This window comes from Ornithorhynchus anatinus, chromosome 3, assembly GCF_004115215.2.
Source record: "Ornithorhynchus anatinus isolate Pmale09 chromosome 3, mOrnAna1.pri.v4, whole genome shotgun sequence".
NCBI classification, from domain to species: Eukaryota; Metazoa; Chordata; class Mammalia; order Monotremata; family Ornithorhynchidae; genus Ornithorhynchus; species Ornithorhynchus anatinus.
Window position 1 is genome coordinate 77519729 of NC_041730.1, and position 144179 is coordinate 77663907.

Sequence of the window (144179 nt, forward strand, 5' to 3'; positions counted from 1 at the left end):
TGTTCAGCACGGTGCTCTAAACATAGTAAGCACTCAAATACGATCGACTGGTTCTCTGCACCTCAGTTCCCACATCTGTAAAATGGGGATTGAATCCTCCCTTCTTTGGCACAGTGGATAGAGTCAGGTCATGGGTTCTAATCCCAGCTCTGCCACCTTCTGCTGCGTGCCCTCGGGCAACTCACTTAACTTCTCTGGGCCTCAGTTACCTCAACTCTAAAATGGGGATCGAGACTGTGAACCCCATGTGGGATAGGGACTGTGTCCAACCTGATTATCTTGTATCTACCGCAGCGTCTGGTGAAGTGCTTGGCACAGAGTAAGAGCTTAACAAGTATCATAATAACAACAACAGCAATAATAATAAACAGAGAAGAACAAGTTATGCAGTTGGAATTAGTAGTATAGAAATGTATTTTATTTCGTGCAAATCTACAATTGTCTGTATTTCAACAGCTAATCAAATATACATTTCCTGAAAAACCATTACATCACCAATAATTTAAGACACTAAAGAGAAACATCTGCAATTCCATGTGACAAAACCAAAGCAGGAGGACATTTTGCACGCAGAACTTAAAGGAAAATGGCAAGAGATGTTCTGATCGGCAATGATCCCCTGACCTTTTCTAGCTGTAAAGTTTTACAGCAAAGAAGCCACTCAAACAGAAATCATTACGCCCAACCAATCCAAGTGTCATTTCTTTTCTAGAGAAGAATAAAAAGGAGTTGGTCACAGATAGAGGAAAAAATGAACATTTATCAGGCATTGAAATTCAAAGATTTTGACATGCTACAGGAAGGTCTGATTAAAGACCAAACTGACACCGCATACATAAAATGGACATGGCTAACCATCTTATCCTATGCTCAGACTTATATTGTTGGTTAGGAGTATAAACTGATCGACACAATTCATTTTTAACAAAACAATGACATATGGAAAAAGTAGCATGAATATAATGCACTAGAGCAAACCCGCAGATTAGATTCCAGGCATCCTCTATCCTCTATTTTGGTCCATATATTGGGGAAATAATATTATATTTTTCTATTTCCAATTAGAACATGGGGTTAGATGCACAGATACCGTGTTGGTAGGTAGGCTTAAGCTCCCCGTTAGACTTTAAACTCCTTGAGAGCAGGGGTTATGTCCACCAACTACACTGCCCTCTCCCAACTGCTTAGTACAGTCTACAAAGTAAACACTCAGATACCACTGATTGACTGGCCTCTGACGTGTACTTGAGAACTGAGGCAAATATCCATTTAAAAGTTACATTGCGATCAGTTTACAAAGACATTCTGAAAGAATTACATGCTTGGAAAGCTTATCTCTTTCAATTTATAGGTAGAATTTGGACCTTAGCAAATACAACACACTTAGTGTTTCAGAACCGTTGCACTTCTAAAAATCGATATGCTTTCCGGCAGGTTTTGACGTTACTGAACACAAATGGATTCCTCATCTTCTCTTGGCTTCATTTTGATGAAACAACAACCCCTTGGACACCTCTGTACAATCCATTTAGTAAAGGATGTCTTCGCAGTTTAGGCCAGATCCTCCTGCAGTATTACTCTATACTCGATGGCATTTCATGCTTCCCTTGCAGCAAGAGTAACAGCATTTATTCAGAACCCACTTGATGCTGTGCACTGCACTCAGTTCATTCAATCAATGATATTTACTGAGCACTTAATGTGTGCAGAGCACTGTACTAAGCGCTTGGGAGCATACAACGCAACAGTGTTGGAAGACCAACCCCTGTCCCCAGGGAGCTTCTTGAACTGAACTTTGTGACTTGTGATTTTTTAACGGTGTTCGTTAAGCACCAACTCTATGACAGGCATTGTACTAAGCGCTGGGGTAGATGCAAGTTAATTACCCCACATAGGGCTCACAGTCTTAGTCTCCATTTTACAGATGAGGTAGCTAAGGTATAGAAAAGTGAAATGACTTGCCCAAGGGCACAGACCACACAAGTGGCAGAGCTGGGATTAGAACTCAGGTCCTCTGACTCCTAGGTCCGTACTCTAGCCATTAGGCCACACTGCTTCTCTGACTTGAACTTCAGCACACCACTCGTAATGCTGAGTTAACATTCATAATGGTCACTCCACACTGGTAAGGAGCTTGGCCTAGTGGAAAGAGCTCAGGACTCAGCCCGGAGTCTGGAAACCCCAGGTTTGAGTCACAGATCTGACAGGGGTCTGCTGTGTGACCTTGGGCAAGTCACTTACCTCTCTTGGCCTCAGTTTCCTCACCTGTATAATGGGAATAAGATAGATTGGGAGCCTTGGGTAGGCAGGGACTATGTCTGATCTCATAAGCTTGTAAGGACTCCCGCACTTAGCACGATAGGCACATAGTAAACACTTAATAAATGCCCAAATTATTATGACTACACCCCGTAAATGTTACACTTAACTGCCATCCTCTAAGAAACATGGACATACAAGAAGTGTTCACAAGCATTTGTAAAAAATGGAAAGGTGGAGGGAGAGGGCCTCGGGAAAAAGCTCATTTCCTCACATTTGGAATTCTATAAAAATAGAAAAAAACCACTTTGAGTACATTGATTTTTGAATATGAAAATAAGATCTTAGACTTCAATTTGCAAGTTTCTTGGGAACCTGTTTTGCTAACAAGAAAATGCAATAAGGATAGCAGCTTTGGCCTTTATACTATTATCAAAACTACTCTGTGAGTTTTTGCCACACAAATCCTGTTCAGAAGTCTGGCTTTTCCTAGTATTGTGGATTAGAGCAGTTCCAAGCTTTTTTCATGAGGTTATTTTCCTCAATACATTAACTCATGTATCATTAAAAACAATTTCTTTACTTATCCAAACCCCTGTTAGTTCACTAATGTCCTTGAACTATATTTCTTCCTTTTAAAATGCTGTAGTTTTTAAAAGGTACATTTTTTCAATCCCATTCGCTTTAAACACACTCTGCACTCTACACAACATAATTTATCATCTACGCAATCCACAACAAGTATATATGGAGTCAAAATACAATTAGTCCTGTTTAGCCCTAGTATTCTACTTTTTCTCATTGTCAGCTAAACTGGATCCTTTGTGAAAAGTAAAACCTCCACGTGCCTTCTTCTTGCACAACTCTAATCACCTTCATTCATTTTACGAATCAAAGGTATTTACTGAGCGCTTACTATGTGCCGAGCACTGGGCTAAGTGCAATTAGAAAGAGAATCCTAAGGTCCTTGGCTGGTGGACCACTTACCACTTTTACTGTATTAAAGTGCGAGTTCCTACCAAGGTATGGATAGAGACTGCATTTATTCAAAGGGCGCTCTTTAGATTCTATTTATGAAAACGTTGGCAAATTAAATACTGTAACCGTGCTTTATTAGTAGAAAAGACTGGTTTTATTTTCTAAATCAAAAGGACCTTTACATTTTGGGCTTTCTTAGCACTTAGTATCAACTGGGCCATTTGAATTTTGTCTCTATCCTCACGTGCCAGAGGAAAGAACACTTGCTAAGTTTTTGCTACAGAGATACACAGAAGAATTATGTTCTGAAGAAGACCAGCTGACTGAGAGCTGATCCCTTCTGAAGGCGATTTAAATTTTTCCAGTCAACACGGTTCTGTTTAGCGAGGTGGGTGCTTTGCCAATCGCAATCGCTCATCCCCAAATTAATAGTAAGCAGTAAACCTGAGTGTCATTTACCTATCATAGATACCTAGGCTAGATTTATGGAAAATATGTTAAACAAGCTATGCCTATAATTTTGCTTACATATACTTCCAAAAATAGCCTTCTAACTTGCCCAAAGCCCTGAAAATAACCTGAAAGTACAGGATAGTATATAGTATATCAATTATAATAAAATAATAATGTAAGCACTTACAATGTGCCAAGCACTTTACTAAGCACCGGTGTAGATCCCAGATAATGAGGATGGACAGAGTCCCTGTCCCACATGGGGTTCACAGAATAAGTAATTCTGGCTCAACTAATCCAGAATTTGCGATTATCTAGGCCTGTAATTACCCCCTGCTCCTTTCTTTTCCCTCCTTTCTATTGGCAACCACAGCAGCCTTCGACCTACTTAGATTGCAAGTACCATGTGGTACAGGGACTGTGTCCAACCTATCTGGTATCTACCCCGGTGCTCAGCACATATAGAATGTTTAACAATTATCTACACTGTGCTTAAATTAATTAAAATGCAGGTACCGGAAAGATTAGGCAGAAAGGGAGGTAGAGCAGGGAATGGTTTGCACTAGAATCTCTAGGAGTTCTAGGCAGACCTAAGGAAACAGACCAGGGCTGACACTAGGAATCCTAACGTAATCTTAGCATTTACACGAATAGAGGCTCAGACACTCATACCCACAAATAAATTTGCATGAAAAAATGTTCCAATTCAGAAATCATTAATTTGGATCATATATGTCCTTCTTTAGCCCAAATTAATGTGGTTTTATGTACATTGTCATCCCCCTCTCAAAAAAAAAATCATCTGAGCCCCAAATTGTTGGAACCATTTGTGGCCTGAAATAAACTTCTTAATAACTCTCCAACCTGCAAATACATTTTGCGGTGTACAGAACACGATCTTGAACCTCCTTCCTGCTAAGGGGTAAGAGGTGGGGTTCGCTTTTACCATTCTCTCTCTTCCGGCATTTTTTAGGGCAGTGGCCTCTGGTGTTGTGACGTGGTCACAGGTATGGGAGGCAGGAGACCCGGAGTTCTAGTCCTCAGCTCTGCATTGTGGCCTTGGGCAAGTCACTCAACCTCTTTATTCTCCCAGATTAGTCACCTACAAAATGGAGAGAAGATGGATTGCTAGCCTACTACGGGGCAGAGGCTGAGTCTGAATCGATAATCTCGTTCCTATCCCAGCGCTGTGCCAGCAGTAGGAGTTTAATGAATGCTGTAATTACTATAAATGTCTCAGGAAGAATAAATTTACTATTAATAACCACACTCTCTTCATAGATCTTGGGAAATCTTCCGTGGATCCTTCCTGTAGGCACTTGTTAGTTCTCCCACATTTGTAAACAAGCAAGGCTCTTTCTATGAAATTTCAGTAATAATGATAAAGATGAGAGCATGAAAAATTCTAGCTCATTTCTGGAAAACTTTGAAAAAATGCAGGATACCCAACATCTTGGAGAGATTTCTTTTTTGGTATCTGTCAAGTGCTTATTATGTGTCAGGCACTGTTCTAAGTGCTGGGGTAGATACAAGCTAATCGGGTTGGACACAGTCCATGTCCCACATGGGGTTTGCAGTCTTTAAATCCCATTTTCACAGATGAGGTAACAGGCACAGAGAAATAAGTGACTTGCCCAATGTCACACAACAAAGAGTTGGAGGAGCTGGGATCAGAACTCAGGACCTTCTGACTCCCAGGCCTGTGCTCTTTCTACTAGGTCACACCGCTTCCCTGGTGATAGTAAGTTTTCCTTTTGCAACTGAGGCACATGGTGGCCACTTACAGCACTACAGAATTCCAGAAACGCTTAAGACGACCACATCTTAGTGCAAACATATGTTACTTGTGTCACATAAGAACTCACCATAGGGGGTCAGAAGGACACCCACGAAAAGGCTCTTGGCAGAAATCTGCAGGACCTTCATCCAGCTGCTTGACCGTGTCCCCAGTGGGACCCCTGCCCCCCCAACTGCTCTACAGCCTTTGTATTCCCCTACGAGATTCCCACTCGAGTCGGAAGCAGGAGGGGAGGTGAAGGGAGGCTGGGTACTTAAAAGAAAAACTACCGGACATAAATGCATATGGTGTTGTAGTCTACCAAATAAGGGATGGCCCAGCTGAGAAACAGATCGAGTAAAACCGAATGGAAGATCACCCCACCGAGGTACCACGAAGTTAAATGACTTGCTCAAGGTCTCACAGAGCAACAGTGATGGAGTCTTATATGTCTGCTTCCTGCCTCCTGCACCTATTAGGACCAACGCTTCACCACGAGGACCTGAGTTGATAATTTAAGAGAAAGTAATACTTTAGCCTAACACCCCTATTCACTGATACTAGTCACGATAATTATTTTAAATGTGTGAACTCCAAATTCAATGACATGGCAAATCAACAGAAATAACTAAGTAGTATATTTCATGTAATAGGACTTTGACTTGAATACCACATATTAAGAAAATGACACAACAATACTAACTTACAATTACTTTTCCAAAGATTTTTTTTTACGCATCTTCATCCGAGCAATGCTTTAATTATTGACTTAATCGCAACTCCTTTCAGAACATAAGACTGCCCACGATCACACACATTTACCTGCACGTTTTCACTTCAATACAAGCGGCTGGCGATTTTTAAAGCACGGCCTCAAAATTACAACGAAGCATGTGATTTAAACACATGAGCATGCTCTCCAACAATAGGTCACAATTTGTTATGCTGTTTTACATTTTCATTTCGTGAATGCCTTCGAATTGACCGCAGTGCACTGTAAGGAATGCTGGGGGTCCTAAGTGTTGTGGGGTTTTTTTGTTTTGTTTTGTTTTTACAGTGTTACAGACTATCATTAGTTCCTTGACTGAATAAGCATGTATCCATTTCTACAAAAAATTTACAAGAATATTGGGCATCTTTAAAAAGCACAGATACCTTCCATAATGCACTTAGGATATCAAAAGGACCTTCAAGTACCGCTTATCCTTGAACAAAAAAGTAAGAAGTTAAATTAATGTGCAAAAGACAGGTATTACATCCTGATATTTAAAATGCTATCTTTCAAATTAATTACAATAACAAAAACATCAAAATATTTCCAGCTCTCATCAAAGGCTTCTTAAAAAAAGGTAAAGATCACCTGATTATTGCACACATGCTTAAAAATACTAACTGTTCAGTAGGTTGAAGTCTAATCGTAATGATACTGATACATGCAAAAAACTCACTTATTTGCACATAATGCTGAAGCAAGTGATTTTCTCACTCTATGAATGATGGCTCAGCTTTGAATTTCACGATAGGACCGCTTTGAATGTGTTAAACCCTTTAGATTTCTATTCGATTTCATTTTCTTCGAAAAACACAAGTAAAAGCTTCTTCAAATAGCAAATATATATGTGCATGTATCTGTGTGTAGGCGTGCGCGCGCAAAAACTAACATGCACACACACCTTGCAGAAGGTGAAGCTGTACCACAAATAGACAGACCTGTATTTACTTCAGCTGAGTTTAGGTTCCTTAATTCTCTTCCTGAAGTAAACAGAAACCTCAGCCAACCTGAACCACAAATCGAATGTTTAAATCAGGACTGATTTTTATCTGAATTCGACCCTCTCGATTTCATTTTCCTCCTTGTAAAATGGACACAGCTATTGATATGCAATAATATCTACTAAGAGAAGACGATATGCTATTCAATCAGAAATGGATTCGCCAAAAATGGATGAACTGCGACACAAGCTGCAATTCTAAATGCCAGTGTTTCTGCTTTTCCACCATGACACTCCTTTCCAGAAGGGAAAGGAAATTCAGAGATAAATGGATATTGCAAATACTGTATTTCGTGAAGATGAATCAGAGGCTTAGGCATCAACATTTTCAGAAACACTTTGAAGCTTTAGACATCATCGAATATTTTGCTTCGAGACATCGACAAATACCTTCCACCAGGCTGATACCTAGAGGAAAACACAAAGTAAGTGCTCAAATATTGATAATGATAATTTGGTGGGGTTGAAAAGGTCACAAAAATGTGAAACTCATAATGGGAAATCTTCAAATTTACGGTAATTCATTAGTCAGGAACCAGAATAACACAAACCTCTAGTTCTGGCCTCCTAATCACAACTAATAATATCATAAAATGCTCCTCCAGGATCACAATAAGGGGGTCAAGATCTGGAAGGCAAATGACTACTGGAATCAAAGGCTTTTCAGTGATTTACAGGCTTAGATGTAAATACATCTGAATTTAAATAGACCTTTCCAAGCCACGGTGGTGATTCCTTTAATAAAATTTAGGTGGCCAAATAATGAAAAACAAGTAACCCTTTCATAACTTCAAATTCAACTTTCATTTGGCTGTGCTTCAGCATTCCCTCATTGATTACCAAATAAATTAAGTCCCGGAGTATGTAATCTATAGATGGGTTCACAAACAATTAAAAATTGTTTGTTTTTAAAAATCAGGCCAAATTTCTAAGATGCTTCTAAATAAAGCTAAGCCTATATTTCTGTTGAAACACACCTCAACTTCACCTGGCTACAGTGTTTAAGGCTGTTTTATAGGGCAAGTTACTTAGACTGTGATCCCCATGTAGGAAAGGGACTGTGTCCAACTTGATTATCTTGTATCTAACCCAAGGGCTTAGTATAGGGCTTGGCACAGAGTAACTGCATAACAAATGCCATATATTAGGAGGGAAAGGAGTCAGGCTGGAGTCAAATGACAGGATCAAAGAAATCTCACCTTGCTGATTCTGAATCGAGGGGCTCGTCTGTGAACGTTTCTGCATTAAAATCCAAAGGTTCGGCATCTTGAAGAAGCTCTATTCTGTCCCTTTCGGTTCTGTTATTTGACCTGGTGTACTTAGAGACTTCTGCAAAACAGGGAGAAGGGAGGGCAGAGTGGCATGAGAGGAAGAGAAGAAGAGAGAGGGAGAGAGGAGGAAAATGTTTGTGTCTATTTCTCCTATGATAGTAGTTTTTGGAAATGTCGTTATGAAGGAATTAAGGAACATTGTTCAGACAATTCATGTAGGGTGAGAAGAAACAGCAGTGAATAACACCGGTCATGACATAAATGCTACAACCTAATTTTTCCTTAAGGCAAGCTTCACCAAAAACTTAACCTCCACATTATAGGAGAATGGAGAGAAAATCTATAAGAAAAGAACATGAAGTAGTGAAGGCCCCATATGGGAAGAGGTGTCCACCTTCATGCTGAGGCAGTTGTTGATTCTGGAGCAGACATGCCCATTCATAGATTCCTCTCATGACCCAGTGTCATTCTCCGCCGCTGGGGCGTGGGTCTTGAATGACCGTGCCATCCCTATCACCGTGGATGGCACGACCATCCTTACCGTCTCTCAGGCCCGCAATCTCGGTGTCATCCTTGACTCGTCTCTCTAGTTCACCCCACACAGCCGATCCGTTACCAAGACCTGCCGGTCTCATCTTTACAATATCGCCAAGATCCGCCCTTTCCTCTCCACCCAGACGGCTACCTTACTGCTACGGGCTCTCGTTATATCCCGGCTAGACTACTGTGTCAGCCTTCTCTCTGATCTCCCTTCCTCCTCTCTCTCCCCGCTCCGGTCTATTCTTCACTCTGCTGCCCGGCTCATCTTCCTGCAGAAACGCTTTGGGCATGTCACTCCCCTTGTTAAACACCTCCAGTGGTTGCCTATCGACCTCCGCTCCAAACAAAAACTCCTCACTCTAAGCTTCGAGGCTCTCCATCACCTTGCCCCTTCCTACCTCTCCTCCCTTCTCTCTTCCTACCGCCCACCTCGCACGCTCCGCTCCTCCGCCGCCCACCTCCTCACCGTCCCTCGGTCTCGCCTATCCCGCCGTCGACCCCTGGGTCACGTCCTCCCGCGGTCCTGGAACGCCCTCCCTCCTCACCTCCGCCAAACTGATTCTCTTTCCCTCTTCAAAACCCTACTTAAAAATCACCTCCTCCAAGAGGCGTTCCCAGACTGAGCTCCTCTTCCCCCTCTACTCCCTCCGCCATCCCCCTTTACCTCTCCGCAGCTTAACCCTCTTTTCCCCCCATCTCCCTCTGCTCCTCCCCCTCTCCCTTCCCATCCCCTCAGCACTGTACTCGTCTGCTCAACCGTATATATTTTCATCACCCTATTTATTTTGTTAATGAAATGTACATTGCCTTGATTCTATTTAGTTGCCATTGTCTTCACGAGGTGTCCTTCCCCTTGACAATATTGCCATTGTTCTCGTCTGTCCGTCTCCCCCGATTAGACTGTAAGCCCGTCAAAGGGCAGGGACTGTCTCTATCTGTTGCCGACTTGTTCATTCCAAGCGCTTAGTACAGTGCTCTGCACATAGTAAGCGCTCATTAAATACTATTGAATGAATGAATGACACATGCAACTGGCCAGCCCCCCTTTTCAGGATGAGGAGACATGGCCGGCATCAGTTATCTTTGTGACAGAACCAGGATGCGAGCTACTTACGCCTGCTTGCATTTGTTTCTGAGAAGTTTGAGTCTTTTGGGTCTGGGTGAACATTTCTGTTCCTCGTGGAGTCTTCTCGACTGTTTCCATAACGCTCTTTCCACTCCTTGTAAAGAAAAGTAAAAATATTACAAAGCAACTCATCGACACAAATCACCTCTCAGATATGCGGATTACCTATAGGGTACCTCGAACAGCTCTCTCCCCGCTACCTATCCTTGTTCCTTCCCCACTACATCCCAGCCCGGACACTTTGTTCCGGTCATACCAACCCGCTCATTGTGCTTCGCTCTAGATTCTCCTGCCATCGACCTCTCGCTCACATCCTCCCCTCCTTCCTGGCACTCCCTCTCCCTCCATAACCAACAGACCACTCCTCCATCTTCAAACCCCTACTAAAATCACATCTCCTCCAGGAAGTCTTCCCTCACTAATCCTACATCTTCCCACCCTATTTTCCCTCCTTTCTGCATCACCTTTGCGCATAAACCTGCACTCCCTAAGCATTTAAGTACGGACCTCAATCCCAAAGCACATATGTAGTTATTTATTATATCAATGTCCACCTCCCCCTCTAGACTCGCATCGGCAGGGAACGCATCTGCTAATTCTGTAGTGTTGTAATCTCCCAAGCACTTAATACAGTGCTCTGCACACAGTAAGCCCTCAAAAAATACCACTGATTGACTGATGTACATATTCTTATATTTACTTGTTTGATTTATGCATAATTTATTTATACTACATCTCCCCCCCCCCAGTAAGCTCCTCGAGAGCAGAGATTGTAGCTATTTACTCTACTTTAGTCTCCCAAGCAGTTAGTACAGTGCTCTGCATAGAGTAAGTGCTCAATAAATATTACTTATAGATCAGGAAAGGAATCAGATTAGATTTTTGTTTGCCCAGAACTCAATCATAAGAATGCAGAAGTAAAAGAAAGAATTGAGATGACAGCTATAATTATGTACTCACTGCCTTATAAATAATTTAGGACCCATTTACATAAGTTATCAATCAATAGTGTTTGAATGCCTCCTGCGTGCAGACAACTAAGGGTACAATAGTTAATACGATCCCTTCATTCAAGAAGTTTATAATCTTACGGGAGAGACAGATACCAAAACAATGTATGGACTGGAAAAAGAAGGAAAGCAGATATTTGGGTTTGTGCTTAAGTGATAGGGAATGTAAAAGTACACGTATAGGTGTGGGTAGTATCTAGGTGTGCGGTTGGTAGCTAGGGGAATAAATCTGGGGAATGGAGACATTGATGAGGGGAAGGTCTTCTAGGGTAGATGTGATTTTAGAAAGGCTTAGAAGATGGGGAGAGTTGTGGTTTGGTGGTTAGGAAGGGAGAGGAACTTCCAAGCAGGAGCAAAAGCTTGTAGGGAGGAGAGATGAGAAGCAGTGTGGTCTAGTGGATAGAGCACAGGCTTGGGAGTCAGAAGGACCTGGGTTCTTATCCCGGCTCTGCCAGTTGTCTGCTGAATGATCTGGCGCATGTCACAACTTCACTGTGCCTTAGTTACTTCATATGCAGTCTCAGGTTGACTCTGAGACCCATGTCGGGCATGGACTGTGCCTAACATGATTAGCTGGTATCTATTCCAGCATTTAGTACAGTGTCTGGCACATAGTAAGCACTTAAGATGATAGCAAGGCACAGGGAGTAGGCTACCTTGAGAGCAATGAAAAGTGTGAACTAAGATGCAGTCAGAAAAGCAAGTAGATAAGTAGCGGAGGAAGAGAATCGACTGTCTTAGAACCAATGGTCAAGAGTTTCTGGTTGATGTAGACAGGAATGGATAATTATTGAAAGCATTTGCAGAGTGGGGAGGGGTACGCTCAGAATAATGTTTTAGGAGAATAATGCAAGCACCAAAGTGAATAGTGAGCTAGACAGGGAAGGAAGCAATAAACAAGCCAGGAGAAGACAGGAACCTGGATCAGCACGACGGCCATCTGGACAGAGGGGGGCGGGGAGGATCCTGGAAACATCAGATGGAAAAAAACCAATCGGATTTACTGACATCGTATGTGGGAGTGAAGAGATGGTGGGGTCAAGGACGACACCAGGGTTGCATGCGTCAGAGACAGGAAGGAGCGTAGTGAAGTCAACAGGGATGATAAAGTGCAGTGGAAGAGAGGATTCGGGAGGCAAGTTGACAAGTTCAGCTTCAATCATATTGAGCTCGAGATGCGGGTGGGACATTCTTGTGAAGAAGTTCTGGAGGCAAGAGGAGCCCTTCTAGACTGTAAGCTCATTGTGGGCAGGGATTGTCTCTCTTTATGCTGAATTGTACTTTCCAAGCATTCTGCACGTAATTAAGCACGCAATAAATATGATTGAATGATCGACTGAATGAAGGAAATGTGAGACTGTAGTGGAAGTGAGTGGTCAATCAATCAATGGTATTTACTGAGTGCTTACTGTGCGCAGAGCACTATTCTAAGACCTTGGGAGAGGACGATACAACACAGCAGTACAGTACAGAAGCAGTGAAGCAGAGAAGCAGTACGGTCTGGTGGAGAGAGTACATCGGAAGGACCTAGGTTTGAAGCCCGGCTCTGCCATTTGTCTGCTGTTTGACCTTGGGCAAGTCACTTAACTTCCCTGTGCCTCGGTTACCTCATGTGTAAAATGGAGATTAAAATGTGAACCCCATGTGGGATGGGGACTGTGTTCAACCCAATTTGGTTGTATCAACTCCAGCGCTGAGCACAGCCCTGTCTTAACTTATGCCGAGTCCTTTCCGACTCACGTCGACACCACGGATGCATCTCTCCCAGTACGCCCTGTTCTCCAGATGTGATCGTTCTCGTAGTGTATCCATACAATTTTCTTGACAAAAATACGGAGTGGTTTACCACTGCCTCCTTCCGTGCGGTAAACCTGAGTCTCCGCCCTCGATTCTTTCCCGGGCCGCTGCTGCCCAGCGCAGGTGAGTTTTGACTTGTGGCAGATTGCCTTCAACTCACTAGCCACTGCCAAAGCTACGAATGGAATGGGTAGGCCTCTGCTTGACTCTCCTTCCCGTAGCCGAGACTGGCAGAGTCCTGGAAACTCTCCAGGTGCGACCCTGAGAGGGGCTTAGTACAATGTGCAATAAGCACTTAACCAATACTACTATTATTATTAGAGTGGCTAGACACGTTTCCTGCCCACAGTAAGCAGTCTAGATGGGGAAACAGATATTAATATAAATGAATTATGGATATGGATATACGTGCGGTGGGGCAAAGGGTGGAGTGAATACTAATAGCTCAAAGAATATAGATGCAAGTGCCTAGATGATGCAGAAAGGAGAGGGAGTCAGGGAAGGAGATGGGGGGAAGGGGGGCGTTAATCAGGGAAAGCCTCTTGGAGGAAATGTGACTTTAGAGAAAGTTGTTGGGTATATAGAAGCAGCGTGGCTCAGTGGAAACAGCCCGGGCTTGGGAGTCAGAGGTCATGGGTTCGAATCCCGGCTCTGCCACCTGTCAGCTGTGTGACTGTGGGCAAGTCACTTAACTTCTCTGTGCCTCAGTTCCCTCATCTGTAAAATGGGGATTAAGACTGTGAGCCTCACGTGAGGCAATCTGATTACCCTATATCTACCCCAGCGCTTAGAAGAGTGCTCTGCACATAGTACAAATACCAACATTATTATTATTATAGAGAGAGGAGGAGGAGTTCCAGGCCAAAGGGAGGATATTGGAAAGGGTCAGTGGCGAGACAGATAAGATAAATGCAAAGTGAGCAAGCTGGCGCTGGAGGAGGGAAGTGTATAGGCTGAGGTGCAGTAGGAAATTGGAGAGGTAAGTAGAAGGCGACAAATTGAATGCCTGCTTTAAAGCCCATAGTAAGGAGTTTCTGTTTGATGCAGTGATGGATACTTTGCCTACCTAGCTGCTGACCTCTTTCCCACAGCCTCATTTTGGCCTGAAACTCCTTCCCCTTCCATATATGCCAGACCACCACTCTCCCCACCTTCAATGTCTTATTAAGGTCACATCTTCTCCAAGAGGTGTCCCCAGTTAAGCCCTCTTTTACCCAGTTCCCTCTCCCTTCTGCGGCCATGCACTCCATCTATGACCTCTAGGCTTTTGGCGTTCACCCTCTCCTCAACACTTCAGCGCTTCTGTACATATTTATTCATTATATTTTATAAATTATTCATTTATATTAATGTGTGTCTCCCCCTTAAGCTGTAAACTCACTGTGGACAGGGACTGTACCAAACACTTGTGTTTTGGTCAGTTGAAAAATGAAATAAAATCCCATGGGGATTAATTGGTAAAACACGGAAATTCCACCAAAGAAAGGTGCCTCCACTCCAATCCATTGGTATATATTCTCGGGCTACAACGCCTGTCTGTCAAGCCAAAAACGCAGGCCAGATACCCAGGGAAGATGTTCCAGAAACAAAGATGCGCCTTCCCTTGAAGGATGAAGGAGACCGTTTGGTGCCTAGAGGATATGCTACAGGTAGGGTGGGAGTGCGACTGAGCAATTGTACTTAATGCCCTCCTGGTGTAAGCGAGCCTGAAGCGCTAGTGTTCCCATTCATATACACACAACGGTGTTTATCCTCGGTTGGATTCTGGAGCTAGTGGGAGACCGCGGGATCAATCATTCAGTGGTATTTATTGAGCGCTTACCATGTGCAGAGAACCGTATTAGAGTTTAAGAGAGTACAATATAACAGAGTGAGCAGACACGTTCCCCGACCACGAGGATCTTACAGTTTAGAGCTTACAGTAGGATGCAGAGGTGTTGGTGACCTCAAACTCAAATCTGCCGGGATTAAACCCCAGAGGCCGAGGGGCTGCTAAGCGGGACTTGGCCTGACCTCTGCAACTCCCGTATCCCTTTCCCTACAATGCTGAGTCCGGCTCCCGCCTCCCCAGCCTCCCGGCTGAAGAGAGCACTGAGCCTGGCTGTGCAGATGGTCTTGGAAAGAGGAGAAAGGGGAGTGGTACGGTGTGGCAGTTTCTAGGGGGGCAGAAACAAACCTGGGCCCAACCAGAAACGGCCAAAATCTTTGCCCTCGACACGCACTCAAATATCACGGATGATAATGAAGTCAAGGACTCATAGAGGGTGTGTCCATGTATATGTCCCAGCATGGCCTACTGGTAAATGCACGGGCCAGGGAGTCAGTGGACATGGGTTCTAATCCTGGTTCTGCCAAATGTCTGCTGGGTGATCTCTGGCAGGTCACTTCACTTCTCTAGGCCTCAGTTCCCTCATCTGGGCAACAGGGATTACGACTGTGAGCCCCATGTGGGACAGGGACTGTGTCCGACATGATTACCTTGTATCTACCTCAGTGTTTAAAACAGTGCTTGGCACTTAGAGTTTAACAAACACCACATTATTTTTTATTATTATTAGGAGCTACTAAGACATCATCCAGGAGGCAAGGGTAAGTAATCCTTATGTGGGAAAGGATCCTCCCGAGATTAAGCCTTGGACAACTTCCACATCCTCCCTGGTGTTCGGCTACGATGAAGGTCAGATTCCGAGATGCCTGAGGCCCCAAATCTTGCTGCCTGGGGGAGGCTCTGCCACAGAGAGCCCAGGAGAGAGAACAGCGGCAAAACAGCAACTGGTGGTCCACGATAAGAGTGGAGAAGGAGGCCAGGCAAGTGGGTGGGCGGGGGAAGGTTCTTACAGGCTAAAACAATGCACTCTTCAAAATGTTTCCAGGTTCTGGGCCTATCATCACAGTAAAAGTTAATTTCCCCAACAAAATTTAATGAGGAAAAGACTTGCAAATATGGCACATATTGTCACCCCAGTAAAATAAGAACTACTTTAAGGTATCTTTTGGACTATTTCTATCTTCTAATCATTTTGAAAACTCACTCCAGCAGTCAGTCATTATACTTACTCGTCTTCGATTTTCACCTTCCTCTTGCCGCTGCCTTTTTCTTTTCTCTGGAGAGAGAAAGATATTTTCCTTTAACCTTGCTAGGACTAAGACTGCAAAGAAGAATTTAAATATCGGAAGAAGTTGAAGATACGAAATATTCACTGGTGATTTTCTGGACCTCTGTTTTCACAAAAATCATTTCATTCATAAAATGTTCGACTAAAATCCAGCTCCCTGTATACAGTCTAAATGAATGTTCTCTTGTTTCAGTACAACACGAAGAATGCTCACTTTGCTCATTAGCAGCTATCCCAGTCTATGCATTATTAATAAATCTTTGTTGATGATAATGGATTAGAAACCAGAAGAAAACATCCTTAATGCTCAGGCAAAAGGAAAAAAGGACAAGTTACTTGGCTTTCTTGGATTGGCAACTCTGTAACAGATTGAGAATATCTGATACCTAGCCTATACTCATGGTGGTGTGGAATGTGGAATTTCTTATACACAAACCAACCCACTGTGCAGTATTTTGTTAGCACGTGGGTTTTTTAAAAAGCATTATTTGTTGAATACGAAATTTGCAACCCACCAATCTTTTTCATTTTTTTTTTTTTTTTACAGATCTTAATCAAAGCAACCCACAAACTGTAATGTCATATTTTGGTTAAAATGGTCACATTCAGAATCTTGTAGAAGCCAGGTGAGGTTTTTTTGTGTCACTTTTAGCCCCAAACAACAAGGAACATAAAACTCACCACTACAGAGAGCCAATCCTGCCCATACCCACTTCCACGATCCCCATCCCAACCTGAATGGAAAAAAGTAGTGAATTATGACCCAGCAGAAATTAATGTCTCCCTTTCCCACTTCCATCAGATTCACCAAGGTGTTCAGAGCTTTGAGTAAGGGGAGTAATGCAGAGGTTAGAAGAGAGGAGTAAACAAGCATGGGGAGGATTTTTGTGAGGGTGATTGATTCCTGAATCAGTAGCAATAGCATTTAATGAGCATTTACTGTGTGCAGAAAGCACTGTTCTAAATGCTTATGGAGTATACAAAAAATAATTTCATGGAGAGAGAGTACACATAAATGAATGAAAACATAAATTCTAGCATTTCCAGTGGGTTGAAAACCAGTTTGGGGAAGGAGGAAGCAGGGAGAAATGTACGATTTTGGCTAACTGAACGGAATTCAGTGGCTGGGCACAGGTTATGGCTCTACATTTCCCACCAAGCTATGTTAGTACTTTCCTGATGATGGCTGCTTGATGCCTCTCCAGAATGGGACCTCCATTTTCGGTTTATTTCCCTTTGCAGGTTTTTCACCCCCATTAATAATAATAACAACAATAATAATGATTATGGTATTTAAGTGCTTATTACATGCCAATTACTGGTAATAATAATCATAGTACCGTTAAACACTTACTAAATGCCAGGCACTGTACTAAGCGCTGGGGTAGATGCAAGCAAATTGGGTTGGACAGACACCCTGTCCCACGCAGGGCTCACAGTCTCAATCTCCATTTTACAGAAGAGGTAACTGAGGCCCAGAGAAGTAAAATGACTTGCCCAACTTTACACAGCAGAGTAGTGGCGGAGCTAGGATTAGACCCATGACTTTTTGACTCCCAGGCCCATGTTCCATCCATTACACCAGGCTGCTTCTACACCTTTATTTTTTTTTCCTTTTCTCTCTTTCTGTTTTGTGGCACAAAAAGGAGGCTGTTTACAGACCTCTACTCTCATTTTAACTCCATATATCAGAAAGATACGATGACCTTAGGGAAACAGTGTGGCCTAGGGGAAGAGCATGGGCTTGGGAGTCAACAGACCTGGGTTTTAATTCAGGCTCTGCCTCTTGCCTGCTGTGTGACCTTGGGCAAATCACTTAATTTCTCTGTCCTTCGGTTTCCTCATCTGTTTCTCCTCTGTAGACCACGAGCCTGGGAGTCAGAAGGACCTGGCTTCCGATCCCGATCCCACCATACGTCTGCTGTGTGACCCTGGGCAAGTCACTTCACTTCTCTGCACCTCAGTTACCTTATATGTAAAATGGGTATTAAGACTGTGAGCCCCATGAGGGACAGGGATTGTGTGCAACCAGATTAACTTGTATCTACCCCAGCTCTTAGAACAGTGATTGGTACACAGTAAGTACCATGTATCAGTAAGTATGTGGGACAGATACTGTATCCAACCCGATTATCTTGTCTCTACTCCAGTGCTTAGTACAATACCTGGCACACAGTAATTGCTTAACAATATTACTAGTATTATTAATTATTATTTAACTTCTCCAGACTCATCCTTAGGAAGGTCAAATTGAAATACTAGTTTCTGGGGAGAATACTAGAAGTCACTGCAGAAGAATGAACTGAAACCAAGTAAGTGAAAAGAAAGGAACAGTGACGACACTAAAGAGGAAAACGAGAAAGCCTCTGAACATAATATTAGATACGTACCTCAAAAAAACGAGCAAGTCATCAATAGGAATGGTTTACAAAAAAAGGAGAAAAGTAACACACAGAAATATGAGTAAAGATGAATGAAGATGAATGAAGGAATGACTTATTTTGCCATTTTAAAGCATATTCTAGGGAAAGACCGTCTCGTGTCTTAGCGACACAGTGAAAATGAAATTGGATCTTTTGCTGGATCCACTGAATGTACCTCTCTTTGTTTTCAAGGACACAGCTTACCTCTTCTAATTAACTCTTTTCCTTCATCAATTAAATCAGATGTCATGTCATTGTCACCCATGAATTGTTGGAAACCAAGCAAATTCAAGCAACGGGTTCCCAAACTGGTAATAAACAAAGAAAAGTGTATATTTAGTTCACACTATGGATATCAAGTAAATTCATTTTTTTGTACCTTAGATTGTAAACCCCCCAGGGACAGGGAATATGTTTAATTCCCACTCAGGCACTGCATCCCATTGCTTAGTTCAAGGGCTCTACACGCAGTAAGTGCTAAATAAATTCGATTACTATCTAATGCTGCAGTAAATTAAAATGTTTCTCTTCCTTAGCAGTCATTCATCTCTTCCAATAAGATTTCTCCTCAACTCCCAACTGGCCAGTGTAGGAAGAACACTGCTCACTTTTGATGCTGAATTGAATCTGGCCACAAGGGCTCCTTTTAATAATGTTGGTATTTGTTAAGCGCTTACTATGTGCAGAGCACTGTTCTAAGCACTGGGGTAGATACAGGGTCACCAGGTTGTCCCAAGTGAGGCTCACAGTTAATCCCCATTTTACAGATGAGGTCACTGAGGCCCAGAGAAGTTAAGTGACTCGCCCACAGTCACACAGCTGACAAGTGGCAGAGCCGGGATTCGAACTCATGACCTCGGACTCCCAAGCCCGGGCTCTTTCCACTGAGCCACCTTGCTTCTTTTAGCAGATTACCCCTCCGGGGCACTAAGTATAACTCCCAAAGAGGAACAATTTTTTCGGTGACTGTGTGAAGAGACGCATTCAATACCAATAGCGCACTGAGTCCCCCCTTGCCAGTTGGTCCCCTTCGCTCCTCATCCTACAGGATACAAAGGAAAGAATAACTTCTCTCCCTTCCCGCCCAGACCTAGCCCCTCTTTCCTCCTATTTAGGCTGGGAGCACCATGTGATACAGGCACTGTGTCTGATCGGATTAACTTCATTCATTCAATTGCATTTATTGAATGTTCACTGTGTGCAGAGCACTGTACTAAGCGCTTAGAACTTTCATCTACCCCAGTGCTTAGTAGGGACAGGCACCAAGTAAGTGTTTAACAAACAGCACTATTATTATTATTATTATTATTATTATTATATTAGGGTCCAGCCATTCACATCAAACCTCCAAGCATCCATCCTTTATGGCTCACCATAACCTCCAAAATAAATATATTTCAAACCAAGTACATGACTCTACTGTTAATCTAACTAACAGTACTAACCTAGGGTTTGAATTGTTGGTAAGAAGCAGGGTGCTTATATCAGCATGCCTCATAGGAAAGGCATCTGGTACATTAACTTGCTGAATAGATATAAGGTCCAACTTCTTCAAAACAAGGAAGTGTAACCACAGGAACGATAACTTTTTGCTGCAACAAGGCCCTCTTGTAGGGGGTCAGAGCCTATAAATCCTCACAACATCTGTAGAAGCCAGGGATAAGGGGAGGCTTGATGAACAGTGATGAAGAGAAAAAGTTAGTCGCTCATGTCAACAGCTGAGGATGGCTTTCCAGAACACCTCTTGCTTCTATAGTCTTGACGTGTCTTTATAACAACAACAATAATTTTGGTATTTGTTAAGCACTTACTATGTGCCAGGCGCTGTACTAAGCACTGGGGTGGATACAAGCCAATTGGGTTGGACAAAATCTCTGTCCCACATGGGGCTCACGGTCTTCATCCCCATTTTACAGATGGGCTCAGAGAAGTGAAGTTACTTGCCCCAAGTCACACAACGGACATGGAGCGGGGCTGAGATTAGAACCTAGGTCGTTCTGACTCCTGGGCCCGTGCTCTACCCACTAGGACATGCTGCCTCCTATGACCAGGAGACAAAAAGCAATTTATCCTGTACATTAGGGGCAATGGGGCGGAGCGTGGAAGGGGGTGGGAAAGGAACAGTCAGAGTAACTCTTCAAGTCTCTTACCTAAAGTAAGTAGCAATGCAGAGAATGACAACCAGCATAGGGTAATATATATAAAACCCATCTGCAATGAAGGACAACACTTTCATGGACCCCATAATCTGGAGGGAAAAAAAAAGGTGGAATGGAAAAGTGAGTATTCTGAATTCCACTGTTTACCTTCAGGAAGGTTACAGTAAATGGGAGTTCTCTCAAGGCAAAAGTTTTTCGCTAATCAAGTTGAAGTTTTCAAATATCCTTGATGAATTTTTAAGATAACACAGGGTACCACAAGCTAAATTCAGTGGTTCAACAATAATCAGAAGTAATTCTTGGGCAATGAAGCCTTAAATCGGGTCACAGTACCTGAGACTTGCTCCAGGGAGAGACAGTGATTCCTCCCCCGCAACTTTCAAAGCCTTATTGAAGGCACATCTCCTGCAAGAAGTTTTCTCTAAGACCTCATTTCCTCTTTTCCCACTCCCTTCTATGTCACCCTGACTCGCTTACTTTATTCAACTCCAACCCCAGCCCCACAGCATTTATGCACATATCAGTAATTTATTTACACATATTAATGCTATTGAATAATGCCTATCTCCCCATCTAGACTGTAAGCTCGTTATGAGCAGGGAATGTGTCTATGTTGTATTTTCCCAAGCACTTAGTACAGTGCTCTGCACTCAGTAAGCCCTCAATACATAAGATCAATTGATGGATTAAGAGTTGTGACTATGCTGATCCAAGATTTTGAAATGCCAAACAGTAAGCTCATTTTGAAATGAAGAAAAGATGCAACATTTAGGCTAAGCAGAGTTTTCACCTATTTCCAGAGGCACCACTAGCCACTCTTGTGCCCAGAGCCAGTTCAATCGATCGTATTTATTGAGCACTTACTGTGTGCAGGGCACTAAGCGCTTGGGAGAGCACAATACACAATAAACAGACACATTCCCTGCCCACAACGAACACTGCAGTCCCCAGTGCTCACATTTCCCCACTCTAACACTTCTGGGTCTGAAATGGGGGAGCCCTGGCTTTGCTCCTCAGGGTAACTCCCCACATCTTCCCCTTGCCAACTGCGTACTGTTTGCTAGCTTTGAAGGCTGAGGGTTTTTATCAGAATTGCAATTTATGAGCCCTCAGCACAGTGCTAAACAGCTGGTAGGTGCTCAAATATTGTCCTTACTGACAAGAGGTGTTAAAGAATAGTATTTGTTGCACTAGTGGTTCAGAAAGACTGAATGAAAATGAAAAAGCTATAAAAGAATGCTGTTTCCTGAATATTGGTACCCTTCTGATTGCTAAACCTCAATTATTGCCAGCAACGGAAGGGAGAGATATCTTGGCGAAAACGGAACGGAAGAGAACGCTAAATTGGGAACAGGAAGGCTTTGGCCACTCCGGGACAGCGGAGACAGGTGGTTCTGGCATCTGATCAAATGGTTGGGGGGAGCTGATCTTGGGGCACTGGAGCTGAAAGTCACTGAAGGGGACAACAGGCACTCCTCCACGGGAAAATGGGAAAGGAAAGGCAGGCAGAGCTGGTGAAAGCGCAAAGATCCACCGAGGGCAATCTGTGGGCATATAACAACGGCTTCTGATTTGGAGTGACTGTTCTGTTTCTACTTACTGACGTATACGCGGTTGGTTGAGTGTCCTGGTGGGAGATCGACGAGTCCATGTGAGTCAAGCCCAGGAAATTGAGACACAACGGGGGTGTCAAGCGGCAGAATAACCTGCATCAATTAACAGCACAGCAAAAACATACAGCAAATGTGAAGGAGTGAACTAGGATTAACCAAAGGTAACTGTCTGGATAGCACTGGAAAAATATGTTTCCAAGGAAATTTCAGAGGACTCTAAGTGGAGATATTCTATCAATATGAGCTACTTCTAAATTCGCACAAGAAATCTGGAAACTGTTCTCTTCCGGAAGCATGATTACATGGTAAGAAAATCCACACAAAACTTACATGCCACTGAAAAGAAGACTGTAAGCATCAGTCTGATGGTGTGAAGCTAAATAATAATAATTAAATACACGGATCCTGAAGACAGTAGAGTAAACGCAGATGCTTAGAAAGAAGATGGTCAGGAAGCAAGCCATCTGTAAATAAAACAAACAAAAAAGAAAAACGGTCCTTCCATTTGGAACGTTTTTAGAGAACAGTAAAAGCCCCTCGGCATCCACAGATCACTACTCCACCCACCTTCAAAGCCTTATGAAAGCCCCACCTCCTCCAGGAAGGCTTCCCTGACTAATCTCCCATATCCCCACTCTATTTTTCTTCCTAACTGCATCACTCATTTCCTTGAATTCATACCCGCTAAGCGTTTAGGCACTCACCCCACCCTTTCCCTCATATTTGGTTGCTCCTCTAGACTGTTAGCTCAATGTGGGCAGGGAACATGTCTACCAACTCTCTTATACTCTTCCAAATGTTATATACAGTGCTCTTCACCCCATAAATATCGAGTAAATATAACTGATTGATTCTCCTGCCTGTAATATATTTTAATGCCTGCCTCCCCCACTAATCTGTAATCTTCTTGAGGGCAGGGATAGTGTCTACTTACTAATAATAATAATGGTATCTGTTAAGTGGTTACTATGTGCCAGGCACTGTACTAAGCGCTGATGAGGATATAACCAAATCGGGCACAGTCCCTGTCCCATATGGTCCTCACAGTCTCAATCCCCACTTTACAGGTGAGGTAACTAGGTCACAGAGAATAATAATAGTAATAATACTGGTATTTCTTAAGCACTTACTGAAGCAGCAGGCCTAGTGGCAAAAGCGTGGGCTTGGGAGTCAGAGACCGTGGGTTCTAATGCTGGCTCTGCCACCTGTCTGCTGAGAGACTTTGGACCAGTCACTTAACTTCTTTGTGCCTCAGTTACCTCATTTGTAAAATGGGGATTGACAGTGTGAGCCCCATGTGGGACAAGGACTGTGTCCAACCTGATTACCTTGTATCTACCCCAGCGCCTAGAACATTGCTTGGCACATAACTTAACATAACTTAAGCACTTAACAAATACCATCATTATTATTCTTATTATTCAGCACTGTTCTAAGCAGTGCTAGACTGTGAGCTCGTTGTGGGCAGGTAATATCACTCTTCATTGTTGTACTGTACCTTCCCAAGCACTTAGTACAGTGCGCTGCACTCGGTAAGCGCTTACTAAATACGACCGAATGAATGAATGAATGGACAAACTTGGTCAACTGATCCTTTGTGGAGAAGGAATTGACAATGTTTAAGTCCTCTCCCCTTTGGACATGCCGGCCTCCTAGGGCTTCTGCGAGCCTGAATAGCAAACAGTGTTGCTTTAATATCAAGATGTAAGCTACTCAGGGTTCACCCACAGAACTTCTTGGGGCTTCCAAAGAGGTTTTACACAGGCTTTACCCCAAACTCTCTATTAGGCAGTCCTGAATCTTAACTTAGGACCATTTTTTGACTTATTGGCACCACCTATTCCCCAAATGTCCTAGATAACAAAGCTTTTACTTTTTTACTGAACAAGAATAAATATGCTTTCCCACATAAATGTACTACATCATTTATAAATTCCAAAATTCCCATTTAAAAGAGTTAAACGGATATTATTTTAATTGTAAAAGGTTTACAGTCATGAAAAATCTTCAATTCAGGAAGTGGCCTCAATATCCTTCAGCTACGATGCTTCATTTTTTGAGATGATGTGTATTTTCCTAATGTTACACTTACTATAGGGCCTAGCACTCAATATCTGCTCAAAAAGTATTTGACCAAATTCAAATACTATGACCGTATAGCTTCCAAATGGTATAAAAGCTGCTAAAACTGCTTTACTTCAACAGGGCTCTGACTGGTACTCACTCACCTCGATATAAATATAATTGTATGTTTTTTCCGCCAGCTGTATGAAGACGGCAAATAGAGAAAGGACAGGTCTAGTACTGAAGAACGTGCATTCTGACCAGACGACGATCACCGAAAAGGTGGCCAAAACAATAGCAAGAATCCTGTAAAACCAGGGTCGCAGGAGACATTCCCAGTACCATTCTGGAAGACAGGAAGGCAATAAAAGCTTATGAGTAATACTTGCGGAAAATGCACTGAAATTAACGGACGGTCTTATCCTGTCTTTTTAAGCGGCCTAGTTCCATTATCGATAACTTCCAGCTCCATCCAGTATGGGTACCCAACTGAGTTGAGTTCTCTTATGTCTCAGACTGTAAGCCCTATGAGGGACAGCACTTCGTCTGACCTGATTATCTTGTAACTACCCCAGGGCTCAGCACAGGGTTTGGCACATATTATGCATTCAATACATAATTGCCAGTATTATTATTGTTATTTTTCAAGACTCCGAAGAGCCTCAGAACAAAAACAAGCCTGCGTTTGCACTGCAGAGACATGAGAATGCTCAGAAGCGTGACTGTGGAGTACTGCCAAACACAGTGGTAAAGATATACCAGCTGGGAAACATTGCCGAAAGCTTCTACCTCTCCGCCTGCTAAGACATTAAGGCATACACTCTCACTCTCTTGCGGGATGCAGAACAAGTAGAACCAAACATAAACTGTGGGCTGGGAAATCAGGTTACTCAACCCTCCAATTTCGAACCCTTTTACAAAAAGGAAATGTTATCAAGCGTTCCCTTACAGTGATGTCGATGATCATTTTTGAACCAGGGGTGGTCGGTCAGATTATATCATCAAAGATACTTCCAGACAGCAGAGCACTGTACTGCTTGGGAAAGTACAGAATAATGGAGTTGGTAGGTGCGATCCCTACAGTCTACATCATCTAAAGAATACTATGTTTCACCTCATTACTTTCCAATTAAAATAAACAGGAAGCATCCATTCACACATCAGCATCAGCTGAACCATGATTTGAGAGAAGTCAAGGGTATATAATGAAACGCCATTGAAGGTGAAGATCTGCAGTCAGTCAAGCATTTACTGCGTGCAGAGCACTGTACTAAGCACTTGGAAGAGTGCCATATAGCAATAAAATAGTTACATTCCCTGCCCACAAAGAGCTTACAGTCTAGAGATGGGGAGACACACATTAATCAAAATAAATGACAGATATATACATAAATGCTGTGGGCCATGGGGTGGGGAACGAATAAAGGGAGCAAGTCAGGGTGATGCAGAAGACAGTGGGAGAAGAGGAAAGGAGGGCTTAGTCAAGGAAGGCGTCTTGGAGAAGATGTGCCTTCAATAAGGCTTGGAAGGGAGAGGGAGTAAATGTCCGCCAGATATGAGGAGGGAGGGCGTTCCAGGCCAGAGGCAGGACGGGGGCGAGAGGTCCGCAGCGAGAAAGATGAGATCGAGGTACAGTGAGAAGGTTAGCATTAGAGGAGGGAAGTGTGCGGACTGGGCTGTAGAAGCATACCACATACCAATTGTTGGCGAGTAGAAATATTGGATAAATCTGTTTTCCGGCTCTCGTGATTGAAAAGTATGTACGAACTGATGGGTGGCACTAGTTTCATTTTTTGCCACATCCTCTAGATAGAACGCTTGTTCCAAAAGAATGCACCACTGGACTTGGGTACGACGGTGTCTCTGAACTGAATAAATCACCTAAAGAACAGAAGCCAAAGTATCCATGAAACCAAACGTACTCTAAGTATGTGAAACGTCCATTACAGAACCAACATTCGTGAATGATTGCAGAGGCCATAGGTAATCAGTTTGAATAGTTGCTAAATACAGGGGGCCAAAATGAGGGAAAATAAATTAGTACAGTGCTCTGCACACTGTAACCGCTCAATAATATGACTGACTGATGAACTGCTAAATTCTGGAGCGTTAACTAAAGTCAACGAATAGTTTTCAAAAATGAACTGGAAGAAATGTTTTAAGTTACCTGCTTATGCAGCTTGACTAGGTTTTTTTCACTTGGGTAGTTGTTATGCTTTTCATCGAAATCTTCATAATCATCCATGTTCCTACCCATTTTTTCCTGATACTCTGTAGGACACTGACGGAAAAGAGTGAAAAATAATGTAGTCAAAGCAATATTATGCACATTACCATATTTTCAGAAGCTAAGCTTTTGCAAAATCATTTCCATAACTTGCCCCATTTTTAGTCTCCTTCTTGCCCTGATATTTTCTGATCGTTTGTCTCAACCCCGAAAATTATATTTGGAAAATATGAAGAAAATCTTCATTTTTTTGCAAAATCATTTTCATAACTTGTCCCATTTTTAGTCTTCTTTCCCTGATATTTTCTGATCATTTGTCTCAACCCAAAAAACTGCATTTGGAAAGTATGAAGAAAATCTTCATTCAATTATTTTTGAATAGTAAAACCCTTGCCCCACTTCTAAAATTCAAACCATTAACATATGGTAGCCAAAAAAACAAAACAAACCAAAAAACAAAAAAAGAATTCTACTCCTGAATGGCAGAAAATGCTCTCAACTCCAAAGCAATTTAGCTTAACACTTGAAACTTGCATGAATAACAAAGCTGCTGTTTGAGTTTGAAAATACAACACTTCAAATGAACCTCGTTTGCTGAGTACATGATAATGAAACTGTTTTGAATTTGGGGATGAATAGCTATTTGTCGTGGATGTAATTTTCCACTTGCATTTATGATTCAAATTTACTCCAACTCTTTTTAATTAGATTCTCCATCACAGCCATATTGGTCTCCTTACGCCCATCACGTCCACTATATTACAAGGTCTTCAAGAGCAGGAAATGGCTGGGTAGACTTCCCTATGTCCTTCAATTGCCCCAGTTGCTCTGTACACATTAGAGACTTTATAGGGTTGATAGTGAACCATTCGAGTATAAATTCCTCGAGGGCAGGGTCCTGGACTTCTTGAGCACCTACTACAGCGTTCCACACAAACAGAGGACTGTCAGAAAATACTTATGATCAGTTTTTCGCACATCCTTTGCCACTTCTAGGCATCTAAAGTAGAGAAAAATACTGTACTTTAGACTCAGTAGTATTTTTCTCTGCTTTAGATGCCTAGAAGTGGCAAAGGATGTGCGAAAAACTGATCATAAGTTTTGATCCTAAGATCATAAGTACATACAAACACAGCTGAAGTCCTGACCCTTTCATTATGTGCACCTAAAAGTACCACCGGCCTAAATTGACGATCCAAGAATAAGGGAGAGAAGCGTGCTTTAGAGATCATTTAGTCCATCGCTCTGTGTCCAAGATGGATGACACTGGAAACGATCTTTGGAATTCTGGTAGCCCAAAGCAGCTGATGGTGAGAGGCCAAGAGAAGTGACCAATAGCACAGCCCTAGCCTACTGGGGGCCAGCCCCGACATCAGGGTGACTACAGGAGAATCCTCAATGGCGGGGGATTACCGAACACTGAAGCAACCTTCGGAACATTCAGTTTTTGGAAGGCCCCGGACTCATTAATGCAGAGCACTTTCCCTGGGTACCTACTGCTGTTTGGAATCATTTTAATACTTCATTATATTGCTACTTCCCTGATGAATGTCACAATAATTAAGAAAAGCAGTGCTTTGAAGCTGCAACTTTATCAAAGCAAACATCCATAAGAGAATATGAGCCTTGATGAGATCCCTGGATAACTTGAGGCCAGGCTAAGTGGATAACCGTTTATTCTGAATAACACACCATTTGAACTCAATTCTACCCCAGCTGACTAATGACCCTACTGTTCTTTAATAAATACAGAGTACTGGTCAACCTGATCCTGACTGAGTCCAAGGCTAACAAAGCCCAGGCCCACCTTTTTTTTTTTTTAACGGCATTTGTTTGGCACTTTTCATATGCCGGGTACCGGACTAAGTGTGGGGATAGATACAAGCTAATTACGCTGAACACTGTCCATTTACCACATGGAGCTCAAGTCTTCATCCCCGTTTTGCAGATGAGGGAACTGAGGCACAGAGAAGTGAAGCGCCTTGCCCAAGGTCACACAGCAGACAAGTGGAGGAACCAGAATTAGAACCAAGTCACCCAAGAATCCCAGGCCCGTGTTCTATCCACTAGACCACGCTGCATTTTTCTTCCATCACTATCTCCATTTGGGAAATTCAAGTGCATACTGGTGAATGGGGTACTGACCCTAGGCCTTAGGTCACAAAGTGCTCTTTGATGGCCAAGATTGGTGAGGCAGCCATAATGCTGACCCGAACTGCCCCTGGCCCTGCCTCCTGGGCAGGAGTGATTTCTGGAGATGGGCTGCTCTGGGAGCAGGGAAGTGGGCAGCACTTGTAAAAACTCCATTCGGGCTGCAGCGGTCGGAGGGGGAGGCAGTGGGGCGGACCTTCTAGTCAGCGTTGCTCAGGGGCCTAAGGAGCTCCATTCTGCTCTGCAGACTAGTCCAGCCCGAGGTTGGCATATCCCCCAGTCGCAACCCAAGGTGCCGGAGCAGGACTGCCCGAGCAGGAGCACTAAGGCTGGTTGGGAGTCATCTCTGCGGGCAGCAGCAATGCTCTCCGAGGCCTTCCACCTTACTGATGTAGCCAGCGTCGTTTCCTCTCTCTCCCACTCACTCCCCTCACCTGCTGGCCCAGACAAGAATACTAAGAACAATGAACACCTGGACAATCATAATAAATGAGTCTTATAATTTCCATTCACTCAGGTTCTTTCCTACTGAACTCCAAGGTGGAATCTAATTGGCATTAGCATGAATAGAGATAATATTTTACAACAAAGGAACACATTTCAAATAAGTGATCATAAAGATTATCACCTTCAACTGTTCCACATAAGCCTGAGAGAGTTCAGCACTACTTAGAAGAAAAGCACCTTTATATGCTACGTCCCCTTGCTCCTTAGTGCCAAACGGGCAAAGATGGCTATATAAATATATGTATGAATATTACATATATATAAAGAGAGAAAGAGAGAGAACCAACTATATTTTTTGTGGAGCCTAGCATTTACGGAAACCACATAATGAAGCATGAAACTGAATTATTCTCTATGGCAATATAACCACTTACCTTTTTTAAGATTGTATCGACACATTTTCTTAAAGGGTGGTTGTACTTGATGCTGTCATTCACTTTACGAACCTCCTGAAAAATAAATTTTAAAACAATCTACATACGTTTAAATGTATTTAAATCAATAAACTATATTGCAGATAAGAGTGTACTAGAAGGTACATATTCAACTTTCTTTCCAAGCCAAACTCCTTTAGAAGTTAACAATACAGTGGTCTCTCCTGAATGCCACTGCTGTCTTAAAACAAGTCAGAGTTGCACCTAAGACCAATACGACTTTTTACTCTCAAATTCCGACACGGGGAAACTTTTAGCTTTTTATCCAACAATCCTGTAGGTACAATCCAAATCGTGACCTGAATTTTTCAGCTGGGCAAATGAATCACTCCCTCAGATTAAAGCTCAGTGGTTTACACTCCAATTTTAAAAGTCATTCGAAGTTTCTCCTTACTTGCTGGAGTAAGAATAGGTGACAGCTTTGAGGAGAAATCCTCTCTGGAGAGAGCTCCAGCTCCAAGTCATTTTCCACTATGGAGTGAGGTTCCCAAGTATGGAAAATGATTTGGCTCCTGAGATTTTAGGGCCGGGAGAAACATAAGCCTGAGTGTGAACTATTGTGCCATCTGGCTGGTGAAGCCTTCTAAATCGTCCTAAACACCCCGGGAGCGACTCTGATGATTCTGCAAAGCAAAAATCCCCACAGCATGCCAATCTCACCCACATAACCATTAAAGTTTTCAAAGATGTTTTGGTATAATATGTGCTCTCTTCACAGGTGGGACAGGGAGTATGTTTCACCTGATTACCTTCTATCTACCCGAGGGCTTAGTATAGGGCCTGGCACATAAATAAACGTTATCATTTATTATTACTATCCTTCCGGGGTAGAAACAATTTTTATAATTCAGGAAAGTCTGCTCACCTCCATAATATCCTCTAAATTCTCTTCTGCATCAGCTTTCTCGGTCATCAGTTTAGCAGCCTTGAAATAGGTCTTCATGAGTAGGTAACCCCGCTTGGCTCCATTCCAGTGAGAGCGAGGAATTTCCACCAAGCCATACCCCAAAAGTAACACGAGGAGGAAGAGACCCCACGTATTGGCGGCAGCTATCCCAATTGTTTGAAGTTGGTTCCTAAAGGTGGGGAGGAAGAGCCAAGACAAAACAGAAAAACCAAAAATACAAGAATGTGATCGGGGTCACAGCTGTGTAATTTTAACAGATATTCACCCTGAAGCTGTGCCAACCAAAATACGAGCCAACCGTGATAAACGGATGGCGTAGGATAAACAAACCGTAACTGTGCTGGCAGACTGTGTCACTGATACACCCTCAGCATCCAGCCTAGGGGAGACCACGTCTCCCAGCAGCCCCTACTTGCACTTCTACTCAGCCACACTGGAAAAGTCCCATTTTCCAGAACCCCTGCACTGCACAGTTGGGGCATACCACTGCTCTTCAAGGTCCTTCCTCTTCCTCGCTCCACACCTTTCCTTGCACCACTCACTGGCAATGAAAAAGCTGGTGGATTCCGGGAGCCGTGTTCTCTGTGAAGTGGCACATTTTCAAATCTGCTACTGCCACCTATTAATAGTTTGCTGACAGAACTGCCTTTTGTAATCTGTTAGGGTTCTGCTTCATTTAACTGATATTAAAGCGTTTAGATTTTCAGTTCTTACTAAAATAGCTTGCACGTAATATCACAAATGGAGCCACCCGCGCCCCCAGCACCGTCCTTAGTTTGTCGTCGCAGGCCGCTAACTTGGATCATTCTGAAAAATGTCAGTTGCCACCTCCGAGTCCGGAGCAAGTGGGAGGTCATGCAAAGCAGGAGGATGGACCTGATCACTTTACTCTTGCGGCATTCGCAATCACCACCACGCTCTGCCCTGAGGATGGGCTAATACGTAAACCCCATGCGGGACAAGGATCTACCCCAGCATTAAGAACAGTGCTTGGCTGTTCTATTACTGTACTGTACTCTCCCAAGTGCTCTGCATACGGTAAGCACTCGATAAATATGACTGACTGACCATAAAATATCATAATGGATTTGCCACTAACTCATAGGGCAGTAGTGATGGCCCTTAGTATAATCACTGGCACCTTTCACAGAATGCTCCAACTGGGAGAGCAATTATGGATAGTAATACTGCCCCCATGCAAGGGCAGTATTCCTTAATCTATGCAAAATTTTCAGGACAAGATGAATTTGCTTCTAAGCGATAAATTAAGTGCCTTGCAAGACATCCCCCGGATAACTTCCTTAGTTACATAGGAGCCTCGGTTGAATTCCTACATGAAACTTTTAGTGCAGGCAAAGTAGACTGGGAATACCACACTGATCAGCTACACCTGGAAGTCTGTGTTATAATATTTGCTCTTGGCCACACCAATTAGGATTCAGTATCTTGGTCTGTAAAATGTCTTTGTAATATAGGATAAGGGACTTCCCAGCAGGCCTGCCATTTTGCCTGTCTCCGGCAGCACCGATGGCTCTACATCCGGATTCCACTTCTAAGACCGGAGGGATCTCTCTAGAAACCCTGGCATAGTCTGTCTTCCTTACCTCCCAAGGTGCCTGCCATCATGTTATGAAGCCTCATGCACAGGCTAGAGGGGGGAGCAGGCAGAAGTCAGAGTGTGGCCCCCAGTCCCTTGATACCCTAGGACTGGAAGCCTTGGATTGCCCCTGTTCAACTCATGCTCAACGGGACTTTGAAGCCCCAAACACCCACTAGAGGAGGGAAAAGCTGGCTTATGGAATTTTGAGAAAAAGTATAATAAAACATTATGCTGAAACTTTAAAAAAAAAAGTTCTATGATCATGAGAATGGGGCGAGGAGGGAAGTAGTTCAGGGCCACCATAAATGGCCCTGGTATCACTCTCTCTCTCTTTCTCCTCATTCATTCGTATTGATTGAATGCTTACTGTGTGCAGAGAGCACTGTACTGTCGGCTGTGTGACTGTGGGCAAGTCACTTAACTTCTCTGTGCCTCAGATCCCTCATCTGTAAAATGGGGATTAAGACTGTGAGCCCCACGTGGGACAACCTGATTCCCCTATGTCTACCCCAGCGCTTAGAACAGTGCTCGGCACATAGTAAGCGCTTAACAAATACCAACATTATTATTATTATTATTATTATTATTACATGTTCAGAAGAACATGTATAACAGTGTACAGTATAACAATAAACAGACATTTCCAGCCCACAACAAGCTCAACTTTTTGAGTTCAAGGACAATTTTAAAATCCAACTGTAATTTCCCAAGCTGCTTGTTAAAGTTCTCTGCAAGGTGGAGGTACCCCAAAACCCAAAAAACTAATGACAGTGATGATCACTTTATGGAATACATTTTTACTCGTGAAGTAACTATATCAGAGAGTATTGCATAGATAAAATAGAGCTAGGAATGTGCCCGGCAATTATGTTGTACTGTACCTTCCCAAGCAAGCCCTCAATAAACACACAGTAAGCAGCCAATAAATAGCATTAATTGTCTGACAAATATTAGCAATGATCATTCTCTTACCATTCAAGGTGCAAATTTGGGTTTACAGCCACATATATTAAAAATGCTACAAAAATCAGCAAATAGGTGCCGTAATAGATTGCATTCTCAATCAGTGCCGTTTTGATCTTTCCAGTTATGGAAAACCCTCCAGATCTTGCGTAGGACTGCATGAAAGGTAGCAGAATCCTAGGACAAAAGAGAAAGATGCAAAATGATTCCATTCCCACCATCTGACATTTCCCTTCCAAGCTCAAGGTGGCAGAATTGACTACCCTAAGGCAGTTTGAATCTTACATTCTGAAATTACAAGCACAGACTCTTCTGCAAGCAAGCACCACTAGGAAAAAGAACCACAGAATCTGGTTCTCGACGTAGTATTAGGATTTGGAACTGGGCATCGGTCAAAGTTCTTTTAGGGCAGAAACCAGGGCAGAGCCCAGATCTTTACCTTCCCTGTGACCCTTACGAAACCTCACTCCGCTGTCCCTCAGGTAATCCGTGGGATGGGTCAACGGAGTGCCAAACTGTCTCTTCCTACTTCCCATTTTTTGTTCCTCCTGCATCTCTTCCCAGAGCCTTGCAGCAGCAGTCCATTCATTCAATAGTACTTATTGAGCGCTTACTATGTGCAGAGCACTGTTCTAAGCGCTTGGAATGTACAAATCGGTAACAGATAGAGACAGTCCCTGCCCTTTGACGGGCTTACAGTCTAATCGGTGTCATCAGCAACTAAAATGCCCAGTGGTTTCAGTTTCACTTGGAAAGGAAATGGTGCAGCTGCTACCCAGTCCTCCAAAGGACTCTGCCTGTCCAGAGCTTCCACGCCATTTCCCACACCATCTCCCACTCTTGCAGCTGCAGGCAAGATTGCACGTATTGGGGAGTGGCTGACACAGTGTTCTGATGCCTGTTTTTTTCAGTGTTTAGCTTCTTTTTGACTCAACCCATAGCTCTACCGAAACACACCTTTTTAAAATACGCAGAAATGGCAATAGCTGCGACAAGGCCTGGTGGAAAAAGTGTGGGCCTGGAAGTGAGAGAACCTGGCTTCTAAACCCAGCTCCACCACTTGCCTGTTGTGTGACTTCTCTGTAGTTCAGTTTCCTCATGTGTTAAATGGAGATTCAATACCTGATTATCTCGTATCTACTCCAGACCTTAGAACAGTGCTTGGAACAGAGTAAGTGCCTAACAGTAAAGCAGTGGTAAATACTTAGTGAATGTGAAAGCTTGGAAGAGTATAATATGATACAATTGGAAGACATGATCCCTTCCCTCAAGGATCTTATGGTCTAGTGGTTTGGATGAGATAATCATAAATTACAAGACAGGGGTTAGTTAAGGTTCATGAAAAATTTTTAGAAGGCTGCAGAGATTCTTTTATTTTTTTATATGAGAACGGCTATTCTGGCTCGCCAGCCACCACTTACCATGTTAAGAACTGTGATGTCCAATATACCACTCGCCAGAAAACTGGCATGATCCCATTAGGGATGTAACTCCAAGGCTTAAGGCATGGCTCCTCTCTGCAAAACACAAATCGATCAATCAATCAATGGTATTTCTTGGGTAGCTTCTAAGTGCTTGGGAGAGTACGATACAACAGATTTGTTAGACATGCTCCCTGCCCACAGAGAGGTTAGAGTCTGGGGGGGGGGAATAAACATTAATATAAATACATTACAGACATCTACCTAAATGCCTTGGGCTGATGAAGTGGGGAGGGTGACTATCATGTGCTTAAAGGGTCCGGATCCAAGTACACAGAACAACTCACTTCAGCATACTGTCATTTTAAAAGAAAACTCAGTATACCCAGTTCTCATAAAATGCAAACAGGTCCTCTATGTGCTGTATCCAAACAGGTTCTCATTGTAGACCGATATTCCGTACTTCCCTCACAACGTTCTAGCAGAAACAGGCGGTGAAAATCCAACATCATAGACTGTTTAAGGGTCTGCATAATTCAGTCCAGACTGGGGAGTCCCATGTCGGTTCTTTTCAGTCACACAGACCCCCCCACCTAGTGAATTTCACAGTAGGTGGTGTCCTCTTTGGATTCAAAGGACACATACATAGTATTCCAGAAAGAATCCAAACAGTCTGGAGGGGGAGGGGAGGGAGAAGGACATTGATATAAATAGATTACAGATATGAACGTAAGTGCCGTGGGGCTGTGGCAAGAACATCAATCGATAGTTTTCTATTTTTTAAGCATCTGTGGACACAGCATGTGTATTAAGCACTTGGAAGAATACAGTAGATATGATAGAGTAAATTTACAGGATCCCCGACCTCCAGACTTTACAAAGGAGCTAGATAAATTAATTTACAGCTACAAGGAAGACTATAGCCAATTCATGATACAATATTTACAATAGTAAAATTTTCTTTCTCAATTATAACCGTATTAGAAGGAAAGAGGATAATGAAAGGATATGGAAGATGTGTACAAAAGTGCCTCGGGCAGCTGGGTATACAGCAGTTCAGCAGTGTTTATGTAGCACAGAAATGCTGAAGAAGTTGGGGCGGGGAGGAAGGTATAACCTGAAAAGATTAGCGATTAAATGGGGAAGGGGTTTTTTTGGTATTTATTAAGCGCTTACTATGGGTCGAGCACTGTACTAAGCGCTTGGGAAAGTACAACAGAATTAGCAGAAACTTCCCTGCCCATAACGAGTTCACAGGCTAGAGGAGAAAGTTGCTGTCAAAAGGCTCTGAAGATGGGGAGAGCTGTGGTTTGAAGGATTTCAAGTAGGAAGCAGTTCCAGGCAGGGTGAAAGTTGAGAGCAGGGGGTTGGTGGAGAAAAAGATGAGAACAAGGTTCAGCGAGTAGGCTAATTTGAGAAGAAACAAAGTATGTGAGCAGAGACCTAGTGTAAGACAGTGTCTTAGAGATGGTTATGATCAGGAGTTTCTTTCCTACTTGATACGGAGGTGTACATACAGGAATAGTGGTTTTAAGAGGTATAGAGAGACATGTACCAAACATCTTGTAGTAAGAAAGCTCCTGCTGCTTACGCTGGGCAACAAAGACTATATCCAGAATGCTTAGCTTGGATCTACGCCTGGATTTATAACAGAGTTTGACACATAATAAGCTCCTAATACATACCATAATAATATCCTAAGCAGCAGCATGTGGTATAAAATGGAAGGAAAACGAACCGACATGGCCTAGTGAAAAGAGCCTGGGAGTCAGAGGACCTGGGTTCTATTCCTGGCTCTCCCGTTTACCTGCTGTGTGATTTTGGGCACGTTACTTAACTTCTCTATGTCTCAATTTCCTCATTTGCAGAAAAACAGATACAACATCTGTTCTCCCTCCTACTTATATTGTGAACTCTATTCAGGAGCCTATTACACACGTGCTGACCGATTCGGATGCATTGAATTCTTACTGCACAATGCTCTGCACACAGTAAGCACTCAAATTCCACCGACTGAAAGGTAAAGGAAGGTTCAACGAAAAACTGCTTAAGAAAGAGAAGACTGCAGTGAAAGGTCATGGGAGCATTAAACCAGAATCACATCAGTCCATGGAAAACTCACGCTTGGTAGAACCACTTACAACTTTACCACTTCAACTCCCTTTTGGCACTCATTAATATAAAGCAGCACTTTGCCAGAGAAAAAAAGCCAAAAGGGTATATTTGAAAACTCGAGGAAAGTCAGTGCTTTTATCATATATGGCCAAGACCCTCGTACAGTGTGGTGAACACAACAACTACTTAATATGTGATGTTGCTGCAGATGATGAGGAATACACACCTGACAGAGAAGGCAAAAAAAAAAAATCCCTCCTACTACTAATGAAAACTATTTCCTTGGCTCTGTGTGGGTATATAAAAGTAAGCTTTGAAAAGAAAACAATTTTTTTTGAACTTTCCTCCGTCACAATTACAGTAAAATAATTACCTTGGACCAGGAACTGGAGTGGTAATATTGCTGTTTTCTGCGGGGCTAGAATTGGCAGCATGTTTGCACCGATTGTATATTGTCTAAAACGTGAAAATATATTTGTCAGAAATGAAGAGCTGTCATAAAAGTTTAAGCACTTGCCAAAACAATCACATTTTAAAAACGATTATTCCATTTGAAGTTACAACATACAAGCTGCGCCATTATGTGATAAGTGGAAAAAAAAAACATTTTGAACTTAACATTTATAACAAAGAAACAGAGATTTGTGCTCTTACCGTACTAACGTCCAGAGGCAATATGAAGACTATGAGAAAGCAGAGATACCAGGCCAGTAGTGTTGCCAAAATCACAAGCCTATGCTGTTTCTTAAAGTCTCCATATCGATGAAGGATAAACAAAGCCAGGAAAAAAACAAAGACTATCTCAATCCCCAAAGCCGCACCGCTCATTATTAGTGTTCACTCCGGCCAGGTGATGAAACTCATTCGTGGAAGAGGACCTCAGCTGTTAATAGGGGAAAAAAAGGCATTATCAGCTACTGAGTTACATTTTAAGACATACTAATAGTGCCAGAACGTTGAAAACTCCAAGCAGGATTTAGAAAGAAGCACTACCTAAAAGGCTTTCTGCTCGAACTACTAGATGAGATAAGCAGGCAGTATGGTCTAGTGGAAAGAGCATAGTTCTAGGACTCAGGAGGCCCGGCACCTAGCCCCATCTCTGCCACTGTCCTCCTGGCTGACCTCAGCCAAGACCCTTAATAATAACCATTTTGGTACTTGTTCAAGTGCTCAATGTGAGCCAAGTGCTGTTCTAAGGACTGGGTAGATACATGACAAGCAGGTCAGACACAGTCCCTTGTCCAACACGAGGCTCATAGCCTAAGTAGGATGGAGAACTGGTTTTGAAATTCCATTTTACAGATGATGATGATGATGATGATAATAATAGTAATAATGATATTCGTTAAGTGCTTTCTATGTGTCAAGCACTTATTAAGCACTGGGATAGGTACAAGTTAATTGGACACAAGTCCCTGGTCCCACATGAGGCCCATACTCTAGGTGAGGAGGAGGACAGGTATTTTACAGATGAGGAAACTGAAACACCGAAAAGTTAAGTGACTTGTCCAAAGTCACAAAACAGGCAAGTGGTAGATCTAGGATTAGAATCCAAGTCCTCTGACTTCCAGGCCTGTGCTCTTTCCACTAGGCCATGCTGCTTCCTACAGATGAGGAAATGGAAGCAGACATCCTCTCAAGTCTCGGTTTCCTTATCTGTGAAATGGATACACGCTACCACTCGGGATATTGTGAAGACAAAGTGAGGTAAGTGATGTGGCAGTTTTGGGGAAAAAATTTAAGTGCTAAACAAAAACCAGGTATCTTTCCATTTCCATGAGGGCTTGGGTCCGGCCACGCAGGAACAATTGCCGTGAGGTTTGGGAGTCTGAGAACCTGCTGGTTAGTTAGTCATCAGTTCAGATAATTTCCACTGCACCACTGAGGAAGCTCTTGGGCGCCTTATGTCTATACTGTTACTCTCCACCTTCTACATCAGCCTCAGAAACTTATATTGTTCTCTAAAATCTCTAAGGTAAGCTTGAATCTAAAGTTCCCAAAAACAGGGGATGGAGAAAGGGCAAGGAGTGCTGCCCTTACCTTTAAACGTGAAATCCCCCTGCCATGGTCAATAATAGTGCTGACTGAGAGCTAGGGTGAGCAGAACATTGCACTGGAACCAGTGTGGTCTAGTGGAAACAGCACGGGCCTGGAAGTCAGGAGACCTGGGCTTTATTTCCAGCTCTGCCATTTACCTGCTGTGTGACCTATGGCAAGTCACTTCACTTCTCTGGGCCTCAGTTTCCTCACCTGTAAAAGAGGACTTAAATCCTATTCCCTCCTACTTGGAATGTGAGCCCCAAGTGGACAGAGACTGGGTCCAACCTGATGACCATTTATCTATCCCGGAACTTAACAGAGTTTTAGACATAGGTTGCCTGTCAACTTTCGCACGAAACTAAAACTCCTCTCTCTCTTGGCTTCGAAGCTCTCCATCACCTTGTCCCCTCCTACCTCACCTCCCTTCTTTCTACTGCCCACCCCGTGCACTCTGCTCCTCTGCCGCTCACCTCCTCGCGGTTCCTCGTTCGTGCCTTTCCCGCCGCTGACCCCTGGCCCACGTCCTACCACTGTTCTGGAATGCCCCCCCTCCTCACATTCACCAAACCAACTCTCTTCCCCTCTTCAAAGTCCTACTGAGAGCTCACCTCCTCCAAGAGACCTTCCCAGACTGAGCCCTCCCTTTCCCTGTGCTCCTCCTCCCCTCCCCATTCCTGTTTCCCGCCCTTTGCTCCCTTCCCCTCTCCTCAGCACTGTGCATATTTGTATATATTATTACCCTATTATTTTGTTAATGAAGTGTATATCTCCATGATCCTATTTATCTTGATGAAGTTGTTTTGTTTTGTTCTGTTTTGCTTCGCTGTCTGTCTACCCCGTTTAGACTCTGAGCCCGTTATTGGGCAGATATTGTCTCTATCTGTTGCCGAATTGTACATTCTAAGTGCTTAGTACAGCACTTAGTAAGTGCTCAATAAATACTATTGAATGAATGAAGTACCATTAAAAAAAGAAGCTTATACTATGGCGCTTACAATCTAACTTCCATCTAGATTATTTTTCTTTAAATACACACTCATGCTTATTTAATTGTGAAACAAAAATTTAAATTCCAGAATACACTGGTATTATTTGGAAAGATTAAGAACTTGTAAGATGTTGGGGAAAAAAAATCTGATAAAAGAAATATCGGCACCTGCTTAGCACGGCTGTACTGTGTAGAATAGCTACCATCTGATGGCATCTGCCTAGCGCAGCTCTACTGTGTAAAAAAGCTGCCATCTGGCCCATCACTGCCTCTGAGCCATGTAATCAATCAACAGCATTCAGTGAGCACTTACTGTACACCATAAAGGCCAAGTACGACTGAGTAAAGACACAGTCCCTACCCTCAGGGAACTTGCAATATAACAGAAAAACTGACAGACACTAATGGAGAAGCTGACAGATACAAGCCAGTCACACACACAGTGGAGAAAGCAGCAACATAAGCTCACCCTCTAGACTGTACGCTTGCTGTGGGCAGGGAATGTGGCTGTTATATTGATATAATGCACTCTCCCAGGCGCTTAGTACAGTGCTCTGCACAAAGTACGTGCTCAATAAATAGGGCTGACCGACTGCTGCAGGACGGAAAGGCAAACAGATAAAGACGCGCAAGTGGAAACTACGCATAAGCACTTTGGGTAGGTGTGCAGTTGCCATGCTCCACGGCCGAGGTTCTGCCAGAAGTTTCTTTAGAGGCTCAATGTAGAGAAGGATATGAGGAACGCCCACCCGCGGCCTTGCCGACAGTGGCAAGAGCTTTCCATGGAAAACACTGCGGTCTTCCAGAAAATTACTCCCCACCACCGAGGCAGCCCCAATCCCAACTCGGCCAGAAGAACGCAGGCTAAATTCTGGGAGATGGGAGGAGTTGGTCATTGACCTGGAGCAGTCAGTCATCCTACCTATGTACTCCATACACATCACACAACACACCCTGCCAAAATACTTTCCCGCAGAGTCACCTTCACAACAGGAGTGTTCAGGGCAGCCTGGGGACAGGAGATGGTAGGGGTAACAAGCAGCACCCACAGCCCCCCCGGGAACACGAGTGGCAGGCAGAAATCCCAGCCCCGGAGTCGGCCAGGCGGCTGTCGTGCGGAAAAAACACCACAGAGGGCAAGGGCAGCAGCAGCGGTGATGGCGGGAATCCAGCTGCACCAACACCACCGACCGGCGGACTTCTTGTGCCGGATCCTATGGGATCTCTCCTAGGATTTCAGCAGAACCTGAAATCCTCCACTGGCGGTGGCAGGTAGGAGAGGTGCCTGTTCGGTATACCTGCTCTGGTGCCCTCTGAGCGGAGGATCTCTCTGGGAGTCTGGCTGGTGGGCTGAGTGAAGAAGTGTGACTAACTGAAGGGGTCGGGGGACCTAAAAGGAGAAGACGAGGAAGGGGAAGAGGGAGGGGAATGAGGGAGAACTACATAACCTGGGTGAAGACGGGGTTATTCTGTGAGTAATCTTGGAAGCAGAAGACCCAAGTACAACAGACGGTACCTTCTTACCTATGCCATGACGACATATAGATTCTATCAGCAATTCACATCCTAGTCGTTCAGGTTTCAGTGGCTTAGACCCAAAGGATGTAGAGCTACCGGAGCTCTGGCCTAAAAGACGCAAGCACTAAGTACAGTAGGGGATCGTTATTGTGGGAGAAGCATCATCTTTCCCAAGTAAGCTACAATCAATTATGAAAGAACATACAGTGAGTCCACAGTCCACTTAACAACTCTCCCTGCTCTATCAGTGTTTTGTTTACTTTGCAAAATGATCTCACTACTCCCTGAAATGGGTTCTAGGCGAACTATTTCAAAATTTTTATTGTAAAGAGGAGCTTGTGGGGATCACGGCAAACACTTCTAGTCACTTAAAGGCAATCACTGGTACAAATTTACTGCCCTCATTCAATAAGACCTTTCTCAAATACTACTGTCTGATACAAAGCTCTCATGAATCAAGTGCCGATCTGAACGCCCTGCCAAAAAACAAGTTTTTTATTTTTCAACGGTTATTATACGATATTGTTAATATTGACTGCCAAGCCCCCTTCCCCACGGATGAGAAAGACGTCCATCTTTGATCAGCGAGTACACGGTCTTGTGGAGCACTGACAATTCAGGTTACTGCTACTCCATAAACAACTAGGCCGGCACCCCAATGCCCTCCCCTTTAATCAGTCATGAAAAAGAGAAGGGGTGAGCTTCCTCAGCTTTCCACCGGCTGGATTCCCGCTGAGGCCCAGAAACACACCTGAGGAGGGGTCGGCCCAAAGCCGGGCCGGCTGCTGCCCAGAGGGCTGGAGCCGTTTAGGTGGGCACTGCAAGACGGGGGCTCGGCTTCCTGGTCGGGCCCTGGCCACACAACCCTAGACCAGCAGAGTAGGCAGAGAATGTGTCTGTTACACTACGTTGTACCCTCCCAAGCACTTAGTATGGTGCTCTTCACACGGTAAGCACTTAATAAATACTACCGATTGATTGAAGTGATGATCCCTCTTACTGTATCTTGCAACCACCCCAGCGCTTAGTACAGTGCCTGACCGATAGTAAGCACTTAAATATATCATTATTATCTTTTTTTCCTCCTTTCTATGCACCCCAGTCAGGATCATTCTTGGCTTCTACCCCATCCGACGAGGCCTGGCATTTTGGTGGCCCTTTTGGCTGTGGCTGCACAACCAAGTTTGAACGATTCACAGTCACTTGCAAACTTGGAGGTCTCACTGCATGTCTCACGCATCATTTCTGAAGATGTTAAATAAAACTCACCCTAAGATGGATGACAGGGGAGGCCCTACTATTACACTCTCCACCCCCAAAAATAGTTGGCTCCCTACCTTTTGTTTCCTCTCATTTACTCAGTTTCTTTCTAGGATCGAAGACTTTCCCTATATTCCCTCGGCATGGATCCTTTTGAAAAATCTATCCTTACGAGCAGCTCACAATACATGCAACCGAGGGACGACACTAGACTGTTTGCCGCATTATCTCAGCATAGGTAAAACCTGCCCCTGATATGACATTACGTCCAATCACTGCCAGCCGGTCAACTCCCTTCCTGTTCCCTCCCACCCTCCCTGTCCCCAGTGCTTTTCTTGCCCTATACCCACCTCTCCCATCCCTCCCCCACACCCTGGGATTTTTTTTTCTCTTTTTATAAAGTAACCATAAGGAGAGCTGCTGCTTCCTCGCTCCCTCTACCGACCTGTAGCCCTTTCTCCCCACTCTAGCCAAAAGCAAGGGACAAGAGACAAGATTGGACTGGGGCTGGATGGCAAGGGTGGCATGGTCCCCTCCCAAAGCACTGCCAACCCCCACCCCAACCCTCCCAGCCCATTCCTAGGCGCCCGTTCACATGGCTTCAGCCAAGGTAGGCAAAATATAAGGGTGGTGGCTTTGCCATTACAGAGAGTTTAAAACAAGAAAAAAGAACTGGTGCAGGGGCAGAGAGACGAAACAGGGAATACAGGAGTCCGGGATGAGGGGAAAGGAGTCCGAAAAGCTGCTGGCATCAGGGGAGAAGGACGCAAGGGGAGGGGAAGAAGGGGCAGAAAGGCAGTCACGGGGTCATTTTAACTCATCTGTAGCTCTCAGCTGTTACCCTCAACCTAGTTCTGGAATCCCTCCTAACTACACATAGTTCTGTGGGCAAAGGTACTTGAAGATACAACCATTCATGACACAAACATATCTCCTAGGAGCGGAACCTGGTTTTTCTGGGTGGGGGGAGTGTTACTATATTACACACAGAGTGCCCCTCCAGCCGATAAACCAAAAACCTAATGGTCAAGAGTATCGATCAACAAAACCCAGCCCCGAAAAGACTGTCCAGCAAAGGGACATTAACTAGGATGGAGGACTCCTTCGGAAGAAAGGTCCATATACCGATTTCCCGATAATCTCCAATTCGTCTATGACGATGGAGTTTTCAATCAAGAATGACAGACGAGGCTCACCCTTCGATACTTCACGACTGAAAACCAGAGAGAAGCTCGTTGTGGGCAGGGAATGTGACTGCCAGCTCTTTTGTATTGTTCTCTCCTATGTGCTGAATACAGTGCTCTGCACACAGTAAGTGCTCAGTCAATAGCACTAATGATGAGGAAAGACTTGATTATTTTGAGAGTGGATTGTGTGGCCCCACTCGGCACTCTTTTGTAACCCCGCAAGTCACGTTGTTGCTGGGCCGTGGAGTGCCCCAAGAGAAGAGGCGGGCAAAATTGCAGCACACTGCAAATAACATGCAAGTGTTTGTTACATCCAGACCATATTTTGACCGCTTCAGAGTCCAGCGCTTAGTACAGTGCCTGGCACATAGTAAGCACTTAAATACCACTTATTATTATTGCTTTTATTAAAGAATCTTGGGAAGGTGGTGAGAGGCTGGGCAGGGTGCTCCTGGACTCAAGTGGTAAAAAAAAAAAAAGGACAAGGAATGAATTGTTCTATTCTGCTCCTGTTGTTTTTAATTTTGTTTAGTGTTCCCCTATGGGTCTGTCTGTCTTCCACACTTTCATACTGTGAATTTGGCAGCCCTTTCACATATGAATAATAAAGGCTGGGGGCGGGGATGCCTTGTCCTGAGTTTCAAAGACTGCTTGGTAACAATTTTGTCCTCTATGACAAAGGGCAGCCCACTCCAAACGCACAGAGCCACACCCCTTCTCAACAGCTTGTAACAAGGATCTGGACTTCTGACAAGAGTTATTGCCTGGCTGTGAGTTATTTCAACAAGTTTTGAGATAACGCGGGGGAGGGAGTGGGTCAGAAGGTACCCACGATGTCTTTTTGCTGTAGTTTTAAACGGGAATCTCCATGACTTACTCTTTCTGGAAGACTCTTGAGGCTCAGGGAGCCTGTGTGAAAGAAACACTATCTACATATTCTTCCCAGGGCTTAGGACACTTGCTTCAGAATTGACTTTTTCTGCACTGATGATGACTAGTTACGGTCAAGTGGGCACACGGAAATTTCAAGCTGCAGGTAGCTGGAATCTGTACCCTTGTGCACTTACTATTCACCCCACCCTCAGCCCCACACACTTATGTAACATATCCATAATAAGCGCCTCATGAGCAGGGAATGTATCCAGCAACTCTGTTGCACTGTACGTTCCCAAGTGCTTAGTACAGTGCTCTGCACACAGTAAACCCTCAATAAATGTCACATCGCTGCAGCTCAAGGGTAAAGCTCTACAAATCATATTAGGTCAAAGAGAATCGAACCGAGGAGATTAAACCACTGGCTCCTGGTGATTCTGGATTAGGATCTGGTTCGGTCAGAGTTCATGTGAGATTCTAGTCAAAACACACACCAGGTCAGGGATTCCCCTGGAAAATCTAGGCTAGGCCCTGGAGACCACGGGGCCCAAGTACCCTTGAAGGCTGGACTGGTTCCAGCCTGTACTGTATCCCACTGTGGGCTTGAGCCTGGGTTGCACAGGTATGTGGGACCAGTTCAACCCACAGAACCGCACTTTGCGCTTCCCTAGGAATCCTTGGATCCAAGCTAGCCCAGATCAGTCCATCTCCCCGGAGACAGCCATTTATGGGTGCAGGAGCTCTGGGGAGCCTTGAAAGGCACAGGCTGCTTCTGCCCCAAACCCAGTGGGTTGCCCAGAGACCCACACCCCCCCAGTCAAAGGAGAACGGCAAGTCAAATGTCACTGGGACACCCATTCCTGGCTCCCGGTTTGTCACTGTGCAAAACAGCAAGCCTGGTCCTGTTGCTGAATTTAATGTGTGGGAGAGAAGAGACGGAGAGATGCATTAATAGCATTCACTGAACACTTACTGTATGCAAAATACTGAACTAAGTGCTCGGGAGAGTACAAAAGCCTAAGAAGATGTGATCCCTGCTCTTGAGGAGCAGTGAGACCAAAAAGAAGAGCTTTTTTTATTTTCTGTCCAACACTGTCAATTTGCATCTGACTTTCCTCTCTTGCATTTTCATTCACGTGCTGTCCCTATGTATATTCTTATTTATATCTACTTCCTTGATGATTCACTTTGCTATTCCATTTTGATATGTTGGCGTGGCTTAGTGGAAAGAGCCTGGGCTTGGGAGTCAGAGGTCGTGGGTTCTAATCCCGGCTCCACCACTCATCAGCTGTGTGACTCTGGGCAAGTCACTTCACATCTCTGAGCCTCAGTAACCTCATCTGTAAAATGGGGATTAAGACTGTGAGCCCCATGTGGGACAAGCTGATTACCTTGTATCAGCCCCAGCACTGTTCTAAGCATTTAGTAAGCGCTTAACAAATACCATCATCAGCATCATTCCCGCTATAGTCTTACCTTTCCTCCAGCTTCCATTATTTGTAAATAAGCTGTGTTTAAATACGCAGTGTCTGTCTCCCCTACATCAGATGGTAAACTCACTTAGAGCAGGGCACAAGAATCTTGCTACTGTTTTACTCTGCCAAGTTCCTAGCACAGTACTTAGAAGGTACTCAAATACCATGGATTGAAAGACAGATTTCCTGGTAGTGGGGGTATTTAATAAGTCTTGAGCCTGTTGATGTAGTGACTCAAATGGGCACTTAAATAACCACTAAGTTGAAGCATTTACAATATATGGTACATAAAGAAACAGTTTAGGATCACGTAACGTATGGCATTCACAAAGTAGCAATTTAACAGAAAACGTGCTTTTGCTCTATCTTGTCTTGTCTTATGCTGTCATTTCCGACCCATAGCGACTTCATGGACACAACTCTCCCAGAAAGCCCCATCTCCTTCGGCAATCGTTCTAGTGGTGGATCCATAGAAGGTTTTTTTCCTACTAGGAGCTATTGTCCCACATGTAAAAATAGTCATTGAAGAACTTGAGAAGCTAATTACCCGCCAAACAAGATTCCACTCATTCCTCACGCCTAGATGTTTTCAAACTGGATTTTCAGGAAATATGGACTATAAAATGTCATTAGCTAGTAGCCCCTACCAACCATTCCAAACCTACTCTCTGCTCCTGAAGTCTCTGTTGCTGCCTTTCCCCTGCTTCTATGAGAAGCAGTGTGGCCTAGTGGATAGAGCATGGGCCTGGGCATCAGAAGGACTTGGGCTCTAATCCTGGCTTTGCTACTTGTCTGCTGTGCGACCCTGGGCTAGCCACTCAACTTCTCAGTGCCACAGTGACCTCATCTGTAAAATGGGGATTAAGACTGTGAGCCCCATGTGGGACATGGACGGTGTCCAACCCGATTAGCTCCTATCTACCCCAACGCTTAGTTTAGTGCCTGGCACACAGTAAGCACTTGACAAATACCACAGTTATTATTATTATTCCTCTCTAAGTACTTAAGAAAACACTGTACTGATGAGGCAGAGGCCACTAGATGAAAACTTTTCCAAAGATCCCCATCACCTCCTCAATATACTCCTGCCAACACTTCCACATTCTCATCCTTCCCAGCTACCTCCCAAGAGGCAACCTCTTACCTACTCTTAAAATCTACCCGGACTCAATCAATTTATTGAGGACTGACTGTGTGCAGAGCACTGGACTAAACACTTGGGAGAGTACACTACAGTGGTTAGACGTGATCCCAGTCCACACAGAGTTTACAATCGCATGTTTAAGGTCAGGGTCAGCTTCCCTGCCTGTTTCCCATAAAGGCCATTATGATCCCTACTTAAAAGCAGCAAAAATGAATCGTCACATAATACGCAAATTCTGTCAGTTGCGGGGGGGAGTCGAGGGCTTTGAAATTCATGTCCTGTGTTCTAAGTTCCTTCTCCCCATAGGCTACATCTCCTCTGCAATGTTATACTTCGTTTTTACCCAAGCATCTGTGGCAGATATCTTTATGCTATTATAGATATTACGGACCTTTCACGATCACACCTGGAGAGTTTCCAATACGCTATCAGTCTCAGCTACAGGAGGGAGAGTCAAGCAGAGGCATAACCAGCCCATTCCCAGCTTGGGCAGTGGATACCGAGTGGAAGGCAATCTGCTACAAGTCAAAACCCACTTTTGCTTTGCTGGGCAGCAGCAGTATAGGAGAGAGTCAAGGATGGAGACTCCAGTTTACGTGGAGACTCAGCAAAACCAACAGCCAATAACCCCTTTAGAGTCTCTCCAACTCACCTCAAAATCCCTAGGTAATCTCACCAATAAGACGTTCCTTTGAGCATATTTTTAAAAAGGAAAATAAAAAGGTTGGGCTAGGCCAATAAAATGTCTGTTTTTCAGTTTGCTATAAGATCATGGGCATCATATCATACTAAACTATATTTCTCAATGTGCTGTACTTTTCGACTTTTTACGCCCATGTGATTGCTATTTACCATGTAAATACGGATGAAGGCGGTGGTAAATCACTTCCCTATTTTTACCAAGAAAACTCTACGGATACGCTACCGGAATGATTGTAGATGGAGATGGGGCATTTGGGGAGAGTTACGTCCATGGAGTTGCTATGGGTCGGCGACAACTCGACAACATGGGACAAGATATTACGGAGGTCACTGAAGAAATTAAAAAAAAACAAACTACAGTTGAGGCTGGCTGTGAAACCTCACCATTTCAAACATCTACTCTCTCAGAGCAGCAAGAACAGCTTGGTCTTGGAAAATTGCCCCCAAGGTGCAAGCTATAGGGCATCAACCCTCTTTCATTCAACATTCAACTACCGTATATGGTGATGATGATAATGGTATTTGTTCAAGTGCCAAGTACTGTTCTAAGCACTGAGGTACATACACGATCATTGGGTCAGATACAGTCCCGCTGCCACCTGGGAGATTTCCTAAACCTTTATAAACGTTGTTATAGTCGACTTCCAATTATATTAAGACATCCTCCCATCCAGAAACAGGATCTTCTGTTTATAGGGTAAAGGGAAGAGAAGCAGCACGGCTCAGTGGGAAGAGCCCGGGCTCGGGAGTCAGAGGTCATGGGTTCTAATCCCAGCTCCGCCACTTGTCAGCTGTGTGACTTTAGGCAAGTCACTTAGCTTCTCTGGGCCTGTTACCTCATCTGTAAAACGGGAATTAAGACTGTGAGCCTCACATGGGACAAACTGATCACCTTAGATCCTCCCCTGCCCTTAGAACAGTGCTTTGCATGTAGTAAGCGCTTAACAAACACATTATTCATTATTATTATTATTATTATTATTATTAAAGGTCCCCTCTGATCACCTGACATGCCTTTGATCCTCTGGGTTAGGGGAAACTGAATTACATTCGCCCTACAACTTCTAGCAAACTGTGAATCCAAACTAACCTTGGGCTTTCTCTCATTTTCTTCTCCAGCCTCAGCGGGTCTGTATATGAGGAGAAAAAATGTGCGGAGCATCACTGAATAGGTCCTCAAACTCTTGACCTGCCTGCTGGCCTCCTGCTTCGAAGGGAGAGGCGAAGCCTGGGAAGCCGGACCATTTACAGCAATTACAACAAGGATTTCTGGTCACTTCTATCAAAGACTCATCTGTAGCTCTCACAGCTAAATTTTACTTGCAGTCTTAAAACCTCCTGTGTTTTTCCACCCTTCCCAACCCCAATTATGGTTCAATTCATTATGAACAGCAGAAAAGAGTTAAAGTCAAAGCAACTGGCATCCTCAGGCATGGAAAAAAAAACATTTTTGCTACTGTCTGCACTTTCTATTTTTCTGTTTGTATATCAGTTCCCTCATGGTGACATCTGAATTTTCAACCAGATAATCATCACCCACCCTTCCTCTTTCTACCCTCCTTCTGCTTTCCCTTGTCTTTTCCCTCTGTCACTCTGAGGGCTGACTCCTCTGAGTCCCCAGCAAAACCAATAGCCAATACCCCTTTCAAAGTCTCTCCAACTCACCTCAAAATCCCTTGGAAATCTCACCAATAAGACGTTCCTTTGAGCGTATTTTTAAAAAGGAAAATAAAAAGGTTGGGAGAGGCCAATAAAATGTGTCTGTTTTTCAGTCTGATATAAGATCACGGGCATCATATCATTCATACTAAAGTATATTTCTCAATGTGCTGTACTTTGCAACTTTTTATGCCCATGTGATTGCTATTTACATATAAACACCTGAATGTAGCTACATTACTCAGTTGTAATTGAATACACAGTTCTGATAAAATAGGGCACTGCACTAGAAGCAATCTTATTTATGATCCTTTTACTCTAGGAAAATCGGTTCTGATTTACAATATTTTCACTGGACACACGGTCTTCGGGTGCCAACTGTGACATAAATCCAGCCGGCCAGCAGTCGTAGACGTAACCCGTATCTGAAAAATCACTAGCAATGATTTCGGTCTACTGACACTCTGAGTTGTAGAACTGAATAGGATGATAACTGTGCTATGTGTATGTAATTTAAGAAATTTCTGCTGCTATTATTCTGGTATTTGTTAATAGTGCTTACTATGTGCCAAGCACTATTATTCCTATTACTATTATTACTACTATATTTAAGCGCTTACTGTAACGAGCACTACTATTATTATGGTATCTGTTCAGCGTTCTCTGTGTCGAGCACTATTATTATATTATTATGGTATTTGTTAAGCACTTACTGTATGTCAAGCATCATTCCAAGTGTTGAAAGATAATCAGGATGGGCACAGTCCCTGTTCCACATGGGGCTCACAGTTGAAGTTGTCATTTCTATCGCCCATGTAATAAAATAGGTACTGGATAAATTCATAGATAGTCCTTCATACTTGAAGACGACGTCACAGAGTTCATCCACGGGTGCACATGGGCAGTTGAAAAGGCTCATGCGGGGCCCTCAGTCCTCACCACACAACACACGCCAAAAGGCTGTTCTTATTTGTGTGCTCGTGCTTACTGCTTACAGAACCCGGCGCTGTTTTCGCCTGTCCCTCTTTGGCTCACGGTTCTCGCAAAGCTTTTGCTCAGACAGAGCCGCTTCTTCATTGAGTGCGATGAACCACGCTGGTTTTTTTAAACTGCATTTGTTAGGCACTTACACTGCGTCAAGCGCTGTTCTGAGTAATGGGTAGATACAAGTTAATCAGGCCAGGAGTCCCTGCCCCACATGGAGTTCTCACAGTCTAAGCGTCTGTCTGAGCCGGTCGCACTTCTGCAGTTGTCTCCCAGTTTTCGGCTGATACGCCATTATCTGAGACTTCACTTTACTACATCCTTAAAACGACATCCTCTGTCCCCTGAGTGCTTTGGTTGCCCAGTTTCAGCTCCCCATCCAGACAAAAGCTGTTTGGATATTCAACATTCATTCTTCATGTTCATATACGGTGTTTGTTAAGGGCTCACTACGTATAGAGAAGTAGCGTGGCTCAGTGGAAAGAGCATGAGCTTAGGAGGCAGAGGTCGTGGGTTCTAATCCCGGCTCCTCCACCTGGCAGCTGTGTGACTATGGGCAAGTCACTTAACTTCTCGGTGCCTCGGTTACCTCATCTGGAAAATGGGGATGAAGACCGTGAGCCTCACGTGGGACAACCTGATTACCCTGTATCTACCCCAGTGCTTAGAACAGTGCTCGGCACATAGTGAGCGCTTAACAAACAGCGTCGTTATTATTATTACCAGGCACTATATGAAGCGCTGGAGTAAATGCAAGTTAATAGGCTGAATACAGTCCTTGTCCCACGTGGGACTCACACTCTTCATCCCCATTTTACAGATGAGGTAATTGAGGCACAGAGAAGCTAGGTGACTTGCCCAAAGTCACACTGCGGGCAAGTGGTGGAGCAAGGATTAGAATCCAGGTCCTTCTTACTCCCAAGGCAGAGCTCTATCCACTAGGCCAGGCTGCTCCTCGTATTTCCCACCCAGTGAAGCTGTACTGAGGTAAGCTTTACATCAAGGCTAGGAGACTGACTTCACTGCAGGACATTTTGCCATTATAGCGTTACAGATATTCAAGGGTGTGCGTTGGGAATTCTAGTCTCAGATCTTACTCTGACCTGCTGTGTAATCTTGTGCAAATCACTTAACCTCTCTAGGTCCCACTTCCCACATTTGTACATAAGATTTATTTACATTTATTTGGTGATAAGATACCTTCTCTCTCTCTCTCCTTAGACGATGAGTAAGCGCTTAACAAATATCATCATCATTACGCCTACCAACTCTTTTATATTGTACTCTCTCGAGCACTTGGCATAGCGCTCTGCATACAGTAAGCGCTCGATCAATACGATCGATCGATGGGGAGAAAATTAGATCATAAGCACTCTGAGGGCATGAACCGTGCATGTCTTTGGTTTCCAGTGAAATCTCCCAAGCCCTCGGTACAGTGCTCTGCAAACAGCAGACTCGGTAAATACCACTGGTCGCTTTGGGGCTATTATTAGAGATAGAATACCAGGACGGATGGGCCGGAATTGATTAGCTTCTTCTATCCTTAGTACCTCTATCAGTCTCAGGGGATTCGGACCATTCGATTTCAATTAATACTTGAAATCGCACGAAGGGATGGCTACATATTAACTGTTTTGAACTCCGCAAGCACACCGGGAAATGCAAAGCCGTTCTTTAAGCTTTTAGTTCTTGAAACGTTTCCCGAGGACCCTTGGGGCAACCCTGGGTCACTCGGGGAGTCTGCGGTCAGGAACTTCCCTGTCTTCCAGAAGTGCCGGTCTTCAAGAGTAAAAAGGCACATTCTCTCCCCAGTCAAGTCTCCAAGGTTCTGGCAGGGAACACGTCTTCCAACTCTGTCACCCTGTCCTCTCCCAAGCCCCTAGCGCAGGGCTCTGAACACAGTAAGCCTTCAATAAATACCACCGATTCATTCATTTTTTGACCTGAAACGCCCTGGTGCTGCACAATGATTGGGAACCACTGGTCTATGCTAAAGTTCACAGGTCGTGAGTTTGTACCAAACAGCCAACTACAGAGTGCCGAGGTGGTGATCTGTAATTCCAGCTGTTACTTCTTTATAATGACCTTGGGCGAACCATCTATCCCTCAGTTTCTTCACCTGGAGGGGAAAGCAACGATCCAGCTTATAAAGTTGTTATAAGCATTAGTTAGAATCATAATGTATGGGAAGTAAAACTATCAGATGGAGCAAAACACAAGAAACAGTACTAAACTTCAGAAACAGAACGGCGTAGATATTGTGTGGGAGAGTGTGAATGCCCTAAAATTTGAATAAGGATACTCCCCTTAGCAAAGACGACGACTTCACCGTATGGCACGTATTAAGTCGACTGCTCTCCACCACGTTAAAGAAGTAAAAATAAGTTATGATTCGGATACCAGTGCACACTGACAAACGCCCATTCATTTTCAGAGTGCTCAGAAGTGACCTTAGTCACCGGGTACTCCCTGTTCTAAGAAAAAGGAACGGTCCCAAGGGAGAAAAATCCATAGCTAGACGTTCTAAACACGGAAAGGCCACGATTGTGAAAGAAATGTCATGTATCTTATCACGCTAATAATCTTAGGGCAATACTGTCTCCTCCTTATGAAGCTTATTAATCCTCCATAAGGAAGTAGGGCCGGATAAATCAATAATCATCAGTCTTACCATTATACTCTCTTACCATCACAGAAGCAGCATGGCCTAGTGGAAAGGGCATGGACCTGAGAGCAGGTCTGCTATGAGACCCTAGGCAAGTCACTTTGCTTCTCTGTGCCTCAGTTCTCTCATCTGCCAAATGGGGACCGGGCACTGACCTGTTCCCCCGGACACGGTGGGGGAAACTCGGGCCCCGAAAACCCTTTCAGGAGCCGTCCCGATCCTAAGTCCGACTCAGCCTGCCCCTCTCCAATCAATCAGTGGCATTTATCCAGCGCTTACCGGGAGCGGATCACTATACTAAGTACTCGGGGAGTACAATACAACGGAGTTGGCGGAGGTCACGGTTCTAATCCCAACTCTGCCACTTGTCTGCTGTGTGACCTTGTGCAAGTCACATCATTTCTAAGGGCCTCAATTCCCTCATATCTTCATCACCTTATTTTGTTTAATGAGATGCACATCACCCTGATTCTATTTATTTGCCATTGTTTTTATGAGATGTTCTTCCCCTTGACTCTATTTACTGCCACTGTTCTTGTCTGCCCGTCTCCCCCGATTAGACTTTAAGCCCGTCAAAGGGCAGGGACTGTCTCTGTTGGCGATTTGTACATTCCAAGCGCTTAGTACAGTGCTCTGCACATAGTAAGCGCTCAATAAATACTATTGAATGAATGAATGAAATGGGAATGAAAACCTGCTTTGCTTGTATTCCCCCCCCCAGAAATTAGTACAGTGCCTGGCACATAGTAAGCACTGAACAAATTACCACAATTATTATTGCACGGTCCTTGCCCACAGGAGCTTCCGGTCTAGAGGGGGAGATGTGTAAATGTAGAGATGGATAGAATGCGTGTAAGCCTGCTGTGGGCAGGGACTGTCTCTCTTTTCTGCTGAATTGTACTTTTCAATGAACTTAGTACTTGGGCTCTCAACAAGTGCTCAATAAATACAATTGAATGAACGAATGAAAGAATGAGCAGGGCTTTTGTGGATGTGGCCGCTCCTGTCCCCTTGGGAGGACCTGATCCTGGCGGGCCGGTGGCCGGGCAGGGCTGGGGGCATCGGTGGAGGAAGGGACCGGGACACCCTTCGCCACCCCGGCCTCGGCCTCCGGGAGCAGGGCGGGAGGCACCGAGGAGCAGTGAAGTGGGAGGGATGAGGGACGGATCAGCGATGAGGGAGAGATCAAGGAGGGATCAAGGGAAGAGAGAGAGAGATCAAGGAGCGATCTGAGGTGAGGGAGGGATCAAGAGGGATCAGGGAGGGACCGGGGATGAGGGAGAGATGCAGGGATGAGGGAGGGATCAGGGAGGGACTGGGGATCCGGGAAGGATGCAGGGATGAGGGAGGGATCAGGGATGAGGGAGGGATCAAGGAGGGATTCAGGTATCAAGGGAGAGATCAAGGAGGGAACAGGGATGAGGGAAAATAAAATAAAAAAATGGTGGTATTTGTTAAGCGCTTACTATGTGCAAAGCACTGTTCTAAGCGCTGGGGGATACAAGGTAATCAGGTTGTCCCATGAGGGGCTCACAGTTTTAATCCCCCTTTTACAGATGAGGTAACTAAGGCACAGAGAAGTTAAGTGACTTGCCCAAAGTCACACAGCTGGCAAGTGGCGAAGCCGTGATCCGAACCCATGAACTCTGACTCCCAAGCCCGCGCTCTTTCCACTGTACCACGCTGCTTCTCAGGTATCAGGGAAAGATCAGGGAGGGATGAGGGAGGGATGAGGGAGAGACCAAGGAGAGATCAGGGATCAGGGATGAGGGAGGGATCAGGCAGAGATCAGGGATGAGGGAGAGATAAGGGATGAGGGAGAGATTGGGGATCAGGGAGGGATTCTGGGATCACGGAGAGATCAGGGAGAGATCAGAAAGGGATCAGGGATGAGGAAGAGACCATGGAGGGATCAGGGATGAGGGAGAGATTGGGGATCAGGGAGGGATTCTGGGATCACGGAGAGATCAGAAAGGGATCAGGGAGGGATCAGGGATGAGCAAGAGACCAAGGAGGGATCAGGGATGAGGGAGAGATCAGGGATGAGGATGAGATCAAGGAGGGATCAGAGATGAGGGAGAGATCAGGGATCAGGGAGAGATCGGGGAATCGAGGAGAGATCGGGGATCATGGAAGGATGCAGGGACCAGGGATCAGGGATGTGGGATCAGGAAGGGATCAGGGAGAGATCGGGGATCATGGAGGGGATTTAGCCATCAGGGAAGGATGAGGGAGGGCCAATGACAACAACGGTATCTGTTAGGCGCCTCCTGTGCGTGCACCCATCCTCGTCCTAAGCGCGGGGGGAGATGGAAGGCAATGAGGTTGTCCCCCGGGGGCCACCCCACCCCCCATCTCCACCCCCATTTTGCAGAGGAGGTGGCTGGGGCCCAGAGAAGGGAAAGGACCAGCCCACCAACACACGGTGGACAACGGGCAGGGAGGGGAAGGGCCGGCTTCCGATTCCCCAACCTGGGCTCCATCCATTGGGGGGGGGGGAGGGGGTGGCATGTACTGGGCGCTTAGTGGGGGCCAAGCCCTGACTTGGCGGCGGGGAGAGGGCAAAGTCCACAACGCGGAGAGGGAAATCCCTTCCCTTCCCACCCCCACCCCTCCTCCTTCCCCTCCCCTCAGCACTGTGCTCATTTGAGAAGCAGTGTGGCTCAGTGGAAAGAGCATGGGCTGGGGAGCAGAGGACACGGGTTCAAATCCCAGCTCCGCCACTTGTCAGCTGTGTGACTTTGGGCAAGTCGCTTCACTTCTCTGTGCCTCAGTTACCTCATCTGTAAAACGGGGATGAAGACTGCGAACCCCACGTGGAACAACCTGATCACCTTGTATCCCCCCCCCCCCCCCCCCCCGGTGCTTAGAACAGTGCTTTGCACATAGTAAGCGCTTAACAAATGCTATCAGCATTATTATTATTATATATTATTTATTAACCTATTTATTTTGCTAATGAGGTGTACATCCCCCGATTCTATTTCTCTTGATAATGTTGTCTTGTTTTAGTCTTGTTCTGTTTTGCTCTGCTGTCTGTCTCCCCAGTTTAGACTGGGAGCCCATCACTGGGCAGGAACGGTCTCTCTCTGTTGCCCAATTGTCCATTCCAAGCGCTTAGTCCAGTGCTCTGCGCATCGTCAGCGCTCAATAAATACGATTGAATGGATGAATCACTTCATCTCGATGATATCTTGTTTTTGTTTTATTCTCTTTCGCTCTGCCGTCCGTCTCCCCGCTTCTAGACGGGGAGCCCGGCCTCGGGCAGGGACGGTCTTTTATCTGTTGCCTAAAAGTCCCTTCCAAGCGCTTAGTCCAGCGCTCTGCACATCGTCAGCGCTCAATAAATACGACTGAAGAAATGAAATATCATTATTATTCACCTGACTACTTGCTTTGCCGTCTGTCTCCCCCCTTTCTAGACTGGGAGCCAGTCACTGGGCAGGGACGGTCTCTGTTGCCCAACTGTCCATTCCAAGCGCTTAGTCCAGCGCTCTGCACATCGTCAGCGCTCAATAAATAGGACTGAATGGGCGAATGACTTTATCTCGATGATGTCCTGTTTTTGTTTTGTTCTCTTTGGCTCTGCTGTCTGTCTCTCCCGTTTAGACTGCGAGCCCATCCTTGGGCAGGGACGGTTTCTTATCTGTTGCCCAAATGTCCATTCCAAGCGCTCAGTCCAGGGGTCTGCACATCATCAGCGCTCAATAAGTACGATTGAGGGAATGAAATATCATTATTATTCGCCTGACTACTTGATTTGCCGTCTGTCTCCCCCCTTCTAGACTGGGAGCCAGTCACAGGGCAGGGACGTTCTCTCTCTGTTGCCCAAATGTCCCTTCCAAGTGCTCAGTCCAGCGCTCTGCACATCATCAGCGCTCAATAAATAGGATTGAATGAATTTATCTCAATGATGTTGTCTTGTTTTTGTCTAGTTCTCTTTTGGTCTGCCATCTGTCTCCCCTCTTTTGAACGTGAGCCCGTCCTTGGGCAGGGACGGTCTCTTATCTTTTGCCCAAATGTCCTTTCCAAGCGCTCAGTCCAGCGCTCTGCACATCGTCAGCGCACCATAAATACGACTGAAGGAATGAAATATCATTATTATTCGCCTGACTGCTTGCTTTGCCGTCTGTCTCCCCCCTTTAGACTGGGAGCCCATCACTGGGCAGGGATGGTCTCTCTCTGTTGCCCAGTTGTCCATTCCCAGTGCTCAATCCAGCGCTCTGCACATAGTCAGCGCTCAATAAATACAACTGAATGAATATTATTATTCTCCTGACTACTTGTTCTGTCGTCTGTCTCCCCCCTTTAGACTGTGCGCCCATCACTGGGCCGGCACGGTCTCTCTCTGTTGCCCAACTGTCCCTTCCCAGCGCTCAGTCCAGCTCTCATGCACACGATCAGCGCTCCATAAATACGACCGAATGAATGACTTTATCTCGATGATGCTGTCTTTTGTCTCGTTCTCTTTGGCTGTGCTGTCTCCCCCCTTCTAGACTGCGAGCCCCTCCTTGGGCCGGACCGGTCTCTCTCCTTTGCCCAACTGTCCCTTCCCAGCGCTCAGTCCAGCGCTCATGCACACGATCAGCGCTCAATAAATACGACCGAATGAATGACTTTATCACGATGATGTTGTCTTTTGTCTCGTTCTCTTTGGCTGTGCTGTCTCCCCCCTTCTAGACTGCAAGGCCCTCCTTGGGCCGGACCGGTCTCTCTCCTTTGCCCAACTGTCCCTTCCCAGCGCTCAGTCCAGCGCTCATGCACACGATCAGCGCACCATAAATACGACCGCAGGAATGAAATAAGATTAGGCCCGACTACTTGCTTTGCCCTCTGTCTCCCCCGCCTTTAGACTGTGCGCCCATCCCAGGGCCGGGACGGTCTCTCTGTTGTCCAGCTGTCCCTTCCCAGGGCTCAGTCCAGGGCTCTGCACGTCATCGGGGCTCCATAAAAACGACCGAAGGCATGATAATCCCGCGGGGCAGCAGGAGGAGGAGATGGAAAAAGAAGAAGAAGAAGAAGAGGAAGAAGAAGAAGAAGAGGAGGAGGAGGAGGGTGGGACTGACCTGGGCTTTGCCGATGGCCCCGCGCTGCCTCCCCGGCGCCGCCGCCGGCCATGCTCCCCCTCGCCCGTCCCCGCCTCCGCTCCGGGATGCAGACGGACGGAAGGACAGAGGGACAGAGGGACAGAGGGAGGGACAGGAGCGGCGACAAAAGCGCCGCCACCCCCAGGCGTCCGCCACCCGCGGGGCCGGTCCCGGGCTGGGGAGGCCGGAGGGGGGAGGGGGGGGGGGGGAAAGGGGGCCGTCACCCGTCGCGGGGGATTGTGGGAGGAGACGGCGGCGGCGGGGGGGGACTACAACTCCCAGCGGGCAGCGCGGCGGCCGCCGGCTCCACTTCCGGTCGCGGAGGGGGGCGGGGGGAGGGAGTTGCGCGCGCAGCGGGGCTGGAACGTTGCGGCGGGGGCGCGGGAAGCCCCGGCGCCGCGCGCCCTTTGAGCGACACGCTCCGCCCCTCCCCCCCCCCGCGGAGGCCACACCATGCCCAGGTAACCGCGGCGCCTCTCCGGGCTCGCCCCAGCGCCCCGCGCAGGGTACCGCACCGCCCCCCCTCCCCGCTTCGGGCGTTGCAGGCCGGCGCGGCTCGCCTGTCCCACGCCCGTGCATTGCGTCGTCTTTCTGGAGCGCTGGACTCGGGGCACAGCACTGCGCGCCGACTCTGTGCACAGCGCTGCGCCGAGCCCTTGCGTGAGTCGATCGTGCAATTTGAGCGTCTTGATGGAGCGCTGGACTCGGTGCACAGCACTGCGCTGAGCGCTTGCACGAGTCGAGCGTGCAATTTGATCGTCTTTCTGGAGCGCTGGACTCTGTGCACAGCGCTGCGCCGAGCCCTTGCGTGAGTCGATCGTGCAATTTGAGCGTCTTGATGGAGCGCTGGACTAGGTGCACAGCACTGCGCTGAGCGCTTGCACGAGTCGATCGTGCAATTTGATCGTCTTTCTGGAGGGCTGGACTCGGTGCACAGCACTGCGCTGAGCGCTTGCACGATTCGATCGTATTGATGGCACGCCGACTCTGTGCACAGCACTGCGCCGAGCGCTTGCACGAGTCGAGCGTGCAATTCGATCGTCTTGCTGGAGGGCTGGACTCTGTGCACAGCACTGCGCCGAGCCCTTGCACGAGTCGATCGTGCAATTTGATCGTCTTTCTGGAGCGCTGGACTCGGTGCACAGCACTAAACTGAGCGCTTGCACGGGTCGATCGTGCAATTGGATCGTCTTTATTGTGTGCTGACTCTGTGCAGAGCACTGCGCTGAGCCCTTGCACGAGTCGATCGTGCAATTCGATCGTCTTTCTGGAGCGCTGGACTCTGTGCGCAGCACTGCGCTGAGCGCTTGCACGAGTCGATCCTGCAATTCGGTCGTCTTTATGGAGCGCTTCCTATGTGCAGGGCACTGCACTGAGCGCCGATCCTGCGCGGAGCACTGCGCTGAGCGCTTGCACGAGTCGATCGTGCAGTTCGGTCGTTTTTATGGAGCGCTTTCTAGCTCAGATCCCAGTGCAAAGACCCTTGATTGTGACCCAGGAGACCCAGCCCCGCTTTGGGCCTGTCCTGGGCAGGGGAATGGGTCTGTTTATTATTATATCGTACTCTCCCAAGCGCTTAGTACAGTGCTCTGCACACGGTAAGCGTTCAGTAAATACGACTGACTGGTTGCTTGCTTTGTAATCTGGAGGAAGTCACTTGACCCCTTTGGTGCCTCAGTTTCCTCATCTGCAGAATGGTTTAGCGTAGCCCCGCTCTTCGTAACTGAAAGGACCGAGGTGAGAATAAAATGGGCTGTAGGAAAGGACCTTGGAAAATTTAAAGCTCGAAATAAATTCATGGTATTATCAGTGGAAACGCTTCAGTGGTATTCAAACCGAGTCTCGACTGTTAATAATGATGTTGGTATCTGTTAAGCGCTTCCTATGTGCAGAGCACCGTTCTGAGCGCTGGGGTAGATACAGGGTCATCAGATCGTCCCACGTGAGGCTCACAGTCTTAATCCCCATTTGACAGGTGAGGTGGGTGAGGTAACTGAGGCCCAGAGAAGTGAAGTGACTCGCCCACAGTCACACAGCTGACGAGTGGCAGAGCTAGGATTCGAACTCATGACCTCTGACTCCCAAGCCCGAGCTCTTTCCCCTGAGCCACGCCGCTTCTCGGTAGATCCTCTAGACTGTAAGCCTGTTGTGGGCAGGGATGGTCTTTCTTCCTTTATTGCCATATTATACTTTCCAATTGCTTAGTACAGTGCTCTGCGCACAGGCAGCGCTCAGTAAATATGATTGAATGAACGGAGCAGCGGCGTGGCTCAGTGGAAGGAGCCCGGGCTTGGGAGTCAGAGGTCGTGAGTTCGAATCCCGGCTCTGCCACTTGTCAGCTGTGTGACTGGGCGAGTCACTTCACTTCTCTGGGCCTCAGTAAAATATACTTCATCTGTACATTTTACTTCATCTGTAAAATGGGGATGAAGACTGTGAGCCTCACGTGGGACAATCTGATCACCCTGTATCTACCCGAGCGCTTAGAACAGTGCTCTGCACATAGGAAGCGCTTAACAGATACCAACATCATTAATTGAAAGAGCGCGGATCTGGCAATCACGACCTCGGTGCTAATCCCAGATCTGCCTGTCGCCTGCTGTGTCACCTTGGGCAAGCCATTTAACTTCTCTGTGTCTCAGTTTCCCCAACTGTAAAAAGGGGATTTAATGCCTGTTCTCCCTACTACTCAGCCAGCGAGCCCCACGCCAGACAGGGACCGTGTCCGAATTTTGGTTTATTCGTATCTCCCCCGGCGCTTAGAACAGAGCTTGACACACGGTAGGAGCTTAACAGATGCTGTCATCGCCATCGTCACCATCCGATAAGTAAGGTCATTTACTTATCGCCGTGAAGGTCTCAGAGGGCTGTTCGCTCGGCCCCCGTTTGTTCCTGGCCGTGATTGCGGAACGAAGCTGACGTACGGTGTCTCCTCAGGAAACACCTTCGGGAGATCACCGACTTGAGCAGCAATGTCACGACCAGCTTCACCTGGGAGTGGGATTCTAGCAAGACGTCAGAGCTGCTGTCGGGCATGGGGGTCTCGGTCCTGGAGAAGGAACAAGAAGACAGCGAGAACATCCCCCAGGAGCTGCTTGTGACTCTCTGCCCCCCGCAGAAGCGGCAGAAGCTCAAAGGGAAGGACAAGGACTTCGTCATTGCCCGGAGACCCCGGCTGCTGCGAGAAACCTCCTCAGGTAAGACCTCGGGGCTCCGTCCTGGCACGGCCGGGCTCCCGGGAGTGGCTCTAGTCAGTGAGTCGATCATTTATTGAGCGTTTACTGTGTGCAGAGCACCGTTCTAAGCGCTTGGGCGAGTACACTGTGACAGTAAACAGACACATCCCCTGTCCACGACGAGCTTAGAGCCATCTCTCTGCTGAGGAGCGTGACGAGCGGGAAGCCAGCCTTCCCTGACTTCCAAGAGCCCTTCCCTAAGCCCTCCTATCCTCTCCTCCCGCTCCCTTCTGCGTCGCCCTGACTTGCTCCCTTTATTCATCCCTCTCCCAGCCCCACAGCGCTGATGTACATATCTGTCATTTCGTTTCTATTAATGTCTTTCTCCCCTTTTCATCCATTCAGTCATATTTACTGAGCACTTACTATATGCAGAGCACTTTACTAAGCGCGTGGGAGAGTACAGTACGGTGTACCGAGTACAGTGGTCTCGGGTTCGAAGCCCAGCTCTGCCCCTTGTCAGCTGTGTGACTGTGGGCAAGTCACTTCACTTCTCTGTGCCTCAGTTACCTCATCTGTAAAATGGGGATTACCTGTGAGCCTCACCTGGGACGACCTGATTACCCCGTATCTCCCCCAGCGCTTAGAACAGTGCTCTGCACAGAGTAAGCGCTTAACAGATACCAACGTCGTTATTACATTGCAACACTAAGCAGTGACATTCCCTGTCCACAATGAGCCGGCAGTCTAGAGGCGGGGAGACAGACATTAATATAAATAAATACATTACAGATATGTACCTGAGGGCTGCGGGGTTGGGATGGAGAAGAACAGAGGGAGCAAGTCAGGGAGATGCAGAAGGGAGTGGGAGATGAGGGAAAGCGGGGCTGAGGCTAGGAAGGCCTCTCGGAGGAGATGGGCCTTCAGTAAGGCTTTGAAGAGGGGGGAGAGTCATCGTCTGTCCGATTTGAGGTGGAAAGGAGTTCCAGGCCGGAGGCAGGATGTGGGCACGGGGTCGGTAGCAAGATAGACGAGAGCGAGGCAGAGTGAGAAAGCATTAGAAGGGTGAAGCGGGAGGGCTGGGTTGGAGTAGCGAGGTGGGGTAAGAGGGGGCAAGGTCAAATGGGAATAAATAATTCCTGAATCTCCCTACCTCCCTGTAAAATGAGGTAAACGTGAAAGCACTCAAGAAAGTAAGAACGTTCTACAAATTCAAGGTTTTGTTAGTAAACCCTTTGCTGAAAAAGGAAACCCCCTCCCCCCGCCCAGCAGCACTTTTGCAAGTATACAATGCCTCTAGGTGATTCCGTATGGAGCGCTCAGAATCTTGGGAGGATTTTCATCCATGCAGCTGGTGGAAAGAGCGAGGGCCTGGGAGGCAGAGGACCCACTTCTCATCCCAGCTCTGCCACTTGTCTGCTGTGTGGCCTTGGACGAGTCACTTCACCTCTTTTTGCGTCAGTTTCCTCATCTTTAAAATGGAGTTGCGTTCATTCAGCCGTATTTATTGAACACAGACAGTGGGCTGAGCACCGCACTTAGCGCTTGGGAGAGTACAGTTGCAACAATGAGTAGACACATTCTCTGCCCACACTCGCTCCTCCTCCCATGAGGGTCAGGGATTCCGTCCACCCCAACTGTCTCGTATCTATCCCAGTGTTTAATACACTGCTTGACACGTAATAAGCACTTAGTCGCTCCCACAGTTGTTATTCATTAATGCTTTCATTTTAATTTGTCTAGAGATGGATGTGGAATCTCTCCAAAACCGTTAAACTCGGTAATGCATTGGCTGAGGTATGCATACTGCAGTACGAGCTTCTCTTTGAGCAGTTGCTCAAAGCTGATACGGTGCCATCTGCCACGTGGGCCCGCACACACTGTCTGCTGATGAAGAAGTGCAGGGTTTGCTGCCGAGCCTGCTCCTTCTGCTCGTATTGTAGGGCCCTGGACTTTTGAAGTGTCTTTCTCTTTCTTTTTCTCTCTCTTTCGCTTTCTTTCTCTCTCTCTCTCTCCTCCCCCACCCCTTTCTCCCCCTTTCTCCGTGGTTTTCAATCAGTCATTTATTGAACACTTATTGTGTGCAGAGCACTGTACTGACTGCTTGGAAGAGTACAGTAGAACAGCTGGAGGACACGGTCCCTGCCCACAGTGAGCTTACAGTCTAGAGGGAGATATGGATATTGATGAGAAGCAGTGTGGCTCAGTGGAAAGGGCACGGACTTGGGTGTCAGAGGCCATGGGTTCTAATCCCCAGCTCCGCCACTTGTCGCCACTTTGGGCAAGTCACTGAACTCCTCTGTGCATCAGTCACCTCATCTGGAAAATGGGGATTAAGACTGTGAGAGCCACGTGGGACAACCTGATTCCCTTGTATCTACCCCAGGACTCAGAACAGTGCTTGGCACACAGTAAGCGCTTAACAAATACCAATATTATTATTAATATAAATTGTGGATATCAATCAACCAGTCTTATTTGAGCACTTACTGTGTGCCAAGCACTGTAGGAAGCACTTGGGAGAGTACAATGGATTTGTTTGAGTTCTTGGGGGTTATACAAGGAGTTTAGTACCTAAAGTTGAGACGACGTACAGTCCGTAACCGCTTCTTTCCCAAAATACTGTAGTTTATCAGTGTTTAGTTCCAAGCCTTTCAAACCGGAAACTGCAGGGCAAAGAAAATTGAGTAGGTAGTACAGCACAGCACTTGCCCTGTTCATGGTTTTCTGGTCTGGATTATTTTCCCCCCAGGTAAAATACCAAAGGAAAGGGCAATACCGACATTCAGAGGTCAGACTGAAAGGTTACAAAGGGAGAGAACGGGGTGATGAGGAAAAGAATAGTGGCCATTGATCGAAGGGGAGGTGATGGATTGACGCGACCGCCGCTCTGTGAGGCATCCATCTCTCAATCGTTAGTATTTGTAGAGCGCCTTCGGTGCGGCAGGATAGTGTCAAGGGGAGATGCCCACGCGACTTCCTCATCAGACCAGGATGCATTTCTGTGGTCAAGCAAGCTTCGGTCATCGGCTTTGGCATCGGACTTATGCCCATATTAATGGCAGGCTCTGCAAGGGTCTGGGTCGCCTCAAACGCGCGCACACACACTTAGTGGGAATGCTCCGGGCTTGATAATTATCTCTTTCCCATGCCAAATAGTCTCCATATAGTCACTAATAATGCTTGCTGGTGCTTCACCATGAGTTAGACCAATCTTCATTGTTCGTGCTCAGGAACAGAAACAAGAGAGCAGCATGGCCTAGCGGATAGAGCACAGGCCTGGGAATCAGCGGATCTGGGATCTAAACCCAGCTCCACCACTCGTCTCTTATGTGACCTTGGTTAAGTCATGTAGCTTCTCGGTGCCGCAGTTACCTCATCTGGAAAATGGGGCTTAAGACTTTGAGCCCCACTTGGGACGAGGATTCTGTCCAACCGGAAGAGCTCGTACAGTGCCTGGCACATAGTAAGCACTTAGCAAATCCCATTTTTCTTTTAAACCAATCTCAAAGATGGTGTTGATATTTCCATATCTTTCAGTTCCATATCAGTTCTGTGCCTGCTTCCGGCACTTACGTTGTGTGTTTCTATGTGTGTTTGTCCTATTTCTCTGTTAGACTCTGAGCTTCATGACAGCAGGTGTCATGTCTCATCTTCTTCCTTGTAACTTCTCAAACCGCCCCCCTTTCGACTCTGTGTTCATTCATTCAATAGTATTTATTGAGCGCTTACTATGTGCAGAGCACTGTACTAAGCTGTGTTCTGGTGGGCTATCACTTGATACAGAACTGAATTACCAACTCTCTGTGCTCTCCCAAGTGCTTAGTAGAGCTCTCTGCGCGCTGTAAAGTGCACAGTAAATAGGATTGAATCACTGAACTGTGTGTAGTCTGGTTGACTGATTAGCCAGTGCTTGAGAATCCTCTCTTCTTGTCCGTTTGTTTGTTTGTGGGAGCCGGAGAAAGGAGGGCGTTTCAACCTGGGTTTGAATCCCCTCGCAGCTGTGCTTCCGAAGCACCGGACGTGGGCTCTGCTGTGTGGTTCAAGGATCCTGGGTCTTTCACTAACCAAGGATCTTCCAACAGAATCTGAAGGGCAAGTCAGGGAGTTGCTGATACCAAAATAACTCCTGTTACCTTGACCGCTACTGATAGAGGATTTGATTTCCCTTGAATTCCAGGGGGTAAGCAGCTTAGATCAGAAAAAGATAGGGGATTTAACATTCTCTGGGTTTACCTTGCTGAATTACAGCCAGCCCAGGGGCCTACTCAATCTGAATTCTGCTGTTCTGGGACTTGAGTGGCAAATCTGAATTCACTCAGTCGGTGCTCTCCTGTCCACCACGTTTGCCTCATTTCCCCAGTTCTTACCAAACAGTCAGTAGTATTAATTGAGCCTCTAGATTCATTAATTGTCATATTTATTGAGCACTTACTATATGCAGAGCACTGTACTAAGCGCTTGGGAGAGTACACTATAACAATTAGCAGTCACTTTCCTTGCCCACAACGAACTTACAGTCTAGAGGCGGCAAGACAGATATTAATATAAATAATAAATTACAGATATGCACATAAGTGCTGTGGGGATGGGGGGCGGGGGGGTGAATAAAGGGAGCAAGTCAGGGTGACGCAGAAGGTAGGAGAAGAGGAAAGGGGGCGCTTAGGAAAGGCGTCTTGGAGGAGAGGTGTCTTCAATAGGGCTTTGAAGGAGGGGAGAGTAACTGTTGGATTTGAGGAGTAAAACTATAAGCCGGTCATGGGCAGGGAGTGTGTCTAGCAACTCCGTTTTATTGTACTCTAGATGAGACTGTGAGCCCGTCATTAGGCAGGGATTGTCTCTATCTGTTGCCGAATTGTACATTAAAAGCGCTTAGCACAGTGCTCTGCACATAGTAAGCGCTCAATAAATACTATTGACCGAATACTCTCCTAAGTGCTTAGTGCTCTGCACACAGTAAGCACTCAATAAATGCCACTGATGATGATGTTGATCGAATGCTTGCTCTGAGCAGAACACTGCAATAAAACACACACATTCTGATGTTTCCATGGGCGCTGTACTAATCACTTCCTACTTATTGGGCAGGCCAGTATGGAGGTGTTGGACTGTCTTGGCAGATTAATCCTGAGAGGAGTCAGGTCAGACCGTTTGGACTTGTAATGGTATTTCCCAATGTGGGGAACCCAAGGAGGCCCAGGCCTGGGCATCTCAACCTCAGACCAAGTTGGATACCTGTCTCTGCTCCCATCTTCAGGAAAACAGGCACCTGCCATCCCACTCGCTTTTAAAACAGCTGAAGTCGAACCTTTATGTGAAGTAGTATGTTGCGAGACAACTACCATGACACTGGGGAGGATAGTGACCTGATCCTGAAAATTTTCCTCTAAAACTAAAATTTCCAGTGCCTGAAGATTTTGTCACCTTCTTAGTGCTAAAGAAGAGTGTTCGTGACTTGGAAATCATTTTCTGCGTACTTCTCTTTTACATATAGGGAAGCAGAATTTACCATGGAAGCTCAGGAAAGAGTAGTTAGGAGGTGGCTGAACGGATGATTCAGTAACCAGTGACTACAGTTTTCTTATCCGTTACCCGTCTCCACCCCCGTCTTCTGGAAAACAGGCCTCTGCCATCACATTTATTCCTAAAACAGCTGAAATTGAATCATTACGTATAGTAATAGTTATGAGACTTACCTCCATGACACATGGGAGGAGAGAGAAGGAGCGTGGCTTAGTGGCAAGAGCACGGGCTTGGCAGTCAGAAGACGTGCGTTCTAATCCTGGCCACTTAACTTCTCTGCGTCTCAGTTGCCTCATCTGTAAAATGGGGATTAAGACTGTGAGCTCCACGTGGGACAACCTGATTACCTCGTATCTACCCCAGCCCATAGAACAGTGCTTGGCACATAGTAAATGCTTAACAAATACCATAATTATTCTTACTGTAGTGACCTGATCCAGTAAAGCTAAAACTACCAGAGTCCAAAGATTTTTGTCACCTTCTTAGTGCAGAAGGAGAATGTTCATGACTTAGGTATCATTTTCTGTTCTCTTTTTCCTGCAGGGAAGCAGAATTTAGCATGGAAGCTCAGGAAAGAGTGGTTAGGAGATGGCTGAATGGATGGCTCAGTCACCAGAGACTAGAAATTATCTCATGAGGTTGTCAATTGCCTGAGTTCAGGGACCGTGTCTTCTACTTCGATTTTACTCTGCACGCAGGTGCTCAGTACGGTGCTAGGCCGACAGGTATCGTACACAGTAGACATTGAGCAGCTGCCTGGCCCAATGGAAAGAGCTCTGAGTTCTAATCCCACTCTGCCATTTACCTGCTGTGCGACCTATAGCAAGTCACTTCACTTCTCTGGACCTCAGTTTCCTCATCTGTAGATTAGGGATTAAATACCCGTTCTGTTTCCTATATAGACTCTGAACCCCATGTAGGACAGGCATTGTTTCTGACCTGACTATTTTGTATCTTTTCTGCTTTGGATACATAGTAAGCACTTTAATAAACACTACAGTTATCAATATTAGTAGTAGTAGAAGTTGTAAGCACTCAGTACATATTAACTGACTGTTAGTAGGAGAAGGGAAAGATTGGCAGACTGACTGAAGGTCTCCAGTTAACACAGACTAGAGAGTTAAATTCAAAGTAAGAAATTGATGTATTGGTAAGGGATATGTACATACCTGAAATTTATTTATATTAATGTCTGTGTCCCCCTCTCGGCTGTCAGCTCATTGCGGGCAAGGAACGTGTCTCCCAACTCTGTTGTGTTGTACTCTTCCAAGTGCTTAGTGCAGTGCTCTGCACACAGTCGGTGTTCAGTAAATACCATTGACTGACTAGGAGGGGATACTAAATCTCATTCCCTTTTCAAAATCATCACACCATAGCTCTCTCCATCTTCAAGGCCTAAATAATAATCGTAAGATTCGTTGAGTGTTTACTATGGAACAAGCACTGTACTAAGCACTGTGCTAGGTTCAGGTTAAGCAGGTTGAACACAGTTCCTGTCCCACATAAGGCTCATCTTCAAAGCCTTAATCCACAATTCCTAGTTGAGCCATGTATGTACATATCCATTTGTGTACTCCATTTGCTTAATCATTTTTTCATTGTGTGTTTTTCTACCTGATTCCCCTATATCTAAACAGTTTGTGTCTACCTGTCTCCTCCATTAGATTATAAACTCCTGGAGGACAGGGATGGTGTTGAATTAATTGTCTCATTGCCTGTTCTAAGTGTCTTCAACACTGCTCTGCCTTCAGAAGGCTCTCGATGAAGCCGATTGAATGAATGAATCAAGTCTTTATTAACATTTTTCCATGTGAAAGGTTGGTCTCCCTCCTCTTTAAGAAAAAATTTTTGATTCAACTCATTTCATTTTGCTTTCTTAAAGGTATTTCTTGGGATACCCTACCAGATGAATTGCTTCTGGAAATCTTTTCCTATTTACCTCTGCACGACCTTCTGAAAATCTCCCAGACTTGTAAGCGATGGCACCGTCTGTCGTAAGTATTGGCTAACCTGAATTTCATGATTCCACTTCCTTTGTAAATATTGTATAAGGAAGTGTGAACTAGGTGGGTTTTTTTTCCTTTAGGTTGATGATTTTCAATCAAGGACCCCCCAAAACCAATGAAAAATAAGGGAAATGCAAATGTTGGTTTTAATTCTTAAGGAAGAGCTGTGCTAATTCTTACATTTTCATGGCCCTTGGTCATCTTATTATTCTGTAGTTGTATACATCAGGCTTCAGCCACATATCATTTCTGAAAAACTCTCTGCAGCTCGCACCCAGGGGTAAAGCAGACCCAGCCAATTGCTTCCACTTTAGCTTCAGGGATTTAGCAGTAGATTTTGGAGAGGGCAGACTCTGCAGGTTTTCCATGTGCATGTTTGAAACTTCTGAGCAGCCTTAGTCGACCACCTGGGAAATAGCTCATGAACAGTGCTGATGGGTAGGAATAATAATAATAACTACTCTGATGTTTGTTAAGCATTTACTGTGTACCAAGATCTGTAGTAAACTCTGGAGCAGAGATAATCCAGTCAGTTCAGAGACAGTCCCTGTCCCACATGAGATTGATTCATAGTCTAAAGGAGAGAGACATCACATATTTGAAACCCCGTTTTACAGAAGCAAGAAACCGAGGCACAGAGAAGGTAAAAGACTTGCTCAAGAGAACACAGCAGATAATGTGGCAGAGGGGGAATGGGGACCCAGCTCTCCTGACTCCCTGTCCAGTGCACTTTCCACTAGCCTATGCTGTTTCTCCGAGGGTGAGGTGTGAAGCTAGCAGGTGTGGAAGGGAAAAAGGAAATATCTTTTGTTTTTTTTAAATGCCCACACACACACACACACACACACACACCCATTCATTCAATTCAGTTATAGTTATTGAGCACTTACCATGTGCAAAGCTCTGTACTGAGTGCTTGGGAGAGTACAATTCAACAACTGACAGACACATTCCTTGCCCATAGGCACATCTTATCATCGGCATTGCCTTCTTCGAGTACCATGGACAACTACACATATTTATAAGAAATTAAATGGATGTCCAGGTGACAATAATCACTGAATTCTGCTTGATGTCTAATACAAACAGATTTTTATAGTATCTCTACTGGTTTGGAGTGAAGATCAACATCAGGAAAGTAAGAACAGACTAAACCATGAAATTTAATTTGTCAACTTCAAAAATGAAGTGGGTGGATACCAAATTCCTTAAACTAAAACCAAAAAAAAAGCCCTTGGATGGTGAGGCCAGCGACAGCCCCGTGGGGCTATTTTAATAATTTATGTCCTCTTTTGGACTGTTATCAGAGCTAGAACTGGAGATCTTCGGAAGTGGAAGATGGGATCGGTAGTAATAGCATTTATTAAGTGCTTACCGGATCCAGAGCACTAACCCCTGAGAGAAAACACATAGACAGGAATTAAACATGGGCCCTGTTCCTCCTGGAGCTCACAGTCTAAAAGAGGGAAGGGGAAATGGCAGGACTGGAATCACCAGGCCTTGTTAGGCTTTCCTTCCCCACCACCGGGAGAAGATGATCAGGAACTAGGGAAAAAGGCTCCCTGCCCTGACTCAGAGAGCAGAAGTCCCATCCCTGCCCTTCCCACCCCCACCTACCTGCTCCTAGGCCCTGGACCACTTGAAGTGTGATCGGCTGAGCCAGCGCCTCTCCTCTTTTAGGTTGGATGAATCACTGTGGCAGACACTAGACCTGTCGGGTAAAAACCTGTTGCCGGGGGTGATGGGGCGGCTGCTGGCTGTGGGCGTGGTTGCCTTCCGCTGCCCCAGATCCTGTGTCGACCAGCCCTTATTTCAGAACTTCAGGTAAGGCTGCTCTTCTGAAGGAAACACCCCGGGTGGACCGAAAAGCGGATCGGGAACAGGGCTGTGTGTTTTCCATTCCGAGCCTCTTGTCTGCTTCTGTTCACTTATAGAATAATAATAGTAATAATAAGTTTGGTGTTTGTTAATTACGTACTCTGTGCCAGGAAATGTACCAAGCAGTAGGGTAGATCAAGCAAATCGGGTTGGACACAGTCCTTATCCCAAATGGGACTCACCGTCTTAATCCCCATTTTACAGATGAGGTAACTGAGGCACAGAGACGTGAAGTGACTTGCCCAAAGTCATACCGCACTCAAGAGGCGGAGCCGGGATTAGAACCCAGGCTCTTGCTCTTTGCACTAGGCCAGGCTGTTTTCCCCCTCTGGATGTTTTCATCATCAGAATTTATTCAGGGCCTTCTGAGTGCGTTGCCCTGTGTGCTGGGTATGTTTCATGTACAGAGCCGTGTATTGGACATTTGGGAGCACACGAGAAAAATAAAAGATTATTTGCGCATCGATGAGGCGGGGCAGGTTTCTTCCATTAGAACTGAGTCAGATTCTGTTTCCGAAGATCACTGGGTGAGTCATTCAAGTAAATGGCCCAGCTAATCTTTCCTTTCCTATTTCCATCCCAGGCCACTCCGTGTGCAGCACATGGACCTGTCCAACTGCATCGTGAAGGCGGCCACCCTACAAAGCATTCTTTGCCGGTGCAGCAGACTGCAAAACCTCAGCCTGGAGGGATTAGAGCTCTCCGATGTCATTGCTAGGTCAGTGGGTGTCCCGAAAGTGAACGGGCAGGAGAAGGACTCCCAAGCAGAGATTTTTGTCATTAGATTATATTGTTTTCATTACTCCATAATAATAATTGTGGTATTTCTTAGGGGCTTACTGTGTGTCAAGCATTCTACTAAGGTATATACAAGATCTGATCAGGGCTGACAAAGACCCTGTCCTATATGGTGCTCACAGTCTTAGAGGGAGGGAGAATGGGTATTTTATGCCCTTTTACAAGGCATGTTGTTCCCTCTTTCATAAGGGACTCACGGTCTATAAGGCAGGAATGATGAAAGAATGATGGGCTGAGGTTAGGGGGGAGTGTGTATGTGTTTGTATGTGTAAAGCTCTTATTTTGTATCAAACATATAGTATGGGCAGGGGTAGGTACAGGTTAATTAGGTCAGATACGATCCCTGTTCCGCGAAGGCCTCACAGTCTAGGAGGGAGAAGAGGTGTTTAAACCCCATTATACAGTTGAGGAAACTGAGGCAGTGTCACCCAGTAAGGCTTGTGGAGCAATCATTGATTCCTGCAGTGTGATCCAGCTGTTTCCCCGGGGGATGAAAGTGTTGGCTTATGGATCTTTGCCTTCTCTTCCAGAGACATTGCTCGGAATTCAGAGTTGGTGCGGTTAAATCTCTTGGGCTGCTCTGGGTTTTCTGCCTCGGCCCTGGAAGATCTGCTGAGCAGCTGTTCCAAGTAAGAACTAGCACCAAGCTTGATATCGGTGTTCCACAGAACTTGTGTCGGTGCTGTGTAGCCCTGCTTGCAGACAGACTCCCTCTCCCTCTTGCTTTTAAGAAAAGTAATTGGGATCCTGTGCAGGCTAGAAAACATAATTCTGAGGTATCTTTTTTGTTGTTGTTTTTTTCTATTATTTGTTAAGTGCCAGTCTCTGTACTGAGCACTGGAGTAGGAGCAAACGAATTAGATTGGACACAATCCATGTCCCATGTGGGGCTCACAGTCTTAATTCCCAGTTTACAGATGAGGTAGCTGAGACAGAGAAGTGAAGTGATTTACCCAAGGTCATACTGTGTTCCTCTATCCCTTAGAAGGTTTTGGGATTCATTAGCTTTTATGAGACGCTGACTGCCTTTAGCACATGTGGTCGGGAGAGCCCGCTTTCTGGTAAGATGCAGGCTGTCGAACCCCGGTTCAGGTGATGTGCTCTGATGGGGCCTCAAGGAGTGAAAAATATTAGTTCTCTGCAGCCCCGTCCTACAGAGGGGAAACCTGGTATTATTAATTATATTAATATAATATTAATTCATTCTAGCAATGATGGAATCTAACTGCCAGGCACTGTACTAACCACTGGGGTGGATACGAGCTAATCAGGTTGGGCACAATCCGTGTCCCACGTGGAGCTCACATTTTAGTTGCGAGGGAAAGTGAGGGTGACGCTGATTGGCCGAGCATCTGGGTACCCATTTCCCATTGAGTCCAGGTTTATAAATTCTTGGATTGGCCCAGCATCTGGGTACCATTTCCAGCAACTGAGTCAGGACTCGGCGCTGAGCCTGCTTCTTGAACCATGTCCGCTGCCCTGTTTCTTTCTTGAGGAAGGCTAGCCGACGAGGGGTGAAGTTTCCCTTGACCTGTTTCTCCTTCCAAAATGTACGCTTGGGCAAGAAAGGAAGAGGGAAGCTCATTGTGGGCAGGAAATATTCTGCTTATTGTTATATTGTACTCTCCCAAGGGCCTTAGTACAGTGCTCTGCACACAGTAAGCGCTCAGTAAATACAATTGATTGAATGCAGTGGAAGGAGGGAGATGAGAGGGCAGAAATAATAATAATAATAATAATGTTGGTATTTGTTAAGCGCTTTCTATGTGCAGAGCACTGTTCTAAGCACTGGGGTAGATACAGGGTGATCAGGTCGTCCCACGTAAGGCTCACAGTTAATCCCCATTTTACAGATGAGGTAACTGAGGCACAGAGAAGTTAAGTGACTTGCCCACAGTCACACAGCTGCCAAGTGGCAGAGCTGGGATTCTGAGGTGAGACCCATGAGGATAAGACACAAGTTAATGAAACAGGCAAAAGGAGTAAGAGAAGATGGGTGCTGATCCAGAATTTTTCACCGTATTTGGGGATGTGGCATGAAGCTAACTTCTCTCCTCTTGGCTAGGGGAAAGTGCTGGCCTCTGTTTCTCTGGTTTCAGAGGAGTGTGTACTCAAGCACCAAGTTGGTTTACTGCCCAGGGAGCTAAATGCCAGCTTCTTCATCATTAACAGTTTTTAATGCGCACCTCCATTGCAGAGAGCATCTAGTGGAGGTTGTGGGTGAGTTGAGGAAAAGCACAACTCTATTCCTGCCTTCGAGGGAGCTTACAGTCTAATAGGGGTAATAGGACATAACCACAAATATCCTAACAACCAGCTAAACACCCAGAAACAACAGGGGCACAGAACATAAAAATGCATATAAAAAGAGCACAAGTAACAGAAATGTACCCATATTCGTGTTCATTTATAAGCCATTTTTTAGAAACTTTACCAGATGTGTTCTCTGTGTTGCACGTAGACTGGACGAGTTGAACCTCTCTTGGTGCTGTGATTTTACGGCCGAACACGTTCAGGTAGCGGTCAGCCACGTTTCAGGGACTGTGACCCAGCTGAATCTCAGTGGATACCGACAGAATCTGCAGAGAGAAGGTAACGGTTGCAAGAATTGGGGCCCTGCAAGAAACCTCTCCAGTAAATAACCCAAAAAGCAAGATTAGGTTGTCATATTTCTTTTGTGGTGGTGATGAGGGGAGCTCCTTGCACTCTTGATCAGCCTCAGCGGCACTTACGGAGCACCCGCTGGGTACAGGATGGCCGTACGTGGCGCTTGGTCCGGGCAGAGGTCTGTACTGGGGTGCTCTGGTCTGAGCTGTGGTCATGTCGCGGCTAGTCTCTCGAAACGGTCTCTTTGCCGGTCTCCCTGCCTCCAGCCTCTTCCCCTCTCCAGTCTATATCACCCACTGCTGCAATCGGTCAGTGGTATTCATTGATCATTGTTAACAAGGACTCAGGCCTTGGGAGAGTACGAAACAGTGAGGAATTTTACGGTAGAGAGCCCTTCCCAGACTAAAACCCACTTTTCCTCATCTCCACTCCCTTCTGCGTCGCCCTGACTTGCTCCCTTTGCTCTCTTCCCGCCCCCCTCTTGCCCATCCCCACAGCACTTATGTTACATAGCTGTAATTTTATTTATTTGTATTGATATCCATCTCCCCACCTCTATACTTGTAAGCTCATTGTGGGTAGGGAATGTCACTGTTTATTGTTGTATTGTACTTTCCCAAGCACTTAGTACAGTGCTCTGCACACAGTAAGTGCTCAATAAATACGAATGAGTGAATAGAGTAGCTTACAGATCTTCATCTTGAACCGTTGCATGGACGCAGCCATCCCATCCTCAGAATTCTAAATTGTCTTCAAGTGATGATGATGGTATTCGTTAAGCGCTTACTATGTGCCAAGCACTGTTCTAAGAGCTGGGGTAGATACAAGGTAATGAGGTTTTCCCACGTGGGGCTCACAGTCTTAATCCCCATTTTACAGATGAGGTAACTGAGGCACAGAGACGTTAAGTGACTTGCCCAAGGTCACACAGCAGACAGGTGGCCGAGCTGGGATTAGAACCCACGACCTCTGACTCCCAACCCTGTGCCCTTTCCACTAAGCCACGCTGCTTCTCTAAATACCATCACATCATCAAGTGCTCTACGGCATCATCATTGTCATCATCATCAATGGTATTTAGTGAATACTTACTGTGGGCAGAGCATTGTACTGAGTGCTTGAGTCTAGAGAGGGAGAGAGTAATTTATATGCATTATTTAGAATATATAATTTATATATTTATAATAAGACTTTGCAGGTGGGAAGAGTGGTGTTCCAGCATTTGTGGAGGGGGAGTGAGTTCCAGGCTAGGGGGAGGATATGGGAAAAGGGTCACAATTAGCTTCAGGGCTCTCCGTCAGTTTACCCCAACTCACAAAACAATCAGTCAAACGGACTGATTTGTGTTAACCAGTAGCCACCCCTGAGGGTGAGTTAACAGAGGCTGAGAAGGGAGATTTTTAAAGGGACTATGGGGGACCAGCAGGCTCCTTTCGTTCTCTCTTCACCCTTATTTAATGAGCAGTGTCCCCTTTAAAAGCCAGGCTGCCTTCCTGCAGCGGTCTAAAGAGGAGCACCCATCTTCATAATCCCCAGCAGTGACTATGTGAGTAAGAACTAGAGGGCCCGTGATTTGGAATGGGAGGGAGATCCAGCGGAGGCCCTGGATTTAAGCCCTTGGAGTTCCTGCGTCAATCCGGCCTTGAATCTATCCAGATTGCCAAACATGGTCAAATGAGAGGGAGAGAGAGAATAGAGGCGACTGATAGGGCCACTGTCTCCTCTCTTTCTAATGACGGACTAAGACAGTAACCGGGGACAATTTGGGATCTTGGCCGTTCCCAAACTCCCCAACTCCTCTCCTGCTCGCCATTTGATCTCACTAATAATTTCATGCGAACTGCCACTAGGCCGATCCAAACACTTATCTGTGCCGCCTTGACTATTGCATCAGCCTCCTCGCTGACCTCCTGGCCTCCTGTCTCCCCCTGCTCTAGCCCATTTTTCATTTGGCTGCCGGGATCATTTTTCCAAAAAAAACAACAAAAACTCAGTCCACGTTTCCCCACTCCTCTTGAACCTCCAGTGGTTGTCATTCCATGCATCAAACAGACACTCCTTACCGTTGGCCTTAAAGCACTCAATCAGCTCATCCCTGTCTATCTTCACTCATCTCTTACCACAGCCCAGCCCACACACTCCACTCCTCTGGCACCAGCTTACTCACTGTGCCTCAAGCTCATCCATCTCACCGCCCACCCCTTTCCCACGTTCTCCCCTTAACTTGGACCTCCCTTCCCCCTCCATATACGCAAGACCACCACTCTCCCCACCTTCAAAGTCTTATTAAGGTCACATCTTCTTCCCCAATTTAGCCCTCTTTTCTGTGACTCCCCCTCCCTCCTGCATCATCTATGCACTTGAATCTGTACCCATGGGGCACTTGATATTCATCCCACCTTCAGCCTCACAGCACTTATGTACAAATCCTTAACTTATATTAATGTCTGTTGCCCCCTTCATTCATTCAGTAGTATTTATTGAGCGCTTACTATGTGCAGAGAGCACTGTACTAAGCACTTGGAATGTACAATTCGGCAACAGATAGAGATAATCCCTGCCCAATGACGGGCTCCCAGTCTAAATGACTATGAGACTATTAGACTATAAGCTCCCTGTGGGCAGGAAACATGTCTACCAACTCTGTTTTATTGTACTCTCCCGTACTATTAATTGATATACCCGGGTCCCTGAGGAGAAACTACTTGAATACACTTAGACCAAAAATGCCCCGTGTCTCTTTGAAGTTGCCATTTTTTCAGCTGTTTCTCTTTACTACAATGCACGCACCCAATCAGTAATTCAGTCATATTTATTGAGCACTTTCTTTGTGCAGAGTATTGTTCTAAGCGCTTGGAAGAAAATATAATACAGCAGAGTTGGCAGTTTGGATCCTAGCAAGGAACTTACAGTATATAGAGGAAGGCATTTGTAATTGGGGGAAATAGAGTATAAATGATATTTACATAAGTGCTGTGGGGTTGTGGAGAGTATTGAAATGCTTGAGTACACAGCCAAGTGCATAGTCTGAATAAGGGGAGAGCGGGTAGGGGTAATACCCCATCTCCAGCTTCACCTCTTTCCCCAAAACCTGTGGCCCTTACTCCCTGAATGACAGAATTCCAGTATTACATTTATTTAACACCCAGTGAGAAACTTACATATGATAGTTTATGACATTTTCTCTCCCTAGATGTGACGACCTTAGTGGAAAGATGTCCCAAGCTCGTCCAATTAGATTTAAGGTAAGAATTTCTTCTTCATCCGTAGTTATGGAGTGAGTCGCTGCTGCGTGGACAGTACTGTTCTAGCCACCACCTGTGTGCGAAACACTGTATTGGACATCTGGGAGCAGATAGTAAGGGTAACAGGCGCAGTCCTTGCCCTCAAGGATCTTTTAATTTAAAGGGGGATGTAGACAGATACAGATGATTATACGTACCTTAGGAACAAAATAGAAAACATAATAATGTTGGTATTTGTTAAGCGCTTACTATGTGCAGAGCACTGCTCTAAGCGCTGGGGGAGATACAGGGTAATCAGGTTGTCCCTTGTGAGGCTCACAGTCTTAATCCCCATTTTACAGATGAGGTAACTGAGGTACAGAGAAGTTAAGTGACTTGCCCACAGTCACACAGCTGACCGTGACCTCTGACTCCCATGCAACCCGTAAAAAAAAACTGATGTACATGGAAGGGCTGAGGGTGACTAGAGATGTGTCTTGATCTGCTTATTGTGGGCATTGATGATGTCTGTGGTCATCGTGGTCAGTAAATACAATTGATTAATTGAAGTCTTCTGGAGTGCAAGGAGTAGGGTTTTGGATAACGATAATAACAATAATAATGGTATTTAAGCGCTTACTAAGCGCTGAGGTGGATATAGGCAAATTGGGTTGGGCACAGTCCCTGTTCCACGTTTTACAGATGAAGTAACTGAGGCACAGAGAGTGAAGTGACTTGCCCGAGGTCACACAGCAGACAAGTGGCGGAACCGGGATTAGAACCCAAGTCTTTCTGACACCCGGGCCCGGGCTTTGTCCACTAGGCCACACTGCTACCCTAACATCATCTCTCTTCTCCCTGTTGCAGTGATAGCGTCATGCTGAAAAGCGACTGCCTTCAGGAATTTCACCAGCTCCTCTACCTCCAGGACTTGTCGCTCAGCCGATGCTACGAGATCTCTCCTGCAGCACTACTGTGAGGGTCGCCCTTTTTCAAAGCTTTCTTTGCTCTCTTTGTCTGTCATTAACAATCATTGGCAATAGTGTCATGTTAAATGATGTTAAGTAATAATGTTAAATCAAAGCAGGTACAGTTTCAGCAAAGGGCAGTATTAGGCAGAGTAGTAGTAATATTCATTCAGTCGTATTTATTGAGCACTTACTATGTGCAGAGCACTGGACTAAGTGCTTGGAATGAACAGTTCGGCAACAGATAGAGACAATTCCTGCCCAGTAATGGGCTCACAGGCTAAACAGGGGAGACAGAAAAGCAAAACGGAACAAAACAAGTAGTCTGGCATAGATATCAGTATAAATAGAATCATAGATATATATACATTATTAACAAAATAGAGTAATAATATATACAAATATGCACAGTGCTGTGGGGAGGAGAAGGGGGAAGAGCAGAGGGCGGGAGAAGGAGGAATGGAGAGGGGAGGAGGAGCAGAGGGAAAGGTGGGGCTCAGTCTGGGAAGGCCTCCTGGAGGAGGTGAGCTCTCAGTAGGGTTTTGAAGAGGGGAAGAGAGTTAGTTTGGCGGATGTGAGGAGGGAGGGCGTTCCAGGTCAGTGGTAGGACATGGGCCGGGGTCGACGGCAGGACAGGCGCGAACGGGGGACAGTGAGGAGGTGAGCGGCAGAGGAGTGGAATGTACGGGGTGCGCAGTAAAAAGAGAGAAGGGAGGTGAGGTAGGAGGGGGCAAGATGATGGAGAGCTTTGAAGCCAAGAGTAATAATAATGATAATAATGGCATTTGTTAAGCACCTATTATGTACCAAGTACTGTACTAAGGGCTGAGGTAGATACAAGGTTATCAGTTTGGATGTGGTTGCTGTCCCACAGTGGGCTCACAGTCGAGGTGTGAGGGAAAAGGATTTAATCCTCATTTTATAGATGAGGAAACTGAGCCACAGAGCCCACAGTTCTACAGCAATCAGTTGTGTTTATTGAATGCTTACTATATGCTGAGCATTATACTAAGCATTTGGGAGAATACAGTATAACAGAGTTGGTAGATACGTTCCCTGCCCACGATTAATTTAAATGGCAGAGTCAGAATTAGAATCCAGGTCCTCTGACTCCCTGGCCTGAGCTCTTTCCAGTTTAAATCCAACATTTCAGGGGATTGTAGGGGAGGGTCGTAGGTTGAAAGTTGGTGATCCAAAAGGACCACCTTTGTAAACAACTAAGTCATTCTTTTTCTAGAGAGTTAAAATGAGCATTTTATAATGAACAAGACTCTATGGATTGACGGGGCCACAAAGGGAGTAGAAAATAGAGCTTGGTTTCAAGGACCTCAAAATCTGGTGAGCAGGCAGGACAAACGTGAATACACACCCTTGCCTTAACGTAACTTTCTGTATGTATATTGCATCTTCTAGATTCACAGTGGTGGTAGGGACTCCAAAATCTTAATGTAGCTAAATCTTTGGCTGGATTTCACCTAAGCCTTCCAAGAACACCAGTTACTTTACAGAGAAAGACACTGTGAAACCTCTTTGTATCTCATTCCTATAATAACAGTGGTTGCTTTGCGCTTTTATTTTTCAAGAGTGCTTTCACATCAGCAAGCACATTTCTAAGCTCAAAATACCTTGCAGGAGAGGAATTATTCCTCCCTTTTTATAAATGGGAAAACAGGCCCAGAGAGCTAAAGTGGCTTGTCCTGGGTCACACAGCAGGCCAGTCAAAGGTGGGACTGGAACCCAGGTCTCCTGGCCCCTATGCCCAGATTTGTACTACTAGATTATCCTACCCATCCTCAAACTGTCAGACTATAAGCTCATAGGGGGCAGGGATCATGTCTGTCAACTCTATTCTATCGTGCTCTGCACACAGTAAGCGCTCAGTAAATTCCACTGATTGCTGGATTACTCTTTCCTCTAAGACAGCCTGCCTCCATTGTTCTGCTCCACTTCAGATCCAGATTCCCCACCCTCTGGTGGGCAGGGGCGATCCCCCAGACTAGAGGCAGTCTCCCCAAAGACGACTGGAAAGATGACAGCAAAAGGTCCCCGACTCTGGAGTCCATAAGAGAATTAGCTGCTTTTGAGTGTAGGCTCTCAAGGCAACCTTTCTGGAAGTAGTCCAGCTAGATAAGGTTTGCCAACTACTTCTTGCTGTGACCTGCTTCTTTCTACCAAGATATGGGTGAGTGGGAACAAGAGAGTTCCCCTTTTTGTATCCTGGAATGTTGTTAAATTCCTTTTCTTATCCAGGCTGAATGATCCTATTTTCATTTGCCTTCTGACTTGCAGCCCAATTCCTACTCTGTCATTTTGATTTTCTCCTTGGCTTTTTAAATTCTCTAAATTTCTCAAGTGCCTAGTGCATTGTTCTGCACATAGCCAATATGTTCAGTCATTGCAGTGGGTGGGAAGTTAAACTGGACACTAAAAATCAGATTGCTACTGCAAACAGAGGGATTTGATGATGTCCTATTCCTACTGGAATGCTTTAAATGGGTTTTTACACATGTCCCCTGCCTTTTTAAAAATAGTGGGATATCAACTCACTTAATTTGTGGTCCACAATGCCCTCCCTCACATCTTTTTCTGTCATCCTCATCCTTTCCATTCCCTTCTTGTATTTGAAGTTTCTTTCCTCCTGAATGAACTATCTGTAACTGGTGATCAAAAAAAAAAAAACCACAGTGGACAGAAGCACCAAAACAAGTTTTCTCTTGAATAAGTTACTGGGTCTTACACTTACGTTGCTTCTTTGTAGTGACCTACAGGTTTGTTGAAATTGCAAAATGAATAATTTCTCTTTTTGAGACTTTGCACTGTTTGATCTGTTGTGGCCTAGAACATCCAGCTGCCAGCGTTCCCTAGAATTCCTAACCTTTCAGGTTTGAGTTGAGTACACAGAACATCACTGTTGAAAAATGCTTTTCTGGGAACCAGGATTTCACTGTTGACAGAAGTGTTTATCCCATCCTCATCTTACCTTATGGGGGGAATGAATTTGTCCAGTGTTGGAAAAAAAGGTTGGGGTTAGCCAGAGGCCAGTCCTTCTGTGGAGTGTGTGTCGGAGGGTAGGCTGCCTTTCCTAAGGTGGCCTCCAGTTGCATGGATAGCAAAGATAAGGAGGAGGGCACTTGTGGCATATGGTTATATTTTAACTAACCACCCCTGAGGTCATTGACTCTGCTGTTGTCATTTATCCAGTCACTTTAAGACTGCTTCCTGTCAAGTTTAAGCCTCTTCTATAGACAGTCAAACAGTAATATTTGAACACTTACTGTGGACAGAGCACCTGGGGAGAGTATGAACAAGTAGACAAGTGCTTAGCACAGTACTCTGCTCAATAAATACCAGTGATTGATGCAACCCTGCCCTCAGGGATCTTAACGCAAGTGAGAGCAATCCACAGATGATTCCAGATGCCTTTCAATTACTAGAGGCAGATTAAGAGTGGAGAAAGATGTATGACAGTCCCTTTTCCCAGAAAGAAATTTTTTCCCATGGACCTGGAGCTGCCTGGCAGTCAAGTGAAACCTTAGTATTTGTCTCCGACTCCCTCCAAAACCCATCCATCCCCTGCTGTAGGTTGTCAGGCAGCTTGTCCATCCCACACTCTCCAAGGTTTGAATGATATTGCATCTTTTGGGAGTGAGCATCACAACATGGAGGGCAAAATTTATGCTATAGATCTTTCCTTTTTTAAATTAAATTCATGCTAGCCTGTGACCTGTTTCTTTGCTTGGATTATTTAATGGATATTTATTTTAAATCAGTGTCTGCCTGGCCTTAAGACAGGAATTAGATTGTAGAGCAGATTTCATTTCCAAGTGACTGTGCCAATTGGAGGAGAAATGGGGGAATGTGGGGACAGTCTAGAGAGCCACCATTTTGGGCGTTTCTGACTTTTTTTATTTTAGTGGCATTAAGCACATACTATGTTCCAGTCACTGTAATAAACAGTGAAGCAGGTACAGGCTAAACAGGTTGGATATAGTCCATGTCCCATGTGAGTCTCACAGCCTTAATAATAATAATGTTGGTATTTGTTAAGCGCTTACTATGTGCCGAGCACTGTTCTAAGCGCTGGGGTAGACAAAGGGGAATCAGGTTGTCCCACGTGGGGCTCACAGTCTTAATCCCCATTTTACAGATGAGGGAACTGAGGCACAGAGAAGTTAAGTGACTCGCCCACAGTCACACGGCCGACAAGTGGGAGAGCTGGGATTCGAACTCATGAGCCCTGACTCCAAAGCCCATGCTCTTTCCACTGAGCGACGCTGCTTCTCCGACCTTACATGGGGGATGAAGTAACTGAGACGCAGTTCAGGTCACAGAACAGAAAACAGAGGTAATTGGGATTAAAACCCAGGCCCTCTGACCCATATGGCCCAGTGGAAAGAGCATGAGCCTGGGAATCTGGGATGAATGAAGCTGACAAAGTACAGACAGCCTGTAAAGGGGGAAGGGTGTTGGTGACAGAATTACTCTCCCTACCCACCTCCAGTTGAGGAGTCCTTGGGGCATCCGCACAGCTAGTGATGGTCAAAGGACCCTGTCTGCATTGACAGCCTCTTTCCCTCTTGCCACGTTTACTTGTTTTCAAGACTAAAAGTGAAGTGAGCACTTTTTTTATGGTACTTGTTAAGCATTTACTGTGTGTCAATCACTGTTCTAAGAACTGGGATAGGTCCAAGTTAATTAGGCCAGACCCAGTCCCTGTCCTGCGTGGGGCTCACAGTCTAAGTAGGAGGGAGAACAGGTATCCCTATTTTACAGTTTGAGGAAACTGAGGCATAGAGAAGTTAAGTGACTTGCCCAGGGTCACACAGCAAGCAGTTTGCAGAGTAGGAATTAGAAGCCAGGTCCTTCTGTCTCCTTGGCCCATGCTCTTCACCTGCCCCAGTTGCATTTTATAGTGAGATGCATAATGTGAAACTTGGGGGGAGGTGGAGGGAGTGGGGGAAGAGGGTGTTTGGGTTTGGTCCAGTGATATAAATTCACCCACTGACTCATTGGTGTATTTCCCCTTCCAGAGAACTGGGTGACATTCCCATGCTAAAGACACTCCAGGTGTTTGGAATAGTGACAGACAGTTCCCTTCAAGTGCTGAAAGAAACACTTCCTCACCTGAAGATCAACTGTTCTCACTTCACCACCATCGCCAGACCAACCATTGGCAACAAAAAGAACCAGGAGCTCTGGGGCATCAAATGCCGCTTGACACTGCGCAATCCAAGTAGCCTGTGATGCTCAGATATCTCGTCTCTTCCCTCTTCACGGAGCGAGAAGCCGCCACCCTGGAACTCCTCTGAGAGCCTTTGGAGACGACGGCGTGCTACCTTGTGCCTCTCTCCCCAGTTTGAGTAGTGTTAGACTGTCGGTTTGAGAGAAAAATCATTCAGTATTGCAGATCCCTATCAAAGGTTAGAAATGAATTGCTTTTAGAAATAGGGGGGAGTTGCTTGTTGCCCTCTTAAGGCCTTTGTGTCTATTGCCTCTGTCTACCTCTTTGGGTTAGAGGCGAGGGAATGATCATTGTTTGAGGTTGGTTTGGGTGGTAGCTTGACGGCACCTCCGTTCTTCCCAGGGTTTTTCAAGATCAACTGAATGTGCGTAAAGGAAATAACTGTATAGTAATTATGACAACGATTTAGATCTGTTTTTGTTTTTATTTGCTAGTAGGCCTTTAGAGGGTGGCTCGAATAAGCCATGAAGTTGTTTAAGTGAGGTGGTAAGGGAGGCTTTTATGCTCTTGGCAAAATTAAATGTACCTGTGGAAGCTAAATTCGGTGGATCTTAAGGCATTTGGGGTGGAGGACTGAGAAAGGGGGTGGATTAGAGGGGAATGTCTGAGTCTGCAGGTTTCCTCCAGCTCTGAGAAGTAGCTTACTCTCCCCCTCGGTGCAAAATGCATCCCAAAATGCTTAGGAGCCAGCCAGGAAGCGCCCTCAAACCACAAGAGTTAAATATGGCTCGGCTGTTTGGACCGTTCATGAAATCATGTTTTTCTTCCCTTGCCACCTGCGGAGATAACATCTGAGGCAGAAAAGCTAACTGTGAGGGATACAATCATGTCTAATTTTGTCAGATACGTTAACATTTTGAACATTGCTTTTGCTTTTAACTTTTAATTGCTTACTGTCTTTCTGATCATTAGTGTTAAAGACATTCTTATCCTAAGGAGAATCACTTTTCGATCAAGGTTTTGGGGAGAATCCTTCAACCTACTTGCTCTTCTCCCTTCTCTTTGAGAAGTCCCTTAAACACCCCTCTTACATTAGTGGAATCAAGAGTTTATTCACTCTTAAAGCAGAAAGTGTCCTTTCTGCCTCCTGCTTCCCCTGTCTGGGCTCCAGAGGAGTTCTTTTCTCTAGTGAAATTTGCAATTTGAATTCACAATGGTAGTAACCAATTGTATGGTGGCCTGAGTCCTGGCCAGCAGCTGTTGAAACATTGCAGAGAGTTGGAATCTCTTTAGGGCCTCTTACAAAGGCCCAGAAGCCATGAACCCAGTTTATTCTGCTCACCTCTTTCTAATAGTTAAAGAGAACGTCGTTTTTTCTTCCTACCATCTCTTTCCCAAAAAACGGAAAAAGACACTTTACATTGGTAATTTCTTGCTGGAAGTTCTCTAATAACTGTGACGGGCAGACTCTTGTGCTTCTCACTAGCTAACAATGGGAGCCAGGGAGAGAAGGCTGGGGAGGGAGTCAAAGAGGGATCCCTCTGGTCTCTGGTTTTAGCAGAAGTCACACACAGCAAAGTACTGTTCACACAATAACCAGATAAACTGAGGAGATTGGGGACCCCCTTCAAGTTGGATTTTGACCTTTGACTACATGGTGAAACAGTTAAACCTTTGTTTTACAGTGATTTGTAGTAGTATTATTTTTGTACATGATCTCTACTTTTATAGATTGTTTTGAAATAAAAGGACTATTTTACACATCAAGGCAAGTTTTTCTGTGTTTCTGTGAAGTCTATTAAAAATGGCCTAGACCATTCTGGAAGACACAAATTATACTCTCTGCTAGATAGACTCTACCCCCCAGGGCACTTAAATACCATCCTTATGACTTCTACTACAGCCTGCCCGCCAAATGTGTGGAATCAAACCATCAATATACTTTAAGCAGTCATTGAGAAAGCTGACCAATAAAACCACTTATGGACCACACACTCTGCCAGTCTTCTGCTTGGTATAATAATTTCACACACTGGAAAATCACCTTTCAATAAAAAGGGAAAGGGTTGCATAGCACTGCAAAAGGTGGTAACTTTTCCAAGAAGCGTTGCATGGGTATAGAGTAGTAACATTTGAGTGCCCATCTGGTGTGATACACTGTACTGTGTTCTTGGGAAGTACAGAATAGCCAATGATAGTTCCTTGCCCACATAGAGCTAACGCTAACTGGGGGGGGGGGGGGGGGCAAGTTTAAAAATGTCTACAACTACAGTGGCCTAAATCAACTAGGCAATCACGAGTGTTTAGAATAGATTGCGAATAGGTTCGTAAGTGGAAGAGATGGTTGAAGGGAAAGACTGGCTCAGGTCCTCAGAAATTAGTGCTCTGCACACAGTAAGTGCTTAATAAATATGATTGAGTTTTCTTCGGGAAGATGATACCGGCAGCAACATAAAGTCTAAGTTGGTTTGGGAAGAAGCAGAAGACTGACACCATAGTCTAGTCGTGTTAAGACCAAAGCTTGTATCAGGATGGCAGCAGTTTGAGTGGAGGAAGGGGGAGATCTTGTGCACTTTTGAAGTTCAAGTTTTTGAAAATGTGTTCACCAAGTGTATAACAGGAAATGAAGCAATTGCTATAGGAAACATCCATTTCTAAAAATAGAAAAAATGAACTGCCATCTATTCAAAGTGTCCAGTTGAAAGGTTAAAATAATTTATGAGATCAGTTAAAACCTGCCCCACTAATACTTAACACAGGAAATAATGTATGAGGGAGATAGAAATGTTTGGGTGGGAATTTGTAAGCCTACCTAGAAGACAAGATTTTGTGAAATTTTTTTCCAACTTCATTTCAGAATTGCTTCATTAGTAGCAAAGTTTGTCAAGTTCAATTTGGAAACCAGCAACATAATCCTAAAAACTTATTGCTCTCCCCATATTTAAATCCCTTTAAAACCTTAGCCCTAATTGCTCAAAGAATAAGACTGAATGAAGGTGATTTCTGCACTGCCAAACAGTATTTCGTTAAGGCTCACCTTACCCTGGGGCTTGGTGGCGATGCCAAAGCAAAATAGTAAATGACTATTTACTATTAAGTACTATAAAGTACTAGCTTTACTACCTTGAGGGCTACCCTCAAGGAACAATATTCTACGGGAAAACAATGCACTTTGGAAATAAACCTCCAGGGCAGCAGAGAAAGCATGGTTTCCAGAGTTTTGCTTCTCTTTCGAAGAGTGGAAGGAAAGTAGCAAATAAACTGCCCAGGTTTTTATTTTTTTAATGGCATTTGTTAAGTACTTACTACGTGCCAAGCACTGTACTTAGTTCTGAGGAAGATACAAGGTTATCAGGTTGTAACCACAAAGGGCTCAGGGTCTTGATCCTTCCTCACTTTACCGTCGAGGTAACTGAGGCACAGAAGTTAAGTGACTTGACCAAGGTCACACAGCAGACGACTGACAGAGCTGGGATTAGAACCCAGGTCCTCTGACTCCCAGGCCTGTACTCTATCCACTAAGGCCACACTACTTTGGTTTCTTGAATACGCAGTGAGGCAGAAAATGCCAATAATTATTTTTTCCCCCCTCATTAACTTTTCCTAAACATATGAAACCACTTGCCTTAGTATGGGGCATTTTTTCTTTAAAGACATGCTATTCATTCTTACCTTGACCCAAGGCAAATCCTCCATCAATCCGTCTGAGGCCACCACAAGGCTTAAATGGCTGAAATAAGATTGGGTTTACCTCCCAGGCGGAGTCAGTAGAGGGAGCCCATCACTTCTAATGAACAGGATTGGACTGGTGTTTCCAAATTGGCAGCAATTCCCTTCCCAGTATATTCCTCAAAAAATGTTTTTTTAGCCAAGTCCCTACCTGTCCCTCTATGACATTATTCTCACTTCATGGCTCAAGGAACTAGCTTCTTGCAAAATGAGAGATGGGAACATAGTTTATTCTATTTTTAAATAGCATTAGCAAAAAGACTTAAATTTACCACATTAGTAAAGTCTTATTTTCTTCTTCCCTCTCCCTATCCTTTTTCCTCTCCTCTCCTATCTTTGCACCATAACTCTTGCAATGGTCTGTTTTCTCGCTTTTCACCTATCTCACTTGTTCTTCTGTTCTTGTATTCCTGCTTTTCCTGTTCTTCATTCCCAGTTGTCAACCTCTGTCCTTAAGTCTCTCATTCTTTCAACTTGCAGCCTCCGCTCCTACCACTAGCCACTCTTCTCTGTGTGCCCTCTGTCCTTTTACCCGCTCTCCCCATCTCTCCCCACCCCAGTCGGTAATTCACTCTGCTGCCCAGATTATTTTTCTACAAACACGTTCAGGCCACGTTTCCCTACTCCTTAAGAACCTCCAGTGGTTGCCCATCCACCTCCACATTAAGCAGAAACCCCTTACAATCGGTTTTAAAGGAGTCCATCACCTTGACCCCTCCAACCTCACCTCACTACTCTCCTACTACAACCCAGCCTGAACACTTTGCTCCTCTAATGTCAACCTTCTCATCATACCTCGATCTCATCTCATCGGCAACCTCTTGTCCACGTCCTGCCTCTGGCCTGGAATGCCCTCCATCTCCAACAATTAGTCCCTTCTCCTTCAAAGCCTTATTGAAGGCACATCTCCTCCAACATGCTTTCCCTAAGCCCTCCTTTCCTCAACTCCCTTCTGTGTCCCTTTGACTTGTTCCCTTTATTCATCCCCCCCTCCCAGGCCCACAGTGCTTATGTACATATCTGTAATTGTATGTATTTATATTAATGTCTGCCTCCCCCTCTGAACTGTAAACTTATTGTGGACTGGGAATGTGTTTATTGTTGTATTGTACTCACCCAAGTGCTTAGCACAATGCTCTGCACAGAGTAAACACTCTAAAAATTACTGACTCCTTTGCAGCTGTTCTACCCTTCCCCTTTTCTTCTTTCCCCCTACCATTTTTTCCTCCACATTTTCTCAGGGACTCTGCTCAGTCAGAAGCAGCTCTGGGTTACTCCTTTCCTTAGAGCAGTCTTCAGGGATTCCGAGACCCCATGCAGGGGTTCAACAAGTCTTCCCAATTTGTAGTAGTAATATCTAACAACTTCTAGTAAGTGCTTACTGCATGTCCAGCACTGTACTGTCTGCAAATATTCACACTGGACTGTGTTCCTATCCCACATGGGGCTCACAGTCTAACTGGGAGGAAGAACAGGTATTTTACTACCCATTTTCAGATGAGAAAGGCACAAGAGAGGTAGCTTGCCCAAGGTTCCAGAGGCAAGTGGAGTGACAAGGCCCCTCAGGGACCACCAGCCAGACCTCCCCACCCACCACGCTTAGAACAGTGCTTTGCACATAGTAAGCACTTAACAAATGCTATCATTATTACTGATTAGACTGTAAGCCCGTCAATGGGCAGGGATTGTCTCTATCTGTTGCCGAATTGTACATTCCAAGTGCTTAGTACAGTGCTCTGCACATAGTAAGCGCTCAATAAATACTATTGAATGAATCAGAGACCCTATCATAATAGCCCCAGCAGTTTAATGTGTGCGGATGCCTCATCAAGTTTTGGTGGCCCCTAAGTATCTTGGCACAGCAGAATGAGAGTGGTTGAAACAGTAAGATTTCCACTTAGCTAGGAAAAACTATATGGATTACATACTTTTATACAAGGTACTCATTGAAATAAAGACCATGAAAGAGGCTTTTTCCCTCCTTTTTTATATTCTTCACGACTACTATTTCAATATGAATATATGGCGGAACACTGAAGAACTACACATAAAACCACTTAGGCACTTTAGAATTTCTGACTGGATTTTTTTTTTTTTTTTAACAAAGTGTGCTATATCTTTACAGCCAAAGCAAAAGGTGAGGCAATTATCCAGTAAATGTAGACTAATGAGTATATTTGAATAAAGGCTGACAATCTAGATAACGCTCTTTCAAAAGTCAGTATGGCCAACACAAATGAGATTATCTATGTACATGGTCCAAACTGGGAGGAAATTTGTAAACCCCTCTGATTCGGCTGCATAGATATAATTGTCAGATGTATACACATTTGTGAAAAGATTGCCACAGAGAAGAGTGCAGTATCAAAGCAGGCATCGATATTGCCCTTATGCTTTTCTTCTGAAGAGGAGATTTCACCACTGGGAAAAGTAAGTTGAGGTAGGTCACATTTTCCTCCTACCCTACCTGCCTGGTAACTGAAATAATCAAACTCTTCAGCAGAAGGGAGGCCAGAGGAGCGGGTGCCTTGGGAGCAGAGGCAGAAGCCCTCCAGGGGTTGGGGCAGGAAAGGACACGAGATGCTAAGAGGAGGGAGAATACAAGAACAAAGGTTGAGTTGATAAGTGTTCAAATATGATCGACTGATAGAAAAGGGTAGGGTAGAACCAGGACCTAAACCGGAAAGAAATGTTCAGCTTGGAGAATACAGCTTACATATAACAGAGACTTCAGGAAGCAAACATTGGCAACACTAAATGAAGAGAAACCATGTGGGAGGATATGAAGTTAGAGAGACCGAAGAGAGAAGTCAGTGAAAGAGAACCAAGCTTGGAGACAGAGTCAATAAACAAAATGAGAGGAGAAACATACCATGAGGTAAAATGTATACAACATAAAAGGAGCAAACCTGGGCAAAACAGAAAGGTGAGCTACAGAAACTGAGAATCGAAGAAGTGTGGCAGGTATATACACAAGAGAAATTCAGAGTGCTAGGGAGTAGGTTGACAAACAACAGAAGTAAAACCTCATTCGTCTGGGGTGGGGCAGGAGGGAGGGATAGATTTAAAAAACAAGAGGGAGGGGAAGGGAAAGCCCTGAATGAATAAAAACCTGAGTCTAACAATAACAGCTTCACAAAGGATGCTCTACCTACGCATGGAGGGGTACTGAAACATCTATCTTAAAAATGGTATTTGCTAAGTGCTAACTCTGTACCAAACACTGTACTAAGCCCTGGGGTGGACACAAGCAAAACGAGTTGGACCCAGTCCCTGACCCATGTGGGACTCAGTCTCAATCCCATTTTACAAACGAGGGAACTGAGGCACAGAGAAATGATTTCCCCAAGGTCACTCAGCAGATACGTGGTGGACCTTGAATTAGAACCCATGATCTTCTGACTCCCAGGACTATGCTCTAGTCAATACGCCATCAGTGTGAAAAGGTGAGAAAGAAGGGTCAAGGGTGAAAGAAAGCAGACTGGGCCACAAACCAAATTAACACTGGATTGGGGCCCCACATGGGATGAGTGGGCAGGGATCAAATCTACCAACTCTGGTATTTTCCCCAAGTGCTTAATACAGTGCTCTGCACACAGTAAGTGCTCCACAAATGTCACTGATTGTTTGATTATAGGAGGGTTGGTGGTGGAAGATGAGCCAGAGAGAAAGCTGCATAAAAGGAGCAGGAATAAGCATGCAAAGAACAGAAGGGTTAACAGAGCAAACAGAAAGGGGGAGGAGGAAAGGTGAGAACTTTGCAATGAAATTGTAAACTCCTTGAGGACAGGAACATCTCTACCAGTTCTAGTGTGTTGCACTCTTCCAAGTACTTAGGACAATGCCCTGCACACAGTAAGCACTCAATAAATGCCACTGATTAACTGAAGAATGGCAGGAAAGAGGGCAAATGGGCTGAATGAGGGACGGGAAGATAGACATAACCCCCTAGTCTCCATCCACAGCCCCAGAGCCAGGGAGATGAGGAAACGGACTAACCCAGTTTAAGCATTAGATAATGGAGATGGGCAGAAGGTGGGAACTGACCAAAAAAATCCACACACACACACACACACCCCCCCTCACCCCCACCCCCCCACCCCCACCCCTCCTCCCCAATCTCCCCACCCCCTGGAAAGGAACCAAAAACGAGGGGCCCCATTTAGGTCCAAGGAAACCAGTCACACAAGAAGTTCAGGAAAGCCATGCAGATCTATATCCGAGGTTAACCCTGAGGAATTAGATATAGATGTAAAGGGGCTGAGGCGTAGGAACTGTCTGGAGATAATCCCAGTAGGTCACTCAAAGAGAGAATATAAAACATTCCTCAACTAGGGATTTCAAATCCTTTCCCCACCCTATAAGGCCCCACACCCAAAGAAATGAGGAGATTCACCTAACAGAGCTTGAACTTTGAGTGTTCGGTCCCTAACAAAATGTTCTGTTTAAATACAATTAGAAATAACTCTCCTTTTAATGTCTTTCTTCCCTGCTATAGTGAAGGCAAGGATGTGGTCTACTAACTATTCTACTGTTATCACCCAAGCATGTAACACAGTGCTCTACTCAGCCTAAGTGTTCAATAAACACTACTGATTGAAAGGAAGCGGGGCCTGCAGGTAGAACAGTTTGCCCGAAGAGTTAAAACCAAGTTTTATCCCTGAATTTTGCACACACTGAAACTTTCTTTCAAAACTAGTTTGATACATAAATATATACATAGAAGCCAAAGATGAAAAACCGTATGTTTACTTATCCTGACCACTTTTCTCCAAAACAAACACCTGAGTTGAAATGTTTAACCTTTTAAAACACCTTTTTGATATGGTTTGTTATACATTTTTGAAGACACAGCCCCAGTGTATTTTAAAGATTTGGCATAACAATTAGTCCATCCTGTCCTTAGCAGTTCAGAAATTTTTGAGATTCTAAAAGTAGATTTGGAGGATTCTCCATCAAGAGGGTATCTCAAAAATATATGAAGAATTGGGAAGACGTTTTACAAAGTGGAATTAAGACACATTAAAAAGAGGCTGTCTGCATAGCAGAAACTGAAATATATTCCTGCAATTGATCATTTTAAGCAAATCCAAAATTGGCACAACTATAGTGCTAACCACCATTTGAAGACACACATGGTTTCAACAAATCACACTTTTGCAGTTAGACACCTTTCTTAAAAAAAAAACAAAAAGGCCAATTCTCAAAGCTCCAATGGCATACAAAAGATAAAATGCAAAGCATCTCACAACATATTTAGTCCCCTTATTCTGTTAAGTATCACAACTGAAGTTAAACATTCCTTAAAAAAAAAATGGCTGAAATGGAAATTTGGTGGAAAAAATTACACTTGGGGGTAAATTACAGAAATTATTGCCTTGTGAATTTAGAATTAGTTCTCTTGTAGTTTTATTTTTAGATTTTCCTGCAGCTCAGGACAGGGGAAGAAAAGGAGTCAAAGACATAAAAAGTCCTTACCACTAACTGCTGTGGAAATACTGCCAAAATTTAGGTAAAGTCTTGAATCGTATATTGTTATAAGAAGATGGGATATGCCTGGTTTATTTCTCAAGTCTTCTTCGACTTGATAAACCCTAGATTGAAAAAGCCTTCACCAAAACCTGAAAAAAATAGTCTAATTTGCAGTTAACTTTTAAAACATTTAATTTCTGAAAAAAAACCCAAAAAACATTACCCAGGTTAAAATATAACATTTTCCTTGACCAACTAAAGTTCTGGAGCAATTAAGCATCAATGCTAGCATACAGATTTTCACATACTCATTTTTGACCAAAAATGTGCCAAACAACCTGATTATAGACATAGCTTAAATCAAAGTATTCCTCCCAACAACAGACAAGGACTGCCAGAAAAGAGATGCCTTGCCCAAAATAAGGATTTTTTGGGGGGGAGGGGACGGAGGGTGGGGTAGGGATTAGAAAAAGGAATGAGAGTTTCAATGTCATGAAGAGCTAAAGAGAAAAAATGGCTTATTCATCACCATGCTCTGTACAATGTACATAGAAATTGTACAATTCTCAGGATGAATAAAAAGATCCCATTTATCAATTAATCAAATGGTGGGTTGGGGTTGTAACAAAATTCCCAAATCCCATCACCAAAGTAACAGATCTTGGCCATTGCTTATTCGAAAATAATATGCATGATGGATAAGTGTGTGTAGTTTAATCAAAGAATGCTGGGGCAGAGGGGGTGGAGAGAAGAACACTCTGTATGGTTAATTCTTCAATCCTAAACTTTTTGCCATTTGAGTCTACCTTCCTAAATATAAAGAAGGTATTGTGACTATGTTGTATAGGCGAAAAAGTCACTTCACTGACACTAATTCCAAAATTTCCAAGTTTCTAGCTCACTGTAATCCACATTTTCTTGGATAATGACCTATCTTTCTTCAAAATTCTTTGCCACAATTGGAAAACAGAAGTGTTTTATTTTCCCCAGAAAATAACCTCAAGACCAAAATCCCGCGGCCCGTTTCTGCAGCAAATATCTTTTCCTGTGGGGCTCAGCATTTCTTAGTGTGAGCGGAATAAGTCCTTCACTGTTCAAACAGCACAGTTCGTAGTTCATCTTCTCTATTAATCATTATCGAAACAATTGCTCCATCATTAAATTCAAAAGAAGTTCCTCCATCAATAACCATACAGGCATCCCAACAACGAGACCGTACACAAACCCTGTAAATGAAAAAAAAAAAATGACCGATAAGCAAGGTGTAACTTTTATGGAAACAATCCAGTAATACCATTTTGCTGGTCATTTAACAACTACTGAAGAAGACTCAAAGAAACTAACAGAAAGAGATGACCTGTAGCTGAATGGGAAGTACATATCCAAAACTTATGGTTTAACTTTCCAAATCCTATGTAGTGGGTTTAAAAAAAAAAAAAACATAAAAAAACAAAAAAAAATTCAAAAAATCCACATGTAGACTCATATCTCCTTGGGGCAGACAGAAATGAGATTTTTCTCCCTCTGATTATTTCCTTTTGATATAAGGTAACACTCAGAAGCAATATTTTCTTCAACTTCTCATGTTTCTTAAATACTAGCTCTTCCATTAGATTATAAAATGTGTAGGACTTCAAAATATTAAAACAAAATAGGCTTGATAAAGAGAAGGAATGAAAGGTGCAGACACATTTTATAAAGCTTACTTTGATGAGAAACAACGCTGACGGCTACTTGAGAAAACACGATTTGCGATAGGTTCTCGAATGCTGAAAAGCATCTTTGGCTCTTCCGGACTATAGAGTAGAGAGTCATTGTACTCATTTGTTACTACAAATAGAAAAATGAAAAAACAAACCATTTTAGTTGAAGGATTTGAGTCTTTTCCAAGAAGCCCTCTCCCCTGCCTCTGAAAGAACTGCCTTCCTAGTAAGAAGTTTCATATTGCATGTTTGGTCAAACCAATATTCCCTTTGTCCAATACTTTCCATCTCTAACACCAGCTCCAAACAATGTTTGGTGCACTAGAGTGTACAAACATCTTTAATTTCCCTCCCTAATACACAACCCATATTGAGAAGCAATACGGCCTAGGGGGTAGTTAACAGGCCTGGGAATTACAAGGACAAGGGTTCTAAGCCCAGCTCCACCAGTTACCTGCCAGGTGACCTTGAACAAGTCACTTCACTTCCTCTGTGTCCCAGTTACCTTATCTGTGAAATGGGGATTAAGACTAAGTCCCACGTCGGACCTGGACTGTGCTCAACCTTGTATCTACCCCAGAATGTACCCAGTGCCTGGCACATAGTAATAGTATAGTGTATTACAGTTGAATTACAGTTTCCCACAGCATACTCCCTGACAGAATGGAGTACTGGCAATTAAGATTAAAGTTCAAAATAGTTCAAAGTAAACATTTCAAAGCTAGCGATAGCTCTGTCCCTTAGGATGGCCTATGTTGATTCATTAGATTTTATACAGTGTGGCCTAGTGGAAAGAACACAAGCCCGGGAACCTGGGATCTAAGCCCAGCTCTGCTACCTGCCTGCTGTGGGATTTTCGGCAAGTTACTTGACTCCTCTGGGCTTCGGTTTCCTCATCTCTAAGGATGGGATTCTTGTTCTTTCTCCTTTAGTTTGAGTGCCCAATGTGGGACAGGGACTATTGCTATTGCTAATCAGTTGATTATCTTGTATTTACCTCTCTAGACTGTGAGCCCATTGCTGAGTAGGGATTGTCTCTGTCGCCCAATTGTACTTTCCAAGCACTTAGTACTGAGCTCTGCGCACAGTTCGTGCTCTATAAATACAAATGAATGAATCTACCCCACCACTTAATACAGTGTTTGGCACATAGTAAGTGCCAATCCACCCATTCCTCTGTGTCAACTATGCTATGTACCCTTTAAGTACTTTGATAATCACTCCAATCCCATAGTGCTTAAGCAAATATTTTTAGTCTCTATTTCCCCTATATGCAGTTTATTTTAATATCTGTTTCCCCCTGTAGGCTGCAGATTCCAGGGACTTTGCTTACTAAGTCTGTTATAATGTATTTTCTAAGTGTTTAGTACAATGTTCAGCAAATACTATGCAATAATAATGTTGGTATTTGTTAAGCACTTACTATGGGCAGAGCACTGTTCTAAGCGCTGGGGGAGAAACAGGGTAATCAGGTTGTCCCACATGAGGCTCACAGTCTTAACCCCCATTTTACAGATGAGGTAACTGAGGCACAAAGAAGTTAAGTGACTTGCCCACAGTCACACTGCTGACAAGTGGCAGAGCCGGAATTCAAACCCATGACCTCTGACTCCCAAGCCCGGGCTCTTTAATACCACTATTGTTAATCAAAAAATTGAAGAATTAACTTATTGAGACCAGTAATAATCAATGGTATATTTTAATTTAAAAACAAGGCAAATCTAAAGGTAGAGAAGCACCCCACTGTACATATAACCCAGAGATACGGTCTTGACCCCTTGATAATCCAATACACCATTTCAAGATGCCTAACCGACAAAGTTACATTTTTTCCAATACCAGTAAAAATTCTGGGATTCAGAAGTCTTGCAGCAATTTTAAACAAACAGGTAAATTTATAAAAGTGATTGATTCTTCACTAAAATGGAAAAACCATTAACAGTCAGCAAAACAAGCTTCTAATTTTGCAGGCTTCTGCAAAGATCCATAATCCTACATAGGACAAGTCTTCATTTAATGTTGTGATGATATGCTTTAAATTACTTTAACAAAAATTAAACAAGAGTTCAGTGTGCTGAGTGTAAGGAATTCCATATTTTTCTGAAGATTCTAGGACATATCCCAATTTACAAATTTATGGAAAACGTATCCCATATTACAGCTCTTAATGATACAGCCATTTTTTCAAGAAGCATATGACTGAAATGATAGGGTATGCCTGGACTTAATCTTGATTAGTTACCAATTACCCTCTTGAAAAAGCATAGCTAATCTTGACACGTCTATTTAAACCCAGGCCAGACAGATTAGTAGCAAAATAATTTATCCCCCATTATTCAACACTAACCTTTCTCTATTAGCTCCCTGCTCAGAGGAATATTCAAATTCCCTTGGCGCTGAGCTGTTGAAAGAGGGAAGAGAAAAAGTATCTTCACTTGAAAGAACATTTTCTTTAATAAAATGACTATCAAATGAGTCTATCACAATGGTTACTTACCAATAGTCAGAACATCTTCCACAGCCTGGGTGGCTACCCTGTTGATATTATATGACCTAGAAACAAAAGTACACTATTTACCTTGGGGTTTTAGTTCAAATGGAACATACTGAAAACTCAGGACTGTTAATGTAAGAAATAATGGAAGGCACATGTATTGTATCCAGAAGTTCAGGCTTCACAGCACCTCCATGCCTCTCTCCATGACAAACATGCTTTACATGATTTTTAACCATCTAAACACACAAATTCATATATACGGTTTACACACTGTTAATTAGGGGTTCACCTCTCCATGCCCATAGCTGTCTGTCTTGATGGAGAGGTTTAATAACAATGAAATGGCAAAAGGCAGGCTACAAGATGTGAAAGAAGGCAGAAGCAAAAGGATCGGATAGGGATTAAATAGAATTCACAGTACTAACATTATTTCTTGGATTTACATCAAGGTGTAGCAATTAGACAGGCTCACCTCGCATATATAGTGTTCAGTCCTTCAGGCATCACCTCTCCTCAAGAATCCTCCCCAATTAACTTCTCTTCCTCCCAGGTTAAATCAATCAGTAGTATTTATTTAGCACTTATTACTCGCAGAGTCCTGTACTAAGTGCTTGGGAACAGTACAATTTAACAGAGTTGGCAGACAGGTTCCCTGCCCACACAGAGCCACAGCCTAAAGGTTATACTTCCCCCAAATCACCCCATTACACCCTTCTGCACCAACTATTCTCCTGTTTACTCACTACTAAGAACTTTTAAATCTCAGCTCTGTATACCCCATTATAGGATTAGTTCCTTGTGAGCAGGAACTCTATTCTTTACTCACCTCTGAGGTCTTTCCCAAATACTCTGCTGAGCAACTCAAAGCCACTCAGGTGTGAGCTGTCCCAAAATTGCCCTCTCACCTCCACTTTTTCATCCTTCTCAACCAACTTGCAAGAGAGATTTCCCACCTGCTTTCAAAGTTGCCCTCCTCTGACTCCATCCCTTCTTTCTTTAAATACTTGTGCCCACTCTTCCCTGACTGGCCACCAATATCAACCATGTACCATGTAAACCTTCAAATACACACACCTCTCCCCCATCCTAAAAAACAATTTTCTGGACTCTTACTGCATCATCCAACTATCACCTATCTCCCTTCTCCCACTCATGTCCAAATTCCTTGAAAGGTTTGTATTCACCTCTCCTCCAATTCTCTTCATGACCCTCTTCAATCAGATTTCCTCCTTTCTCTCCACTGAGAAGGCTCTCTCCAAAGTCACTACTTTCCTCCTTCTTGTTAAATCAACTCCTCATCCTCTCACTGGCCTTCCACACTGTGGACTACTCTCCTTCTCCTAAAGACTCTATCTAGCCTTAGTTTTTCTGCAGTTTTCTCTCTGCCCGATTTTTTTCAGACTCTTTCACTATTCCCCCACTAGCCTGTAAGCTTTCTGAGGGCAGGTATACTAAAAGTGGATGCTCAATACACACCATAAATTACCACTCATACTCATTAAACATTTCTCCTCCAACAAAGCTCAAGCACTCAGTGAAATCCTTTAATAGAAATCCATTTGGAGAAATGAATATTTTTACATAGTGTGAAGACAAAATTACTTGTCCTTGTCAAATCCAAATATGGAAAGCTCCACAGGGGAATTTAAGTTTACTTTGGCATATCTTTCATACCAATGCTACTCCCACTTGAACTGCGGGACCTCTGTTGTTTGCTCAGAAAGGAGTACTATGTTGAAAGTTGGATTTTTTTTTTTGCTTGGAAATGCTCAATTAAAGGTTCTCCTTTTGAGTTGATCAGCTGCATTTAAAATGGCAGGAAGAGCCAGTTTATGCTGCTAACAAGTGAAAATTAAGATGACCAAAAGGACCCTAGAAGAATTCAAGTAGCTAAATTAAATTTTAAATTTAAATGTATAAAATCAGATGTTAAGTACACTTGGATACTGGGTGAAGGGTGTCAATGATTTTAGAAATCAAGTTCCTTGGAGAAATGCATGAACAAAGCAGAGTGCCAACCCCAAATAATTGAAGAGTTGCAGAAAATTCTTCAAATTATCTAACATCTTCACAAATTGTCTATTACATGCAATATTAGCCCTCAAGGTAAAGATCAAAAACTACAATGAAAATGACTGTACGGCAGTTGTAGTATAGTTATTGTTGCAGAACAGCCTAGGCAACCGTGAATATCGGCTAAACTTCAGCAGACCCCCAGGCTCTGTGGCCACAAGAGGAGCACAGGACGCTTCTTAGACTGGGAGCCCCCTGAGGGCAAGGAACATGTCTAATTCCCACCTGTGTACTCTCTCCCTGCAGTCAGTACATATTTAAATACTATTACAAGTTCTTCATTGCAATTGTGGGGCTTTTTCTGTATCCCAGAACATTCAGACCCCTAATCCATCAGTCCTCAAGACTGTAAACTCCCTAAGGGCAGACTCTTGTCTACTTTCCTCTATTGTTCCATCCCAAGTCCTGAGCAAAATACTATACCCAGATAAGTGCTCAATACCACCGACTGATTAAGGCTTTTACACCATTCAACTTACCAAGCTTTTGATCCTGTCCCAGTACATAAATTGAGTCCTGAACTCTTCTGCTTTTCCCAGGGACCGTCATCAATGGAGATCTCATAGTAGGAGGCCCTATGAAGTGAGAATGTAAAACTGGGTTTGCAGGATTTATAGTTCACCCTGAATAAGACAGAACATAGCCTTCTATCAGGAGTGCTGAATGCCAAATGAACCAGTTAGCCACAAACATATGGGACTCATTAAGCATAAACCTCATTAGATTGAATTTTATGTTACTTGTGGGTGGGTTTCGATAACCACATTCCTTTTTAAAAAAAAAAACAAAAAACAGAGTCTTTCTTTAAAAGTGACACAAACTATTTTGGTACTACCGAAAGTAAAACGTTGGGACATCAATAATTTAATATGCATGTAACGTATTACAATATATTAATATAAAGTGGCTAGCACATAGCATGCACTTTATAAATATGATTATTACTACATAGGAACAAGAATATTTCATTTTGTATCTTTAAAGTAGAGAAAATTTCTAGTAATATAAACTTCTGTTTCCTAGTTTAATTCAGAGTGCTCTTTTTTCCTACAAGGGCTTCTTGGAACATCTTTTGTTCACTGTTGGGGTCAATTTTGATGGCTCTATGGCTCTATGGCTAATTATACCTGAATCTTTTTAAATCACCCGTTTTTTTCCACTTTACTCAATTAATCCTTAAAGAAATGCTAGGAATAATCATTCTTCAGCCTACATTCTCAACTATTTGCCTATCCAAATACAAGATAGGTAAAACATAGAGAAGCAGCGTGGCTCAGTGGAAAGAGCATGGGCTTTGGAGTCAGAGGTCATGATTTCGAATCCCAGCTCTGCCACTTGTCAGCTGTGTGACTGTGGGCAAGTCACTTAACTTCTCTGTGCCTCGGTTCCCTCAACTGTAAAATGGGGATTAAGACTGTGAGCCCCACGTGGGACAATCTGATTCCCCTGTGTCTACCCCAGCGCTTAGAACAGTGCTCTGCACATAGTAAGCGCTTAACAAATACCAACATTATTATTATTATTAAAACATCCGACCTGACTGCTCTCAGTAACAGAAGTTCACTGTGTATCGATATTCTCTTCTAAATATGCAAAAGGAGGTGGAACTTAAAATTTATGCATGATAATTCTCAGGCTTGAATTCAAGTCTGAAGAACAGAAAAGACAAGTGAAGCCCAGGCAAATCATTTGGCCTGGCTATGACTGACAAGGCATGCTCAATTCAGTACACAGGATATAATCTGGCCTGAGAACATGTTTATTTGAAACACAGTCACTTAACACAGGAAAGGAAAAGAAGAAACTACTCAGTGACAAAGCAGAAGGATAAATCAGTCCCCTAGGTGAAGAGCAAACCAAACATGAGTCAAAACAAGTTCGCATCAAGTAGTGTCATTTTCAGCTGCAGTAAATTGAGTCAACCTTCAGAATTTTTATTCCAGACATGTGACTTATTAGGTGACAATATCATCCTATGACCAAGACTTCTAGGCTAGGACAAATGGAAGAAAATAGAGAAATGGTATTTAGTTGCTTTGCTCTTATGCTTCTGCACTGATTAATATTGCAAATAAAATCACAGAAATGCTTGTAACATCGCAGGACAAGTTGCTCAGGGCAGGGAATTTCACCTTAGGACACCTATGCTTCTCCACACCCTAAACCCACAAACCTCAGGAGTCCAGACCCAATCTTCAGGCAGACAAAACTGCTTCGGGGAAACTAGGGCCACCTAAAGCCAAATTGGTCCATTTAGACTTCAGGAGCTTTGAGATTATTTCCCTATCTATACCACAGTAATCCCAACCTTTGGGATTTAAGAAAAAAAAACACAACAAAAAACAACAACTTTATATCCTCAAAAACAAAAACAGTATACTAAAAATGATAATAGGTGATTTCTTTGGGGAACAATGATACAAAAGACCAAAGGAAAGGAGTGCCAACAAGCACACCCAAAATTATTTCTGGTCAAATACCTCGCTGTAGTGAGCTCAAGGGATAAAAAATAAAACATCACTTTAATTACAAATAGTCAAACGCTGTGCTGTCCCTAAGCCACTAGACAGGCCCACGCTCTCTCATTTTATAAAATTATTTGATGATAATTGTACTTGTTAACCATTTACTACGCGTCACACACTGAATTAGGTGATGGAATGGATACAAGATAAACTGCTTCAACAGAGTCTCTGCCCTACAAGGGCTCACAGTCTATGGGGGAGGGAGAGCAGACACTGAAGCCCCATCTTACTGATGAGGAAACAGACACAAAAGTTAGCCATTGCCCAAGGTCAATCAGCAGACAGCTGGAAAAGTCAGGATTAGAACCCAAGTCCTCTGACTCCCAGGGCCGTGCTCTTCCTGCTGCACCTTGCTGCTTCCCTGGTTCATTTGAAGCAGTCACTAGACTTTGCAAAGCTTAAGCAATGCAAATTATTGAGTATGTGCGTTTACTATCTTAGTTCCTCTATCAACAATCAGTTCTTTCAAAAAGCATGTTTTTACCACGTTTTAAACAAAATGCCAATGGGGAATTAGGGAACATTCTTTCAACAACACATGTCTGCCTGGATCAAGAAAGATGCAATGCTGGAAAAAGGAGTTGCATGCATGTGAGCAATGTTGGTTAAACTGTGTACCTTTACCTGGGGTTCACCAAGGTTACAGAAGAACTGAGAATATATGTTTCTTGGGTAGGAGTAGTGTCTATTATTCAACAGGAAATAAATGCATCTAGTATGAAGTACTATTGGTATACTATACTCTCTCAACTTTTTAGTGCAGTGCTCTGCAACCAGTAAATGCACAATAAACATGATTAATTGGTAGGCAGGTACCATTTGTTTTAATGAGCATTTACTGACCTTCTAGACTCAGCAAGCATTGATGAGACCTGCTAACACGGTTCATATATTAAACAGCAAATCACATATGCCCTTTCCCCCCTTTTCTTTTTTCTTAAAGGGCTTGATCCAATTTTCAAAGTTGCTCTCCGTCCACTCAGTTATGTTTCTCTTATTTTATGAACTCAGGGGTAGTAAAGAACCGTGACAGCTTCTACCAGAAGAAACATCCTCCATTGCTTCTCATCTCCTATTCTTTCATTTCCCACACTGCTAATAGGGCTTTTCTTCTTTAATAAAATTTTCTCAATGCGGTGGTTTTGTTTTTAATCAAGATGTCTCTTCTCAAACAGCCCCAGTGCCACTTAGGACCCTAATTTACAGTTGGAACTTTGAGTTCTATGCTCATTGCATTGTTGGATCGAACGGCTGAACCAAGTAGTGAACTTTCAGAACTCACTGTTTCAACAATAAATTACAGCCCTGAGGGGGTTGATGCTCTGCTGCACAGTATTTGCTCTGTTGGAGTAGCAATTTTAATTTACTTTTAAATCGGTGTACTGGTCAATTATTCAGGAAAGCGGTTAACTGCTGACTTTGAAATACAGTTCTTAAGACCTTAAATACCATTAAAATATATATTGGTTTTGAAACTTAAAAAATACTACTAATAATTGCGGTACTCACTGAGCACCTATGTGCCAAGTACTTTGCTGGAATAGATAAAAGAAACAGTACCAGATGGGGCTCAAAGCCTAAAAGGGAAGGGGAGGAGTTATCTTATTCCCATTTCACAAGTGAAACAACTAATCTTATGTTGCCCAGCAAAGAATGTGTCTGTTATTGTTATACTGTACTCTCCCCAAGCACCTAGTACAGTGTTATGCACATAGTAAGTGCTCAATAAATACCACTAACTGACTAGAGCACCAAGAAGTGAAGTGATTTGCCCAAGGTCACAAAGCAGGCAAGTGGAAGAGCTGGGGCTGCAACCCAAGCCTGTGCTCTTGCCACTAGGCTACCCTTGCTTTTCAACAAATATTTTATAACATTTTATAAACATTGTAATCAAGAATGCACATACAAAGTCATGGGGAAAAGACAGGAAAATTAAGCTCTTTGCTTTGTAACATAAAATCAAGATAATATAATTTTGAGTAACTGGCAGTTTAATACATACATCTTTATATAAATTAGAAACTGAAAAAGGGCAACTGCTAATTTACCTTTGCTATGTATCTCAAGTGACTGAATACTGACAGAAAAAAGAAAATAAAAACACCGAACTTCTCAACAGTGTTTGGGTTTACACTTAATCCTACAGCTAAAAACTATACTGTCCTAAAGAGGGTAATGACACTGGTGGTGTTGATGATGACTGAATGATGATAAAGAAGATGAAATAATCTTTTTTAGGGCATGTTTATTTCTAAAAGCTCTTAGTTTGAGCTGTTAAAGACCTCTCTGCATACTTTTGAAGGGATGGATGTCTCACTAAATCATTTCACCATATTTAAAGTTGTATCACAACCAAAACTATTTAATTGACTTACAAGTTATCAGCCTAAGCTTGGCATAGATCTAATATATTTAGTCCAAACAGGACTTTATACAGGATGACTGTCTTAAAAATATCCCCAAATTTAACATAAAATTGCCTTAAATATGTATTATTTCCTATGAGTCTGGTAAAAAGTTTCTGGATATACCTCTTGAACCAGATATTTTGGGAAATCAAATCCAACAGTATTTGTGAACTTACTATGAAGACCATTATACAAAATGTCTGCTTTATAGAAACAAAAAAAATCCAAAATGAAGTCACTATTCAAATTGTACTCTGTTAACTCCTGAGAAATAAGACAAGTGCACTGTACTTCAGCAACTCCCAGTAAGAAGTGTAGACCCTCCTACTTGATGTTCCCAGAGTCTAAAATCCCTGAATTAAACAGAGACTTAAAATTAGGCTCTCGTATGAATAGAGAGGAAGAGGAGACTGAATAACACTCAAATGATTAGTCCATGACCAACCACTTAGGGTGAATGCTCAAACAACAACATCCATTCACAGATTAAAGTCATTTTATATATAAAACGTCATACTAAATTGTGAAAATTCAACAAACGTCCAAATAACAATAAAACAAAATTATGCTAAGTTACTATATTTAAGAGCAGAAGTTTAATATACCTGGATGACAGACTCTCCCCAATGAAGACTTCATTTAATGCTCGCACTGGCAAAAGCTGTGGCCCCGAAATCTCAGACTCTGTGGGTAATGAAATATAAGTGGCTATAATATGAAATTTATTATGACATATGAAGGTTTCAAAGGAAGAGGGAAATCATTGTGATTTCACTGTAAAAGATATGTCTATCTTGCTTGAAATCTCAGCATATTTGCAACAAACAACATACAATTCCCCTATTTAGTCAATATTCAAAATCTCTCCCTTTAAATTCCCTTAGCAGATTATCACTTTAATATCTGCAGGGAAGTCTGTTTTCTGTCTTTAGACTTCTGATCAAAATTGTCCCAATCCTCTAAGAATCCAGTACTTAGAATGGACTAAAACATCAGTTTTCCATCATAGGAGAGCAAATCACATCCAAAGCTAATTTTTTTTCTGCAAAGTACACAATTAAAGAAAACTCCCACTTTCACCAATATTAGTCAAAGCCTACAGTTTTAGTGGAACAGATCTGCAGATTCTACTATAACAACAAAAAAAAATAGCCATCCTCAGACTAAGCAAAAGATTTCAAAAATTCTGCCCAAATCAACTATACAACTGGTGCAAATTCACATGCCGTATTCCTTTTATCCTAAAGTGACTGATAATTACAGAATAAGCCATGACTTATGAAAATGGGACAGGTCAATTAATTATCTTGACTGGTTTCTTAAACCTGTATGTTGACAGATCAACAAAGTGGTTTTAGGAGCAGCTCTCCTCAAGGATTGTCTAGGATCTAAGTTAATCAACTGTACCCCTTGGATCTACATAGGGTTTAATTTCACGAATGAACCACTTGGGGGGAGGGGAGGAGGGGCACATAAATATAATCCTAAATCCACTTACTTTAAAAGGCATTCAATCATCGTTCTTCCTGCTACTTATTTTATTCCCACTATATCCACTGCACTCTTCGTTCCACTGAAGCCAACTATGCACTGTAGCTCATTCTCATTTCCCACCACAAACCTTTGACTCACACCTCATCTGGAACCCCCTCCCTATTCATACCAACCAAACTTCAGCTCTCCTCATCTTTAAAGCCCTTCTGAAAAAGACATCTCCCACCGGAGGCCTTCCCTGATTAATCTCTCATCTCCCCACACACATCCACACTTCCAAGTCACCTAAGCACATGGGTACTAATAGCACTTACGCTCTATAGCACTTGCACTCTATTGTTTCCCTCTACCAGCAATTTATTTCAGTGTTGTGTCCCCCACTAAGCTGTAAAATCCTTGAGACGGGATAGCGTCTGCTAGCTGTAATGCACTCTCCTGAGCGCTTAGCATAGGTGCTCTGCACAGAGTAACTGGTCAATAAACACTACTGATTGAAAACAAACGTGACTATCATTTCCAGTTGCGAAAATAACTCTTCAATAGCTATTTAATAAGAAGTCATATAAATGACTATCTCTTGAAGCCATATAATTCCAAGGCACTGTTACTAAAGTTTACACTAAGAACTGGTATTGGTCTCATCTGAGATTAAGAGAAAGTTTGAACCACCATTCCAATAAGGGCAAAATGATTCCTAGCACCCAACTCACACCCAGCACTTGGGCTAGGTACACACACAGCCATGGCCCTCAGATTGTGTGGCATCTAGCACTCCTCCATCTCCTGCACGTTCCCTGCATTTCCACCGAGACCCTAAAATAAACACTTGGGATAGGAGTTCTCAAAGACTGCTCAAAATAAAGTCATGTCCAGGTTCCAGCTTTAGAGCCTGTCCAACGAATCCAGACTTCAATACATTGTCATGGTAGGTACAGTACTTTTCAGGTACGTACTCTAGGAATGGTTCCAGCCAGTTTGGCGATGTGATACAGGGGATGGTAAAAACCCTTGAAGTCCACACATCAGCTGCCAATCCGTTTCAAACAGAAACACCTTATCATTGTACTAAAGAACTCAATCAGTTTGCTCCCCTCCAGCCTTACCTCACTGATCTACTACAGCCCAAATTATGCACTCCCTTCCTCAAGGGCCAGTTTACACAATAGGCCCTGATTTCATCTATCTAGCATCTGACCCCTTTCCAACATCCTCCCCCTAGCCTGGAACTCCTCCCTCCTCCATATATGCCAGACCACCACTCTACTACTCTTCAAAGCCTATTAGAAGTCACATCTCCTCCAAGAGGCCTTCCCCAATTAAGTCCTCTTTTGCCTGGATCCCTCTCCCTTCAATGTTGTCTGTGCAGTTGGACCTGTGACTTTTGGACATTTTGATATTCACCCCATCAACCTCAAAGCACTTACAAACATATCGGTAATTTCTTTAAATGCCTATATCCCCCTCTAGACTTCAAGTTCACTGTAGGCAGGGAATCTGTCTACCAACTCTGTTGCGTTGCACTCTCCCAAGCACTTTGTACAGGGCTCTGAACACAGGACGTGCTTAATAAATATAACTGATTGATTCATCAACACAACTAAGTATTTGCCAGGCTCAGTTGTCAATACAGTGAGAGCAGGTTTGGTCTGCAACTGTCATTATGAAGCAGAGGGAACTCATTCGGATTTGCATTTATTTTTCAAGCTACCTTGATCTTCACCTATGGAACTAACATACGGAGTCCAAAATTCTATTTGGTTGCTATTTTTAAGACATGTTGCTGAAACAAATTCCATTTACATCTCATATTGGGATTGTATTTATACCTTAATTGGGGAATGAGAATAATTTCCATTTAAATTGTTTCTATATTTCATCCATGTTTTTAAGACAACAATATCAACTGTTGGGCTCAGTAATATTACCGTACCAAGATAGAACATGAAAGCAAAGAACTAAAGTCAAGAACTGACCATTCCACCTGTAAGTTACATCTAGAACTTACGGTCTCTATATATACTGAATTCTTCTGATATAAATTCAAATTATAAAATGTCAGCAACTCAAACACCAGACATATTGTTTAATAAAAATAACTGCGGTATTTGTTAAGGGCTTACCACGTGCCAAGCAATGCATTAAGCTCTGGGGTAGATACAAGATAATCAGGTCCCACAAGGGGCTCACAGTCGAAGTAGGAGGGAGAAGAAATAGTGAATCCACATTTTGTAGATTATTAAATTAAAGCACAGAGAAGAAAAGTGACTTGCCCAAGGTCAAAAAGAATCTAAGTGGGGGAGCTAGGATTAGAACACACATCCTCTAACTCCCAGGCCCATGCTCCTTCTACTAGGCCATGTTGCTTCTGTGTGTAGACTGGCAGAACGTATGCTGATATATTTTATAATCTGAATTTAGGGTGGTTAAATCTGGAGAATTTCATGCAGGAGAGGACAAACTCTCAACGCTGTAAATTTTTATGTGGAAAGCTAGGAGTTGCCTTTTTAAACATAGCTGTAAACATTCCACTGACAGTTGATCAAAAGAAACACATTCACCCATAACTCTGCCCAGCATGTTGTTTGATACTCTGTTATGTCAACATGCCAAAATATACTTTAGATCAATCTCAATGATAAATAACTGAAGCTTGGTGTGTATGGAAATGAAGCCTTTCTTCCTCCTCTCTCAAACTACTTTCTTTCTTCTCTGCCTTTTGTCCTTCCCTTCCTTGCCCCACTACTAGTGAAATCCTATTTTAGGTCCATCACCTCATTTGGAAGAGCTGTAGCATCTTCCAAGAGCCTGCTCAGTTCCCCCTACAACTGAGAGAACCTCAGTGACAGTGAGAGAGGAAAGAAAGGGGATTTCAAGACAGCTGTAACCACCCCCTACCATAGCTACACTCCAAGCAGCTGTAGGTTACTCTACAAGCCCCCTGTTGCTAAGTAAATCCTTAGGGCATGGGTTGGTAACCTACATATGGCTTATGAGCCTCAACCGGCTCTTCTTGGAAGTAAATACGGCTTTAGAGCATAAGCATCCACTTGGTGGGGGCCTTCCTTCACCATGAACCTGCCATCACTAGCTTTCCCTTCCACAGTGTTTTGGGGAGGAGCACCTGGCCCTCCCAGCCACTGAGCCAGACAAGCACTGAACTGGTGTCAGATGCCGGCCCCATTTATTGCCTTCTGCGGGCAGGACGTAGGACCATCCAGCGAGGTACTTACTGCGTCCTCCTTCGAGACGCCTCCCCTCCCCTAAAATCCATGGGGTGCTCAGCCCTCTTCCCAACCCATCTTATCTGACCCATCTAAGCACGGTTGTTGGCAGCAGCGGGTATGTGGGGGGACTCAATCAATCAGTGGCATTTTTTGAGTGCTCACCGAGTGCAGAACATCACTGCACTCCATGGGTGCAATGCCCGTGCCGGGTACCACATGCCTTGACAACAGCAGGGGACGGACTGCAAATTGGATGGAAGGGCAAGTGCCATCCTCAGGGGTGCTGGAAAACAGGAAGGGCTCCTGCTCCCTACATCGCTTTCCCTTCCAGCTGAGGGTCTGTGCCTCTCCCTTCCTAGCTCTCTTCCTAATAATACTACTACTAACGTATTTGTTATATACTTATTGTGTGTCAAGCACTAAGCGTTGGGGTAGACACACTAATCAGGTTGGACACAATCCCTCCTCAACATGGGGCTTCCAGTCTTAATCCCTATTTGATAGATGAGATAACTGAGGCACAGAGAAATTTAGTCATTTCCTCAAGGTCACACAGCAGACGAGGGACCGAGCCGGGATTATAACCCAGATCCTTCTGATTCCCAGGCCAGGGCTCTATCCACCAGGCCATGCTGCTTCCTAAGTACCAACAAAAACCAGCAAGTACAGTATTTGACTTAAGTTATTTCAAAATTACATCTCCACAATGAAGTAAGCTAGATTCATGTATTTAATTTGTATAATTGCATCCTTCCGCAAAACCGCTCAAAGGTTTCATTTTGTTTGGCTCTTCCGCACAAAAAGGTTGCCAACCTCTGCCTTAGGAGATACCGAAGAAGGTACAGTAAGTGAAAGGCTAAACACAAGTAAAATGATGACTATGAAAAGAATGCAAATTTTTGTTCCCCACCGAGAAATAATCAGCTTCTGCCTTGCAGGCTTACTACTTCTAGAAGTAACTCTTAGCTTATGGCATGTGGGGACAGACTATAAATGTAATATATTCAGAACACGCAAGCCCCGTTCACATGGCTCAGGGTTTAGGGAATAATAAATTGCATTCCAGGCTGCCACTAATGTCCTGTGATTGAGAAGGGGAAGAGAGGGGAAAAAGAAAAAAAAATTGCTTAATGTTTCCAATTCAACACTAATGTGCATTTAAAGCTCTTGCATATCCCCTTTTTCTTTCAGTTTGTAATTTGGTGTCTACCTCCTCAACTAGGTTGTTAGCTCCTCGAAGGCAAAGATCAAATCTGTTTATTGTATTTTCCTTATGTTGGTTCTGCATACAGTAGGGGGACAATAAATACTATTGATCAGCTGCAAATACTATTGCAAAATGAAGGACTACATCCAAAGCACATACATATTTATGATCTAATCAGCAGCTATATATTACAATTCAAAACACAAACTCAACTAGCTAAAAGTTTGTCTTTCTTGATCATTAATATAAAACTCAAGTATTTTATAATAAGGCTTCAAGTGTTGAACTGTCACTTTTAAATGCTTGAATCTGTGTCTTGAAGTTTGTCATCATTTTTATGTCATCAGAATTCTAAGCTTACCTGATGATGACCCTGTCTTCAAGTCTTCCATTTTTGCTTTAATGGGACATGAAAAATATTGAATCAATGCCAATTTCATATTAAAAAGTGTTCGAGAGACTGACCTGCTTAACTGTATTAAATTATAAATTATTCTGAATATTTTCATATTCTAAGGTACTGAGCTGTCCAGCATGGGGTTATACCCAGTAAAGAGATGCAAGAAATTTACCAATCCATACAAATATTTCATTAGCCCGTTCTCTCTCCTGGGAGAGATCAATGCTTTTGCCTTGCCAGGCATAAATTCTTACACACTCTGAGCAGCAATGTAGGTAACTCTTTCAGAGCTGGATTTCCATACATGAATCAGAAAAGGTAATTATAGAGCAATAATTGTATCATTAATTAAAAAAAAATCATTGGTGGTTTGTGATGACACTCAATAGGATGATAATTTCCCTTCCCTTTTATCCCATTTTGGCCTTTAGATAGCATTCTAAAGCAGCTTTTACACGACCAAAAACAAAACCAAGACTGGGATGTAGAAATGCACATTGTGGCGGGAATGAATGATAAAATTCCCCCAAACACAGAGGAGGGACTTCCACCTCCAAGTTACTGTTCTTACCCTAACCAGCTCATTTCTAATAAGGGATTCCTTTGGGTGGAAAACCCTGGGGAATGTCACAGGGTTCAAAAAATGTATTTCTTGAGTTCTTATGTGCCACATACCTATCATCTTGTGACTAACATTTTGAAATGGCTTTTCTACAAGAAAACTGCCCTGAGAGCTCAAAGGTCTGAGGGATCATTTGGCTCTTTCTCTCACACAATTTCCCACCTTGAAAGTCCCTTTATTGGCTAAAGCAGCTTTCCAGTCTCACAGACCTCCAGACCCCCTTCTCCCACAAGGGGATGGCAGGGTAGGAGTCACCTAATGCAAAACTGGAGTATAATCTCCAGTGAAAGACAGCTCGGCACCAGTATATACATCTAAAAATTGCCTATAAATATGGGCACGTTTTGAATTTTAATATCAGAGCAAGCCACTCAGTTATAATAAAACAAGTTATGCTCTAATCATATTTTGCATACAAGTGTACCATAAACAGACAGAAAAAGTAAAATGAATTTACAGGAACTGCATTTTCATCTAAACTGTGGTGGTAAAATAAGGCCCAGAAGTAGTTAAAGCTATGGCCATAAATTTTGAAAAACAAAAAGAACAAAATGAAAATAAGAATGCCTTTACATAATACTGAAAGTGCTCATTTTCATTTTGTAGGATTATCAATAAATATATTTGACGAAAAATTACACAACCTTCAAGGATACCATGAATTGAAATTTTCACTTCCAACTGATCAATTGTTCTGGTTTAAAGTGCCAATTAATATTTAAGATCATTTAGATTTCTAGAATTCAACTGGCCAAGTCTTCCTCCACAATTCTTACATGAATCAGCCTCTGATCCTTTTCATTCACTCAGTAGCGCATTATCTCTCTATCAAGTCCCTGAGGCATTGGCAATAGGCACTGTCACGGGTCTACCCTGCAAATTTTCCCCAAGGAATCTTAGGCCCAGACCATGTTCCAGAATGCCAGGGCCCTGGCCCTGGCCCTGACCTCCCTTTCCTAGATTCCGCACAGGGCAGGAAGTGGGCCATTCCTCAATCCAAAGTAACCTTTGTGTTCTGTGAGGAGAGATGACAAGCAAGGAAATGCAGATTCCTGTTCTTTGTTGGGCTGGTGGCTGGATCCTCTTTAATACTGACCTATTGATGACATGGAAAAGGGACCCCAAGGGTCACACTATTTCAGGATTTGAGGAGCATTACGATTCTCCGCTTAAACATATAGATGTGGGTAAAAGGACACATTAAAACTGCTTCAGAGAAATGGACAGAGCACAAACAATCTTTCTGATATTAAATTAGCCACAATTCTTCAAGGCCCTATGTGGAGCAGTAGTGGTGACTGTTACAGGACAGGGAGAACCTTCTCCTTTATTCAGGGAAGAATTTAAGTGGTTATACTGTACTGGAATGACCTTTCACTTTTAATGTAAATAATATTTTTGAGCTCTACATTTTCCTTTTAAGAGAACTAAATTCTTGTTATTGAGGAGACATAGCCAAGATACTATAATTGCAATCCCATCCAATGCAAATAGTCTGTGACAAAACTGCAAATCACCTTGCTTTACCATTAGTGTTAATCCTTCCATTTCTGAATTAGAGAGTGCTAAAATTTTCAAATGTTAAAGTATCGACAATAGAAACACTATCTGATTAGTGAGATTTTCAAATTCTAGGCATTAACTTATTTTAGTTCAGATTCAGAATAAGCAGCCAAATTATGGTTTAGTTTTGTTAGTGCCCAAAGCTCAGTTCGAAGCTACTCTTGTCATGTACTGGTTCTTCCCCTAGACTTCCACTGTCTCGTTGCTAGAATTTCTGTTTCTCTCCTCTCAAGAATATTCAAGATGCTTCCTACTCTATCATTATGACCACTGCATTTCTCCTTTTGATAAATTCCGCAAAGGTAATGTGATCTAACATTTTGAAACCATGATTCCCTAAAGGGTGATAGAGGAAATATATATATATATATATATATATATATATATATATATATATATGACATAGTAACCTGTCATTGAAATTTGGAGAATATAACTTGTGCTTCCCAAAAAGGATTCGGTTACTTTACTGATGACCAATGCTCAATTATCTATACAATGAGAGAGAGCCAAACACCAAAATCACCAAAAAAAACCCAAAAAATCAAATCTACCCATTTCATTGATGTCAACATTCTCACACCCCTCTTTAACAGCTTTGCTTGGCTGGAGACTGGGCGGCTCCCACCTCGTCCCATTAATTGCCATTTCCCAAAAGATAAGAAATGCAGTCCTTTGGGACATTGCAAAATGTAGTTCTCTCTCTCTCTCGAGAGAGAGTTTATAGGAATAAGCTTCCTATTCATAACAAAAGGAGACTTAAGGTTAATTCTTTTAGAATGGTGGATATTTCCCCAATGAGGCTCTGGGAAACTGAGGGGTGATTGTAATCAATTCTTGCTACTTCTTGCAACTACTCTCCTTTGTCCCCTTTATGGGACTTCAGTCTTTTTTTTTTTTTGAAATGGCAGACTTACAGTCTCAAGATTTCACCGAAACTACCTATGTACTCCCCACAACTGAGGAATCATCACCAGCTCCAGCACTGCTGCTCTTTCTGAAGACTGTAAGCTCACTGTGGGCAGGGAATGTGTCTACCAACTTCTGTTGTATTTTACTTTCCCAAGCGCTTAGTACAGTACTCTGCACACAGTAAGCACTCAATAAATACCACTGATTAAGACCTCAGAGCTCCCATTACATGTCATGGTCTAAATCCCCTCCAACGCTGTGAAGTGTCTCCAGGATTCAGAATACTCTGATAGTCTCTGCCCTGCTGTATTTTCAGCCACAGGGAGTATGTGACTTCAACTCACTCATTAATAGGCTAGCAACTAGGGGAAATCCCCATTCATTTTGTATTGTAATAGCAGCACGTGAGACTTCCACCCCTATCTAACAGAAGAGTGGACAAAGGGTTTTCTTATTTCTTTTAAACTTTTTGTAAAGAGGGAATTTTTTTTGTCTCCACACTTGAATCCATGATTACTTTTACTAGTAGGACTCCACTTGTCCAAATTTTCATGATTTGGAATAAGTCACAGTCCCCACTCTATCTGGATAATTGAAGATTCAAAAATATGTACACTACAAAAGAAAATACTTGGTTACTAAGAGATTGATATGCTTTTTCACGGCAGATAGCTTTTAAAAAAAACTGCACCTCATAATTTTGTAAGGATTAAGTCCCTTCAGATTCTCATAATTAGAGACTGCTAACCCATGCTCAATTTACTAACCGGTACCAATTACTCTGAGTCTCTCATAAAAGTGCAATGAAAGTTCCTTTTGTCCACACAGAGTAAATCAACAGATACACTTCATGTTTGCGGGTAAAGGTTCTCTGATAAACAGAGATCTGAAACTCTTCAGGTCCTGTTCGTTTTTACAAAGTCTCTACAGCTTGGTCTTGTCTCCCTGCTTCCTCGCTCCCTGAGTAACCAAGTTCACTCAAATGAAATTAAGACTTCTTCACTACAGGTCCTCTCCTATAGAATATATTTTAAAAGCTCTCTTTCCAGCTCAACATATTTCAAATTAATACGTTTTACCTTCTGGCGTTCAAAGGCCTTTTATCTTAAACATTCTACCACTATATGGATTGAAGTGTAAAGCATTTGGGGATGCATTTTATGTCCTCAAAAGGGCATAAAATGCAACCAGAGGAACATACATGAAGGAAAAAAAATCTAAGAGTAACAATAAGGCAGGAGTTACTAAAAATGAAAAGTTAAATACTCAGATGTTAGTCCAGGCCATCAGAAGTGAATGACCGTTTGCCAGCATTGCTGGCTTCCATTAACCTACTTTTATCCTGGATTCTTGCATTGTTCAGGGCTCTGCTGTGTTGATCCAGGCTTAGCTGCTGTTCATGTAGATCTACAGGGACTGTGTTTATGCCAGTCCCTTCAAGGTACAACCTGATTCGCTGCCTCCAAAGCCACCTTAGAGAAGGGGAGGAAAAAAAAAAGACCTGTTCAAAATGGAAGAAATAAGCACACGTAAGAGATTAAGTATTACAAAAATACAACCAGTTCTGCCATAATGCATCTTTTTGGCTATGCACTCTGGAAAGAGCAATCAATCAATCAGTGGCACCTAGTGAGCAATTACTGTGTGCAGAGCACCGTACTAAGTGTTTGGAGATGATAATGCAACAGAGTTGTGCATGACATGTTTACAGTCTAGAGAGTCATTTGGGAATATTCATCCTCCTCAGTCAGCACTCAAGTGCAGCACCTGGCATACAGCAGTGCTCAACAAATGGCATATTTAAAAATGCCATATACTCCCCAATCAATACTTTGCACACAGTAAACGCTCAACAAACACAATTGAATTAATTCATTGAGCGCGTACCATGTGCAGAGTACTGTACTAGACACACTGGCTCCCCTCAGCACTTTTCCAATAGCTGCCATCCAAAGCACTTCTGTACATATTGACTTGCAAACTCCACTATTTAAGCACTCACTCACATAGCCACCTTTCCTATCTGTAATTTGCTTTACGTCTGAGGGCAGGGACTGTTTTTTCTCACTGTATTGTAAATATTCTCCCAAGAATTTAATACACTGCTGTGCATACACTACGTAATCTAACATTAACGATCAGTCAATACGAGGTGCTGCAGTTTTGGAAGAAAGTTTGTGTACATGTGAGCAACATTCATAAGTATGAGTACTACAGCATGTCTTCCTTTGACAAGATAACTGGGTATAATGTTAAGAAAACAACACTGCATGGCCAAAATAATTTTGATGTGGCAGAACTTCCTTAAATTATGTGCAGATGGATGGGAAGTCACTGTAGGTTTCTGAGGAGAGGAGACATGGACCGAGCGTTTTGATTAGAAAAGTGATAGGAGACGCAGAGGGGAGTATGGATTGGAGAGGAGAGAGCCAAGAGGCAGGGAAGACAATGAGGAGGCTGATGCAGTAGTAGTCAAGGTGGAATATATGACGTGCTTGAATCGGCGTGGTAGCAGTTTGGGTGGAGAAGACAGGGAAGATTCTAGAGATGCTGTGAATACAAAACTGACACAATCTGGTGACAGACTGAATATGTGGGTGGAGTGTGAGCCATGAGCTGAGAATAATGGCCAGGTTTCAGGCTTGTGAGACAAACAGGATAGTGGTGTTGGCTACAGTTATGGGAAAGTTGGCAATTAACACACAACCTAGACTGTGAGCCCCATGTGGGGCAGGGACTGTATCCAAACTGGTAACCTGGTATCTACCTCAGTGATAGAACAGTGCTTGGTACTGGTAAGTTGCCACCCCAGTATCTCTAGTTATTTGTCCAAGGTGTCTCTCTGATGCCTTGAAAATCTGATATAAACTGTGGGCAGAGCTGCCTCCAAGATCCATTTTCTGCTGTTTGTTGAGCCCGGGCCTAGGTGAGGAGAGGGGAGGGAGGGGTCTGCTTCCCTGGATGACTGAGCCAGATAGTCAGGGACAGGGGGATACCTGCCCGGCATAAGTCACCAACCGATAAAGGTCGATTTCGCAGAGTGATTCCAATCCAGGGTGCAATCCCGGTGAAATCCCAGAAGTGGCTGTATCCTGGGGAATGACTGGACATCACTGTTTGGTGTGGTCTATGGGAACAAGCCTGGGACTGAGAACCAGGATACCTGTGTTCCGGCTCCAGATCTGCCATTAACCTCCTCTAAGATTTTGAGCAAGTCCCTTAGGTAAATCCCTTTGTGCCATAGTTTCCTCACTTCTAAAATGGGACAAATAATACTTGCCTCATTCCACTTCATTTAACTGTTCTAAGTATAACAAACTATTGTGAAAGGGCTTAGGAGAGAGTACTAAGCAAGATATTAGTCTCACTTAGCTATTAGCACATAGATATCTTTCTGATCAGACAAACATCCAACAAGAAAAAAAAACACCTGGCATTTAAAATGCACATATCTTTTTGCCAAGTACTGATCTGATCAATCCAGTTCCTCAGTCAAAAGCAATAAAAACACTATGGCTATTACCTCATTTCACCTACCTGCCCCCCCCCAAGTCACTTATGTACTCCGATCTGTACCTCCATCAACACTTGATATTCACCCTACCCCAGCCACAGCACTTGTGTACATATCTTTAAACTGCCATTTCCCCATCTCTAATTCAAATATCTGTCTCCTGCTCTAGACCGTCAGCTCCTTGTTGGCAGGAATCGTGTCTCACAATTGCACTCTGTCTTTCTAAGCGCTTAGTACAGTATTCTGCACTCAGTAAGTGCTCAAACAATATCACTGATTGACTGACATCAATTATTTTTTGATACAGCTTTTGCCTATCAAGCTTCTTTCCTTCAAGTATATTTAGTAAGGGAGCTGGAGGGGAGGAGTGGGTAGGAAGACAAGAAGAATCTTACCTGAACTCACCATGCGTGAGCCTCTTTAGGGCTTCTGGAAAGGAGTGTGTATATCGCACTGGCAAACACAAATGACCCTCGGATCTGCATTTTCAAAGGGGAGACGCAGAGGAAACGAGAAAAAGATATTTATCTCCCAATCTCACAGAATAACCTCAATTCGATTCTGTGTTCTGATTTACGATAATAATAACAAAAATAATAATAGTGATATTATGAAGTAACCTTTTCAGGGTGAGGCATAAAGATTTTGGTTAACTTGCTATATCCTTAATAAGACAGTCTGATACAAAGCTACAGTTACTTAAAATTAATGAAAAGTGGCACTTAACTACAAAAAAGAACTAGCTTTACCATCTAGAGACAGGAGAAATTAAGATTAGGTTAAATGGTTCCACCTTGAAGAGCAAAGGAGCTGAATTCAGATGAGAACCTGGCCCTCTCCAATCCTGATAATTCATTTCTTCCTTCTACTTGACTCCTTAAGTAAACTTAGGCTTCACAATGCCAGGACATACTTCCATATCTTCCATCTAAAGCTCTCCTCATGCCCCAAATCAATTGGAAATCACACCCTCCTAACCTCCCACCAAGGCTGGAACCTGGGAACTATTTTTGCCTCCTCCCTGTTTTGTCCCAGTAGACTGCTAAATCCCACCATCACTTCTTAAACAATCCCTCTCACCTGAGAATCCCTTAACACTGAATACTTAAGTGAACCTAGTTAAATTAGTAGTAATTAAAATATTTTCTGTTCGAGGCAAAACATATTAGCACACTTTATTGTTTTAAAGTGTTGCTTTGCCTTACTGTTCAAATTCTTTACCATTCTGGATCCCTATTAACTCTATCCCATTTCTTTAGCATTCTGGATCTGTATTCACTCCAATAAACTGGCTTAAATCTGTCCAATTTCCTTACCGTTCTGGATCGGTATTTACTCCAATAACTGGCTTAAGTCTGTCCAAAACTTTACTGGCTGCCAGCAGCATTGTTCCATCACCTAGAGGACAGCAGAGGACACAATTGCATTGAAAAGTGAGTTAATGGCACCAGCATTGGGAGTCCAATGCCTCGCTCCTTCACTGCATCTGCTTCACCATCACCCACACTCTTTAGCTCCTTTACTCTTAACCCTCCCTTCCCGTCTCATCTTGTCACTATGGCATCAGAAACTAGGGCAAACATCACTTTAGGTGATTCTGTTTCTTCTTAAGTGCTTACTACATGTCAACCACCGTTCTAAGCCCTGGAGTAGATACAAGTTAATCAGTTTGGACACAGTCCCTATCTCACATGAACTTCAAGTCCAAGTAGGAGAGGAATCAGATAATTCTCATTTTATAGCTGAGGAAACAGGCACAGAGAAGTTATGTGACCTGCCTAAGGTCACAGGGCAAGCAGTTGGCAGAGCTGGGATCAGAACCCAGGTCCTCTGTCTCCAGTGTCCTTGATCCTTCCACTAAGCTATGCTGCTACTGAGCAAATGTAAACAGCTCATGGTCCCAAGGACTACACGAAAAACTGAAAGAATACTGTGGTAATTGTTGAGCGCTCACTTGGTACCAAGCACTTTATTGTAAACTGAAGTAGATACAAGATAATTAGGTTGGATACGATCCCAGTCACACTCGGGTTCATAGACTAAATAAGAAAGAGAAAAGGTACTGAATCTCCATTTTACAGATGAGGAAACTGAGGTAACGAGCCATTAAGCGACTTGCCTAAAGTCACACAGCAGGCAAGTGGCAGAGCCAAGACTAGAACCCAGCTCCTCTTATTCCCAGGCCCATGCTCTGTACTAGGCCAGGCTGCTCCTTTTGGCAGCCAGGACAGTCTTTGCAAAAGTAATACCTCAAATACTTAGAGCCTAGAAAACATCAGTGGGAAATCCCCAGACCAAAAACAAAAGGGGTTCATATCAAAGTGCCATGTTCATGAGTGGGCAGTAGAAACAGAAACAAGATTCATACCTAGGGCACAAGAGCCTATGGCCATAAGTCACCAGAAATTACTAAATCTGAACATGACTCTGTAACTTCTGATTGATCTTCAGACATAACCAGCTTCAAACTCAATGAACTCAATGAAGTGCAAACTGAATTTGTTTAGGAGGAGGAAAATCTAGAATGAAGACTATATTGAAAAACATTAAATTTGAGTATTAATGTTTCTTGATGATGGTGATGGTATTTGTTAAGCGCTTACTGTGTACCAAACACTGTTCTAAGAGCTGAGGTAGATACAAGGTAATCAGGTTGTCCTACTTGGGGCTCACAGTCTCAATCCCCATTTTACAGATGAGATAGGCACAGAGAAGTTAAGTGACTTGCCCAAGGTCACACAGCAGACAAGTGACAGAGCCAGGATTAGAACCCACGACCTCTGACTTCCATGCCCGTGCTCTTGCCACTAGGTCATGCTGCTTCTTGATGTTGTGCATGGGACACTAAATAGTGAATACACAATTCCATTCCAGTAGCAATACATACTCAGGTCTGTACTCTTTAGGCATTTTGATTTTCACCCCACAGCATTTGTTAGTGTGGCCTACTGGATAGAGCCTGAGGCTGGGAGTCAGAAGTACTGGGTTCTAATCCCAGCTGCGTCACTTGTCTGCTACGTGACCTTGAGTAAGTCACTTAATTTCTAGGGGCCTCAGTTTCCTCATCTGTAAAATGAGGATTAACTCTCACTCCTTCCCACCTAGACTGTGAGTCCCATGCAGGGTAGGAACTCTATGCCCAACCTGAAAATCTTGTATGCATTCTAGTGCTTAGATCAGTGCTTGGCACATAGTGTTTAATACAATAATACTAATAATAATATAATTGTAATTTATTGGGAAGCAGCATGGTCTAGTGGAAAGAGTACAAGTTTACGAGTCAGAGTACCTGGGTTCTAATCCTGGCTCTGCCACTTGCTTGCTGTGTGACCTTGGGCAAGTCCCTTCATTTCTCTGTGGCTCAGTTTCTTAAACTGTAGAACGGGAATTCCATACCTGTTCTCCTTCCTACTTAAACTACAAGGCCCATGTGAGACAGGCACTCCGTCTAACCAAATTATCATGTATCTACCCCAGCACTTGAACAGTACTTGACCCATAGTAAGGATTTAATAAATACCATAAAAAAGAGCTTTCGATCTAACCAGGAAGGAGTGTGAAGTTTTGAATAGTTTCTTCCATATGCTGGGCTGGTATCAAATGGGTTCTACTACCCAAAATATATATAAAGCTCCATAATGAGAGGTAAAGCATTCTTCTATGCAACTTAACTTTTCCATAGTTTATCCACTTCAATGAGACATAAAATTTAATTTCATAAGAGCAGCTATTTGTGTTTGTAGCCTTTTATGAGTCAAAATTTTAGACCGCTTGCTAAATACAAATTTGGCCCTTTTTTTATACCAGTATCAAGATTTCCTTTCAGACATTTTCAAGTTCTCTTCAAGATGCATACTGCTAAATCCCCACCCAACCAGCTTCAAACTTGTAGAAGTATTATTACCTCCTGCAGCTATCACGGCATCTGCCCATCGAACAGTTTCTTCATCATATTCTCTTCTTTTCACTAGACGCACCTCAATTCCCTCATTCCTACGAGACCCAAAAAGGGAGAGCTTAAGGAACGAAACTGTACTAACAAATTTTGTGCAGTCTATAGCGATGAATTTTCAAAGATATTCTTGAGCCCTTGAGAAGCCATTTCAGCCAAATCTTAAAAAAAAAAATAAAAAATCTTATTACAACCTCCTAGAAATAAATGGAGCAATGTAAGCTTTCTTTTTAAAACCAGTCAAGTTAAAATAATGGAGATAATAAAGAAAGTGTTCACTTTAAAGTAATATATTACTTTCAATCTTGTGAAGTTCTATAATTACTTGAAAACAGATAACTTTAGATCATCTATGATAAGCAATTAAGAGCACATGAATGAAGTCCAAATACTCAAAAAAAAAAAAACACCCAACTTTTTACCCTTGAAACTGACTAAAAGTGCAGGTTTCTTCAGCCAGTAATTTCAATCTTCAAACAGTACAGTGGAGCTGCTGATAATAAGCAGCGCTGTATGGCTAGATTTAATTTATTTCTCCTACCCAACCTCTGGTGGAATTGATGAGTAGGATAAACAGACAAAAGTGAGGTCATTTCTCAGGCAAAAAATCAGGGAAAGGGAGGACAGGGTAGTACCTGGAAAACAACCAAAGTACAAAAGTGAGTTGCTCTCCAAGACAATAATAAAAAAGTATAAAATAATGGCCGATTCTCTTACACGCTGAGGTTGTGTTTCTGAAGAAGCCCATATTAAGGGAAATCCCTGGAGTGTCATGTCCAATATCGTGCACAAACCACCCAACTGTATCTTCCAATCAAGCATCATGTTCTATCCATATAGAGATGTGCACTGCCAAAAGAACTCTCCCTAATCCTGTCATCATGTTCTATCAATCAATTAATGGTTTTTATTTAGTACTTGCTCTGTACAAAGCACTGTACTACATGCTTGGGAGAGTACAATTTAACAACAGTTTAGACAAGTTGCCTGCCCACATGGAGTTTACAATCTACAGATGTGATGGAAGAAGAGAGTGGATAAGTAGGAAGGAGAATGTTGATTGTCTTAAAGCCAATCACTGGTAAGGGGGTTCTGTTCGATACAGAGAGAAATGGGCCACAAGTGTTGAAAATACTTAGTATCACTGAGTAAACAGTAAATTCAGGAGCAAAGGATAGTTCATATTCAAAAGAGGAACCATTTATTCTGAGAATAATTTGTGACAGTTTCAATCATTCCGACAGGATTAAGATCTAACCATGAAGTCACCATTCTTATTTACTGGTGGGCCAGCTCTAAAAAGTGTAACTGAAAATATTATCTGCCCTTTATGAGTAACAACTTTGGAGAAGTCTAGTGCTTAACAAAATTCACATTTTTAAAGAGTTTGTCACATATTCAGTCTCCAAGGTCCCAATGAAAAGTTAATTATTACAATCCTTACCACGGAATGATGCCCACTACTTATAGACAGACACACTTTAACATGTGGACATCATTTAAAGAGAATATTTTCAAATCTAAAACTCCTACATACAATTTATTTTGAGGGTAGGAAGTACTGACTAACAGACTGCATAATTATTTTGCCAGAATGATAGAAGAGACCTTATCTCACAAAAAAAATTGAAGCTGTTTCTGTGGCATCTTGAGGAACGATGCTCAAAATTACAATAGTTGGTGGAAACAAATGTAAAGATTTAGTTATTAAAATTGCTGGGAATTTCAAGGAATTTTGAAGGAGTTGGGGTTTAGAAAATGAGCTAGTCCTCCAAAAGAGGTTCAGTGATGAAACCTGAAAAGTTTTCATTAGGAAAAGTTATTTTCTTCTGAAATCAGTTTCTTATGGTAAGATGGAGCGATTACCTCCTCTTTGCCATTATAATCGCCACAAGTTGATTGTTTCCCTCTACCTGTGATTGACTGTAGCTGACTTTAGTATCTGTCTCCTCTAGTAGAATGTAAACCCCTTGAGGGCAGGGATAGTGTTACTAACTCAACTGCACTCTCCCAAGCACCTAGTGCTACTATTGATTTGATTCACATTTTACTCTTCTCTCTCCCAAGAGGTAGAAAGCAGTGTTGATATTCCCAATCTCTCAGGGTCGCACCCGGAGTTTCTAGTACTCTACCAGTCTCGACTATGGGAGGGAGAGTCAAGCAGAGGCCTACCCATTCCATTCCTAGCTTGGGCAGTGGCTAGTGAGTGGAAGGCGACTTATGCTGGGCAGGAGCGGCATGGGAGAGAGCCAAGGGCAGAGACTCAAGTGTACTGCATGGAAGGAGGTGAAGGTAAACCACTTCCATACTTTTACCAAGAAAACTCTATGGGAACACTACCAGAATGACTGCAGATGGAGGTGGGGAGGGAAGGATTTGTCCTTGGTGTCACTATGACTATTTGACATCATAAGACAAGTTGATATTCCCATCATATGCTTGGAACTTTTCCCCCTCCAGGTACAGGCTCCTCAACTGACTAGCTCTATAAACTACTGGTAAAAACTCAAAATATAGAGAATCAGGTCTTCAAAGGTCTTACCGTAAACTATCTAGAATATGCTCCACGTTTTTAGTATGAATATGATGTCGTTCCAGCAGTCCACTATAGCTGGATCCTTTCAACGCAAGCTGGAAAAAAAAAGAGGTATTTAAGAAGCCATCAATTCCATTTCAATGCTAAATTAGAAATTTAGCCTCCCAACCCCAAATCATGGGAGTCCCTCAAGGTTCAGTTCTGGGTCCCTTTCTACTCTCCATCTACACCCACTCCCTTGGAGAACTCATTTGTTCCTATAGCTTCACTACCATCTCAATCCAGATGCTCCCAAATTAACCTCTCTGACCCTGACCTCTTTCCTTTTTCTTCATCTTGCATTTCCTCCCAGCTTAGGCACACGTATACTAGGATGTCTCACCGACACCTCCATCTTTATCTACTACAGCACTCTTCATCATCACATCCAAGCAACGTCCTTCTCATCACCATAGAAAACACCGCTATCTTCCCTGTCTCCCAAGCCCATAACCCTTTATCCTCAACTCATTTCTCTCATTCAATCTGTCCCAAAATCCTGTTGGTTCTAACTTCACATCTCTAGAATCCACCCTTTCCTCTCCATCTAAACTGTTTCCATGCTAGTCCACGCACTTATTATACCTGGCCCTAACTACCACATCAGCCTCCTCAATGTCCTCCCTGCCTCCTGTCTTTCCCTTCTCCAGTCCATGCTTCACTCTGCTGCCCCAAAATAAATTCAGGCCCTATCTCCCCACTCCTCTCAAAAACCTCCAATAGTTGTCCATCCACCTCGGCAACAAACAGAAACTCCTTATCGTCAGCTTTAAGAAACTCAATCAGCTCTTTCCCTGAACTGTGCCTCCATCTCGCCTGTCTCACGGCGATTCTTGGCCCATGTTCTACTCTGGCCTGGAACGCCTTCCTTCCTCAAATACGGCAGATTTTTACCTTCCCCTTCTCCAAAGCCTTATCGAAGGCACATCTCCTCCAAGAGACCTCCCCAGACTAAGCCTCAATTTTCTCATCTCCCACTCCCTTCTGCATTACCCTGACTTGCTCCCTCTGCTCTTTCCCACCTCTCAGCCCTTCAGCACTTATGTATTTATTGGTAATTTTATTCATGTGTATTGATGTCTGTGTCTCCCACTCTAGACTGTGAGCTCGTTGTGGGCAGGTAATGTCACTGTTTAATGTTGTATTGCACTTTCCCAAGCACTTAGTACAGTGCTCTGCACACAGAGCACTCTGCACACTTAATAAATACAACTGAATGAACTTATTTTGCTGATCTCCTACTACAAGCCAAGCTGCACCCTTCACTCCTTTAATGTCAACCTATTCCTGGTACCTCAACCTCATCCATCCCGCTGTCAGCCCCTTGACTACATCCTTCCTCTCCCTTCTCAAAGCCCTCCTAAAATGCCATCTCCTCCAAGAGGCCTTCCCTGACTAAACCCTCATTTCTCGTACAGACCCTCCCCTCTGCATCATCTATGCATCTAGATCTGTTCCCCTTAAGTATTTGATATTCATTCCACCCTCAGCTCTGCATCACTAACATACATATTCTTCCACTCTATTTTCCAAATCTGTTATGTATTCTTAATATCTGCAACGCCCTACAACAAATGCCTACTTTACTGTACTTTTCCAAGTGCTTACTACAGCGCTCAGACAATACCATGCACTGACTGGGGGACAGAGATCCTATCTATATCACATCTGAATATTTCTTTCCCAGTGCTCAGTGCAGTGTTTTGCACTTAGTAAGCACTTAATATTATTACTACTAAATAAGATTAACACAACCAAGGAAAGTAAAATTACACGACAAAATTTCTTGCCCTGTGGAAAATCCCATAACATATATCTTGAGATTGGCAATTTAGGAAAAAAAGCCCCTGGTGAGGCCATGGTAATTTTCCTATGACCTTAACTAATCTGATGGTTTAGAATAGGAATGTAATAATAATAATAATAATAATAATGGCATTTAAGTGCTTCCTATGTGCCAAGCACTGTTCTAAGCACTGGGATGGATACAAGGTAATCAGGTTGTCCCATGTGGGGCTCACAGACGTAATCCCCAATTTACAGATGAGGTACAGAGAAGTTAAGTGACTTGCCCAAAGTCACAGCTGATAAGTGGCAGAGATGGGATTAGAACCCACGATCTCTGACTCCCAAGCCGGGGCTCTTTCCATAGCAGGCGCAACACATGTTCAGCTTTGATAGCTTCTGTGGGTCAATTTCTTTCACAAATATTTTCTCTACATAAAAGATGAAAACTGCCTGGAGAAAAATGGTCTTCACATGCACTAAGATAGCCTGTAACCACACAGAAACTCATACAACAGTTGGAGTTTGAAAACAACCACCACAAAATTCCATAATTGTAACTTCGTTTCTAAATGTAGACTAGTTCCTTTTCATCTATGAAAACTGAACAGAAAACCACTAGTTACCCAGAAGTACTAGTACAGAGTACTAGTGAATACAGAAATACTCAGTAGTATTTACTGAACACTTTCTATGTGCAGAGCACTGTACTAAGCGCTTGGCAAAGTACAAAACAATTAACAGACATATTCCCTGCCCACTACGAGCTTATAGTCTAGAGGGGGAATCAGATATTAATATAAATAAATTACAGATACATACATAAGTACAGAGGGGCTGTGATGGGGAATGAATAAAAGGGAGCAAGTCAGGGAGATGCAGAAGGGAGTGGGAGAAGAGGAAAAGAGGGTTTAGTTAGGGAAGGCCTCTTGGAGGAGATAGGGCTTTAAAGGAGGGGCGGGGAGAGTAATTGTGGGGAGAGTAATTGTCAGATTTGATGAGGGAGGGCATTCCAGGCCAGAGGCAGGACATAGGCGAGAGGCCAGAAGTGAGATAGAAGAGATCAAGGTAGAGTGAGAAAGTTAATGTTAGAGCCAAAGCATGCAGGCTGGATTGTATTCATTCATTCAATAGTATTTACTGAGCGCTTACTATGTACAGAGCACTGTACTAAGCGCTTGGGATGAACAAGTCGGCAACAGATAGAGACAGTCCCTGCCGTTTGACGGGCTTACAGTCTAATCGGGGGAGATGGACAGACAAGAACGATGGCACTAAACAGCGTCAAGGGGAAGAACATCTCGTAAAAACAATGGCGACTAAATAGAATCAAGGCGATGTACAATTCATTAACAAAATAAATAGGGTAACGAAAATATATACAGTTGAGCGGACGAGTACAGTGCTGTGGGGATGGGAAGGGAGAGGTGGAGGAGCAGAGGGAAAAGGGGAAAATGAGGCTTTAGCTGCGGAGAGGTAAAGGGGGGATGGCAGAGGGAGTAGAGGGAGAAGAGGAGCTCAGTCTGGGAACGCCTCTTGGAGGAGGTGAGTTTTAAGTAGGGTTTTGAAGAGGGAAAGAGAATCAGTTTGGCGGAGGTGAGGAGGGAGGGCGTTCCAGGACCGCGGGAGGACGTGACCCAGGAGTCGACGGCGGGATAGGCGAGACCGAGGGACGGCGAGGAGGTGGGCGGCAGAGGAGCGGAGCGTGCGGGGTGGGCGGTAGAAAGAGAGAAGGGAGGAGAGGTAGGAAGGGGCAAGGTGATGGAGAGCCTCGAAGCCTAGAGTGAGGAGTTTTTGTTTGGAGCAGAGGTTGATAGGCAACCACTGGAATTGTTTAAGAAGGGGAGTGACATGCCCAGATCGTTTCTGCAGGAAGATGAGCCGGGCAGCGGAGTGAAGAATAGACTGGAGCGGGGCGAGAGAGGAGGAAGGGAGGTCAGAGAGAAGGCTGACACAGTAGTCTAGCCGGGATATAACGAGAGCCCGTAATAGTAAGGTAGCCGTTTGGGTGGAGAGGAAAGGGCGGATCTTGGCGATATTGTAGAGGTGAAACCGGCAGGTCTTGGTAATGGATAGGATGTGTGGGGTGAACGAGAGGGACGAGTCAAGGATGACACCGAGATTGCGGGCCTAAGAGACGGGAAGACAGGTCGTGCCATCCACAGTGATAGAGAAGTCTGGGAGAGGACCGGGTTTGGGAGGGAAGATGAGGAGCTCAGTCTTGCTCATGTTGAGTTTTAGGTGGCGGGCCGACATCCAGGTGGAGACGTCCCGGAGGCAGGAGGAGATGCGAGCCTGAAGGGAGGGGGAGAGGACAGGGGCGGAGATGTAGATCTGCGTGTCATCTGCGTAGAGATGGTAGTCAAAGCCGTGAGAGCGAATGAGTTCACCGAGGGAGTGAGTGTAAATGGAGAACAGAAGAGGGCCAAGAACTGACCCTTGAGGAACTCCAACACTTAAAGGATGGGAGGGGGAGGAGGCTCCAGCGAAGGAGACCGAGAATGACCGGCCAGAGAGGTAAGAGGAGAACCGGGAGAGGACGGAGTCCGTGAAGCCAAGGTGAGATAAGGTATGGAGGAGGAGGGGATGGTCGACAGTGTCAAAGGCAGCAGAGAGGTCAAGGAGGATTAGAATGGAGTAGGAGCCATTGGATTTGGCAAGAAGGAGGTCACGGGTGACCTTAGAGAGAGCAGTCTCGGTAGAGTGGAGGGGACGGAAGCCAGATCGGAGGGGGTCTAGGAGAGAATGGGAGTTAAGGAATTCTAAGCAGCGATTGTAGACGACTCGTTCTAGGATTTTGGAAAGGAAGGGTAGTAGGGAGATAGGGCAATAACTGGAGGGGGAAGTGGGGTCGAGAGCGGTTTTTTTTTAGGATGGGGGAGATGTGGACATGTTTGAAGGCAGAGGGGAAGGAGCCCTTGGAGATTGAGTGGTTAAAAATAGAAGTTAAGGAAGGTAGGAGGGCAGGGGAGATGGTTTTAATAAGGTGAGAGGGAATGGGATCCGAGGCGCAGGTGGAGGGGGTGGCACTTACGAGGAGGGAGGAGATCTCCTCTGAGGATACTGCAGGGAAGGATGGGAAAGTAGGGGAGGGGGTTGGTGGGGGGGAGGGGAGAGGCGGAGGGGTGACTTTGGGGAGCTCAGACCTGATCGTGTTGATTTTCGTGAGGAAATAGGTGGCCAGATCATTAGGGGTGAGAGATGGGGGAGGGGGAGGAACAGGGGGCCTAAGGAGAGAGTTAAAGGTCCAGAACAATCGGCGGGGGTGACGGGCATGGGTGTCGATGAGGGAGGAGAAGCAGCTTTGCCTGGCGGAGGAGAGGGCAGAGTTAAGGCAGGAAAGGATAAATTTGAAGTGTGTGAGGTCGGCTCAGTGCTTGGACTTTCGCCAGCAGCGCTCAGCAGCTCGAGCATAGGAGCGTAGGAGGCGGACGGAGGAGGTGATCCAGGGCTGTGGGTGAGTGGAGCGAGAGCGGCGGAGGGAAAGGGGGGCGAGAGAGTCGAGATGAGTAGAGAGGGTGGAGTTGAGAGCGGAGACCTGATCGTCGAGAGTGGGAAGAGAGGACAGGGCGGCAAGGTGAGGAGAGATGCTATTGGAAAGACGGATGGGATCGGGAGAGCGGAGGTCTCTGTGGGGCAGTAGCGAAGATTTGCAGGGGGAGGGAGTGTGAGAGATGAGGCAGGTGAGAAGGTTATGGTCAGAGAGAGGGATTTCAGAGTCGGTGAGGGAGGAGATAGTGCAGCGGTAGGAGATGACGAGATCGAGGGTGTGACCGAGTCGGTGAGTGGGCGCGGTATGGTGGAGGAGGAGGTCGGCAGAGTCGAGGAAGGATAGCGGGCGGGCGGCAGAGGAGTCGTCGGGTACATCCGTATGGATGTTGAAGTCTCCGAGGATCAGAGTGGGCAGAGAGAAGGAGAGAAGGAAGGTGAGAAAGGGGTCAAGGTGGTTGAAGAAGTTGGAGGTGGGACCAGGAGGGCGGTAGATGACAGCAACAAGTAACTGGAGGGGGTGGTAGAGGGATTGTAGTAGGAGAGTAGTGAGGTGAGGTAGGAGGGGGGAATGTGACTGCTTTAAGGCCAATGGTGAGGAATTTCTGTTTGATGTGAAGGTGGATGGACAACCACTGGAGTTTCTTGAGGAGTGGGGAAACATGTCCTGAACATTTTTGTAGAAAAATCATCAGGGCAGCAGAGTGAAATATGGACTACAGTGGGGAGAGATAGGAGGCAGAGAGCGCAGCAAAAAGGCTTGATACGGTAATCAAGGCAGGATAGCATAAGTGATTGGATTAATTTGGTAGCAGTTTGGATGGAATGGAAAGGGCGGATTTTAGTGATGCTGTGAAGATGGAACCGACAGGATTTAGCGATAGATTGAATATGTGCATTGAATGAGAGATTGGAGTCAAGGACAATGCCAAGGATACAGGCTTGTGAAAAAAGGAAGGATGGTGGAGTAGTCCACAGTGATGGGAATGTCACAGGGAGGACAGGCTTTGGAAGATAAGGAGTTCTGCTTTTGACATGAACAAAGACCAATTCAGAACTAGAAAAAGGGCTCTTTTTCAAGTCCATGATGCAAACCTAAAGTTTTAGGCCAAAATATGCACAAAGCAAATATAGTAGCAGGCACCAAATTAACTTGAAGACTCTAGACTGTACATTCATTATGAGCAGGGATCAAGTCTGCTAATTCCGTTGTATTGTACACTCCAAACACTTATACAGTGCTCTGCACATAGTAAGCGCCCAATAAATACTATTAAATGAGTACTGAATGAATGAATTTCCATGCCTTAGTAAAAGAGTGCCTGAACTTGCTGGCTGCCAGTCAAGGATTTGTGTCTACGCAGGAGGAGGGAGGACCCCAAAAGCCCAGCTTCCCCTCTAGACTGTAAGCTCGTTGTGGGCCAGGGGCCTATCTATCAGCTATAGCAAATGTTCATTGCCCCCAAACCTTTTGAGGGCCATGCATTTTAAATTAAGCTAATATTGAAGAATATTTCAAGCGAAAGTGTCCTTCGTGCCAAAATTTAACTGGGGTCAGTATGTTCAACATCAGGATTGTTCCCCGTATAACTCAGGCTGTGTAGCAAATGCAGGAAACTCATGCTAGAGGAGGACAGAAGTGAGGGAGGCTTCAGAAGGACAATCAGCCACAGATCCCTTGGAGCCTATAAAATCCCTTCAAGTCATTCCTGGACCTTGACCAACAAGCAGCACCCAGCCCAACTGGGCCGCGGAGAGAACAAGAGGATAGAGAGGTCATCCCCTCACAAATATTTACCAAGTGCCTATCGTGCAGAGACAGTACTAAGCACTAGAGAGTACAAAAGAGTAAGCAATACAGGCCCAGCCTTTAAAGAGTTTAGAATCAAATGGGGGAAATTGATAGACAAGTTATTTACAAATAGGTGGAGCAGGAAAGCCCCTCTCAGGATGGCACCTGAAGAGTTTCCCGAACTCTACTAGTCTCAACTACGGGAGGGAGAGTCAAGCAGAGGCATTCCCATTCCATTCCTAATTTGGGCAATGGCCAGCTAGTGGAAGGCAATCTGCTCCAAGTCAAAACACCGTTCTGGGCAACGGCAGCACGGAAGAGAGTCGAGAGCAGAGACAAGTTTACTGCACAAAAGGAGGCAATAGTAAGCCACTTCTGCATTTTTACCGAGAAAATTCTATGGATCCACTACCAGAACGATTGCAGATGGCGGTGGGGCAGGAAGAGGTGTTCATGGAGTCGCTATGAGTTGGAGGGGACTTGACGGCATAAGAAATGACAAGGAGCAGGAGAGAGAATAATAATAATAATTGTGGTATTTAAGTGCTTACTATGTACCAGCCACAATACTAAGCACTGGGATAGATGTAATTGGATTGGACACAGTTTCCTGTCCCATCTAGGGCTCAGTCTTAATCCCCATTTTCCAGATGAGGTAACAGGCCCAGAGAATTTGAAGTGACTTGCCCAAGGTCACGCAGCAGACAAGTGGCAGAGCCAGGATTAGAATCCAGGTCCTTCTGACTCGCAAGCCGGTGCTTTATCCATTAAGCCATGCTGCGTCTCAATGCTATAGCTCCTGAGTGCAAGAATATTGTAGGGGAGATAAAATAAATAAGTGTAAATTAAATACAAGTCAAGAATATATGGCTACATAATATACCCATGACTCCTATCTGACCGTTCTCATCGCCTAATACACCCCATCTTACAACTTCAATCCTCTCAAGCTAACCCACTCAGTACGTCTCAGTCTCCTCTTCCACCGCTGACCTCTTGAGCTTGCCCTCACCCCTGCAAGAACTCCCTCTCCTTTCCAAAGCTGAAAGACCACAGCATTTCCCATTTTCAAAGCTCTTCTGAGAGCACATCTCTTCCAGGAGGGCTTCCCTGATTAATCTCTCATGTCCCTAACTCATATTCCCCAAACTGCCACTTCGGCCCTTCCACGCCTCCTCGGCATTTAAGTTCCCACATGCCCGTGGCACAGATGTACACATCTTGTCCACGCTACTACATGCCTCTATCAATAAATCCATCTTCCTCCATTAGACTAGATAAGCTCCTTGAAGGCAGGGATCATATTTTCTAACTCTACTGAACTCTCTCATGCACTCAGTAGTAGGGAGAAAGCTGATTGGGGGCCTTACAGCTAATGGTCAGGAGGAGGCCATTATAGCCAGTGAAGATGAATTTAAGATGGACTGTACTTTCATACAGCTGCTACTAAGACTATGCAATTTGATTCCACAGAGAAATGTGCAGGAAGAGAATTTCAATAAATTCAAGAAATGTTTAGATAAAGTCACAGAAAGGGTTTCTAAGAGTATCATTGGAGGGAAATTCCTTTCTGATTTCCCATCCTCCTGTCTCCCCCCACTTCAGTCTATACTTCACTCAGCTGCCCAGATTACCTTTCTACAGAAAAGCTCTGGGCATGTCACCCCCCACCTCAAAAATCTCCAGTGGTTGCCTATCGACCTTTGCCTGAAGCAAAAAGTCCTCACTATTGGCTTCAAAGCTCTCCAAGCCCTTGCCCCCTCCCACCTCACTTCCCTTCTCTCCTCCTACAGCCCAGCCGGCACATTCCACTCCTCTGGGGCCGCTCAAGTCCTCACTAGGCCTCATTCTCGCCTGTCCCACCGTTGACCCCTGGCCCACATCCTACCTCTGGGCTGGAATGCCCTCCTTTCTCACATCTGCAGAACTAGCTCTCTTCCCCCCTGCAAAGCCCTCAGAGCCCACTTCCTAAAGGAAGCCTTCCAAGACTATCCCTTTTCCTCTGCTCCTCCTCCCCTCCCCATCGCCCAAACTCTCTCCCTCTGGTCTACCCCCTTCGCCGCCCAACAGCACTTGTGTATATTTGTACATATTATTCTATTTTATTAATGACGTGTATATACCTAAAATTCTATTTATTCTGATGCTATTGATGCCTCTCTACTTGCTTTTTGTTGTCTGTCTCCCTCTTGTAGACAGTGAGTGCTTAGTACAGTACAGTGAGTGCTTAGTGAGTGCTTGGGGAAGCAACGTGGCTCAGTGGAAAGACGCTGGGCTTCGGAGTCCGAGGTCATGGGTTCGACTCCCAGCTCTGCCACTTGTCAGCTGTGTGACTGTGGGCAAGTCACTTCACTTCTCTGTGCCTCAGTTCCCTCATCTGGAAAATGGGGATGAAAACTGTGAGCCTTACATGGGACAACCTGATCACCCTGTATCTACCCCAGCGCTTAGAACGGTGCTCTGCACATAGTAAGCGCTTAACGAATACCAACATTATTACAGTGCTCTGCACACAGTGAGCGCTCAATAAATATGACAATGAATGGATGAATGTCAAGGAGGATCACCAGCTTATGTTTTCTCTAAGCAGTCCTTTTGTATCACACTTGGAGACGGAATACTGGACTGTTGGATCCTTGGCCTAAACTCGTACAACATTCCTTAGATTCTTCTAGAACTTATCTCCTTTACTACAGTCTCATTATGGGCCATTGTGGCTCAATGAGTGAAACTTTTTATACAAATTTTACCTGAAGTATTCATTCCCAGGCACCACCAACTCCCCCAAACTCCTCACCACACCCTTTTCATCCTGGCCTCCTCCCTTTCCTCTCAGACACAGAAGCTGGCAGAGCAGAGCAGACAACTGGCAGGCAAACAACAAAAGCAAACAGCAGAGCTCACGTTTTCTGTCCCTACTTCTTCCATAATGGCTGATCCCCCAAGAGCGCCTGGAGTCCTTAAAGGTGAGCCACTGGATGACAACTTATGAGCTAGAAAACATGCTGAGAATTCTCACTCTACTACGTTGTGCAAGCAAATCCTCTGCTTGAGAAAGTGGTTCAACTTCCCTTTCTTCACCGGTAAAAAGAATAACATGTAATGCTGTAAAGAATGCATTTGTGAGCACATGAGCAATACTGATGTTAGCAACATTAGATACTGGAAATTTAGGAGGAATGTGTGCCTGAGTGATCCATCTATAACTGCTCTCTAACCCTAGATCATCATCTCCTCCCCCTCCCACAAGTTTACATGTATGACAACATCCTAATACACACAGATCACTCTCTCCATTCCTCCCAAGGCAACCTTCTGGCACTGCTTCCCTCTCTAACTCTACCATCCCTCTCCTTCTGCTTACACTGTCCCGCCAACCAGGGACTCCCTCCTCCCACCTTCAAAGCCCTCCTAAAATTCCACCTTCTGAGAAAGACTTTCCTGATGAACTTCCAAAATCTTAGCCACATCAACCCAGCAGCCATCCTGAACACATACAGATCAATACCCTCCCCTCCACACTATGTACAGATGTACGATTAACTGAACAATTCAATTATTCTGATTATCCCATATGTAAACATTTTTTCTGTCTGACTTCTCTGATAGCATGTCAGCTTTTCATGGACTAAAAACACCTCATATGATGCTTGTACTTTCCTAAGCTCTTTATGTACAGTACATCCCATCCAGGGGGCACTCAATAAGCACCTTTACTACTACTATACCATCCAGGGCACAGTGGATAGGGAAGCAGTGTGGCTCAGTGGAGAGAGCCTGAGTTTGGGAGTCAGAGGTCATGGGTTCGATTCCCGGCTCTGCCACTTGTCAGCTGTGTGACTGTGGGCAAGTCACCTCACTTCTCTGGGCCTCAGTTACCTCATCTGTAAAATGGGGATTAACTGTGCGCCTCCCGTGGGCCAACCTGATTACCCTGTATCTACTCCAGCGCTTAAAACAGTGCTCTGCACATAGTAAGTGCTTAACAAATACCAACATTATTATGTACAGTGCATCTCATCCAGGGGGCACTTAATAAGCACCTTTACTATTACTATACCATCCACGGCACAGTGGATAGGGCATGGGCTTGGGAGTCAGAGGGTTGTGGGTTCTAATCCTAGCTCTGGCACTTGTCCAGTGTGTGACCTTGAGCAAGTCACTTTACTTCTCTGGGCTTCAGTTTCCTCATTTGTAAAATGGGGATTGGGATTGTCAGCCCCTAGAGGGACAGGGACTGTGTTCAACCCGATTTGCTTGTATCTACCCCCAGCACTTAGTACTATACCTGGTACACAGTAAGTGCTTAACAAATACCAGAATCATTATTTTTATTACTACCCCTCACCAAGCATATAGCTCAACTAAGACAGCTTCACAAAGTAGGATTTCCACATAATCTGTTCATTCATATTTATTTAGCACTTACTGTGTGCAGAGCACTGTTCTAAGCCTTTGGTAAGTACAATTCGGCAACAAATAGAGACAATCCCTACCCAACAATGGGCTCTACAAAGCGAGTCCATTATGTCCAAATTGGCTGTATGCTTTATCTTTGTTTACTCAAACAATTAAACTGTCAGAGAGAATCTAGAGTAGATTACATAGTACTTGACAGAAACAATGCTATGTATCCTACACACACACCACTCTACCACCTGGTTTTCACCCTATTCCCTAACAACTGCCAAAGTATTCATTGCATACCACAGGGGAACCAACTGCACTCACTAGAGTTAAGACACAAACCTTGCCTTCAGCAAGTTTTCATTCTATTAGGGATAGGATCAGACAAACCTATTTATTTACAGGTAGGAAATAAAAAAGATAATGAAAAGATGATTAAGTGAATTAGTGCTTCAGTAGCAGAGTATATAAAAGCGGTAGGCATTTAAATGCTATAGGGTCTGTGAGTACTTAAGTAGGAAGGACGCGACCTATCTGAAAGAGTACACGACTGGAAATCAGAAAATCAGGGTTCTAGTCCTAGTTATGCCACTTAATAATAATAATGGAATTTGTTAAACACTTACTATGTGTCAGGCACTTTACTACACACAGGGGTGGATACAAGTAAATCGGGTTGCACACAGTCCCTGTCCCATGTGGGGCTCAGAATCTCCATCCGCATTTTACAGATGAGGTAACAGACACAGAGAAATGAAGAGACTTGCCCAAGGTCACAAAGCAGACAAGTGGTGGAACGGGATTAGAACCCACGACCTTCTGATTCTCAGGCCCGGGCTCTATCCACTTCACCATACTGCCTGCCCCACAACCCTAGGCAAGTCATTTAATTTCTCTGTGACTCAGGTTCCTCACCTGTAAACTGGGAAGACTTAAGCTCGTTGAGGGCAGGGAATGTGTCAATTATATTGCTGTGTTGTACTCTCCCAAATGCTTAGTACAGTGTTCTGCACACAGTAAGTGCTCAATAAGTACAATCGATTAAATTCCGTTCTCCTTCCCCCGGGATTGGATCCAATCTGGTTATCTTGTATCTAACCCAGTGACTAGTAGGATGCGTGGCACACATTATGCCCTTACTGTACTATAAATTAATTATGGTATTTAAGTGTTGAGATAGCAATTAGGACATGGCCTGGGGAGAAGAAAATTCCATGGGGAATGCCTCCTGGAGACAGGATTTCAGGAGTGCTTTAAAGATGGGAAGAGCTGCGGCCTGGAAGATTTGAAGACGACGACATCTCAGGTGAGAAGAGAGAAAGGAAGGATTTGGGCAAAGGATCAGCAGAGGTCAGAGGGAAAAGGTTTGCTTGGGAGCAGCCATTAAGTGTAGCAAACATTGCTCAAGACTAACTTGGAAAACAACAACTGGTAAGCAAACTCCTCTTTCTTGTTTAACAATTTGTTTCTTCTTATGGGTTCCAGTACCTCCACTTGACCTAATCCAATCCCTCCTTCCTCCTCCATAGGATTATAAGTGGCCTTACCTGGCCAACTTTGAGAACTCCCTGACTCCAGCCCAGGTGACTAATCTTTTTAAGGCCCACTTACACCCAGCTTTAAGCCACACTTTCCCTCTAATAAGATTCTTGGTTTTGTTTTTATAAGTCTGTGTTCTGTAATTTCTTTTATTGTACTCTCCCAAGCACTTGGTACAGCACTGTGCACACAGTAAGTGCTCAGTAAATATGAATGATTGGCTGGACCTGAGGCTACTGCTTCAGGAGTTTTTCTTTTTATCATGGCAATTTCTTCAGCACTTATGGTATTTGTTAAGTGCCAGGCACTGCTCTAAGCCTGGAACAGATATGAGCTAATCAGGTTGGACACAGTCCATATCTCACATGGGGTTTACAGTCATAATCCTCATTTTACAGAGAGATAACAGACACAGAGAAATTAAGTGACTTATCCAAGGTCAGGCAGCAGACAAGTGGTGGAGGGGATTAGAACTCAGGTCCTCCGACTCCCAGGGCCGTGCTCTTTCCACTAGGCCACGTTGCTTCTCATGTCCTGTATTACTCTTTGAAGAAATTTAATAATAATAATTATGGTACTTGGTAATCACTTGCTCTGTGCCAAGCACCGTTCTAAGTGCTAGGCTAGACAGACGTTGAACGGATAGGACACAGTCCCTATCCCAAATGGGGCTCGCGATCTAAGTAGGAGGGAGAACGGGTCTTGAATCCCCACTTTACTGAGAGGTAACCGAGGCCCAGAGGCCCACGGTCATAGAGAAGACAGGTGGCAAAGCCAAGATTAAAACCCAGGTCTTTGCTCTTTCCACTAGGCCCCACTGCTTCTCAAAAAGGCTGACGATGGAGTCTTGAAGACCAAGGAGTGGAGCAGAGGAAGTGATTATAACAGGGGTTGTTTGCACAGCTCCACTCACAGGCTCTCATAGAGAAGCAGCGTGGCTTAGTGGAAAGAGCCCGGGCTTGGGAGTCAGAGGTCACGGGTTCTAACCCCAGCTCCACTTGTCAGCTGTGTGTCCTTGGGTAAGTCACTTAACTTCTCAGCGTCTCAGTGACCTCATCTGTAAAATGCGGATGAAGACTGTGAGCCCTATGTGGGATAACCTGATTACCTCGTATCTACCCCAGCACTTAGTTCAGTGCTTGGCACATGGTAAGCGCTTAACAAATACCAAGATGATTATTATTACTATTATCTCTGCCAGTGATGATTCTCCTGGGGTGCAGAATGCAACAGAACATTAGAGGTGGAGCACCTCAAAGTGCAGGTGAAGTGTTTTACACGCAGGACTCATTTAGGGCCCTAGGGACAGCAGCCGGATACCAACGCTGGGCTGTAGCAGCACAAACCGTCAGGCAGAAGTGACCAAGGCAGCTGCCAGTGTCTTTGCCCACATCGACAAGCTACTGCTTTCACGATTCCCGCTGGCCCTGTCCACCCTGTGGAATGGCACACGAGGGTCTTCAGGAGGAGCTGAAATAGCATTTACTGTTGACTGAGTTCAGAGCCCTGTGTTACGCACCAGCATCATGGCGAAGTGGACAGTGCACGGGCCTGGGAGTCGGAACAACCCAGCTCCTCCACTTGTCTGCTATGTGGCCTTGGACAAGTCACTTCAGCTCTCTGTGACTCAGTTCCCTCATCTGTAAAATGGGGATGAAGATTGAGTCCCACGCGGGACAGGGACTCTGTCCAACCCGACTTGCTTCTATCCACCCTGGCGATTAGTACAGTCCCTGGCGCATAGTAAGCGCTTAAATACCACACTACTGTTGTGCGAAATCACTAGTGGGAATTACACATGGTCCCCGTCCCTCAAGGGGCCTCTGTCACCACTGATGGCACCATCCCAGTAGGAACAATTCCATGCTCTCTGCAATGGACCAACATCAGGGCAATAAAAAAAAAAAAAATTGAAGGTCTAAAAAGTGCTAAAATCCCAAAACAATAAAAACCCACGACCCCCTCCAGAAGATCAACCGCAGTAGATTCAGTTCTTCTGATGCGAGAATTACATTCCTAGACAACCCCGCATTAAAGAAAACTCAGATTATAGTCCAAGTGCTTTGACGGATACTACCGGCACGCAAGTAACGGCTGCCCCCGACATCAACTCACAGATAGACGTAAATTAGACAGAATGTTCCTCAATTTCCTAAAAGATATTATGGAAGCACTGGGCAAACAATTTTACATCAGAAGTCATTTCATTAATTTTTGACTCAGCTGTCCAACTTTGCAATGTATCTTCTACAGAACAAATTGCATATTGGGCAAAATTAGGAACTTTAGTTATTCAAAATGCTCTACCGGATGCTGAGATCTCAATAAATACTATTGAATGAATGAATGAATGAATGAGATCGCAATCTCTGGCTAGACAATTCTAGAGTTTGCAAAAATCCAAATCCACACACTGCTTGAACCCAAGGATTGGGGATTTTTGATCTCCTACTTAATGAGGGTACACGCCACATAAAAGAGTTCAGAGAAGAGTAAACTTCAAGGGTAACAACGGATGCAGATGATTCTCTAATCTACCTCTCCAGCCCTGACCTCTCCCCTTCTTTGAAACCTCACATTTCCTCCTGCCTTCAGCGCATCTCTTATTTGCACGTCCTGCCGACACCTCAAATTTAACATGTCCAAAAATGAACTCATCTCCCCAACCCTGTCCTTAGCAGCACAGCATACCCCACCTTGACTACCGCAAACTCCTTGCCTCCTGTCTCTCCCAGTTCCAATCCTTACTTCGCTCTGCTGGCAGATCATTTTTCTAATAAACATTCAATCAAGTCTCCCCATTCAAGAGCTTCTAGTGGTTGCCTATCCACCTCCACATCAAAGAGAAACTCCTTACCACTGGCTTTAATTCAACCGGCTCTGGCTCTCTCCCTTCCTTACCTCGCTGATATCTACTACAACCCAGCCTGAATACTCCCCTCTTCTAAAATGCCAACCTGATCGTTTTATTTCGATCTCATCTGTCTCCCCACCAACCTCTTGCCCATGTGCTCCCTCTGGCCTGGAATTCCCCTCACCCCTCTTCCAAGAGGCCTTTCCCAACTACTCCTCCTCCCCTACTCCCTCTCCTTTATGTCACCTATGCACTTGACTCTGCATCCTTTGTGCACACCAGAGTTTAGTACAGTGCTTGACACATAGTAAGCACTAAATAATAACATAATTATTAACTATTACCATTATTATTCATCCTACCCTCTGCCCCACTGCATTTACGTACATATCCATAATTTGTTTTAATACCCCTTTCCCCGCCCCTCTAGACTGGAATCTTCTTTGGGAAGGGAATGTGGCTATCAACTTGTACTGTCCTCTTCCAAGTGCCTAAGACAGTGCTTTGCACACACTAAGTGTTCAATAAATACCACGGATTGATTTCAGTACAGAGACTACACAAAGACTCAGTAAACAGCAAGATTTATAGATTAGATGTTCCTTTAAAGGAACTTATGGTTTGCAATCGCAAAAGAACATCAGATGGTTGGAATATCCCATCTGATGGTTATCTGTCTTGCAAAATAGATTTTCTCCCTTACATCAAGGTTACCCCAACACATACACAAACTTAGTGTCCTATAAAAGTGATGAAATTAGCTAGCCTGGTAGTACTCCACAGCTCTTACTTTCTCTAGAGGTGGGTATGCACATATTGCAGGTATTGAGAAGCCGCATGGCAAGTGGATAGAACATGGGCCTGGGAGTCAGAAGGTCGTGGGTTCTAATTCCAACTCCACCACTTGTCTGCTATGTGACCTTGGGCCAGTCACTTCACTTTGCTGAACCTCAGTTACCTCATCTGTAAAATAGGGATTGAGACTGTGAGCCCCACGTGGGAAAGGGACTGTGTCCAGCCCGATTTGCTTATATCCATCCCAGGGTTTAGTACAGGGCCTGGGATATAGTAAGCACTTAAATACCACAATAATAATTATAATTATAACAACAATAACAGTCGACAAAGTAGTCTGAAGCAGTGTAAACTGATCCAGAATTTAGATTTCACGTTTATGATCAGATTCTCTGAGAAGCACTATGGCCCAGTGAAAAGAGAAGGGCCATGGGAGTCGGAGGACCTGGGTTCCAATCCCAGCTCTGCCACTTGCTTGCTGCCTGACCACACTTGTGCCTCAACTTCCTCAAATGTAAATGTCCTTCCCAGACTATGAGCCCCATGCGCGACAGAGGCTATGTCCAACCCAATTACCTGTATCTACCCCAGCGCTTAGAACAGTATTTCATTCAATAGTATTTATTGAGCTCTTACTATGTGCAGAGCACTGTACCAAGCGCTTGGAATGAACAAGTCGGCAACAGATAGAGACAGTCCCTGCCGTTTGAAGGGTTTACAGTCTAATCGGGGGAGACGGACAAACGAGAACAATGGCAATAAATAGAGTCAAGGGGAAGAACATCTCGTTAAAACAATGGCAACTAAATAGAATCAAGACACATTTGACACATAGTAATCACTTAATCCATAAAAAAAGAAGAATACTTGCTCAGGCTTCTTTAAACACTTAAACCTGCTCCTTTTAGGCATAGAATGGAAGGTTTATTACAAATCCTTCACAAATCCTCCTCCGGAACAAGGAAAGCCATGACGGCCCTTATGCTAGGCAAGTGGTAAACAATCAAGGGTACTTATTGATCACTCACTGTGTTTAAAGCACCATATTAGTGCTTGGGAGACTATAACTAGACTTTAGGATTGGCAGACATTTCCTGTCCACAGAGAAGCAGTGTGACCTAGTGGATCGAGACTGGGCCTGCGGATCAGAAGACTTGGATTCCAATCCCGGTCTTGCTCAAGGTCACCCAGCAATCACTTCACTTCCCTGTGCCTCAGTCCTCTCATCTGCAAAATGGGGATTAAGACTGTGAGCCCCATATGGGACATGGACTTTGTCTAACCTGATCAGCTTGTATCTTCGCCAGCCATTAGTACAGTGCCCGCCACATTGTAAGCGCTTCACAAATACCGTTAAAATAATCCTCACGGGTTTACAGTCTGGAGGGGGAGAAAGGCCCAAGGGGGCTGATGATGACTCCTATGCAGGTGGGGCAATGGGGTCAGGGGGCATGGAGGTCTGTCTTGGGGGGGGGACTCGGGGTGGGCACCAGGGGGTGGGGCCGGCACAGGTGGCCGCATGCTTGCAGCGTTTCTCGGCCCTCCCTGTCCTTCCTGCCCCGGCTGCTCTCTCTGGGCTGGGCGAGCTGTTCAATCCTAAAACCTCAGTGGGAAGAGAGAGAAGAGGACAGACAGGGAAGCCGGGGATGCTCAGCACGACCTTGGATAACCACTCCAGCCAAAGCCGATTCCGCTACACGGGCACCTCTTTGTGGACGGGGAGCTTGGCTGCCCGCGCTCTGCTACTGGGCTCTCCCGAGCACCCAGTCCACCGCCCCGCGCACAGGAACCGCTCAATAAATATCACTGACCGCACCGTACTCCCCCATGTGCTTACTTAGTTCAGTGCTCTGCACACGGTAAGTGTTCAATAAATAGACAGATGCCGAATTGTACATTCCAAGCGCTTAGTACAGTGCTCTGCACATAGTAAGCGCTCAATAAATACTATTGAATGAATAAACACTAATGACTGACTGTATCATACATTCCCAAGAGCTGAGTCCACTGTTCTGCACCCAGTATGCATTCAAGAAATATCCCCAGTTGACTATCGTACTCTCCCAAGTGCTCAGTCCAGTGCTCTGCGAACAATCGGCATTTAGTAAATATAACTGAGTGACTGTATTGTAGAGAAGCAGCATGGCTCAATGGAAAGAGCCCGGGCTTGGAAGTCAGAGATCATGGGTGTAAGCCCGTCAAAGGGCAGGGACTGTCTCTGTTACCGATTTGTACATTCCAAGCGCTTAGTACAGTGCTCTGCACATAATGAGCGCTCAATAAATACTAATGAATGAATGAATGAATGGGTTCAAATACCAGCTCTGCCACTTGCCAGCTGCGTGACTGTGGGCAAGTCACTTTAACTTCTCTGTGCCTCAGTTCCCTCATCTGCAAAATGGGGATGAAGACTGTGAGCCTCACATGGGACAACCTGATTACCCTGTATCTACCTCAGCGCTTAGAACAGTGCTCTGCAAATAGTAAGCACTTAAATACCAACATTATTACTCTCTCCGGAGATCTGCACACAGTAACTGTTCGATAAATAGGATTGATTGAAAGACCTTCAGGTCCTCTGGGACACCAGGAACCTCTCCATTTGGGGGAGGGGATGAGGAGAGGTGGAGAAGAGACAGGGAAGGGGATGGGGGAGAGGAGGGAAGGGGATGGGGGAGAGGAGGGAAGGGGATGGGGGAGAGGAGGGAAGGGGATGGGGGAGAGGGGGAAGGGGATGGGGGAGAGGGGAGGAGAGGGCAGGATGGTGGAGGAAGAACCACTCCCCACTAGTCATTCATTCCCCTTGATTCTATTTATCTTGACCATATTGTCTTGTTTGGTTCTTTTGCTCTGCTGTCTCCCCGATTACACTGGAAGCCCCTCACTGGGCAGAGATGGTCTCTCTCTGCTGCCCAACTATCCCTTCCAAGGGCTTAGTCCATTGCTCTGCCCATCGTAAGCGCTCAATAAATACGACTGGAATGACCGAATTCATCCATTCAATGGTGGGCCAGCACTTAGTAGAGCGCCTGTATCCACCCCAGCGCTTCGCCCAGCGCCGGGCCCCGACCAGGCGCTTAAGAAATGTCACTCTTATTACGCCTTATTATCCCGACTCTGCCCCTTGTCAGCAGTGTGACTGTGGGCGGGTCACTTCACTTCTCCGGGCCTCAGTTCCCTCCTCTGTAAAATGGGGATGAAGACTGTGAGCCTCTAGTGGCACCACCTCATTCATTCATTCAATAGTATTTCGTGAGCGCTTCCTATGTGCAGAGCACCGGACTAAGCGCTTGGAATGAACAAGTGGGCAACAGATGGAGACGGTCCCTGCCGTTTGACGGGCTTACAGTCTAATCGGGGGAGACGGACAGACGAGAACAATGGCAATAAATATTGTCAAGGGGAAGGACATCTCCTGAAGACAATGGCAACGAAACAGAATCAGTAGAATCAAATAGAGTCCCCCGTCTCCACCCCAGCGCTTAGCACAGTGCTCTGCACGTAGTGAGCGCTTAACAAATACCAACTTAATTATGATTACGCCTGGGCGCCGGCCGGGGGCAAAGGCCTGTGCTAAGCGTTTGGGAGAGGACGGTACGAAGAGGGAGAAAGAGGGCTGGCCTGCCCTGCAGGAGCTGGGGGGGGGGGGGAGGGGGAGCGTTTTGGCCTCCACTCACCAGCTGCTTGAGATCGTCCTCCGACAGCTCGGCGTAGCGGTAGCGCTGCTGCTCGAACTCGTAGCGGGTCGTCTTGGCCACCACCACCACCCGCGAAGGGCGGAACCCGCCGACCCCCGACCCCTCCACTTCCACCCCCTGCCGCCCCAGGTGCCGCCGGCCCCCCCCGGCCCCCGCCCGGGCCCCGCCCGCCCCCAGCGCCGCCAGGCCCCCCGACACGCACCGGCAGCTGCACAGCAAGAAGCCCCGGTAGGCGGTCATCCTCCAAAACACGCCCCGCCCTCCCCGGTTCCCCTGCTCTTCTGCACCGTGCTCCCCTGCTCCCTCGATCTTCTGCACCGTGC

The 144179-nt window shown here is 44.4% G+C and overlaps 3 protein-coding genes and 1 non-coding gene across 8 annotated transcripts in view; 1 reads left to right on the forward strand and 3 right to left on the reverse strand.

The window, feature by feature from the left end:
• Positions 1-6082: 6082 nt before the first annotated feature.
• On the reverse strand, positions 6083-58455 carry LMBRD2 (LMBR1 domain containing 2). Its single transcript, XM_029060531.2, has 18 exons — positions 58245-58455; positions 37338-37566; positions 37057-37139; positions 34569-34664; positions 33157-33324; positions 30543-30753; positions 29618-29692; positions 26526-26639; positions 26056-26239; positions 24523-24704; positions 22625-22758; positions 22282-22387; positions 20673-20770; positions 18727-18830; positions 16041-16087; positions 10165-10270; positions 8439-8568; positions 6083-7647 (listed from the first exon to the last, which is right to left on the reverse strand). Exons 2-18 carry the CDS (start codon positions 37509-37511, stop codon positions 7587-7589), a joined length of 2073 nt encoding a protein of 690 aa, XP_028916364.1. The 5' UTR covers positions 37512-37566; positions 58245-58455; the 3' UTR covers positions 6083-7586.
• On the reverse strand, positions 13117-13254 carry LOC114810831. The gene has a single exon (XR_003758522.1). It is a non-coding gene; the product is annotated as a small nucleolar RNA SNORA7 (small nucleolar RNA).
• A 184-nt stretch (positions 58456-58639) lies between the features above and the next one.
• SKP2 (S-phase kinase associated protein 2) lies at positions 58640-85394 on the forward strand. 2 transcript variants are annotated; one of them, XM_029060630.2, is made up of 10 exons: positions 58640-58726; positions 61203-61462; positions 68847-68958; positions 70651-70794; positions 71432-71566; positions 72177-72275; positions 74108-74238; positions 77447-77498; positions 78345-78452; positions 83476-85394. In XM_029060630.2, the coding sequence occupies exons 1-10, from the start codon at positions 58719-58721 to the stop codon at positions 83687-83689; spliced, it is 1263 nt and encodes a 420-aa protein (XP_028916463.1). In that variant the 5' UTR covers positions 58640-58718; the 3' UTR covers positions 83690-85394. The 2 variants fall into 2 exon arrangements, with proteins under 2 accessions (XP_028916463.1, XP_028916464.1); XM_029060631.1 differs by lacking the exons at positions 58640-58726; positions 61203-61462 and adding an exon at positions 69935-70015 and having other exon boundaries at positions 68871-68958.
• A 6695-nt stretch (positions 85395-92089) lies between these two features.
• NADK2 (NAD kinase 2, mitochondrial) overlaps positions 92090-144179 on the reverse strand; it is a 52984-nt gene continuing 894 nt past the window's right edge. Inside the window, exons 1-13 of one of the 4 annotated variants that reach the window (XM_029059985.2) lie at positions 143836-144179; positions 123465-123553; positions 120875-120963; positions 118287-118368; positions 117366-117449; positions 114792-114928; positions 110321-110356; positions 104640-104718; positions 99581-99724; positions 97029-97084; positions 96879-96932; positions 94535-94658; positions 92090-94054 (exon numbers count right to left, since the gene is read on the reverse strand). The exon at positions 143836-144179 is cut by the window's right edge and continues 894 nt beyond it. In XM_029059985.2, coding sequence (XP_028915818.1) covers positions 93916-94054; positions 94535-94658; positions 96879-96932; positions 97029-97084; positions 99581-99724; positions 104640-104718; positions 110321-110356; positions 114792-114928; positions 117366-117449; positions 118287-118368; positions 120875-120963; positions 123465-123553; positions 143836-144096 — 1374 coding nt within the window. In that variant the 5' untranslated portion in view covers positions 144097-144179 and the 3' untranslated portion in view covers positions 92090-93915. The remainder of the gene's footprint in view (positions 94055-94534; positions 94659-96878; positions 96933-97028; positions 97085-99580; positions 99725-104639; positions 104719-110320; positions 110357-114791; positions 114929-117365; positions 117450-118286; positions 118369-120874; positions 120964-123464; positions 123554-143835) is intronic. The other 3 variants (XM_029059987.2, XM_029059986.2, XM_029059988.2) reach the window with 3 other exon arrangements.

Bases quoted from the DNA above. Each gene is read 5' to 3' on its own strand.
- LMBRD2 (XM_029060531.2), bottom strand. From the start codon at position 37,511: ATGAGCGGTGCGGCTTTGGGGATTGAGATAGTCTTTGTTTTTTTCCTG. The intron at 30,754-33,156 runs GTAAGAGAATGA...CCCCACCTTTAG, and splicing joins CCAAATTTGCACCTTGAATG to GAACCAACTTCAAACAATTG. The intron at 29,693-30,542 runs GTGAGCAGACTT...TTTATTTTTCAG, and splicing joins ATTTAGAGGATATTATGGAG to GAGGTTCGTAAAGTGAATGA.
- SKP2 (XM_029060630.2), top strand. The intron at 77,499-78,344 runs GTAAGAATTTCT...TCCCTGTTGCAG, and splicing joins CTCGTCCAATTAGATTTAAG to TGATAGCGTCATGCTGAAAA. The intron at 78,453-83,475 runs GTGAGGGTCGCC...TTCCCCTTCCAG, and splicing joins ATCTCTCCTGCAGCACTACT to AGAACTGGGTGACATTCCCA.